This window comes from Peromyscus maniculatus, chromosome 5, assembly GCF_049852395.1.
Source record: "Peromyscus maniculatus bairdii isolate BWxNUB_F1_BW_parent chromosome 5, HU_Pman_BW_mat_3.1, whole genome shotgun sequence".
NCBI lineage: Eukaryota > Metazoa > Chordata > Mammalia > Rodentia > Cricetidae > Peromyscus > Peromyscus maniculatus.
The window spans coordinates 142,829,992-142,974,170 of NC_134856.1; the positions used below are offsets into that span (position 1 = coordinate 142,829,992).

The 144,179-nt window shown below is 42.6% G+C and overlaps 2 protein-coding genes and 1 long non-coding RNA gene across 4 annotated transcripts; 1 reads left to right on the forward strand and 2 right to left on the reverse strand.

Annotated features, from left to right (window-relative positions):
- Positions 1 to 30,883: 30,883 nt before the first annotated feature.
- Positions 30,884 to 56,833, reverse strand: LOC102925697 (fructose-1,6-bisphosphatase isozyme 2). Of its 2 annotated transcripts, none has more exons than XM_006981723.4 (7): positions 56,562 to 56,833; positions 53,285 to 53,447; positions 52,484 to 52,576; positions 47,029 to 47,169; positions 39,416 to 39,553; positions 33,447 to 33,566; positions 30,884 to 31,287 (listed from the first exon to the last, which is right to left on the reverse strand). In XM_006981723.4, the coding sequence occupies exons 1-7, from the start codon at positions 56,729 to 56,731 to the stop codon at positions 31,093 to 31,095; spliced, it is 1,020 nt and encodes a 339-aa protein (XP_006981785.1). In that variant the 5' UTR covers positions 56,732 to 56,833; the 3' UTR covers positions 30,884 to 31,092. The 2 variants fall into 2 exon arrangements, with proteins under 2 accessions (XP_006981785.1, XP_076429647.1); XM_076573532.1 differs by lacking the exon at positions 56,562 to 56,833 and adding an exon at positions 54,549 to 54,666.
- Positions 56,834 to 64,676: 7,843 nt separating this feature from the next.
- Fbp1 (fructose-bisphosphatase 1) lies at positions 64,677 to 83,822 on the reverse strand. Its single transcript, XM_006981724.4, has 7 exons — positions 83,442 to 83,822; positions 73,879 to 74,041; positions 72,105 to 72,197; positions 69,937 to 70,077; positions 68,820 to 68,957; positions 66,855 to 66,974; positions 64,677 to 65,087 (listed from the first exon to the last, which is right to left on the reverse strand). The coding sequence occupies exons 1-7, from the start codon at positions 83,609 to 83,611 to the stop codon at positions 64,896 to 64,898; spliced, it is 1,017 nt and encodes a 338-aa protein (XP_006981786.1). The 5' UTR covers positions 83,612 to 83,822; the 3' UTR covers positions 64,677 to 64,895.
- A 16,540-nt stretch (positions 83,823 to 100,362) lies between these two features.
- LOC143273211 (uncharacterized) lies at positions 100,363 to 102,763 on the forward strand. Its single transcript, XR_013051109.1, has 3 exons — positions 100,363 to 100,674; positions 100,848 to 100,948; positions 101,124 to 102,763. It is a non-coding gene; the product is annotated as an uncharacterized LOC143273211 (long non-coding RNA).
- Positions 102,764 to 144,179: the final 41,416 nt, after the last annotated feature.

A 144,179-nucleotide genomic window follows, 5' to 3' on the forward strand; every position in this document is an offset into this window, starting at 1 on the left:
CAAATTTCTTGATAGATACCACTTACCAAAGTTAAATCAAGATCAGATAAACAATGTAAATAGACTTATAATCCCTAAGGAAATAGAAGCAGTCATTAAAAGTCTCCCAGTCAAAAAGGCCAAGAGCCAAATGGTTTTAGCACAGAATTCTGCCAGAGTTTCAAAGAAGAGTTAATGCCAGCAGTGCTCAAAAAATAGAAACAGAAGGAACACTGCCAAATTCTTTTTATGAGGCCAAAGTCACCCTGCTTCCCAGGCCACACAAAAACTCAACAAAGAAAGAGAATTACACATCAATTTCTCTCATGAACATTAATGCAAAAATACTCTCAAACTGAATCCAAGAACACATCAAAAATACTATCCACATGATTAAGTTTCATTCCACAGAGGCAGAGATGACTCAACATATGCAAATATGTCAATGTAATCCACCCATCTTTGCTAGGATTTTCATTGCTTTGAACAGACACCAAATAATCCAATTAAAAATGGGCTACAAATTTAAATTCTCTACAGAGAATTCTAAACAGAACAATCTCAAATGGTCAAAATATATTTAAAGAATTGTTCAACATCCTTAGTCATCAGAGAAATGCAGATCAAAACGACTCTGAGATTCCATCTTACACCTGTCAGAATGGCTAAGATCAAAAACACGAGTGACAGCTCATGCTGGGGAGAATGTGGAGCAAGGGGAACATTGCTCCATGGCTGGTGGGGGTGCAAACTCGTACAATAACTTTGGAAATCATTATGGAGGTTTCTCAGAAAATAGGGAATTGATCTACCTCAAGACCCAGCTATAGTGCTTTTGGGCATATGCCCAAAGGATGCTCCATCATACCACAAGGACATTTGCTCAACTATGTTCATAAGAGCTTTATTCATAATAGCCACAAATTATTTACAACCTAGATGTCCTTCAACCAAAGAATGGATAAAGAAAATGTACTACATTTACACAGTTGAGTATTACTCAGCTTTTAAAAACAATGACATCAGGAAATTTGCAGGCAAATGGATGGAACTAGAAAAAAAATCATCCTGAGTGAGGTAACCCAGACTCAGAATGACAAGCATGGTATGAACTCATTCATAAGTGGATACTAACTATTAAGTAAAGGATAATCATGCTACAATCCACAGACCCAGGGAGGCTAGGTAATAAGGAAGGCCCAAGTTGGGGGTGAATTTCCCTGGGAAGGGGAAATAGAGATATCCTGGTCAGACTGGGAGCAGGTGGGCATGGGAACTTGAGTGCTTATGTTGAGGGGTGGGTGGATGGGATGAGAGATGACTGGAAAGGGGGGCTTTACAGAGCTGGGTAGAAGCCTGATGCAAGGGAAATTTCTGCGAGTCTACAAGGAGGGCCCCAACTAAGACTCCTGGCAGCAGTGGATACATAGCCTGAATGGGCCATCCCCTGTGGTCAGATTGATGATTACCCCAGTTGTCATCAGAGAGCCTTCATCCAGTGATGGATGAAGGCAGATTCAGAGACTCAAGGTCAAACATTGGGCCAAGCTGGGAAAGTCCTGCATGGGATGGACCTAGGCCCTCTGAGTATATGTGACAGTTGTATAGATGGGTCTATTTGTAGGACTCCTGGCAAGGTGAGCAGGGGCTGCCCCCAGCTCTTTGACTGGCTCTTGGGACCCTATTCCTCATGCTGGATTGCCTTGTCCAGACTGAATACAGAGGAAGGGGCTTGATCTTAAGGTAGCTTGATATGCCATGCTTTGCTGACACCCATGGAAGGCCTGCCCCTTTCTGAGCAAATATGGAGGAGGAGTGGATGGTAGGCAGAAGAAAAGAGGTTTGGAGAGGGAGTATGAAGAGAGGAGTGAGGGAAGGCTGTGGTCAGGATGCAAAATAAATTAAATAAAAATTAAACTGAAAGAACCTAGAGTATGAAAAGAAATAAAGACAGGACTACACCAACTCTTCTAAAATGCCTTCTTACTCCTTTCTGAGAAATTAAAACCTCCATTGTGGCATAAAATTATGTGAACTATTCTTCCATATATTTATCCACAGATTTTGGAAAATGCTGAGTATTTGTTTGGACTGAAGGTACCAAGGGTGACATTTAGTTACTCCACCAAAATACAGAACACATGCCTAGAGTTCTAGGAATGAAAACAGCATGTGTACTGCAGACTTACATTATCAGAAGGATGACCATGACCCTCTAGGTTCAAAAGCTCTATAGCTAGGGACTTAGGACATAGTTAGTCTAGAATTTCTACCAAGCAAAACTTTGCTGATGTATAAATGTGATCCTAGTATATAGTGATTCCAGTAGCTGGGGAAATGTGGCATCATATCATTGCCTAATATACAGCAGGTAATGGACTTATCTTGGATGAAAACCTCTTCTCTTGGGTGAAAGATTTCTAGACTATTCTCCTTAAGGAACACAGAAAGGTCCACAGCTTGTCCTTCTTTTTGGCTGTGTTGATTATTCGATTGGGCTTCAGGCCTCTGCAACTTCATACTCATACTGAGATATGATCCCACCCTGTCCTGGAGGGGTGGGGTGCCTGTTGCCTCAATGGACTGTGAGGATCTGAATTTGTGGATTTGAGGAAGGAAGGGCACCAGCCTTTCAGGCTTGGATCACACAATACATGGCATTTTGCTAGATGAGTGGCTTCCTTTGTAAACTCATGTTTCAGCCAAACACTTATTTTAGATAAGAATGATAGGCTTTTATCACCATCTCTCAAGTGGGCTAAGTATATTCTAGTCCATTATTTCTAGTTTAATCCACAGTTATTGTGGGATCCTGTAAGAATATAGACCCCAGGATGCATTCTTGCCCAGTGTCGGGATGGAATATAGCTTGCTCTCACAAGAATCTTTAGGGCAATGTGAAATCCAAACTTGAAGTGGTGTTGAAATCCAAATAGTACGTGGGGAAAATGAATGGACTTCCATGAGGGACCTCTTTAAACTATCTAGCTTCTTTCTGTTTGAGATTAAATAGATCAGTATCTAGAAGCATCACCTTATCTGCCACTCTTTTCATTGTAGTAATACATGTACTGTGGTGCATCCAAAACCATGTGGGTCTTTAGAATGCCTCCATCACATTCACGGAAACTCTGGATTTATTAGACAATAATACTTCATCTCCATCTCTCCCAACCTCAGCACCCACCACTTCGTTTTCTCTGTGTAGGGAATTGCCTGCTGCTATGAGTTGAGTATTTTCCCTTATCATAGTCAAGATAGAAGGTAATTTTCCTTATACCAGTAGTAAAAAGTGGAACCAGTAAGAGATAAATTAGCACCCAGAAGATACTGTCAAATTTTCCTCATTTTTTCAGATTACATAATTTTCTATAACATAGAGACACCATATTTTTTTTTCCATTGATTAATGTATTTGTATGGGTTGTGTGATCCAAGGAGAATTATGTGACACTTGTTGACCCTGCAGTCTATACTACTAATTATGTACAATACCTAAAATTAATTAAGAGATTTTTAAGTAATGGGTATTTAAGTTAGATACAGTAACACAGTATTATTGTCACATGACATTGAAATGCCTTCATTGAAATGTATTCAATATCTGTTGAATAATATCAGTCCCTACTCCATCCTGAGCTCTGATTCATCTACTCACTATGTCTTTTCAGGTCCTTGCATCAACTCATGTCAGACACATGATAAGTCAGGTCAGCACAAAGAATCATCATCACTAACTGATCACTCTTCATATCTGATGAGAATTCCCATCCACTGTGCCCCAGGTGAAGTCTACTTGTCCTCATCTGTCTGCAAATGCTAGACACCTGCCTATCGAGATCCCCTTCACCTCAGATGTTTTTGTTTATCTATAATATTTTTGCATCTGCAGAGGCCCACTCTTCCACTTGGCTATAAAATTTAATTCATGGTTGTATGTATCCTGCTATCTCTGTAGGTATTTCCATATTGCTTAATAAAGTCTCTCTAGCTATGACTTAGTTCACAAGATAATTTCCCTTTTATCAGTTTAAGTAGATTTTCTTTTTCTAATTTTGCACCAGGTGAGCAGGCACCTTCTCAAATGGAGATGATGTTGTCACAGAGACTTTGAATCTCATCTCAGATGGCTTCAGGAATCAAGTCGACTTCTCATGAGGCTATTGAGCTCTAGGTGTCGAGTTTGCCAACCAAAACATGGGAACAAGTCAAGTGATGAGGTTCAAAGATCTAACACTCACCTGCCATTTCTAAGCCCTGCTGGCATGACATATACTGAGGCTATTGTCCAAATTAGGAGGGTATCTGACACCATCCTGTAGCATGAATCTTAAAAGTACTTATTAATAAAAACAAACCTGGAGCCAGGTATTGGGGTGAACACTGGAAGATCAGAGAAGCAGAACAAGCCACAGCTTCCTCACCTGGCCAACTTCTCAGCTGATCTTGTTTCCTCAGACTGGAAGCCACCTCTGTGTCCTCATATCCAAATGGCTCTCAGCCGAACTGTGCTGCTCAAAGCCTAAAAGCTTAACCAGCCAAATGCTTAACCAGCCAAATGCTTCTAGTTTCTGGTCCTCATGCCTTATATACCTTTCTGCCTTCTACCACCACTCCCTGGGATTAAAGGCTTGCTTTCTGGAATTAAAGGTGTGTGTCACCATGCCTGGCCATTCCCAATGTGGCCTTGAACTCACAGAGATCCAGAGGGATTTCTACCTCTGGAGTGCTAGGATTAAAGATGTGAGTGCCACCATTTTCTAGACTTTGTATCTAGTGGCTGTTCTGTCTCTGACCCCAGATAAGTTTATTAGGGTGCACAATATTTTGGTGAACACAATACCACCACACCATCCTCCTTCTGCCTCCTCAATTACAATGACACCTTCATTTGGAAAGTTGGTCATATAAGGTAGCTCAGCATCTACACAATGATTCTTTCCTATGAGTTCATGATCAGCAGCAATCTCATCCTTGGGAACTTGCTAAGAAAACATATTTCTGAAATTTACCCCACACCTACTAAACCAGACAAACAGGGAATTGTATTCAGACAACTGAGTTTTCTCAAAGCTTCAGGATGGTACTGACCTACACTGAAGTCTGGGGACCACTGTGAATGGTTGTTGTAAAAATGACAGGAGGAGCATGTGCAAACTGCTCAGAACAACATAGGGCACCTCAGTGTTATTCCAATCTGAAAACTAAGCAACATAGGAATCTTGATTAACAATACTTTGGTTTTCATGACTGTTCCCTAAGAGGAATTCTCTCTCTCTCTCTCTCTCTCTCTCTCTCTCTCTCTCTCTCTCTCTCTCTCTCTCTCTCTCTCTCTCTCTCTCCACCCTACCCTATCTTAGGTCTACCATGGGACCACAACAGTCATATTTTGAGCAGTTTGATGAGTTAAAGTCTCCACAGGAACTGTCACCTACCATGGAAAATTCCTTTAGCTATGGGCAATTATAGCCTTAAACTACACATTCTCAAATGTCAAAAGGCAGTTGGACATCTGTGTGACAATGTCTCAGTAGCTATCTTGCTAGGGACTAAGAGTCCCAAGCCAGAGCTGTTATCCTGGCTTATGAACCAGATATTAATGGGAACCAGAGGTTTCCCATTAGCTTCCAATCCAATTTAAAAGCAGGGGGTGTGGACACCCAGGACAGTAATGCATCTATTTTACCAGGAAGCACATCTTGGCAGCCATGCTGATTGTGACACACAAGGGCCATAATCATGTGGGCTGTTGGTGGCACTTCTCCAGCAGTAATCTGCATAGTACCTTCTGGAACTACAAGTGCTGCTGGACATCAGAGAAGCTTCCAGTTCAGCTTGCTTTCTCCTTCCCCAGCAGCCAGAGCACATGGAGCTTTAAGAAATCCTTACTATCTTGTAAGCTCACCACCAACAGCAGTGGGAATAGGCTGTATGTTTTAGAGACTTCTTTGTCTCCCTAGCAACAAGTCAGGGAAGTAGCCCTCCCATAACACTGGGGTTTTTGTTCGGTATATGTACTCCTTCTGGAGGTGTCTTTTTTCCAGTTACACAGAGTTCCTTGTTTAAATGACTTAGCAGCAAAATTTTAGCTGCTGTTTTACAGTTTTCACAAATGATTTCCAAATGTATAGTATACTAAGAGGTTAGCATTTCAGCATGTCTGTGATGTAACCTTTTTCCAGCAGGCAGGCAGGATCTCCAAAAGTCTCTTAGAGAGGTGAGTTGGTGACTGGAAATGAAGCAGCTAAGTAGATATGATAATGTTAGAAAAACTGGAAGAGTTCAAGACACAGCATCTGTGCTACTTGTTCTGTCAAAGGTCCAGCATTGGACCCAGGGCAATCAATGGTCTTACCTGCCTCTTTACAAACCATTTATTCTCTGTTTTATTCCTTATTTACCAGGCACACCTGGTAAAGAACTTTCTACATGTTGAATAATTTCAACATTACACACTCCCTTTGCAAACACCCATGACCTTCTGTGCAAACTCTCCAATGGTAGTGTGCAAGATGTGTTCCACCGGTGCTTCTCTGGTGCAGTTTCCTGCAGAGGAGATGTGCACAGTATCCTCTGCAGCATTAAGAATAATGTCTTATCCCTAGAATAGGCTCACTTGTAATGATAGTTTTAATGAAAATGACCACCATAGGTTCATAAGGTGGCACTATAAGGATATAGTATTGCCCTGTTGGAGTAGTCATGTCCTCGTTGGAGGAAGTGTGTCACTGGGGGTGGGTTTTGAGTTTTCAGATGCTCAAGCCAAGCTCATAGTCTCACTCTTCCTGCTGTCTGAAAATCCAGATGTAGAAATCTCAGCTACCTCTCCAGCACTATGTCTACCTGTGTGCCCCAACGCTTCCCTCCATGAAAATAATAGACTAAACCTCTGAATTGTAAGCCAGCCCCAATTAAATGCTTTCTTTCATAAGAGTTGCCGTGGTCATGGCATCTCTTAACAACAATGGAAACCCTAACTAAGACACTAGGACACTCATTTTTACCCACATTTTTTGTCTCCATTATCATCTACAGCTGCTGTCCATTGACCTAAGGCCTCTTTGGTGGTGAATTAAGGTATGCTCTGCTGTGGGATGTTCTGTATGGCAAATGTATTAATAAATAAAACACTGATTGGCCAATAGCCAGACAGGAAGTATAGGCGGGACTAACAGAGAGGAGAATTGAGGAAACAGGAAGGGAAGGGAGAGACTGCCTGCAGCCGCTGCCAGGACAAGGAAGATGTAAGGTACCAGTAAGCCATGAGCCACATGGCAAAGTATAGATTAATAGAAATGGGCTGAATATAAGAGTAAGAGCTAGACAATGATAGGCCTGAGCTAATGGCCAAGCAGTTTAAATAATATAAGCATCTGTATGTTTATTTTATAAGTGGTCTAAGGGATGCTGGGGCTTGGTGGGACCTGGGGAGAAAACTCTCCAGCTACAATGCTCATCAGCACCAGTGGTGACTGGATCTCGATATTAGTCATCTCATGAGGTGACTAATAAATGCACAGTTCAAGAACACCCTCTGTACACTGTGGTGATGTATTGTGCACCCCAACAAAGCTTGCCTGGGGATCAGAGGACAGAACCAGCCACTAAATTAGACATAGAGGTCAGGCAATGGTGGCACACACCTTTAATCCTATCACTCGGGAGGCAGAGATCCAACTGGATCTCTATGGAGTTCAAGGCCACACCAGGCTACATGAAAGAAACAAAACCAGGCAGTGGTGACACACGCCTTTAATCCCCATAAGTAATATGGTAGTACACAGAAAGGTATATAAGGCGTGAGGAAATAGGAACTCACTCTGTTTAGAATGAGGATTTCGTAGGGGTAGGAACTTGTGGCTGGTTGGCTTGCTCTGCTTCTCTAATCTTTCAGCTTTCACCCCAATATCTGGCTCCAGGTTTTCTATTACTAAGGCTGTTTATCAGTTCATGTTACAGTACCCCACAAGGTGTGTTGGATGCTCTATAATGGGAGCCATCCCACATTCTCACCATCTTTCCATGCAGGAGATGCAGCGGCAATCTCCCCTTTAGTAGGCCACTGTTAAGGCTTTTGTCAGTGTGCTTCACAGACATCTTGTCACTTAGGTCTTGAAACAGGGACACTCTGTCTTTCCCTAATCTATAGAAAAGTTCAGGCCTCAAATAAAATATCCTGCCCCTTCCATCTCATTTCCAAATTCCCTACTGCCCAATTCTTCTCATGTGTCTCAAGTTTCTCATCTGAGGAAGGGATCTGAACACAGATCTACTGTTTACTTTCTACCTCACCACCAAACCATCCCCCGCCATATTGTGCACACACACACACACACACACACACACACACACACACCTCTATCTCATCCTTGCTTTCATCACATTTCACTGATGTCTAAGAGGCTAGCAGAGAGGATAGCACCTGCATCTTTTTCTCATTAGAACTCCTTCTTTACTCAGGTAAATCCCCTCTGGGCAGATGTCTGGGTTTCTCTTACGTGACCCATAGCAGGAATCACACAGTTTCTGACAATTGTGCCTCACACATTCTACTCTGGGGCCTTGCAAGGCACTCTCTAGGCTACCACTCTTTGTAGAGAATCCCTATATTCGCATTCATCAAGGAGGCACACCACCCCACAGTACACAGGGGAAACACCCCACCCTAGCTTTCAATCCTAACAGATATCTCAGCGTCGGCTGCCTGTGCCATTGCCCTGTCGGGGGTCAGAGAACAGCCACAATAGCCTCCCGGTTCTATCCCACTGTGGAACCTTGAGAGATTGCGATGTATTTTCTGCCATCTTTGTACTTTCCCATAATATGATGGCGCAGACAACACGGAGCACAGCAGCGCACCACCCCACACAAGGAGGAAATGGCTGTCACAGACGCTCCACTCTGCCTCGTCTTTCTGTCTGTCGGGCCCTATGCTGGTGCCAGGTGTCATGTGGCTTTTCCTGAAGAAAAGAAAAAAGCAATAAAGAAATAAAAACCTCATGGAAGAATTTTTCATAACTCCCAAGAGAGAATGTCAACAAACACATGACCAATATCACCTACCTAACAATCAGCTGTATTTTTCTGTTGATTCTACTGCTATGACTACAGGCCAAGGATTTCTGTAGTTACCACAGCATGTCTGCTTCACAGAGGTGACAGACAGGTCAAGTCTGAAAGAAAAAGCTGCATTACATGTAGCCATGTCAGGCTGGTGCCTAATTTTAATCAGGTTAATTTTTGATATTCAGTTTTATGGGGTTTCATTTTTTTAAATTCCATATGGCAATTGTTTATTTTGGTACTTTAGAAGTTTAAGAATTATTTGAAAATAGATATGAGAAATTTGTTTTATTTAATCAAGCTAAAACTTCAGCAAACTATGTGTATTTTTTTAAAACAAATTTTGTTAGATCTTCCATAATCTCATATTTTGATCATATTTACCCACCACTCCTCCCCTTAACTCCTCCCAGAACCTACCTCCTTTTCCCTATATATTTGTATTAATTCTCTGAAAATTTCATATATGGTATTCTGACTATATTAACCCTTCCCTCCTCACTAACTCTTTTTAAATCCACTTTCTACCCTCCAACCACCCCAACTCCATGTCCTATCCTTCTTACCTTCTTTTGATAAACTACTGCTAATTCTTTGAGAATTTCATATTATTTATTGTTATCATATTCATCATTCCCCTACTCCTCCCATCCACTCCCACTCTCCCACTCACCCAACTTTATGCTTTCTTTTGAAGTGCTTTTTATACTCTAAATTTTAATCACTGCCTATATTTGTAAATATTTCATCACTTGCTATATGTTGTTTTTCATAAATTGATGATTATTTATTTTGGCCCCAAAAACTTTCTGCTTGACAGAATCCCATATATTCTTGGTTTTCTTTTCTGTGCTTTTGGAGTCATCTGCAGAAACTTCCTTGCCCATTTTTATGTCTAAAAGCATTTTTCTTATGCTTTCTTTTTGGAGTTTCATAGACTCAGGTCTTATATTAATTTCTATTCCATTTTGAGTGGACTCTTTAACTGTAGCTGCTGAGAAATGGTGATCTTTTCCCAGTCTTTGGTAGCTAGGTGCCCAATTTACTGGATTATTGGAAGGACAATCTTTACATCACTGAATGGGCTTAGCACTTATGACTGAAGTCAGGTACTTGTGGACTCATGAATACTTTTAAGTTTATGTTGATTCCACAAAGGTTTTATTACTACAACTCTGTAGTACAGTTTTTCACTTATTCTTTGAGAATCTCAAACATGTATACATGTGTTGAGAGGCATGTGGCCTATTTCAGATCAGCATATGAATGCTTTATCCAATGGGTATGCACAAGGCAAAGCCTGTGGAGATGGTCTATCACTCAGAATCAGTGGACCTCAGGATAGCACAGAATACTGCTGGTGCATGTGGCTGCATGCTCTCTTCTCTCTCATAATGATGATTCTCTCAGCAGTTTTTAGTTTCATTTTGTCAATCACTCATGGGACAGATGTAATCATTGCCAGAGACTCCATTTTATTCTCAAATATTTCCCCCTAAAATACTTTGGGAACTGATGCTTCTTGGGTTTCTTATCTGGAAATATCAACTGTTATTCCAGACCCTGGGATCTTTTCTGATTCAGTCAGAAGCAATAAAAGTTAATGGGTACATATGAGGAGTCAAAACAGGGGACATTAACTGCATCTACTAATTCTGGGAGGGGGACATTAAGAACAGTATGGCATGATTGAAAGAGAGTTCCTTATAGAGTTCACCCTTTGCAGAGAGGCTCAGATGTACTGGACCCTTTTGTAGGACAAGGGAGCAGCTGGAGAAATACAAGCTAACTGTGTGCAAGCAATTTGTGACAAATCACCCCTACCAGTTATAAGTACCATCTATCAGTCTTAGCAATTCATATTTTAGCCTTAACAGCCATAGTGGCTTTTTGCGACAAATATAAAAAGTGGACTGATAAGATACAAGCCTTAGAAAGACTTACTAATGAAAATAAGAAAAATTTGACTGATAAGATACAAGTCTTAGAAAGAACTATTGTGAACTACATACTCAGACATAGAAAGAGGAATTTAGACAAGAACCTACCAGGCCACCACATGATGAAACTGAAGAGGTGTGGCCCAAGGTTGTTAAAACAAAACAAAACAAAGCAAAACCATTATCTTATCCAGTTACTATACAAGAATTACCAGGAGAGAACAGGCACCCCCAAGGTTGTTAAGAAGTTAAATGGAATCCTATAGAAATATTATATTTGAAGAGATTTAAGAAAGCAGTTGTTTCATATGGTATGCATTCACCGTAGGTAATGCAAATGTTAAATTCATGGGCAACTCAGAACAGAACCTTCCCCCAGGACTGGAAAGATTTGATAACAGCAATATTGGAAGCTGTTCCTCAGTTACAATGGTGAACATGGTAGAAAGAGGAAATTAGGTCCATAGAACAATGAAATAGGGTTAGAGACATTAATATTTCCCAAGATCAGCTCCTAGATGAAGGCCAATATGCTGATTTGCAAACTGTGTGAATTTGATGACCACACCTTGGCCTTATGTCATTTAGCAGCATTAATGCTGGGGACAAGGTTGAAAAATCAAGAAAGAGGTCTGAGTCAGTTACAAAAATTATACAAGGCCCAAAAGAAGCATTCACTGATTTTTTTTACAAAGATTGACTTCAGCTGTAAATAGAATAAACAGTATCTGAACCACTAGTAAGATGAATATTATGAATTGAATCTTTGACTTTTGAACATGCTAATTCAGGATGTAAAAGGGTGATTAGGCCTTAAAATGTGAGTTTGAGTCTGAAGCAGGTAATTAGTAACTGAGTTTTTGCACCCCAGATGAACTTAATAGATTGTGGTCCTTTAACCTTTTGGAGATCTGCTGTATATGGCATAAAAATGTTTAAGTTTTCTTCAGTGAAGCATGACTATTTCTATCAGTAACTTTTGAGGTCTCCAAAAAGAGGATGGGGCCCTGCCATGACAAATCCACCTGGACTGTGATAATGCCATTAAGCTGACAACCACCACCCAAGAATTTGTTTTGGACTATAAACTGCTCAGGAAATCTTCAAAACTGCTAGCTGTGAGTCCAGCCTCACAGACTACTCTAGTTAGGACTTCAGTTAAGCCCTGTATTTCCCATCACATGGGGACTGGACAACAAATGATATATAGCTAGCTTCCCCAGGACTTGGCCATTACCCCAATTTTCTCAGGGTCCCCTAAAGATGCTGTTGCCCCCAGATAGCAAAAACTAATTTTAAGGACATGACACCTACATTCCCAAGAGGTGGGGTGGGTGGTTTTTGGTGATTCCATGGGTTATAGATGATTGTCATTGTTTAGTGGGTTATTAGCAAATTGTTATTGGTCATGGTCAGGGAGGAAACTAAACAAAGGAGGTTAGATCAAGGGATTTCTTCCTTTCTTTTTCTTTCCTCTATCCCTCTTTCTCTCCTATCTAGTGAAAAAAAATGGAGGTGGGGGATATAGGAATGATAGGATAAAAGGGTAGATTATTAAATCTACTTTTAAACTAAAAAGCAACTACTAGTCTCAAATAGTTTACAATGGGTGGGTTTTTGTTTATTGATACAATTTTAAGGTTATTTTGTTAGAACATGCTGTATATATGTTTCTACTTTTGTTTAAGATATTGTACCTATGCAGCTCATTTAAAAATGTAAAGTTCTAGTCCTTGAAAGCTATTATTACAAACTGCTTAGGATAATTAAGAAATGCAGGTGAGTAATTATGTAAGCATTACAGCTTGGAAGGGAAAGGTATCCTGGCAGTCAGAAGCCAAGGAATACCTATAGCTCTGAAGGGAAAGACACCCCAACAGAAAGGTACAACCCTTGCTTTGGGAAAGTTTTCACTAATGCAAGTGTAACAACTCTGTTCCAGCAGGACAGGGTTTCCCTAGCCAGGCTGTTACAGCTCTGCTCAGCTTTCCCAGAGTGTATTAATTCTGCACCAGCAAGGGAAAGTTTCCCGAGACAAAGTGTTACAGTTCTGCTCTGCTCCTGCTCCACTCTGTCAAGAGCCTTACAGATTTGCTCTGCTCAGGTGAAAGTTGTTATATCTCTGCTCCACTCCAATGAAAGAAGGTCATTACAGCAAACCTCACTCAAAAGATTTCTTGGGAGGGAGAAATCCAGCAGAGTGGCTGCCTCTGCCAGGGTGGAAAAGGGGCAGCCCCAAACTGAACAGGTACAGGGCTTGTGTAGTGTTTCTTAGGGGCGAAGCTTTCTAAGAGATTTTCAGGGTGGGAATTGGTAGGATCTCAATTCCTAAGTTTGGGACAAGCTTGGACATTGGTTGGATTTCATGCTAGAGAATTGGTTAGTTTCATGCTCAGGAACTGGTTGATTTTTGTGTTCTGGGACTGATTGGTTTTCATACTCAAGGATTAGTTGTGTTTCAGTTCCTGAGTTGGTTAGGGGCAGAGTATGTTTTCTTGGTTCTGGTCTCTTTTTACCCGGCCCTTTTTACCCTACAAGTTAGGAATATATAACAATCAAACTTGTAGTCATGCTAGATATATTTTCATATTTTAGATAGATAGGTGGTCTTCAAACCACTTCAGAGATCTACGGAATGTGGCATTTAAGATGTTATAATAACAAAGCTTTTCATGACAGTGAGACATGTCAGCACCAATTTACTTCAAAGAAGAAGATGGGCATCAAAGTACCTCCATAGGGAGTTTGCTATTGATATAGCAAAACTAGCCACTGGCCAGGAAATTGCCTTTGCCTCAATTGCTGACAGTATACTGTCCAAATTGGGCAAGCAGGACATAAAGGAATTTGACTACCAAATTTTGCAAGACAAAGTAGGCCAGTCCATCAAAATTTCTGCTTCACAGAAAAGCCTGTCTGATATTCTAGGCCTGTAAACCAAAGATGGATGCCCCCAACATTTCAGAGGGACCTTGGGTGACTCTCCAAGCAGCCAGCTTTCTCTGTCATTTCTACAGTTTTTGAAGCTGCTTTCTCTGTACTTCCTGTTTACTCAGCTATTTTATCCTTCTCAGGTCTCTGATGGGGTTGAAGAATCATTAAAGTTTTACCTTTTTTGTTGTTGTTGTTACCAAATTCAGAAAAGAAACTAACATAAGAGATGTAAAGTCTATAAAGGTTGAGAGACATAAAAGCTTAAGTTGTTTATCTAAGAAAATTTTTTAAGGTCTAAAAGTATATTTTTAACCTGGTAATACAAGTTATGATAGAAAAGTGGTTTAGGTATAAAACTTTGGACTCACCAAGCTACAATAGATAATAGAGTACTTTCTCCAAAGTTGCCAAATACAAATGGACTGGACATTGTGAATGTAATTCTTACCTGATAATTGTTCTTGTTGTATGTAATTTTACTGTGTTAGAGTCAAAACCTTTCTTTTTAATTAGACAAAAAGGAGGGTATTTTGTGGTATATTTGATCTCACTCTAAAACCTGAGACTGTGTTAATAAAATCAACCTTGGATCAGGGTGTGGAGCCAGCAACTAGTTAACAGGAATTAGCCAAAGGAGGCAGGAAGACAGATAAAGAGAGATACACAGGAAGCAGTAGGGAAGGACTTGAAGTTTCATGGTCTTTTTGGTTTAAGACAGATGGATAGAGGCTCTTGCTGGATCTCTGGCCAAAAAGGAAGGTCAGCTGGTTACTTCTGGGTCTCTCTGAGCTAGCAAATTTTCACCCCAACATCTGACTCCTGGGTCTTTATTGGTAAATAGAATGACAGAGACTTAGTTTAAAAACTACATTTGGCAGCAGCAACAGAGCTGATGTCAGCAGGACCAGAAGCTCCTCTAGGCCAAGGCCTGAGTGGCAGGGAGCAGCTGACTGTGGAGCCGTGGGGCCACAGAAGGTAGCCAAAATATCAGTAGATTCGGGTGAAGCCAATGAGTTGACAGAAAAACAACCACTGTCACCTAAAAATTTCAGTTCATATGGATAAATAAGATGTTGTGAAAGGTATGCTATAAAATGCTGGGGCCACCAAGGATGGAGAACATGGATATATATATATATTGTTGTGGTGTCTTACTCTAGCCTGACTCTCAGCAGGCTCACCAGCAAAGCACAGAAAAAGAAGGAGGAGGAGGAGGAGAGGAAGAAGAGAGCTTTGACATTTTGTCAGCAATTCTCTATTCACACATTTCCAAAATAGTAACTGACCCAGGAAGTTACTGTCTTAACCTCAAACAAGTTCCTGCCTGTGGTGTTATCTATTTTGAATCATGGTACAAACATACAGTCTCACTTTTCAGTGGCCAGTAGATAAGAAAGGATTCTGCTCTCTCCCATCAACCTGATGCACTGTTTTCCCTCCAGAAGATGGTGGCTTGGGCTAAGATATGCCGTTCTCTCTCTCCGTGGCTTTGGAAACAAACCAGGAGCCTGGTCTCTGTCAAGAAGAGCAAAGTACAGCACAATCTCCAAAGACAAGAAAATGCCAAACATTGTTGCATTTTCTCCTTCCAATGAAACCTAGCATCACTTTACAGGAAGATACCCCCCTCCCCAATCATTCTTCTTGCTGAGAACCTTGAGGAACTGAAACATACACATTTCAGTCTTCCATCAAATTTCTGGACTCTCTCATTGCTCTTCTGAAATCTGGCATGTTTTCACTTGTTACCACTAGATGGCAAGTGAGAGCAGGAGCTCCTAGCCCACAGCAATCTCCTGAGAAAGCAGCTTTTATCCACCCACAGGTCTGTGCTCTCTGATCTGGAGTGTCTGGTTACGGAATGTGGTGCAATTTTTTTGGAGGGTGGCACAAAAATCCCTCCAAGATCTGTATTTAATAATACCTAGGAGAAAGCACCCTAAAGCCAGGGCTAGCTACAAATTCAGACTCTGAATCCCCTGAACAGGAATTTGTCCACCAAACAAGCTTCCCTGGAGGGTAGAAATCTGGGACTCCAAGCTTCTAAATGCTATCTGTTTCCTTAAAACTTTCTCTAGCTTATGTCCTCTTGGTATATGTGTGTAACTGGAATACACACAAGGCTTGAATGTGGGCACCAGTCTTCCTCAGTTTGGTTGAGACCAGGCTGGAAAGAGAGTACAACTAACTCCCTGTTCCCAGTGACAGTTAAGTCTGAACTGGAACCATCCAGGTGGTCATTAAGGCAGACTCAGTAGACATGCTCTGCTCACTTGCTCTAAACACCTGTGTGAATGTTAGCTTCCATTTGTTTTCTTGCCCAGGGCTCAGATACTAACAGAGCCTGCATAAACACAACCAAATCCCAGCATACTCTATCTGGCCACCAACATCTAATGATACCAGGGCTCCCTGCTCCTCCTCCTGACCCTGACATTGCAGATTGAGGGGTCATTGAAAACGGCAAATGTATGGCAGGTCTCACACCTGCCTGCTTGGCCCACCTGAACCAAATCAGCCCGTTTCCCAGGCCTGTGAGCTGCACCTGCCTGTCTAATCCCATCATGTACTACTGACTCCCTACATCACCAAGATCCAGCTTTCACACTGGCCCCAGCCAATATCCTTTCTTATCTGTTCCCTTAGATAAGACCAACTCTGTTCCTCAACTCATTTGTATACACTATTCCCTCTACTGTCCCCTGTGCTTTCTCTGGCAGGTGCCTTCCTTTGGGGGTCAGTTTCAAGCTCTCAGAGTGGCAGCCTCCATCACTGTCTCACACCATTCTCATCCACTGCCATGCCGAGCACATACACTAGGAGGCAGGAGACATTCCTGCAAAGGGTTAGAAGGTCCTCGAAGCACCTCACCCTGCCCAGTTCCCACTCATGCCAAAAAGAAGAGGAAGGAACAGTTGTGGCTGCATCCCAATGCATTTTAGTTAGAGATAAGCGATGGACTGATATCACCTTGCAGGCCATTGTTTGCTAAGCCCTGATTCCCTACACTGTCTGTTACTGACTTGTTCCCTGGCTGAGTCTTCTATTCACTGGTTTCTCTCACTCTCCCATGTACCTAACTGGCCCGGGCACACAGCAGCCCCTGAGCTATCTAAGCACATAGGAGAGTGAGCCAGAGCTGCATTGCACTTTGAACCTGGCAGGTCTCCGGATTTTCTTTCTTCAGCATGGATTCCCCTGACAAATTAGCTTTCACTTTCTCATCAGGAAAAATGATTAAATCTCCACATGCTGACAGGAAAAACCATCCACAATTTAGAGAAGCCAGAGAAGCCCCCCCCCCCCACCGAAGAGATGTGGCTTTTACATGGTAGAATGCACTTAGACCCAGGTGGAAGGAGTGGGGTTCCCTGATTACGCAAATGTCATCCACTGTGGCATCATTTATGGAAAACCCCAACATTACCCTGTTTCCCATGATATTCATGGTGAGTATGCAAATGTAGGAGTACAGGAGCTTTGTTGTTCTTCTCATATTATCTACCTCCTGTCAACGGCTTACAATACCTTACAAGACAGCACCTCCAGGAAGATCTTCCCAGAGACAGGAGCAGTTCGGGCTGTGCCTGTCACCAGCCACACCCCACACTCACATTCTGGATCTCACCATGCCCACCTGGACCACGCATGTCTGCTCACCTCATCACCCTCAGCCTCTCCATTCCAATGGCCCAATGCTAGTGAATGGCTCTGTTTATAATCAAATAAATAAGAATATTGTTTGGGTTTTTCAGTTTTTTTATTAAGTGTATTATTTAACAGTTTCATACATATATTACAGTGAAATTTGTCTTTTCCCACTTCCACCCTCCTGATCTCCTTCCCACATCTATCATTCCTCCATTTTTCCTATTGTCTCATTAACACTTTCATACCTTTGTTCTTGGTTTTATGACCCACTGTGTGTGTTGGGGGGGGGGCGCGTTATGTGGTTTGGTTTCAGGTTTATTTTGTTTTGCTTTGTTGAAACAGGGTCTCAACTAGGTCTCCCAGCCTGGCCTCAAACTCACAGAAATCCTCCTGCCTCTGATTCCTGGCTGTTGGCATAAAGGCTTGATGTCTGGCTTGATCCACTGACTTTTAATACATAATTCACTTTTATTTTGTGTTAATTATGCCTGAATGTAAGTCTGTGTGAGGGTATCAGGAGCCTTGGAACTGGAGTTACAGACAGGTGTGAACTGCCATGTTGGTGCTGGGAACTGAACCCAGGTCCTCTGAAAGAATAGCCAGTGCCTTCAACTCCTGAGCCCATCTCTCCAGTATTCACCCCACTGACTTTTCACGGACACCATCCATGTGGCCACAGGTTAGGAACTATCCACTGGACACTAGTTGGCTCATTATTTGGTGTACAACTGATGCAATGATTATCTGATCTTCATACTGTTTTGGGCCTCTGTTTGGTTTATTTCTGCTCTGGATTTCCTTATTTCTTTCCTTCTGCCACGTCTGGGTTTGGTTTGCTCTTGTTTGGTGGATTTTTTTTCCCATTCTTTGAAATACAGGATGGTTACATATTTGAGAACTTTCTCTCTTTTTTATTTTTGGATAAAGATGCTGATTATTTTAAATTTCCTAGATTGTTCTTGATATATCCCATAGTTTTGAGTATGTACTGTCTCTGGTTTCTTTTCTTTTCTTTCTTTAAAAAAATATATACAATTTCCTTCGGGGTTTCTTCCTTGATTCACTGGTTGTTGAAAAGTAAATTGTTTTTCTGCGCATTTTTGTATTCTCCAGAATCCTTCCTTGATATTGATATTCAGTCTTATTGCATTGTGGTTGGAAAAATGCTTGATATGCTTTTGATTATTTTTAAATTTGTTGCAATTTCTTTGTGGCCTCTCATAATCTTTCCTAGAGAATGTTCCTATGCTGATGAGAAGCATGTGTCTTCAGCCACTGTTGGACAGAATGTTCTGTAGATTTCTGTTACCACCATCTGGCCTAAGATTCAATTTAATTCTTCTGAGTTTTGTTTTGTTTTGTTTTTAATGTGGGTGATTTGTCCATCCATGAGAGTGAGTTGTTGCACAAATCCTAAATGGTCTTATAATAAAAACCCAGAGACAAATATTGGGGTAAATGCTTAAAGATCAGAGAGACAAAGGAACAAACCACAGCCACTTCTCACCTCGCCAACTCCACGAATCCTCTGACTGAATGCCCCTGAGTCCTCAGCTGAAAGGACCTGACTCCTGTCCCCTCCTGCCTTTTATTCCTTTCTCTGCCCAGCCATATCACTTCCTGTCTCAACCTTCCTAGTGCTGGGATTAAAGGTGTGTGATCCCAAGCGCTGGAATTAAAAGTGTGTGCCACCACTGCCTAGCTCTGTTGCTAATTCTGTGGCTGGCTCTGTCGCCTGATCTTTAGGTAAGCTTTATTTCTTAGATTACAAATATATCAAAACAGTGGGTTGCTAAGTCCCTATTACTGTTGCATTCTAGCCCATCTCTCTTTTTAGCTTTAAGAATGTCTATATATAGATCTGGGTGTTCTGTTGTGAGTACACACACTTTTAGAACTGTAATTCCTCACCTGCTAAACTACTAACCTTGACTTATGTCTGTCCATCCCTCCATTTAAAGCCTGTTTTATCTGATAAAATAATGGCAAATAGGACAACTCCCCCTCTCCTCTGCCATCTCAAAAAAAAAAAAAAATCCTCAAACTCATGCCCCTCCCTTCAGCTTCCTATGCATCTCTCCATCCATCCTCTTGACTCCTGTGTTCACTTCCACACAGCCCTGTTGGTAACATAGAAACTGCACAAAGGGGTCCCACAGAGAATATGCCATTCCCAGAGTTTATGACCATACCATAGGTTCTAATAACAAAGTGTGAGTTAATGACACTGATTATGAGCACAATACGGCAAGCATCTTTGTTGCCACAGGGTATGGGAAATGTCTTCCAGAACTGTTCAGCCATCACTGCCCATGGCTTGGGTTGAACTAGCATTTATTTACAGAGTGAAGGAGAAAGGAGAACAGTGTGGGAGAAGAACATGAACACGATTGAGATGCACAATAAAATAGATGGCTAGGGAGAGTATGGCTTTACCATGAAGATGAATGCCTTTGGTGACTTGGTGAGTTTTACAGGGATGGCTGAGCTCTGCACTTCTGGTTGTCAGCTCTTTGCAAGTATTCTCTTGCTTCAGAACAATTTACGTGTTTTTCCTTGAAGACCAGTATGTAAACAGGTGTTGCAACTCTGGGGGAAAGGTATCCTGACTGCTTGGGGAGTCAGGCAATACCTGGAGTTGGGGTGCAGTAGGGGATGATCTCCCCACAGGATATAGCAATCCTGCTCCTCTCCCGGAGAGCCACTATAGCTGAACTTTACTCAGCCTCCACTTATGGGGGTTTCCCAGCAGAGCTCTGTTTCTTCTCTGGTCCAAGATGTTGCTTCTTTTGTTTCACTCTGCTAAAGGGGAACACCCTTCAGAAATGCAGCAGTCTTCTCCAGCTCCAGCTCCCGGGAAAAGTTGTTACTTTTTCTGTTCTGCCTTGCTCAGCCCCCCACCCCCACCCCAAGGGAATGTTTCTGAGAGGTTTTTTCTGCTCAATTCTGTAAGGGATGTCTTAGCAGGGTTCTTCTTTTCTGTGCTGGTGACGAATGAAGATCTTCACACCCAAGACTCTTTGGAGAAAGAGATTTATTTGGGAAGGAGGAGTCCAGGTGAGTGGCTGCCTTGACTAGGATGGGAAAGAACAGTCCCCAACTGAACAGGCAGGGTGGTTTATATAGGATTTCTTAGGAGTGGAGTTTCTCCAGGGAGATTTTCTGTCCAGGGATTAGTTAGGTTTTTTTGTTTTTGTTTTTGTTGTTGTTGTTGCTGTTGTTGTTGTTTTGTTTTTGTTTTTGTGGTTTTTTTTTTCCTCTGCTCAGGGACTGGTTGGTTTCCTTGGTCAGGGGCAGAGATTGCCCTGATTTCAAAGCCAAACTGTCTTTCTTTCACTGGCTTTTCTTAGCTTTGGGGGCTCTAATTCTAAGGCCAGGGCATATTTCTTTCACTGGCTCTGATTCTAGGGACAATGAGTATTTCTTTGGTACTGGTTTCAGAGCCAGGGCATGATTCTTTGGTTCTGGGTTCAGGGACAAAGTGTTCCTGTCTCTGGCTTGGATCTCAGATCCAAGCTATGTTTCTTTCACTGGTTCTGGGCTCCTGAGTCAGGGTGGGTTTCTTTAACTGGCTCCTTTTCCCTGCATAGTACAGAATTCAGGAAAGTGATGAATGGTCTAACAAGCCAGAAACACAAGTAAGGAAGAGTTTTCCAGAAAACCCTGTTGGGTCAAGTCCCCAGATCTGTGGACTGGAGAATGGAAGGCTATGTGACTCCTGCGAAAGATCAGTCATAACATGTCATGTCTCTGTCATCCAGTGCCCATTGGGAAGCCAAGAAAGAATTGGCATCCTTAGTTTGGCCAATTGGAACAAAGTGCTGCTTTGCTTTGTATGATGTCAAACACCGACTGTGGATTTTTCAAATAAAACCATTTTTCTCTCTTGAGGGTAATTGTTGCTCCTGTTGGGCATCATACGCCTTTGAAGATCAGATGTTCTGGAAAACTGGCAAGCTGATGTCAGTGAGTGAACAGAACTTACTAGACTGCTCCCAGTCTCAGGGGAGCCTGGGCTGCACTGGTGGCATGACTGACCATCCTTCCTGTATGTGAAGGACAATGAAGGCATTGAGGAGTCCTATCCTTAGGAAAAGTGGTAACTGCAATGCCTATGTTGTCATTCCAGCTCAGGTTGTGGGAAAGGGACAATTGCGGATATAATCTACTATCTTCAGAACCAACATTGGAAAATGGAATCACTGTATGGCATGAGTAGTCTCATCACAGTACCAGTCTTTGCACAACTTTTTGATGCAGTGGTTTCCATGTACCTGTTTCTGCTTCCCTGCACACAGAGAATATGCAAACGATTCCACATATAAGACAGACTTCTCCATATGAATATTTCTTATGGACTAGAAGACCTCTGGCTTGTCATTAAAGACATGGGAAATGATTTTGAGCTCCAAATCTCCTAATTTGTTTCAGTTCCTGGAATGATTTATAACAGCCCAGACTTTAGTGTCCCCTGCAAAGTGCAAAGTGTTTCTTTGCTTGCCAAGAGACGAGTGGAAGCAACTGAGTCTCTTCTCCCTTTACCTCTAAAAGGGGCAAAGTTGTAGGTATACACCTGAGAATTCTGCTGCTAATAAACCAGGCTTTGTGCAAATCCCAGAGGATGGAGGTGCCCTGAAAAGTGCCATGGCTACAGTGGAGTCTGTGTCTGTTGCTATTGACTAGCCAAGATTCCTTCCAATTCTATAGTAGTGGTAAGTGTATTTCCTTCTAACGATTCATAAAAATAATTATGACATCACATAACATAGCAGTTTGAGGTCCTCCTTGTACACAAAATTTCATGTATTTAGCCTCACGGATCTTACACGTGGCGTACCAAGAGCCATGTGTGCAGTTCCCGCTTGGCAATGGCACAAGCACATCCCTATGGATATGAGTACTTCCTAGTTTTTTTAAATAGCTACATCACTTACTGGGTAGCTTTACTTAATCTTTTTTCCATTGTTGTGTCTTTAAGATTTTTACCAAAGATTTCATTCCTATAATTTTATGCTGTTTCTTTTGGACTGATGTTTTCTAAGTAGAAATACAAGGTTTTAAAGAACAGTTTTATGTGCATATAGGAAACTTTCTTACAAAAAGATCTATGTTATTTTGTATTTCTGCAATTTTTGTGACAATCTCTAGCACAGTGCTTCTCAACCTTCCTAATGCTGCAGCCCTTTAATACAGTTCCTCATGTTGTGACGACTTCCAACTGTAAAGTTATTTCATTGATACTTCATAACTGTAGTTTTGCTATTGTGATGAATTATAATGTAAATATCTGATACATAGGATATCTGATATGGTACCCCCTCATGTGAGTCATGACTCACAGGTTGAGAACCACTGCTCTAACAGCAATATTGATAACAATAGATCTGGCTTTTTATGTATTATCTAGAGTTTATATCATGTCAATAAACTCCTCCAAAATACTTTCTTCATTGCTGGTGGCAACAGGTCACTGTGGGGCACTGAGCCTCTAACCCTAGCTTTGGTTTTATTTTCCAGGAATCTATTATGATGCAAAGTGTAGCAGTAAGGACTAGGACCATGCTGCTCTGGCTGTCAGCTGTGGCTTTAAATGTACAGGGTCTGATGGCAAGAAATACTGGAAGGTCAAAAACAGGTATACAGCCAAAAATCTCTTTTTTAAATTAACAAAGAAGTGCTTTTATTTCTTAAAGCTGTTTTCAGTGAACACTATGATAAAAACAAATAAAAGACACAAAATCACTATAGAACTGAAAATAAATATGGATTTTTACATTTTAATTTTATACTGGAGGAAGTGTTCAATGTCTCATGCATCTCCTTAGAAAATTTCATTATTTAAAAATAAAACCACTTTTTCTCTTAATTTAGATGTGTTATTGGGGTGTAAATGCTGTTGAGTTATATAAGTATAGGCACTTAATGCACAGCACTTCTGTGCATACTTTTTACCTAAGTTGCCATGAGGAACTATTAAAATACAAGTGTCCTGCTAATAAAAATTTGGGGATCCCATGGAACATGACAATTCATTCAAGGCTGGATTCAAGGTAACAAACAATCCAGTCACTGAGTCTATTCAACTGTTGTAGATGGTTTTTCCTCCTTGGCATTGCCTTAGTTCTGAGGAAAGTGTGGCTGAACCATTATCATCTGAGAAATTAGGAATTAAGTAACAAATAGAAGGCAGAATATATTAGTTCCACAAATAAAATTAAGATTGAATCCAAAAGAAAACATTTTCAGCCAAATATTTGGGTTCCACCTTGAAGAGAATTTACCAGCTGGAACTTCAAGCAGTGTTTGGAAAGGTGTGAGAGTCCTTTGATGTCAATGTCCACAACAGGACTAGATTATCACTCATCACAGGTACTTTACTATGAGCTGAATTAAGATAAACAATGGTAAAATGGCCCTTATAATACCTGAGTATAATTCTGTATTACAATTTCTAGTTGAATATTACCAAAAAAATGATTCATGAACTTCTTATATATGCTAATCTCTATATCATTGCTCCTACCCTGTAAATTTTTGTTTTTGATAATATATATGGAATTATTTCTTTTTATTTATTTATTCTTCTCTCACACAATACATCCCAACCACAGTCTCCCCTCCCTCCTCTCTTCCCAATCCCCCACACATCCCCTTTCTACCAAATCCACTGCTCTTCCATTTCCTTTCAGAAAAGAGCAGGCTTCCTACTGATGTCAACCTAACTCAGCATAACAAGATCCAGTAAGACTAGGCATATACCCTCATCTCAAGGCTGGACGAGGTAACCCGGCTGGAGGGAAAGGGTCCTAAGAGCAGGCAAAAGTCAGAGACATCCCTGCTCCCATTGCTAAGAGTTCCACAAAGACCTCAAGCTGAAGAACCACAGCATGTATGCAGAGGGCCTAGTGTAGACCCATGCAGGCTCCATAGTTGTGGCTTCAGTCTCTGTGAGCCTCTATGAGCTCTGCTCAGTTGATTCTGTAGGTCCTGTTCTCCTGATGTCCTCAACCCCTCTTGCTCCTAAGATCCTTCCTTTCCTTCTTCTTTGGAACTCCCTGAGCTCTGCTTAATGCTTGGCTGTGGGTCTCTGAATCTGCTCCCATTAGCTGCTAGAGAAAGCCTCTCTGATGATAAGTGGGCTAGGCACCTATCCTGTGAGTATAGCAGAATATCATTAGGAGTCATTTCATTTTGTTTGTTTGTTTGTTTGTTTGTTTGTTTGTTTTTGTCAGTCTTCTTTGGTTCTACCTTGGGTCTCTGAGCCCTCAGCTTCTAGATACTGGCCATCTAGGTAACATCAGGCATGGGCTTCCTCTAGTGGTGTGGTCCTCAGGTTAGACCAGTCATTGGTTGGCCACGCCCACAAGCTCTGAGCCACCTTTGTCCCAGCATATGTGGCAGGCAAGGCAGGTTGTGGGTCATAAATTTTGTGCCTGGGTTGGTATCCCAGTCCCAACCCTGGGAGCCTGGCCTGGTTGCAGAAGATGGCTGTTTCAGGCTCCATATCATCCATTACTAGGAGTCATCACTAGGTCATTCTCAAAGGTTCCAGGAAGTGTCCACTACTCTAGGTTTCCATATTGCCCCCTAAGTGCCCACCTATTTCAGTAATCTCTCCCTCCTCCACCTGATCCCTCCTGTTCCCATCCCCACCCAACCCCAGTCTACCCACAAAATCTATTCTATTTCTCCTTCCCACGGAGATCCATGAACCACTCTCCAGACCTCTCATCTTTATCTAACTTCTCTGGATCTGTGAATTATAGTGTGAGTGTCCTTTATTATACAGCTAATATCCACTCATAAGTGAGTTCATATCATGTTTGACTTTCTGTGTTTGAGTTGCCTCATTCAGGATTAGTTTTCTAGTTCCATCCATTTTCCTTCAAATTTCATGACGTCAATTTTTTTATAACAGCTGAGTAATAATCCATTGTGTAAGTATACCACATTTTCTTTATCCATTCTTTGGTTGAGGAAAATCTAGGTTGCATCCAGTTTGTGGCTATTATGAATAAAGCTGTTATGAACATAGTTGAGCAAGTATCCTTCTTTTGGGTATATGCCCAAAAGTGGTGTAGGTAGAGCTTGAGGTAGATCAATTCCCAGTTTTCTGAGGAACTGCCATACTGATTTTCATAGTGGCTATATAAGTTTACACCCCCACCTATGGTGATATTCTATTTGTGCTGAAATGTGATTTTATTTGTATGTTAATAAATAAAGTTGCCTGGGGTCAGAGCTAATAGCAAGCCATTGCAGAAGCTAGCGGTGGTGGCCCCCACCTTTAATCTCGATCACATGACAGGCAGATCTCTGTGTGTTCAAGGATACAGCCAGCACGGAAACACACACCTTTAATCTCAATACAAACCATAGAGAACTAAAGGTCTGTATAGAAAGGCAGTGACAAGGAGGTCATGTGGTTGGGTTTAAAACCAATAAGAAGGCAGAACAGAAAGTCAATAAAAAGACAGACACACAGAATTAGGCCTCTTTCAGAGGGGAAGGACAGCAGTGGCAGGAAGGGTAAGAAGGTGATTTTAAGTCTCAGCTCTTAGCTACTGCTCTGACCTCTTGGGCTTTTAACTCTGCATTTGGCTCTGTGTTTCTTACTCAATAAGACTGTTACATCTACACCCACTAGCAATGGAGGAGTGTTCCCCTTGTTCCACATCCTCTCCAGCATGAGTTGTCATTAGTGTTGTTGATCTTAGCCATTCTAACTGGTGTAAGATGGAATCTCAATTTGATTAATATTTCCCTGGTAACGAAGGATGCTGAACATTTCTTTAAGTGCTTCTCTGTCATTTGAGATTCCTCTGTTGAGAATTCTCTGTTTAGAGCTGTACTCTACTTTTAAATTGGTTTATTTGGTTTGTTGATGTCTAGTTTCTTGGGTTTTTTATATATTTTGGAAAACAGCCATCTGTCAGATGTGGGCTTGGGGAAGATCTTTTCCCATTCTGTAGGCTGCTATTTTGTCCTGTTGGTGTCATTTGCCTTATAGAAGCTTTTCAGTTTCATGAAGTCCCATTTTACTGTCTGTCTTAATGCCTGTACTATTTGTTCATGAAGTTATCCCCTATGCCAATGCATTCAAGGGTATTTCCCACTTTCTATTCTATCAGGTTCAGTGTAACTGGATTTATGTTGAGGTATTGAACCACTTGGCCTTGAGTTTTTTGCAGGGTGATAGATATGGATCTATTTGCCTTGGACATCCAGTTATGCCAGCACCATTTGTTGAACATGTTTTCTCTTTTTCCCTTGTATAATTTTGACTTCTTTGTCAAAAATCATGTGTCCTTAGTATGTGGATTTACTTCTAGGCCCTTGATTCCATTTCATTAATCCACTTGTCTGCTTTTATGCAAATACCATGAAGATTTTTATTACTATAGCTCTGTACTAGAGCTTGAGATCAGGGACAATGAGACCGATGGAAGTTCTTTTATTGTTCATTATTGTTTTAGCTATCCTGGGTGGTTTTTTTGTTGTGGTTTTTCCATGTGAAGTTGAATAGTGTTCTTTCAAAGTTTTTAAAGAATTGTGTTGAAATTTTGATGGGGATGGCATTGAATCTATAGATTACTTTTGGTTGGATGGCCATTTTTACTAATTCTACCAATCCATGATCATGGGAGATCTTTCTATTTTTTGATAACTTCTTAAATTTCTTTCTTCAAAGACTTGAAGTTTTTTGTCATATAAGTCTTTCACTCATTTAGTTAGAATTACCCCAAGATATTTTATATTATGTGTGACTATTGTAAAGGGTATTGTTTCCATGATTTCTTTTTCAGCCTATTTTTTATTTGTGTTTAGGAAAGCTACTGGTTTTTCTTTTGAGTCAATCTTGTTCCAGCCACATCACTTAAGTGTTTAGCAATTGTAGGAGTTCCCTGATAGAATTTTGGTGGTCACTTATTTATACTACATATCATCTGCAAATAATGATAATTTTAATTCTTCCTTTCCTATTTGTACCCCCTTTATCTCCTTTAGTTATCTTATTGCTCTAGCTAGAACTTCAATTACTATATTGAATAAACATGGAGAGAGTGGACAGCCTTATCTTGTTCCTGATTTTAGTGGCAATGATTTGAGATTCTCTTCCTTTAATCTTATATTGGCTATAGGCTTGCTGTCAATTGCCTTTATTATGTTTAGGCATGTGTAGCAGGAATCTTAAAAGTTCTTATTAATAAAATCAAACCCGAGGCCAGTTATTGGGGTGAAATGCTGGTAGATCAGAGAAACAGAACAAGCCACAGCTAACCTCACCTGGTCAACTTCTCAGCTGGTCTTGTTTCCTCAGACTGGAAGCTTCTGTGTCCTCATCCCAATGGCTCTCAGCTGAACTGCTGCTAGAAGCCTAAAAGCTTAACCAGCTGAATGCTTCTAGTTTCTGGTCCTCACACCTTATATATCTTTCTGCTTTCTACCACCACTCTCTGGGATTAAAGGCTGGCTTTCTGGGATTAAAGGCGTGTGTCACCATGCTTGGCTTTTTCTAATGTGGCCTTGAACTTCACAGAGATCCAGAGAGGCATGCTCCTTGTATCCCTATTCTCTCCAAGACTTTTATCATGAAGGGGTGTTAGATTTTGTCAAAGACTTTTTAGCATCTAATGAGATGATCCTGTGGTTTTGCTTTTCTTTTGTTCATATAATGGATTACATTGACTGATTTTCATATATTAAACCATCCCTGTATCTCTAGAAGAAAGCCTACTTGATCATGGTGGATGGTCTTTTTGATGTGTTCTTGGATTCAGTTTGCAAGTATTTTGTTGAGTATTTTTGCAACTATATTCATAATGGAAATTAGAAAATCTTTATGCTTCCCATTCCAAAGGGACTTCTATTGCAGATCTCAGAAGCTTCATCACAAACTATCAGTGTATGATCATCATAACATTAGGATTCTATCATGGTTTGCAGTATTGCAGGATTTCCATGGAACTTAAACCACTGAGCTTCTAGTTCTGAGCTGCACGTGAGTGGGAGACGTCCTGTCCTTACTCTGCGGTGGTTTTCAGAGTCCTCTTTGAGATAACCATTGGTATTCGGAGTTGACCCTCTGCCTTTTTTAAATCTGTTTGTTAAGAGTGGCTTCTAGCTCAGTGTTTAAATGAGATGACTGCAGTAAGGTTGCTGTGCTGTATTCTTTCTGTTCTTCCAGAGATAATGAAGATTGGGGTATGAATGGCTAGCTACAGATGGCTGCAGAACAGAGAAACCACTGTGGAATTGTTTCAAATGCTTGGTACCCTGTTGTGTGAACTGCTAGAGAGCAAGAAGGAATGATCAGGCTGAAGACGGCATGTATGCTGGAGGGCTTTCTCCTTCACAGACTAGCCTCTGCCACATGGGAAATGACAGCTGAGTCACTGAAGGTCCGTCCATGTTGTGATGTGAATCTGTGACATTTACCCATTTAACACCACTGTTACTTTACCTGAAAAAAGTTCTGAATTTTCATTTTCAAAAATATCTACAAAATTAGGTCCTTAAAAATAAAATAAAATTGCTAGGCAGTGGTGGTGCACACCTTTAATCCCAGCACTTAGGAGGCAGAGGCAGGCAGATCTCTGAGTTCACAGCCTGTCAGTGTTCTGTTTTGTGTGGGTCCATGGAAGAAAACGGTCACTCTAGGATGAATCTAGGATTAGAAAAGCAGCAATAGGGGAGCCAGCTTCTGGTGAACTAACTGCCCTGGCTTTGCAAAAGGTCTTTTTATTGTTACACAATTTCACCTCATAGCAAATAAATTTCCACATACCAAAACCTCTTATCTGGAGTTGTTTGAAGGATGAATTTGACTAAGTAATTCTCAGCCATGAGATCTCTTGGTTTGCCAAATATTCTCATACCTAAATTTTTCAAAGACACTAGGTTCCTTCATAAAGGACTCAGATAAGAATCAAGCATTTCAAACAAAAGGTATTGGTCACCCCCAAAAAAAGCAGTTCAAAGCCTATATCCTAGCACTCTAGAATTCAAACCAGATGCCAGGCTCTGTGGAATCTCTCACAACAGAGGCCATCCTGGTCTACAGAGCTAGTGCCAGGACAGCCAGGGCTAACAGTGAAACCCTGTCTTGAAAACTTCATGAATGTTCTATTTTCAAAAAAAATCTAAGTATGATGTTACAGGGCTGCACTAAGCCATCTTCCACTTTGTTCTAATGGGACCATCTTGCAAGAAGCCAGACTGGGTGTCACTGTGTATTTTTTTGTGTATCCTGTTCATGACATGGGACAGTCATAATTTATAACAGTTAGTGGAAGAATGAGATGTTCTCTTTCATTTTATTTATTATTTTTAATGTTTTATTGGAAATAGGATTACACCCCTTCTCCCTCCCTCCAAGTCCTCCCAGTTACCCCCTCTCAAATTCTTCCCATGAATCCCCATGCTCAAGATGTTAGTTTCTTTTTATTTTATTATATTTGTTACATATATGTATGTGTGTACACAAATATATATAAATAGAATGTGGTAGGTCCAAAAAAGAAAAGAACAACAAACAAACAAAATAAATTAATAAATATAAATAAGTAAATAACAAAACAAAGTTGGCTTTTTTTCTATTCTTGTCTAGTGAATTCTTGTGGTCTAACATGTAATTTATCTTGAAGACAGAAGCAAGTATGGTACTGATATTCTAGGAGAAAGAGTGGTTGGCTCTCCTAGTTAAGTCAGAATTACACCTCAATTGTGTTTTCTTCCCATGATTTCATCTATCATGATCTGGAAATGCTAAGTCACAAAACCCAAAAACATAGCAGCTATCATTCAAACAAGTTGATATTGTACAGGCAAAACTTTAGTCTTGACACAATGTGAGCAAGGGTAGAACCATTTGACTCGTTCATTTTTGTTAGATCCTAGGGTCTCTTAAAATAGTTCCCAAAAATGAGCATGCAAAAATTAAAACCTATAGGCATTCAATTTAAGTATGAACTCCATGTTACATCTGGCTTTGCTGAAAGGTAATCACATTCTGTATGGTTGCTTGCCATCCGATTCACAGACTGAAAAAGGTTCAATGAGGAACTCAGCATTTAGTAGTCATGAGATTCCTAACTCAAAACCTATCCAAAATAAAACACAAAATCTCTACTAATAATCAACACATACATATGTATATGCATAGACTATGTATGTGGGCAGAGTGATCCTTAACTGATCGTGTGCCTTTCACCCTTGGGTACATGGATAGCTGCTAGATGTGAGTTAGAAGACTGAAAGTCACAGTCCTATTTTACCCATTTACATTGTTCATGACAGAAGACCCAAGAAAGGAATTCTTTTCACATCCGTGTTTTATTTTAGCCCTTTGACCATATCTTTACCTCTGGCTTCTAAACCTGCCTTTAGCAGCAGGATGATATTCTGAAAGGGATCTGGCAAATTTGATTCGTTTGCCTCTCCTGCCATCTCCATTGATCATTCGTCTAGCCCTTCATACAACAGAATACAAGACAAAGAGAAGGAGGCTCATTGTTCAGGCTCACTACCTGCCTGCCTGGTTTCTCTGCACACAGGTGAGGTATTCTTGTACATCCTCTGGGGACCCTAAAATGAGGGGAACGCGCTGGTGGATACTCTCAGGCTTCACATCCAGTACAGGCTGGGTGCCTGTGGTTGCCATGCCTCCTGCCTGCTCAATAATATAGGCCACAGGATTGCATTCATACAGGAGCCGGAGCTGCAGAAAAATGAAGACAGGTGTGCACAGTTTTTAAAGTGGTCAGACAGCCCAAGGCATGCCCCTAAATATTGAGAGCAGTGTGAACTGCTGAGCTGTCTGTGACTCCTGAGCATGAGTGTTTCCTTGGGCCATCCGCCCTACAGGAGCCTGATGCACCTTTGGGTGCCATAGGCTGGTATCCACCTCTCAGTACCATGGACTGGTAACCTCTCAGAAGGCACCACTGACCAGGTGAATCTGAAGCAGTGTATCAATCTGTCTGGTAACATCTATGCTTTTGCTAACTGCTTGGTTTTTCATTTGTTTGTTTTCTGGCTTTTATTTATTTATTACTATTATTGGTACTGCCACTTCTGTCTCAAGGATAGGAACAAAATGTCTACAGTCTGGGCTGAAGGGCCAGACCTTCAAGAAACAGCAGGTTTAGAATCCAGAGGATAATACTAACACGTCAGCCAAACACTTTGCCAGAGACCCTTACAGTAGTAGGCACCTGATGGAACACAAAGGCGACTTAACATGCATGGGCACACTTTGGAGCTATTTTTGTCCTTAATAATCCCCTGGAGGGACACTGGCAGCCCACTCTATATTGACAGTTCAGCCAGGGAGATCTTTGCTGTAGGTGCTTCTAAGATTTGCCCCTTTCCTCCTCCCTTTCTTTGTCTTGGAGACTTGAGGATAGGAAGGAGAATTTGGATGTTGGGCTGTAAGTCAAACTATAACCAATTTGTCAATTAAGATGCATTTTAAAAACTCAACATTAGCACATAATGCACTTTTAGGGGTGAAGACCTTGGATACCTCTGTTATACACAACTGGCCTTCAGAGCAAAAACTTCATGGTGCTTTGCCCTTCAGGCCATATGGTCTCCTTTTTGTTGGAGGGTTTTTAAGAGCTACCACAATCATATGAGTCAAGCACACAAGACTAATATATGTGTGCACATATACATGCTCTTGCACTCACAGATATGGTCACAGAGAGCTAAAGCATGGAGATCAGGAACTGGGTGTATCTTCAATATGGATGATGGTCATGGTGCAATGAACACATCTCCACGTGGAAATGCCTCTGTGTTTAAGACACATTTGTGTACTTATATGTGGACATTTTGGACTCTCTTACAGTGATTCTAATAAACATGTATAGGGTCTACCTCCTGGAATTAAGCATGTGTCAAGTGTGGGTTTGTTCAAGAGCTTTACATCTACTTGATCTCACTTGATACTGTGCTATGCTTTCCTTTCCTATGGCCCTCTTTTGAAGACTTCTCCATGGTCCTGATGTCAGCATGTCAGTAAATATGAGCAAACATTCATAAAGAGAGATGCCAGATACACAAACCAGTGTATATGACAATTTTCATTCAGTCTCATAGGCTGTGATAGATTTCTCTGCTTTGAATCTGGCATTCCAATAAGGAAAATCTCAACAGTCAACTTGGATGATGCATAATACATGGCTTCTGTTGGTGTGAAGATCCACCTATGGCTTTGGTGGCTGGCCAAATTCAGACATATTTCTGTGGGCAGTTCTTGTCATGCTAGGGGAATTTGGATAACACGATCCCTACTTGATAGTGACCGTTTTCAACACTGTCTTATAAAGCTGTTACTGGCTCTTCTGTAAGCTACCTTTCTAGGAACACTGAAGGGGTTGTAAATAGAAGGGTTTATTCTGAATTCTTGTGTGGAGCTCAGGGCACATGCAAACCCTTGAAGAACAAATGCAAAGACCATGCTTACAACACATTTTCTCTGGGAAGTATGATCCTTGGTCAGTTAGAGCTGCTGATACAGCCTATGAAAGCATGTGAAAGTGAGAGATGAGCATGAATCTACAGAGAAAGTGGGAGATGAGTATGCAATTGTAGCAAAATATGCATAGTGGGCATGAGACCAGAGGATTAGAGGGTCCATAAGACCTGCCCATCATAATCACATTAGCCTTTTCTTTCCCAAACCTACCACAGCTTCAAAACTTACTAGGAGGAAAAACCTTATTTCTCTTCCTCTGTGCTCTGAAGGAAAAATGTGCCCAGAAGCAGCTCAGTAGCCATAACAGTAGTCACAACAACATAACAGTAGCCTGGAGCAGGAGAATCACAATATCTCACTGACTATCATGGCACCCAGTGGATACAGGAAGTTACCTTGCCATTAGGACTTTTCTGGTTGGCTGGGTACATAAAGATTCCTCCATAGACCAGGGTACGATGCACATCAGCCACCATGGAGCCTACATACCTGGCCCCATAAGGTGCACTGCCATCCTATAGGACACAAAAGGGAAGAGATGAGAACCAACTGGTTTAGCAGATACCCTGTACCATGCCAGGGTTAGAAGCAGAATTGGCATGGCCTCCACATTCCTGGAACTGGAGAGATGGCTCAATGGTTAAGAGAACTGGCTGCTCTTCCAGATGACTTGGGCTCCATTCCTAGCACCCAGATAGCAGCTCAACTATCTACAACTCCAGTTCCAGGAGATCCAATGATGCCCTTTTCTGTCCTCCACTGGCATATGGTGTGTGAGTGGTACACAGATATACTTGCAGACAAAACACCCATAAACATAAAATAAAAATAATCATTTTAAGAATTATTCAAAACCCCAAAACTATGTGGGGCAGGGAAGATAGTTAAATTGGACAAGTGCTTGCATACAGAAGTTCAATCCCCAAAATCCACATTAAAAAGTAGGGTATGAGGATACATGCTTGTAATCCTAGTGCTGAGGAGGCAGAGATGGGAAGATTCCTAGGACTCACTGGCCAGCTAGCCTGGTCTTCTTGGCAAGCTCCAGACCAATGAGAGATGTTGTCTGGAAAAATAGGTGAATAGCACCCAAGGTATCTTCTGGCCTAAACGTACACACACACACACACACACACACACACACACACACACACACACACACACACAAAGAGAGGAGGAGGGGAGAGGGAGAGAGGGAGGGAGGGAGAGAGGGAGAGAGAGTGGGAGAAGGAAAGATGGTGTGTGCTGAGAAGGTAGATATTTTTCTTGCCATTCCCCTCTACATAATCTGTAGGGAGTGGTGTGAGTGTTTATAACTTTCAAAACTTGGTGAGAGATAATAACTGGCTATGACCCATAATCAGATTAACTACTCAATAACTAAGCAATGTATTTCAAATCTTACAAGGTGATAAAGAAATAAATAGTCCAAGAAAATTATCAGCTGAAGCTGGGAGAGAATTGGCTTTTGTAGAAGTAAAATTATAGGATGCATATGTGGATCACTTGGATCCAGAGCTTGATTGTATTCTGGTTATACTACCTTCTATGCATTCTCCTACAGGAATTCCTATGAAGAGAAAAGATAATATCTTAGAATGGATATTTTTACCACACAAACAGAGTAAAAAATGAAAGACCTGTGTAGAAAAGTTTTCTGAATTGATGCTGAAAGGAAAATTGAGAGTTCATCAATTAACAGGAATAGATCCAACAGAAATTGTGGTACCTTATACTAATGCTGAAATTACCTCATTATGAACAGAAAATAAACATTGGTGAAGAGATGGCAGTAATTTCTTGGGAGAGATTAGCAATAAATATACCAAAAGCAAGAGACTCCAGTTTAAAAAAGAACTAATTGGATTCATCCTCATGTAGTCAGAGGAATACTAATTTCTGAAGCCCCCTACATTCTGTACTGATGCAAATAAATCAGAAAAGGCAGATTATAAGTCAGGAAATTTAAGTAAAGTGGCTCAAAGCCCTTATGATTCTGTTTAAAAGTCAGAATTATATGCTATCCTTATGGTATTAATAGATTTCCCAGAACCTCTTAATATAGTTACTGACTCTCAATATACAAAAAGAGTTGTTTTACATATTGAAACTACTAGACTTATTCCAGATTCAGAATTAACTTTATTATTTATTCACCTTCAAGAAATAATCAGAAATAGAAATCAGACATTGCATATAACACATATCAGATCCCATATGGGTCTACCAGGCCCTCTAGCACGAGGTAATGATGAAATTAATCAGATATTAATAGGAAATGTGCTAGAAGCCTCAGAATTTCATAAGAATTACCATGTTGATAGCAAAGATTTGAAGAAAGACTTTTCTATCACTTGACAACAAGCCAAGTAAATTATAAGGAAGCACACTACTTGTTCTTTGTATAATCAGACTCTGCTACACGCAGAAGGTAGCCAAAAGGGTACTGAAAGAAATGAAATTTGGCAAATGGATGTATTTTATTTTGCGAAGTTTGGAAAATTAAAGTATGTGCACCATACCATAGACATATATTTAGAAATTCAGTGGGCAACTTCTTTGAGTTCTGAAAAGGCTGATTCTATAATTACACATTTATTAGAAGTTATGGCCATCATGGGAATACCTGTACAAATTCAAATAGACAATGTCTCCAGCATATATATCTAGGTAAATGAAACAGTTTTTTGCATATTACAACATAAAGCATATTACAGGTATACCATGCAACTCTACAGACAGCTATAGAAAGATCTAATTGCACTTTAAAAGATATGCTTAGTAAACAGAAATAGGTAATAAAGACCCATATAGATAGATTGCACAGTGCTTTATTAACTTTAAATTATAAAATTTAAAAGAAAGGAATGACAGCTGCACACAGGCATTGGTAGCAGAAAAAACTACTGAATTAAATCAGCCTATATACTTTAAAGATGTGCTGGCCTCAGAATGGAAACCAGGATATGTGTTACACAGGGAGGAGGTTTTGCTTTTGTTTCCACAGGAGGAAAAAAAGCTATGGATAACATCATAATTTGACAAAATTAGATTTAAACAGGAGAGACCTCTTGATTAGGAGAGGTGATAGTTCATCAAGCAGTGTGACAATTCAATATAAACTAACTTATAAGACTACAAATGCCTTTTATTTCATCAGATATAACCTGCCAAAAAGAGAAACTTCCCCAAGTTAGAACTGGAGCAGAGTTTGCCTTTTGTCTTTCCAGGAGAATAAAAACATCCAACTAAGGAGTCTGAAGACCACTGAACAAATAAGACATCCGAAGAAGAAGGATGAATCATCCACAGAAAATGTCCCAAGAAAAAGAGTAAATTGGCCTAATGGTATAGCACACTTCTAACAGTATAATATTTCATAAATTTTCCCAAATGTTTGTTTCTGCTGTTCTCTACAGACAAATATGGTAAATGGTCTTTTTGTAGTCCCAATTCAATTAAAAATTAAAGCTGGCTTTAGAGTTGTAGCATAGCCCTCTCCTTCTCTAAACCCAAGCATGCTTGTTAAAGTAAAATCCAAAATCTCTGTCTCATGTCAGAAGAACCACCTGGTATGGGACAGATGAAAAGCAAAATTAAAGGTCTATTCTATTGCTGCTAATCTCATAATCTTTTGGTTTTATTTTGACTCTTTAAAACTTTTCCTAAGGTATAAATATTATCTCAAATTTTATAAGATTATATAATATATATATATATATAAACTTTCTGCTGTGATATTAATGGTCATATAGAGTACTAACTAATTCTAGAAAAAGGCTTCATCTAGCTTCCTGTACATGATTTCAAGTTTGAGTCTGAAGCAGTTAACTAAAAATTAAGCTTGTGTACCTGTATGTATTTAATAGATTGTGGTCCTTTAACCTCTCCAAGATGTTGCATATGACGTTTAAAATGTTTAAGTTTTCTGCAATGAAATGTGACCATTCCTAATAGCCACTTGTGAAATCTCCAAAAGCATAATGGGGCCCCTCAACTACAATTCCACCTGGATTGTCATAATGCCACCAAGCTGACAGACACCACCCAAAGGTCAGCTTTGGACTACAGACTTCTAAGGACAATCTTAATGTGGTTAGCTAAGATGGTCCAGCCTCATAGACTACTCCAGCCAGGACATCAGATAGACCCTGCACTTTTCCATCACATCAAAACTAAACAACAGCTAGCTTTCTCAGGGCTTGATCATTATCTCAATTCTTCATGGTCCCTAAAGGTGCCATTTTCCCCAGACAACAGGAAGTAATTTTAATGCCCACATTTCCAAGAGGTGGGGCGGGTGGTTTGTCATCTTTGGGGAGGGGGTTGCAAGTTGTTATTGGTCACAGTGAGGGAGGAAACTAAGCAAAGGAAATTAGATTCAGGGACCTCATTCTGAAAAGAAAAAAGGGGGAATTATAGGAATGATAGGATAAAAGGGTAGATTATTGAATCTACTTTTAAACTAAAACAGCAACTACTAGTCTTAAACATTTTACATTGGTATAGTTTTTGTATATAGATACAAACTTAAGGTTATTTTTGTTATGTTGTATATATGTGTATATATGTGTCTACTGTTCTTTAAGATATTGTGCCTATACAGCTCATTTAGCAATATAATGTACATTTCTAGTTCTTGAAAGTTGTTATTACAAACTATTTAGGATAATTAAAAATTAAGCATCATCTAACAATCAAATTTGTGTCCATGTTAGGTTTGTTTTCAAGGTCAAAGAGATATTTTAGATAGACAGACAGTTTTCAAACACTTCAGAGACCTATAGAATATGGCATTTAAGACATTCTAATAACATAAGGATTTTTCATGACAGTGAGATGCATCTGATCCTGGCAGCACCAATTTAATTAATAAAACTATGGTGGGCATCAAAAAACCTCCATAAAGAGTTTGCTTTTGTTATGGCAAAACTAGTCACTGGGCAAGAAACTGTCCTTGCCTCAACTGCTGACAGTATGCTGTCTAAATTGGGCAAGCAGGACACAAAAGAAGATGACTGGAGAACTTTTCCAAGACAAAGTAGGACTGTCCTTCAACATTCCTGATTCACAGCAAAGTCTGTCAGATATTCTAGGCCTGTAGGCCTGAGGGATGCCCCCAACATTGCAGAGGAACCTTGGGTGACTGTCCAGGCAGCCAAGATGTCTGTTGCTTCTATAGTCTTGGAAGCTGTTTGCTCTGTGCTTTCTGTTTAGTCAGATAATATTATATCCTTCTCGGGTCTTTGATGAGGTTGAGACTAGATAGTTACAGTTACAATTTTCCTTGTTACCAAATTCAGAAAAGAGACTCACAAAAGAGGTGTAAAGTGTATAAAGTTGAGAAACATAAAAGCTTAAGTTGTTTATCTAAGAAAATGTTTTAAGGTTTAAAAAGATATTTTAGGTTGATAATACAAGTTATGATAGAAAGTAGTTTAGGTATAAAACTTTGGATTCATCAAGATAGGATAGATAATAGAGTAGTTTCTCTGAATTTGCCAAGTACAAATAGACTGGACATTGTAAATGTAATTTTTACCTGATAATTTTTCTTAATGTTTATATTTTCAGTTTGTTAAAGTTAAAACCTCTCCTTTTTATTTAGATAATACCTGATACTTGTTCTTATTGTATGTAGTTTTATTTTGTTAGAGTTAAAACCTTCCTTTTTATTTAGACAAAAAGAAGGAAATGTTGTGGGATAATTTGATTGCACTCTGACACTCCCAAGACTACCAATAAAGTTAAACTTTGAATCAGAGGATGGAGTCAGCATTCATCTGGCCAGAATTAACCAAAAAGTTTTTGTCAGACCCAGATTAGGATGGAGAGACACAGGAAAGAATAGGGAGGAGCTTAGAAAGATTCACGGGCCTTTTTGATCTGGAAGGCAGGGTCAGCTGATCATTCCTCGGTCAGTTTTTGGATCTATCAGGATTTTGTCTCAAATCTGACTCCTGAGTTTTATTTAATAATAGAACAATATGAGTAATTGTTTTATCTGGTGCATCACACTCCCAGATGTGATCATATTCCATCTTAAAGCAGAGATAGGGTATAGATTATAGCTTAGCAAACAGATGACCTGAGAGTAGTTCTGGCTGAAGTTGCAAATTTTCAAAATGTGGCCCCTTGACAAATTCCCAGAGGGACTGGTTTGGGGAGTATTCTTTTTAATATGTAATTTTCAAGTACAAAGAAAATTGATTGTTCACGAAGAAGAGCAGAGTTTATCAAACTCATGCAGGCCAGAGCCATAAATAGTGGCATCAACCCCTTAAAAGAGATGAAGGTGTCATTCATGTAGCACATCATGGAGACAGCATGCTCCCTGCTGTTAGCCCGAGTTGTCTTCACTCACCTCAGGGAATTTCTTCTTCTGTACATACTCAGTGGTGGCAGCATCGAAATACTTGGCATAGCCCTCATTGAGGCTAAAAATTTTCCCTTTCTTCTTAATCCTGACATCTTTTTCCACCAGCACAAATTCCCCAAGAGCCTGGAGAGATAAGAGACTTCAGGAAGTTGAGCCACACCAGAAAACAGAAACCAGTAGCACACCACACAACAATCCGGAGATGTCAGAAGATAACAGCCTGCTGGAAGAACAGTGGGCTTTCCTAGGGTCATCTGGAACCTGCCATGTGGTGTTTTCATTAATGCTAGGAAGAATAAAATTATATGCCCAAGAAGTAATGGAATAAGAAATGGAACAGATCAAAGGAGAGAGGCCATGATATTTTCCCTTTATGTGGCCTTTTTTTCAATGTCATTTCTAAGCAACCTAGCTGAACTAATCCCCAGGTTCTTTTCCTCTGTTTAATGTCTTCAGGGCATCAACAATGAGAGAACAAAGCTACACAGATAAAAGAGAGATACAGTTTCAACATCAGTTTGTGGTCCAATTATTCTATGTTAATGAGTCTGTCTTGAAAATCATTACTGTTTACTGATCTCCTAACCACATCTCCCAGGAGAAAAGAAGAAATGCCTTCAATCCATTACTGGATTTACTCCACAAAAGGAGATAAGCGGCAAAAACTAAAAGAATTCTCATAACATAATTTAATAAAATTGTGGCCAATGGCCCCTGCAGTCTCTGTGGAGCATCCCTTAATCAACTCCCCATCTGGTTCTGGTTATCTCCTCCCTCAGGACTGATATGGCTAGTGTTGCCTTAAACATTTCTGTCTTCAGGCCTGGAGACCATGCCTGTGTTAATTCTGGTGGCAGCTTGAAGAATATGAAGAGCTGAGGTGAGGGCTCACAGCTGGAAACCAGGCTAGAAGCTGCCCAAGAAATATCAGCTTTACTCCCCAAATACATACACAAAACTATGCCAACCATGTCTGAAATAGGACAGAGACCAGGAAACTCAGCAACTACAGAGATATCTATCCCTTCCTCTCTCCTGACAGAGGAGAGAAGCCACTTCCTTTCTTGAGAGTCTCTGTGTGATCCTCAACATTCCTGCCTGCAAGATGCTAGATGAAGACACCCAGTCCTGAGTTTCACCGACATATAAACAGTATCTCACCCAGAACAGACCTCTTCCTCCTCAAATCCCCCTTAGATCACAAAGTGAGTGCCTTAACAAGCCCACCCCAGCTCCATTTCACAACTCTTCCTCTTTGCCAAAGAAACCAACTTCTTGTTACTATAAGTACTATAAGTACACACTACTATAAGTAGTGTGTCCCTGATAGTCTTTCGCTCCTAGCCATCAGTCAAGGGTGTTCATGTGTGTGCACACCTGTGTATTCATGTGTGTGTGTTCTTGACTTCTAGTCTCATGTTTCTCATGCTGGCGACAGTACAGAGATGTATCTCCTGGTAGCTGCCAGTACACCATGAGCTAAGCTGCATGGTGTTCCTGCAGTCTCTCATATGGACAGTGATATAGAAAGGCATCTCTCAGCTACTGCCTGTGGGCTTAAGCTGCCAGTGTAAGCTCCACTAGCACACTGCATGGTAGGTTTGAAATTTTGCTCATGCAGGCAAAAAAGATTGCAGATGTGCACTAATGACAGATTCAGATGAAAAGAGCCTTTAAGTAGGTTGTGGTATGTTTGAAAATATGTGTAGGCTTGGGAGAGAAAAGAGAAGGTATAGACAGTCATAAAAAAGAAATATATAGTTTTAAAATAATAAAATAAAGTCTTTAAAAATGGAGTAAAATAATATTTTTAAGAAGCCATGTAAAGATGAAAAATGCACAGAGATTCTGAACCCTGTATGTTATTGTGTTGTCTTTGAATTTTTGGGCTGCTAGTACACACTGGATTGTAAGGACTGCTAGATTAAACCAACCTGTATATTTTGAAACTGTCTTGACTTCAAAATTTAAGTGAAAAAGTTTATTGTTTCAGGAGAGAGGTTATGCTTTTATTTCCACGGGAAATGAGAAGCTATGGATTCATTCTTGGTTAAAGAAATTTAAGTTTGATTGAGGAAGATCTCCTGAAATCCAGACTGTAAATCTAAAGAAATAAACCTAAAAGACATATGATGCATATTTTACCCGCTCAAACATATAACAAAAAATCATTTTGGCTGACTTGTGTACAATGCACAGCCTATATTTATATTGATGCAAATGTGTATGTTACCTTTGAAGGTTTATGTATTTTCAGAACAAGGGGACTAGACACTGATGAAAATTGCTGGCCCAGGTGATTCAGCATCCAGAACAGTTTCAAGGCTGCTGACTGAGATGGTCCAGCCTCACAAACTAATCCAATTATCCTAACAATTATCCTGATTTTATCAAAGCTCCCCCAAAGATAACAGCATCCACAAACAACAGGAAGTAGTCTGGAGAATGATGCCCACATTCCCAAAAAATAGGTTATGGATGTTTATTATCATTTAAGGGGGGTTGTTAAAAGTTGCTATTGGTAATAGTTATAAAACAACTAAGCAAAAGAGTTAAATTCAAAGATCTCTTTATAAAGGAAAAAGGGGGATGTGATATAGAAATGACAGAATTAAAAGGTAGATTAGTGAATCTACTTTAATCCAAAAATCAACTATTAATCTCAAAATCCTTTATATTGGTATAGATTTTAGTATATTGATACAATTTTAAAGTTAATTTTCTTATACTGTGTGTATGTTTCTACTCTTGTTTAGGGTATTATGTTTATTCAGCTCATTTAAAAATATAATATATAATTAAATACAGTCATCTATAATAGTCAAACTTTTAGTCATGTTAGGTATGTCTTCTAAGCAATACACCAATATATTTAGATAGATAGATGGTCTTCAAACACTTCAAAGACCTACAGAATATGGCATTTAATATGTTTAGTAACCTAAGGCTTTTCATTACAGTGTGACAAGTCTATTCCTGGCAGCACCATCTACTTCAGAGATGATGGGCATCAAAAAAACCTCTATATGAGGTTTTCTTCTTTATGGCAAAGGCTAGACACACTGGGCAAAGAAACTGCCCTTGCTTCAATTGCTGTCAGTTACTGTCTAAACTGGACCAATAGGATGCAAAAAACCAGCAACTACCAAACTTGACCAAGGCAAGGTAGGACAGTCCTTCAAAATTCCCTCTTCTCAAAAGAGTCTGTCAGATATTCTAGGCCTATATGCCAGGGATGGATGCTCTAACATTACAGAAAAAACTTGGGTGATTGTCCAGACAGCCACCTGTTTCTGTCATTTCCCTCAATTTTTGAAGATCACTTGCTATGCACTTCCTGCTTACTCGGGTAATATTATATCCTTCTGGGGATTTTAATGGAGATGAAGACTAGTTATATTTATAGTTTTCAATTGTTATAATAAAAAGGTAAATTAGATATGAAACTTTAGACTCAAGTTATCAAGATAGGATAAATAATAGAGTATTTTCTCTAATTTTGCCAAATAAAAATGGACTGGGTATTGTAACTGTAATTCTTACTTGGTAACTGTTTTTGTTATACATAGTTTTACTATGTTAAGGTTAAAACCTTCCTTTTTAATTAGACAAAAGGCGGGACACAGTGTGGAATAATCCTTTTGTGCACTGTGAAGATTTGCCACTCAGATTAAACAAAAAGCTGATTTTCCAGTATCAAGGCAGGAAGCATAGGTGGGACAACCAAAGTAAGGATACTGGGAGGAAGAAGGATGTCAGAAGAGTCACCAGGCGACACAGAGGGAGCAAGACACGCTGGAGGACAGGTAAAGCCAGGAGCCACATGGCAGCACATAGATTAATAGGAATGAGTGAATTTAAGGTGTAAGGGCTAGTTAGTAATAAACCTGAGCTATTAGTTTTTTTATTAAATCAATCCAAGTGACAAATCTTCACAGTATACAAAAGGATTATTCTACAGCACACACCTGTGTGTGTTCATATGTGTGTACACACCTGTGTTTATGAGTATATTTTCATATCTGTGTGAGCACTCCTAAGCATGTATGTTTGTGTGTGTTTGTGTGCTTATATGCATGTATGCATATATATGTGTATGTGCATGTGTATATTTGTGTGAACCTGTATGTAGGTGTATTCATATATGTGCACACCTATATGGTGTTGTGTGTGTTCATGTGTGTACACAACTGTGTGTGGGTATGGACACAGAACATGTGAAGGTCAGAGGACAACCTCGGGTGTCAGTCCTTGCCTACCACATTGTCTGAAGTGTGATCTCTCCTGCTCACTGCTGTGTCTGCCAAGCCAACTGGCTGAGTTTCCAGAGACTCTCCTGTCTCCACCTCATACCCCCAGAAGTGGTGCTCAGGAATTGCAGGTACCTGCCTGTAGGTAGGATATTCTGTCCTGCCAGTCAGCTCCCAAATAACCACCAGAAACTTCTTATTAATTGTAAAAGCTTGGCCAATAGCTTAGGCATGTTACTAACTAGCTCTTACAACTTAAATTAACCCATTTTTATCAATCTACATGTTGCCACACGACTCATAGCACTTGCCTGTTCTCTTACATGTCTTGCACTCTCCAGCTCTACCCTTCTTCTTCCCAGAGTGCGCTCTCTCTCTCTCCTCTACACTCTCTCTCTCTCTCTCTCTCTCTCCCACCTATATCTCTCTCCCGCCCAGCTATTGTCCATTTAGCTCTTTATTAAATCAATGAGAGAAACACATCTTCACAGTGTAGGAAAAGATTATCCCACAGCACCTGCCCTCTGTCTTCACCTCTTACAGGGATGCTGGGGACCTGATCCCAGGTCCCCATGTTTGTGCAGCAAGTGTTTTACCCACTTAGCCATCTATCCAGCCCCTAGTTTTACCCCTTAAGAGAATCCTAGTTTTATCTAAAGAGGTGCTCTTCTGCCAGGTGTGCTGGTGTTGGCTAGACTGGAGCACTAGCATTTAGAAGGCTGAGGCAGGAGGACCATGATTTTGAGGACAAGCTGGATTATATAGTGAGAACCCATCTCAAGAGAAAGGTGTTCTCTTTAAATGCCAGTCTCGAAAAGTCTCATTTTATCCTCTTTAGCCCAAAGTTGGGGATGTGCCTGATCCTGAAAGTTGGATATTCTTTCCTAGTCCTTGAAACTGAGCAAGAGACATATAACCAGTGTGTGGTACCGAGACCTGGCTGGACAAGATTCAAGTCCACTCCTGACTTCCCTACTTCATGTTCCTCTAGATCTGTTCATATCTGGCCTGGGTCCTCAGCTCTCCCAACACATCAACACCTTTTGCCTGGCTGAGGCTTAGTCACTTCTCTCTTGCTCATCAGTAAAGGGCTTAGCACTTGCACACTCATCTAAACAAGGATATCTGCCAGCCAGCTGCACATAGGGGCATGTCCTGCTTCAGTCTGGCTATGAAAAGGCCTCATCTATGCAGCCTGAGCTGGTGATGGGAACCCTTGGCCCCTTGGAGTGTTGTTCCTTGTAGTAGGACAAAGGTAGCTTTGGAAATTATGCTCCTCCATTGTGACTGTGCAGTCACTGGTGGTCACATGGCCTGCCACTCACTTTAACAACAATACCTGGTTATCAAGCAACAGGCCCTTATCACTTTGAAACACTGTCCCCCACTTACAAATAAATGCCTTGACATTGAGATTTGTTCCCTCAGTTGAGAGTTTAGTTAACAGACATCAATCCCTCTGTGCCTGAACAAAAGATGTTTTCCAACAAAATCAGGTTATCAGACTACAAATCCTTGCATCAGGCAAGATCTGGCCAACCCACCAAAGAACTCCTTCCTGCAAGCTTTGCTGCTGAACCTGGGAATTCCTATCTATGCTGACTACCAAACGTCCTTCAGTTTGAAATCCCATCCCAAACAGTGTGTAGGCTTCATACACTGCTCTTTGTGTGGTGTTGTTTTCAGCAGTGTGATGTGGCCCAGAGGAAAGGCTGGGAGAGATTATGCTGTGTCTGCTTCTCTTTCAGACACAGAGACAAGCTCTCATGCTGACGCCTGTTCAGACGGTCATGGTGGCAAGCAGAGCGAAGACAACTGCCTATAGCCTTCAAGTTGGTTCTGTGTTCGCTGTGGCCTCCAGATATTCTTCATAATGTTGTAGAAGGTATCTGGCTTATAGTCAAGGGCAGGTTGGTCAGAATTAAGCCAAACTGTTTACTATCAATCACTGACTCACTGTGCCTTGCCTACCTCATCAGAAAACTGGAACAAACAAGAATGATGGGGGGGTCCCTCTTAGGGCTGCTTTGACATGAATGGATGAAAATTGTTTAGAATGGGTGCCTCCCCACCACTTAACTGGTGCTGCCTAACTTTTGGCTGGAATTTTAGAACAATTTTCAAAAAGATTTTGCCCAAAGTTCATATTTGTGAACACAGAATTTCTCAGGATTTTTCCTCTTTGTTAAAAATAAGAAGCCAGGATGTTAGCAAACTGATGCAGGAAGGAGGCTGGGTCTGCAGGGTTGATAAGTGGTGAGCTTTTATATCTGAAATATTTGCAAACCTGAATTGGAGTGAAATGCTTAATTTCCCGCTAAAGTGAATACTAGAGTCTCTGAAGCAGTCTTTGGTCACAATTTTGGATTTTTATGAGAGCTTGGCATCTTCAATAAAGCACCTTGCAACTGACAGGTGAAGTTCACATTTAAAGGAGGAATTCTATAATTTGGAAATACTTTAAAATTTTTCTTTGTTTTAATCTGCATACTCCATAAGAGCTTAGCCTCCTTTTTCAAAATTCTGCCTTTATCCAGTTTTATCTTGCCTTGGCCTGGACTATGCTGTCATAATTTGCATCTGTCCAAAGACCATGCCTCTTCCTCTCTTACTGTTGGGCATTCTATTATTATGAACAGCATGAACAATAACACAATACTGGAAGGGACCATTTTCCACCCATCACTCTTCCTACTGTGGAATTCCTGCCCATTGGGGAAATCCTCCAAGGCCATGCTGCCCACAAAGGAAACCACTAGTCACATGGGCCTATTTTAATTAATATTTTAAATAATGTAAAACTCCCTTTTTTCATGCACACTGGCCATATGTCCAGTGTTTGGTCATCACAGAAGTGAGAGGCAGCTGGGCTGGGCCATCAGAGAACAGAACCCATCATCTCACAGAGGGTCAAGAACAGGGCTGCCCTAAGGATCTATGGGCCTGTCTAGACATTGGTCTGGGATTGTTACATCATGATGGTCTGTAAACTACACAGGGTGAATGCATTTGTGGAAAGAAACTTTCAGAAGCTATGCAAAAGGAGGCTGAGCGTCTTCACCAAATGGAAAGAATAAGTCTTCAAAGAGATATATTATCATGATTTAAACATTGGAGACATTACATGGGATCCACTGGATATGAACAGTTTTGTGTTTTTATGTGTCAGTTAAAATAAATTTTTTTATAAAAAACATTACATGAGGTCCTTCATATTTGTCATGACATAGTTCTCTAACTCTAAAAACAAGTACTCAAAATGACCAGAAAACTATTCCATGGGACAAGAATTCAAACACAGAAGCCCATGAGTCTCCAAGAACAAATGCCACTGCATTCAGTACCTACCGGGTCCAGCATGAAGAGATCCACTCCTTGCCCCGTGGAAAGAGCCACCAGGGTCGCACTGCCATAGAGTGCATAACCTGCAGCCACAATATTGCGGCCAGGCTGCAGGGCATCTTTCTCAGAAGGCTCATCCTCTGTGGTCTATGGAAAATAAGAATAAATACATGGTGTGTTATTGTGCCTGGAGAGAGCCCTTCACCAGACAGTGCACCTCAGAGTTACTGAAATGAGGGAAGGAAGCCATCCTCAGAGTGGGAAAACTTTTCAAAAACCCTGCAGCCTTTACCCCCTTCACCTGAATTAACTTGCTTTTGCATATCTCAGCCAGTAAGCATCTTCAACCCTTGTCTCGGAAAGAGAAATTGAGATTTGCTCTCCCATCTTAGCTGCTATTATGGTTTGGATATGAGCATCTTTAGCCCCAAAGGTTCACATGTTAAGAAAAAGCCTTGGTCCCCAGTCAATGAGACTGTTTGGGGACATTCTGGAAATTTTACATGTTGTACTAAAGCTCCACCACATCTTAATTAGTGTGTTTGCAGTCTACATTTTTGTTAGAAACATTATCAGAAGAGACACATGGAGGAAGGAGGCCACTGGGGTTATGTCTTTGATGGTTCTTGCCCCTCTCTGTCTCGCTCTGGTTCCTGACCTCCATTAGAGGAAGAATCTCCTCCAGCATATACTCTCACCACCATGATGTCTGTCCAAGTGCATGGGACCAAGCAAACATGGATTTGGTCACCATGATGAAAAGATAATATAGCTACCTCATGTTTAAACTATATATTTTGAAAAATTGTTCATTTCAGTGTTTGTCATGCTGTACAGTGGACAAAATGGGGCTGACTCGGGGAAAAGTCTAAGCTGCAGCAAATGCATCCAGAGGAGGTAAGTTGTTGGCTCATGAACAGCTCAAACTGAGCCAGAGCAAAGACTATTCTTGGGTCTCTCTGAAGGTTGAATCCTGTCAAGAGCACTAGAAGATGCTCAAGCCACTCCTTTTGAAACTGCCACAGCCATGTCCCTAACCATTACAATGATCTTTACTCAGCCGCCCTGCAAGTAGACAGCACTATTATTTCCATGTTACAAATGAAAAGTTTGGAGCTTCAGTAATCAAAAAGCTCCCACCACATCATGAAGCATGTGTTGCTGAAATATTTTAGTTGGTAGAAACTTAGAAGCCATGAGTATTTACACCTCAGCATGTTATTCACATGTATGTGTGTGCATGGGTGGGAAAGGTGTGTGTGTGTGTGTGTGTGTGTGTGTGTGTGTGTGTGTGTGTGTGCAAGTGCGTGTGCAAGTGTGTGTGCAAGTGTGTGTGCAGGCATGTAGAGGCCAGAGAAAAGCCTCAGGTTTATCCTCATGAACACTGTCCACTTCCTTTGAGATAAAGTCTCCCATTGCCCTGGAGCTCACCAATTAGGCTACACTGATTGGCCAGCAAACCCTAGGGATCTGCCTGTCTCCACTGCCTCAGCACTAGGATTTCAAGTGCTTTCCATCACTGTAGCTATTATAGTTTTCCTGGTCCTGCCTGACCCACGGCCAGGACAAATCTCTCTCACCTACCAGTCCCACAGCCGCTCAGACCCAACCAAGTAAACACACAGAGACTTTTATTACTTATAAACTGTATGTCTGTGGTGGGCTTCTTACTATCTGTTCTTATATCTTAAATTAACCCATTTCTATTAATCTATAAGTTGCCACGTAGCTCGTGGCTTACTGGTATCTTAATATCTGCTTCTCATAGTGAAGGCAGCTGACAGCGTCTCCTGTCTCAGCCTTTCTCCTCCCAGAATTCCCCTCTCTCTTTGTCTTGCCTATACTTCCTGCCAGTCAGCACTTTATTTATTAACCAATCAGAGCAACACATTCACAGCATAGAGAACATCCCACAGCACACCACACCTGACATTTATATGTGGGTCCATGGGGTTACACTCAAGTCTTCGTATTTTGTAACTAATACACTTTGCCTACTGACTGTGGCCCCAGATACAGCCCCAGCCCTAACATTCTAACTTTATGATTTAGGGTTCCAGATATATGATGAGATAATCAACATATCTTCTTCAACACACTAGCACTCCTCCACTAGTGTGTTTGAAGTCTACATTTTCCTTAGAAATATCACTCAAGGAGATTCATGCTTATTTGGACTGGCCATCAGAGCCTGTACTTTATTTAAAATTTAAGGCAAAATCCCTGTGTTTAAGTCCATCTAAATTTGAGCATAATGGCTATATGCCATGAATTATTATACTCTTGTTTCCAACGCAGTTGGTCTCCAGATGTTAAAAGCTGCAATGATGGAGTTGGGGAACGCATTTGAATCAATATCCTGCAGTTACTGACTCAGTGAGTCAAGCTGAGTTAACTCTCCTTCTCCGTTCTTCCACTGTTCCTCAGTCAAAAGGTTGCAGTGTTGTGGGTCTGAGGCAAAGACTAGCCCAGATATGGTGGTTGTCAACTCAACACATGTGGGAAGAGAAAAACTCAGTTGAAGAACTGCCTCCATCAAATTGGCATGTGGGTGTGTCTATTGGATGTTTTCTTGACTGCTAATTGATGGAGGAGGACCCAGCCCACTGTGGGTGGCACCATCCTCAGGCAGTTGATTCTGGGTTATATTAGAAATATAGTCGAGCAAGCTGGGGGAGTGAGGCACTAAGCAGCATTACCCCATGGTCTATACTTCATTTCCTATCTCCAGGTTCCTACCTTGAGTCCCTATCTTAACTTCCCTCAGTGATAGACTGTAAAGTGTAAGATGAAACAAGCCCTTTCCTCCCAAGTTGCTTTTGGACAGTGTTTTATCACAGCAATAGAAAAGCACCAGAAGTGTGTGTAGCTAGAGTTTTCCTGTCTTGCCCACAGTCAGTACAAATCTCTGTCACCAGCCAGTCCCACAGCCACTCAGACCCAACCAAGTAAACACAGAGATTATATTGCTTACAAACTGTGTGGCTGTGGCAGGCTTCTTGCTAACTGTTCTTATATCTTAAATTAACCCATTTCTATAAATCTATACCTTGCCACATGGCTTGTGGCTTACCGGCATCTTTACATGCTGCTTGTTCTGGAGGTGGCTGGCAGTGACTCCCTCTGCCTTCCTGTTCTTTCTTTTCTCCTCTCTGTTAGTCCCGCCTATACTTCCTGCCTGGCCACTGGCCAATCAGTGTTTTGTTTATTGACCAATCAGAGTAATTTGACATACAGACTATCCCACAGCAAGTGTGGTACAGAGAAGATTCATGTCCAAGAAAAAAAATATGGAAAGCCACCTAAAGATATAACTGGGCGCCTCTCTTCAAACTGTATATCATTCTTTCTTTCTTCTTAGAAGCAAAGCCCCTTCACTTCTTCATCTCAGTGTCACTTAACCTTGAAACGTTATCCTATTCTTGTCTCGTGTGATTGTCTCCTGCTCATTCGAGAGTTTGTAATCCAGAAGGAACACCAGCAAGGTACATGTGGAGAATCCATCACAGGTATACAGACAAATGGTGTCTGGATTGTGAAGTGTGGTGTGGAACTTATGGTCATGCTGGGTGGTCACAGGCCAACCCTTAAGATTCCCTCTTTTGTTGCTTGTAAACTTGTAAGGTAGGCAGAATGGCACCAAGACTTCATTAACTCCCAGAATCGGTATGTTACATCACAGAGAAAAATGGATTTTGCCCATATGATCAGGTGTCTTTGGGTTTCTATTGCTATGAAGAGACGCCATGACCATGGCAACTCTTATAAGGAAAACATTTAATATGATGGCTTACAGTTCAGAGGTTCACTGCATTATCTTCATGATGGAACATGGCAATGTGCAGGCAGACATGTTGCTGGTGAGGTAGCTGAGAGCTCTCCATCTTTTGCAGGCAACAGGAGGTGAACTGAGATAATGTGTGTGTGGCTTGAGCATATATGATACCTCAAAGCCTGCCTCCACAGTGGCACACTCCCTTCAACAAGGTCATACCTACTCCAACAAAATCACACCTCTTAATAGTGCCACTCCCTTTGGGGGCCATTTTCTTTCAAACCATCACATTAGGATTATAGATTTAAAGTAGGGAGATGACTCTGGGTTGTCCTGATAATATTAGTCCCATCTAATCAAATGAAAACTTGAACTCATTTGGCTTCAAATGGCTAGAGTCAGGGAGAGTGAAGCAAAGGTAAGGAGGGGCTATCTTAGAGATTATCCAAAAAACAAAACAAAAGGCAGCTTCTAGAAGCTGAAAAGGACCTCTAGCAAAGATAGCAATACCTCCAACCTACGACAAAATGGAACTGAATTCCACCATCAACCTAAACTCTCATTAACTCACCCAGAAGCAAATTCTCCCCACTCCTTACCCCAGCTTCTAGGTACTAAAGAAATCAAACTGGCTGGTTTATGAGCCCTAAGCAGATAATGCTGCTAATCCTTCTCTGATTTAGTAACAGTCAACATGTGTTTTAAGCCTCCAAGAGGGTGATAAATTACCACAGCAGCAACAGAAAACTAACAGTAAGTGTTGAAGTAGAGGATACATATTCCTAGAGAACCTAATGCAAGCTAAGTGTCCCTACTCTTTTGCTTGTGGTGGTACATGACTATAATCCCAGCCTTCAGGGACATGAGGCAAGAACATTGGAAGTTCAAGGCCAGCTAGAACTACCTACCAAGATCATGTTTAAAAGTAAATAAATAAATAAATAAATAAATAAATAAATAAATAAATAAATAAATAAGGGGCTGGAGAGATGACTCAGTGGTTAAGAGCACTGATCTTACAGAGGACCTGGTTCAATTCCCAGCACCCACATAGTAGCTCACAACTATCTGTAGTTCCAGTTCCATAGAACCCAACACCATCACACAGACATACATTCAAGCAAAACACCAATGCATATAAAATTTTTAAAAAGAGAAAAAGAAATAAGATCCTCTAAAATCTGAAGCTTTTTAAGTGCCAACATGAGGCCATGCAAGGCAAATTCTATATCTGTCCTGGTATTGTGAGCCAGAGCCAAATTGCAGGTACACTAAAATATATATTGTATAAAGTTACATACATGGGTCCAAGGAGTGTAACAAAAACAATAATGAGTTTTGTGTTCATCCCTAGAAACAACTCTCTATGTATCCAAAATCTGAAACCCTAATATGTCTGGTCCCTGCATTTTGGATAAAGAATATTCACTCTGTGCAGTGCCTGGCATCTCTTGTCCATCCAGACAATTGAAACAAGATCCCATAGGAGTCCTACCATTTTGCCCTCCTAGGGGATTTTAGGAAAAGGTAGATGGAGATTCCCAATGGAGAACCCAAGGCAGGGGTTTGTTATGTTTCTGGAATTGTCTATAGTGTTGTGTCTAGTGAGTGGAGAAAAAAGATAGACCTCCAGGCTCAGTTGTCAGTCTGGGAGCTATCTGGAAAGATGTCAGCTTGTCTACTCACCTTTCTGTAGATTGCAAATATAGTTCCAATGGAGGCCAGGCAGTCAATGTTTGAAGATCCATCCAGTGGATCAAAGCAAACCACATATTTCCCCTAAATCACAGAGAAAAACACCCAGTCAACACACCTGCCCATGGCCACAACTGCTCTATATTAGAACCACATGTGACTGATATCTACACTATCAAGAGGTTTAGACACATGGGCCTGCATTTCTGTGTCCTCAAAAGCCATATCTCATGGGCATAGCTCAGCAGGAATCCGTTACATGTCTGGTGTGTGCTCAGAAATACACTAGGGATCAGTTACCGCAAGGCTCAAGTGGGTGAACCGATGTTCAAGCTCAAAATATGCAATAAGGTGTGGCAAGTGCTATGTAGATAACTTAAGTAGGTGAGTTGACAGAAAGTAAGCAAAGCTAACGTCTGATGCAGACCTGGCTGGGACTAAGAAAAGCACACACATAGAGAACTTGGCAGAAGAATGCCAGGCAGGCAGATCTTCAAATGAGGACATGTGTAATGACGGCCAAAGATAAGAAATAGCGAAGAACTGAATCAGAGAGTGCGTTGTGTAGCTCTTCCTAAAAAGAAGACAAAGATGCCAAGGCCTGCTTAATGATGCACTAGATGGCATATACCCCAAAGGATATGAGACCACATAAGATTTCCAACTAAAGAACTGAGAAACCCTGTTTCCTAAAACAAACGTCCCAGAAAGACTAAGCAAGATAGCCCGTCTCTCATTCCAGTAGCACCATCTACTGATGAAGTGGGGCACTGCAGCCCACCCTGGACGCACCCTCTTCTCCTTGGCTGTGATAACTGCCTCTTTATTCTCTTCTGAGACTAGGACACAGGTGCTGTAGGAGGACTGGAGCATGTTGATGACCAGGGAATTAGATAGCACGTCCAATTTCTTCACCTCGTCTCCTGTCACATTCACACTTCCTGCAATTCCATACCTAAGAAGACACGGTGGATTAAGTCATTGAAGGAGTCTTAACTCCAGTAAAGAACTTCCAGAGCCCAAACCAACAGCACACATACCCTCCTTTCATGCCTCTGCCATCTCCAAATTATAAATATATAGGGAGTGTGCTATGACTCAAAGTGGCAATCAACATTACTTCCTTTACACCTTGGGAACGTTGTCATAGTTCCTTGGTCTTTCAGGGAGATTGACCAGATTCAGCCTCACTAAAATGCAGACCCCTGCTTGGCACTTGCAGCTAGAGAGGATGGGAGAGCTCCTAAAATCATCATGATAACTAAGGGTGCCATAGCCTTTCAACTCTGGAACATCAAGCTTCAGCTTTAGACCCACAGAGGCTTGTGCTTTAGAACAGTAATATACAACCATCCCCTTCTCATGCCTCAACCCTTCAGGGTGTTCCCAATAGCCTCAATCTCACCTCACTCTATGTTACATTAATTTTGTCAATTTGAAACAAACTGGAATCACCTAGGAAGAAGGAACCTCAATTGAGGAATTGCCTTCATGAGATTGGCCTGTGGAAATGTCCATTAGGCATTTTCTTTATTATTGACTGATGTGGGAGGGCCCAGCCAACTGTGTGTGGTGTCACCCATGAACAGGTGGTGGTGCTGGATTCTAAAAAAAAAAAAAAAAGGCTGAGCAAGCCATGAAGAGCAGACCAGTAAACAGCTTTCCTCTATGGTTTCTGCTTCAGTTCCTACCATAAGGTTCCTGCTGTGAGTTCCTGCTCTGACTTCTCTGGGTGATAGGCTGCATGCTGTAAGATAAGATAAACTCTTTCCTCCTCCAAGTTGCTTTTGATCGTGGTATTTATCACAACAGGGGAGCTAACCTGGGAGCCGGGTGCTTATATGGATGTCAGATGTGTAAGACCATCGTGTTAGAACAGCCTCAGTGTCTCCCCTCCCTCCCACTCCAGCAGCGAGACTGTCAAACACTGCCTGGGCTGCTCCACTTCCACCAGCATAGACACCCTGCTTCATCTGACCGGTTCCACCCCAGGCAGCCGGTCCTCTCCTTACCTCTCTGCTCCTGCCATCCCCAAAGTGTGATGCTTTCTATTTACCTTCCTAAGCACCTTAAGAATCCTCCATGTGCTGTCTATACTCCAGGCACACCTCTGTGGTACCTTCATGGTGAGGCACAGACTGATTGTGGGAGACTTCCATCTGTATCATCTACCTGCTAAGGACAAGAGCCACATCTTGCTATCTGCATTTCCATAGTCTGTGCACAATAAGTGTTTGCCGCGCTGTGGAGAAAGGATGGCAGAAAAAGCCATTTACCTCTGCTCTCTATTTTAATTTCACTTATTTGTTAAAGAAATCCTCAGATGATGTGAGCAGGTGGCTTAAACTGAGAACCTCTGATGGACCCTGACTATGGCAAACATATTCCCTCTCCTCCCTAACTGACAGCCTCCCCCCGCCCATTCACTCCCATCCAGAATTTGATGTAGGTACGATGAGCCTTGGGAAACAACCCTGGTGAGAGGCTGTTACCTCTTGGTGTAAAACAGAAGCATGCAAGCCAATAACAACAGGAACAATAAAATTGGGTTATTTTGCATCAGGATCACAGCCTCATGTGTAATAATGAGTCTTGAGGCAGCTGCTGCTGGAGCATGAAGAGCTGGGCAAATGTCCAGCCTGCAGCCCATAGGCCACGTGCATCCCAGTATAGCTATGAATGTAGCCCAACACATCTGTAAACCACAGTGTGCTGTTATAATGCCAAAAGGCTAGACACACCTGCATGGGACAGTGCCAGGACACCTGCAGCCCCTGTCTCATCAGCTGTGGCTACTGTCTCTCTCTGGAGGAGCAGATCCAGGGGCCTAGGGCCCAGTCTGACACCATTTCTAGGGTGGTGACTGCCACCTAGTGGTCAATCCCACATAGCCCAGGCTTCAAATTTCTTCCAGTCTGGTCTTGGAACCATGTTTGTTAAGTAGGGGCATTTCCTGAGTATTTATCACAGGCACTGTCAGAACTGTCATGACAATAACTTACCAACCCTTACTACAACCCTGTGAGTTAGAGCAATTAGTACCTCCCCAGTTCACAAACAGGGAGGTCTTAGCAAGATAAACCACTGTTCACAGCCACAAGGTAAGGAAAACCAAGTTAAATAAAGCGCTTAATTATCTAGTCCCCAAGATCCCTTGGTCGGACAGGGAGTCACTGAGAAGCAGTTCGTAGCAGATATGTAAGAGCTCTGTCAAGACAGCAGCTGTGGAGCTGAGAGGCCTGCACAGAAGAAAGGCAAAAGTGTGGGCAAAAGTCCTGACTGGTCACAGGCAACCGCCCTAATTACAGCAGAGTTGGGACACAGGAGAGGCAAAGATGCTGTCTAATGTCACTCAGGGTAATCGTCACACATTTAGGCACCTCACATTCTGGAATCGTGTTCTTAAAGGCAGAGCTTGGCCATTCTGCCAAATGAGATAATAATACTGTTAATCGAATCCATGGGCAAGAGAAGCAGACAAGCGTCTTCAATGTGGATCCCACTACTAGTCCTTGACACTCATATAATAAGCTCTTTGATGGTTTTATGACTGCATTTATGATATGACTGCTGTCACAGTTTGGGGTTAAAGGTACCACACTGCTAAGAATAAATATTCAAAAGGACGGAATTTGTTGACTCTCCTTTTGGGGCTTTTCCTACCCCACCCTCCCAAAACATGTAGGTCCATTCGCCTTCCAAGGGGGCCTTCACTGGAATAACTGCAATCAAAAATGGAAGCCTAAAGGAAGGTGATCTCTTTTTATCGTGGTTTAAAACCAGACCCCTGGCTATGGCCACCAGCAGCTCCAGCATGAATGCAGCCTCATTCTGCAAAAGAGAACCAATCGAAGGCACTCTGCCCTGCCTGCCCCAGCCCAGCCCTTTTCTGGCAAAATATACCAAAGTCTGTCTTATCAAAGCAGACACAAAGGACTTAAATGCGGTATCCTTAGGGCACAAAAGGCAAATCAGCTTTGGACCTGGGTTCTACCGCAAGCACCGCTGGCTCCCACACTCTGACCTGGGCCCTGGGCAAGTGTGCCTGTGCATGCTCTCCAGGACTCACAGGTTGGCCAGGCCCGCCTTGCGCACAGCCGAGGAGATGGCTTTGATGGCGGTCAACATCGAGTTGAGCAGCTGTGTGAGCTCCCCGGTCCCTTTGGCCTGTCGCCCTTTTTCCATAACGTAGCGGGTCAGGGTGAGCATGTCTGTCTCAAAGGGGCTTCTGTCCGTCATTGTGGCAGGTGAGACCTCAGAGCCTCTTTTCCTCCTTACAGGAATCCTTGCTTTCTTGGGGCAGCAGCCTCACAGCCTGCACGCTGAGACAGCCTTGCTGACTGTGCCAGGTGCCGAGGGAAAAGGGCCCCAGCCCACGTGACTCGGATAGCTGGGCAAGCCCTCAAGGAACCCTCCCTGGCCTCCCCGATGGTGGCAGCTGCCAAGGCGCAATAAGCAGGCTGTAAATAGACCAGCGCTGCTAGGAAGGGCGGCCTCATTCTCTACTTGAGCTCCTGTTTTTGAAGGTCCCAAGAAGCCACGATCAGCCGCAGGTGAGAGGAAAGAAAAACAGGTTATAAAAATGACCCACGAAATCTTCTTATGTGGACACAAAAGTGTTCTCTGCAGATAGCTTCCACAGGGCCTCATTGTTAGTCTCAGATGGCAGACTGGCAGATACCTTGTCTAGGGCATAGGTCACATAACTAATGGCAATCCCACCATGACTGTACAAGGGTTCCTTTGGGATTATTTCCATTAAGCATGTATGGCAAGAGGGATGTCCGTGGGAGGTACCCAAACCTGGAATATAATAAATACGACATTCCTAGAAAAGTGTCTAGTTCCAGGGTTGATTTATTAGTTTAGCTGGATTTTTATTTTTACTTTAAAAAATATTTCTCTATCTGAAAAGAAACATCAGGGCTGGAGAGATGCCTCAGCTGTGAAGAGCACTGGCTGCTCTTGCAGAGGATCTGGGTTTGATTCCTAGCACCCAGTTTGGTGGCTCACAACCATCTGTAACTCCAGTTCTAGGGGACTCAATATCTTATTCTGACTTCCAAGGGCACCGAGCATGTAAGTGGTAGGCATACCATGCAGGCAGAACACTCATATACATAAAATGATCTAGTAAAAATGTTTAAAGAAACACTTTTTTAAAGTGCCCTAGAATGAACTGTGCGTGGAGCTGGCAGCATTCTTTTTATATGAGAACCTCACTTTCTGTGACTGCAGACAGACCTGTCTATGCCTCCTAAGCTGGCTACCTGCTATGTGGATAATTTAGGAGTATTACTAAACTCTTGAAACCTCAGTTTCCTCATGAATTCAGATAACAACTTGTAGAGTGGTTGTAAGGATTAAAAATAAGTCAGTAGGCCTGGTATCAAGCTCAGTGTCTTAGAAACTTGTGCCCTTGTCACTTTTTAGTGTACCTAGAACCATAAGCATATATATATATATAATGTCAATTATCTCCACCGGAGAGCTGAGTGCCAAGTCTGGGTAACATATCAAGATTCTATATCAAGTAAATAACAAAACTGAGGGCTTGTACATTGCCCTACAATTTTATATCTTCCATTGATAATTATTTCATTAAACTGTCTTTAGCTAAAAGTCATTGAAAATTCAGAGTAATTTGTGCACGTGTTTTTTTTTTTGTATTATTATTTTGTTTTTCTCAAAAGACCATGGATTTGACAGTCTGCCTCTCAAGTAGTCAAAGGTCCCTTTAAAAGCTTCATTCTGGGGCTGGAGGGACAGCTGGATGATTGGATTAATTAGTAAAGTGCTTGCCACATAGGCCTGAGGACCTGAGTTTGGATTCTTCAGGACCTATGTTAAAAACCAGACATATTGGAATATACCTGTAATCCCAGCTCTGGGGAGGAAGCAGGAGCAATGGGCCTTGCTGGCCAGCCAGTCTAATCAAATCAGTAAGCACTGTGCTCAGTGAGAGCACAGCGGCATTTAAACGGTAGAAGTTCAAGTTGACGACATGGTCTGTGATGGCAGCTGCTGACCTTTGCAAATGCCAAAGTTTTTTTGGGGGCACATGACAGAGTGTAAACTTAGAGCAGCCATGGTGACAGTCCAGAGGCAGGGTGACAGCTGCCCCTCACAGGTATTTCAGGACTGCTGACATATTAGTGACAGAGTTATTGGTGACCTGGTTGTGTTCCCTGGAAAACACTCACAAGTCTAAGTGGATCAGGACAAATGAACCTCCAACACCAGATTGGGACTGCTGAGACCTCCTGTCTCACTGACAGAACAACTCATTCTTTAGCCTTTCTGTTGGAGACAGCCATTATTGAACTACAGGCTGTGGCATGCAAGCCCCTCCAATAACTCTGTGTGTGTGTGTGTGTGTGTGTGTGTGTGTGTGTGTGTGTGTGTGTGTGTGTGTGTACACGAATGTGTGTGTGCATGTATGCATGCATATGTGTGCATGTGTATGTGTGTGTGCACATGTACATGCACACACACACACACACACACACACACACACACACACACACAATCAGTTTATCAGTTTTGTTCCTTTAGAGAACTGACTAATACACATGGCCTTCTATGTGATCTTATAAAGACACTTGCTGAGTTTAGGGCCCACCCATGGGGTCCAAGATGAACCCATCTCAAAATCTTGAGCTTCATCACACCTGCAGAGACCCTTTATTCAAATAAGGCCATGTCAGCCTATCCTGGAGATTTGAATGTAAATGTGTCTTCCCAGAGGGAACCAGTGAACCAACTACAGGCATCTTGAAATGATTCCCACACCCGAGGCTGAGGATCAAGTTCAAGGGCTTGAGAGCTAATGGTGCTAAAGTGGAGCTTCCATCTCTGCCCTGCCTGACCTGTTTCATCCAAGGCCCTGTGTGTAACCTGCCCTTGTCAAAGCCAAAGCAGGAATTGCTTCCAGTCAATCTGCAAGATTCCCTCTCGCATACACGGTAGATGCACCCACTGCTGGTTTCCTTTGTGATTTAAGTTGGAAGGTGAGAGGCAGAGTTATGAAAACTGGAAGAACAAACCAAGTGGGTGGGGACTGGAGTCTCTTGACACTTCCTGCTTCTGCTGACACTAAAGAGACCTGGCAGCCTGCTATGTGAGGGGAGGAGATGCTGTGTGTTTGAAAGTAGAAGGAACCCCTACTTCAGGACAAGACCACTCTGTACAAACCATGTCTCATTCATTTTTATGTGATAGTGACCATCACCTCATCTGTCCAAGGACAGCATCCAAAAACCTCCAGGACTGAATCTAAGAGTGATCAGAACAGAGCTGATATTTGTGCTGTTATTGCTCTGGATCCTGTTCCTGGCTCGGGGCTACATACAGAGAAAAACTTGGAGGTACTCAGAGCATACAAATAAGCATTCTTGAAAAGCATTCCATTAACTGAACTATGGTGGTATTTTATTTGTACTGAAATGTGATTTTAATTGTATGTTAATCAATAAAGTTGCCTGGGGCTCAGAGCTATTAGAGCCATAGCAAAAGCTGGGAGTTGGTGGTGCACACCTTTAATCCCAGCACTTGGTAGGCAGAGCTAGGTAGATCTCTGTGTGGTCAAGGATGCAACCAGCATTGGAGACACACGCCTTTAATCTCAATACCATAGAAGACCTGGAAGTCTCTACAGACAGGCAGTGACGAGGCAGTCATGTGTTTGGGTCTACAATCAATGAGAAGGCAGGACAGAAAGTCTATATAAAGACAAACAGACAGGAAGTAGGTCTCTTTTGGAGAGGTCTCTTGGCTAAAGAGGTTAGCTGCATCAGGCGGGTAAGGCTCTTAGCTCTGATCTCTTGGCTTTCTTCTTTGCATTGGTTCTGTGTTTCTTATTTAATAAGATGGTTGGTTACATCTACAAATGGTGCCCAATGTGTTGGCAAGAGTTTCCACCTAAAACCTGAGTAAAAAGATTCTAAAACAGAGCTAAAAACAGTTGCTAGTTGTTTCTCTCAAGTTAGTGGCAGCCTGTGTGTTTGAGCTACTATGGCGGGTTCCTGGTGTGTGCACTCGACCTGCAGTATGGTGGGAATGAGGCCTCTGCAAGTGGCACATTAAGCTGCTTCATGAATTTAGCCTTTGCTAGTACAAAGCAAAAAAAGAGGTTTCTGGGCTATACGCTGCTTTGATAGAAGCATAGACCCACTATTTCTGAGAGTTGATGGCTCCCAGAGCTGGTGGAAAATGTACCACTACCATGTTGGGAAGCTGAAGTGGGCGGAGCCAGCAGCCACAGTGCCAGCGCCCTTTCAGTCTTAGAATGCTGCAGTTTAAAGCAATAGGCTCAAGGTAATATAAAAAATAAGCCACGTAAACATGGCTACCACACAGAGAATCTGGATTATGTTCTCTTTGATATTTGTAACTGAAGAAAAACATTTGATTGTAAAAGCTGTTGAGTTATGCCAAAATGTCTATTTTAAAGGTACCTTGACTTCAAAATTTGGATATAAGGATATGTTTCTTTGAAAAAGAGGCTCTGCTTTTGTTTCCACAGAAAGCCAGAGGCTATGGATTTGTTCCAGATTAAGATACATCAGGTTTGACCAGCCAAGACCACTTGAAAGGTCTCTGATGACACCATGGCCCAACATCCAGAACCATTTCAAGGCAACTGGCTCAGACAATACAGCCTCACGGACTACTCCATGATCCTTAAATTTTCTTTGTGTTCCTATAAGATACAGCGCCCCCCTCCAGCAGGAAGTAGTAAGAGAAGCTACGCCCAAATTCCCAAATTCCCAAATATACCAAGCTGGTGTTGGAGATGTGTGAAAGTTAAAACCTTCCTTTTAAAAAAGAAAAGGGGTCTCCTATTCCTTGTTCTCCCTTTCTGTTCTTGATCCAGCTGGGATCTCCCACTCCCCCAAGCTCTCTTTCCCTTGACCCTCACCCTTCATTACCCCCACTCATGTCCAGGCTGTTCATGTAGATCTCATCCATTTCTCCGTCATTGGGCGATCCCCATGTCTTTCTTGGGGTCCTGTTTTCCAGGTAGCCTCCCTGGTGATGTGAGTAGCAGTCCAGTCATCCTTGTTCCACATCTAGTATCCTCCTATGAGTGAGTACATATCATGTTTGTCTTTCTGAGTCTGGGTTACCTCACTCAGGATGATTTTTTTCTAGATCCATCCATTTGCCTGCAAACCTCATGATATCATTGTTTTTCTCTGCTGAGCAGTATTCCATTGTGTATATGTACCACATTTTATTTATCCATTCTTCAGTTGAAGGGTATCTAGGTTGTTTCCAGGTTTGAGCTATTACAAACAATGCTGATATGAATATAGCTGAGCAAGTGCTCTTGTGGTATGATTGAGCATTCCTTGGGTATATGCCCAGGAGTGGTATAGCTGGATCTTGGGGGAGATTGATTACCAATTTTCTAAGAAAGCACCATATTGATTTCCAAAGTGGTTGTACAAGCTTGCATTCCCACCAGCAGTGGAGGAGAATTCCCCTAGCTCCACATCCTCTCCAGCATAAGCTGTCTTCAGTGTTTTTGATCTTAGCCATTCTGACAGGCGTAAGGTGGTATCTCAGAGTTGTTCTGATTTGCATTTCCCTGATGATTAGGGATGTTGAGCAATTCCTTAAATGTCTTTCAGCTATTTGAGTTTCCTCTGTTGAGAATTCTCTGTTTAGTTTTCTATAGCCCATTTCTTAATTGGACTGTTGGGCATTTTGATGTCTAATTTCTTGAGTTCCTTATATATTCTGGATATCAGTCCTCTGTCAGATGTGGGGTTGGTGAAGACCTTTTCCCATTCTGTAGGCTGACGCTTTGCCTTGTTGACCATATCCTTTGTTCTACAAAAGCTTCTCTGTTTCAAGAGGTCCCATTGATTGATTGTTTCTCTCAGTGTCTGTGCTACTGGTGTTATATTTAGGAAGTGATCTCCTATGCCAATGCATTCAAGACTACTCATAGGAGGATACTAGATGTGGAACAAGGATGACTGGACTGCTACTCACATCACCAGGGAGGCTACCTGGAAAACAGGACCCCAAGAAAGACATGGGGATCGCCCAATGACGGAGAAATGGATGAGATCTACATGAACAGCCTGGACATGAGTGGGGGTAATGAAGGGTGAGGGTCAAGGGAAAGAGAGCTTGGGGGAGTGGGAGATCCCAGCTGGATCAAGAACAGAGAGGGAGAACAAGGAATAGGAGACCATGGTAACTGAAGACCACATGAGAATAGGAAGAAGCAAAGTGCTAGAGAGGCCCACAGAAATCCACAAAGATAGCCCCACAATAGACTGCTGGCAATGGTTGAAAGATAGCCCAAACTGACCTACTCTTGTGATGGGATGGCCAAACATCCTAATTGTCATGCTAGAAACCCCATCCAATGACTGAGGGATCTGGATGCAGAGATCCACAGCTAGGCCCCAGGTGGAGCTCCAGGAGTCCAATTAGCGAGAAAGAGGAGGGTTTATATGAGCGAGAATTGTTGAAACCAAGATTGGATAAAGCACAGGGACAAATAGCCAAACGAATGGAAACACATGAACTATGAACCAAAGGCTGAGGGGCCCCCAACTGGATCAGGCCCTCTGAATGGGTGAGACAGTTGATTGGCTTGATCTGTTTGGGAGGCATCCATGCAGTGGGATCGGGTCCTGTGCTCATTGCAAGAGTTGGCTGTTTGAAACCTGGGGCTTATGCAGGGTCACTTGGCTTGGCCTGGGAGGAGGGGACTGGACTGAGTCTACCAGGTTGATCTCAGTCCTCGGGGGAGCCTTTGCCCTGGAGGAGGTGGGAATAGGGGGTGAGCTGGGAGGAAGGATTGGGGGTGGGAGGGGGAGAACAAGTGAATCCGTGGCTGATATGTAGAACTGAATTGTATTGTAAAATAAAAGAAAAAAGAAGAAAAGGGGAAGTGCTGTGGGATGGTCTGTATGTCAAATTACTCTGATTGGTCAATAAATAAAACACTGATTGGCCAGTGGCCAGGCAGGAAGTATAGGCAGGACTAACAGAGAGGAGAATTAAGGGAACAGAAAGGGAAAGGGAGTCACTGCCGGCCACTGCCATGACAAACAGCATGTGAAGATGCCTGTAAGCCACGAGCCACGTGGCAAGGTATAGATTTATGGAAATGGATTAATTTAAGATAAAAGAACAGTTAGCAAGAAGCCTGCCACGGCCATACAGTTTGTAAGAAATATAAGTCTCTGTGTTTACTTGGTTGGGTCTGAGCGGCTGTGGGACTGGCGGGTGACAGATTTGTCCTGACTGTGGGCCAGGCAGGAAAACTCTAGCTACCCTGAACCCACATCTCAATCAAACGATACCAGGCAGTTTGCAGTTTGGTCAGCAAACAAAAGCAAATCTAAGGCTTGTGACTGAACCAAGTTTCCTAAGAACATGGAATTGGTGGAGCATTCACGTGTGAAAAAAAGCACATTTTACACACACACACACACACACACACACACACACACAGACAGAGAGACAGACAGACAGACAGACAGACAGACAGACAGACAGACAGACAGAATTCCTAACACCTGATATAACTTACCATGATCTTGAACTTCTGATCCAGAAAGGGATGAACCATGTGCAAAATAGACTGTGTGCCAAATGGGTGTATTTCTCACTGTGCTCCATCTGCATAGGACCAGCTGTGGCAGGTCCTCTCAGGAAAGCCCCGTGACCCAAAAAGTATCTGCTTGGCACACAGCTTACTTCCATAAATTTAGCTCATATGGTCAATCATTTTCATTATGACAACTAGACCCTCCCTAGAAATTATACAACTTTGTTGTTCAATGCCATTCTTGCAGAAAAAATACCATTGAATAGTAACATAAACTGTCATCTTATCTTGGGTCATTATAGGTACCTGCAGGAGGCTGAGAAGCCAGATATTCATTTATTTCTAGAAGGGCAGAGACAGCCAAAACTGAACAGGTCTGCACATATAAGAAGTGACATTAACTGAGTTTAGTGACTAGGATGCCTGGGTTCATCTCCCAGTCCTGCCTACTACCCACTGGCTGGAGACCTTCACCAGATTTCATCAACCCTCAGTTCTCCATTTCATCATGGATAAAATGAACTCAACATAGCATTGCACTTATGCAGCTGTTGTAGAGATTAGATGATTTGTCTAATATTCTGTTGACACAACGTACAAAAAATATAAAGGAAGAATGTGTTTATTTCTCCTTCTCCTGCTCAAAATACATATTGCCTGTTACAATGGCATTATGGCATGTGGGTGAGGCAGTCCTGGGCATTGCAAAGCATTGAACTGTGGAACTACCCACACTGTTAGGTCTGTTGTCTAGGAATATACAACACACAGTCAGAATGGGGTGGTGCCACTTGAGGTTGCAAGTCCAGATACAAGGCTCTGCTTTCACTTGGCCGCATGCTTCTTGTAGATCTCCAGGAATTCCTGTACATCTTCAGGAGACCCCATGATGACTGGTGCCTTCTGGTGGATGTCAGTGGGAATGATGTCTAATATAGCTTCCTTTCCTGTGGTAGCAAGTCCTCCTGCCTTCTCCATGACAAAAGCCATAGGATTACACTCATACAGCAGCCTCAGCTGGAAAACAAGACCAGAGACCAAGGCCTTCAGCTAGAAGGTGTTACCATCAGGGTGGGGGACTTTGTTCTTTTGTAAAGCTCTGCAGAGGTGGTGGGAGTTTCCATAGTAACTGATACTCTCTCCCTCTCTCCTTCTCAATTAGGAAAGTTCCCTCAGTGCTCCCACAATGCATCTGAGACAAAACCATTAGCTATTTGGTGAATAAAACCATTCATGGAGCCAGAGCTAGCCAGCTACCTGATGCAAACATAAGGCAGACCACCTGGATTTGGGACAGAGTGACATTTTGGCAGTACTAACAGTTCCCAACTCTTTACAGCCAGAGACTGGACCTAATGAGTGATTCCGTGTGTGTTGGATGGAGCTCTGTCTGTTTTAAAGGCATTTTTAAAAATCCACAGTGGTGTCTGGCTGCAGACATCTGGAAGGCAGACTGGCTCCTCCAAACAGTGCACTATTGTCCACAGCCCTGTACATTCCTCTTGAAAGCCTCCTAATGCTCTAGGGTTGGGATTTTGTCTGCCATATATCTTGATGTTTGCTTGTGAATATTAATTTTTTTATTGAGCACATTTTCATGCAGTTGGCCTGTAGAGCAGACAGACTGTGCTAGTATTTCCTGACTCTGTTTCCATATGGGAATCAGGGCCAGACTTGAAAAAGGGGAAGCACCTCCACATTTCTGTCAAAGAAAAAGAAAGTGAATCACTTGAGAAAAGTGCAATAAAGCAAGTTGGCTGAATACTTCTGGACTGTTACAGCAAGACAGGTGTGCTAAAAGAACAAAGAAAAAATGCTTTCAGTGAAGCAGACACCATGAGCCGTGAACAGACCCATCAGACCCACAATCTCAGTTCCTGACATCTTAAGGGCACTGTTCCTCCTATTTCTTCTTTCATATAAAACAGAGGTGCTGGGGGTGTAGCTCAGTTGCTAAGAGTGCTTATCTAGCATACATAGAACCTTGAATTTGATTGTAGTACTATGTAAAACCCAGCACGGTGGTTCACACGCCCCAGCCTTAGGAAGATGGATGAAGGAGGATCAGGAGTTCAAAGTCACCTTTGGCTACACAGCCTGACTCACATGAGACTGTCACAAAAAAACAAAAGAGGTGGGGAAGAGGACAGAATATCTGACAAGGAAGCATTTTGCCACCTTGCATGAAGACGCAAAGGATGCCCCCTAGCCAGCATTGGAAGGCACACCAGCCCTGTGACTTGCTGGAGAGCTGGCCATAACATGGTCAGTGTAGTCAGCGGAAAAATCCACCTGGAAGCTCTGGGTTTCCCCACAGCCTTGTCCCTCATCAGACAACATCGCTTTCCAAGTAGCGAATGCCAAGCTCATTAGCTACATCCTATTTTATGCCTTTTGGGAGCCATCAAAGCAGACCCCTCTCTGCAATGCATATTTGATTTGCTATCTTGGTAATGAGACAGGGCTATTTCATTTCTCTCTATGAATGGAACCCATTCTGTGCAAGCCAAACCCATGCCCCCTGGAAGCTCTGAGTGCTTTTAGTCCCCTGTTGGAGTTCCATTAATTCTCTTTTGCCATAGCTTTGGAAGGGCCCTCATGAGACATTTTCGCATTTAGTTGATACAGTCTGGGCCTTGCCTCAAATCTAGAGACTGTCACAGACATTTTAGCAACCACAGGAGAGTTCATCAGCTCTATGACCTTTCTACCTAAGGAAATCATATCTCCAGGCTGGAAACAAAACCTGCTGCTTCTTGCTCACTTCTTTGGGGATATACATACCTTTCCACTGGGGCTTTTCTTGTTGGCAGGATATAAAAAGATCCCTCCATACACCAGAGTTCGGTGAACATCAGCCACCATGGACCCCACATATCGGGCACCATAGGGAGCTGAATTATCCTACAAGGTTAAGAGCAGCAAAAAATTAGAGCTATGGAAGATAAAGGGTGTAGTATTAGTGTCCCTGATGTTTATTCCATTCCATAGTCATTTACCAAGTATCTTACAAAATGCTCACTTGGAGCTGAGCTAAGACATGAAATGAAAATCCCTGTGGTAGTTTAAATGTATTTGGCCCCCATAAGCTCATAGGGAATGGCACTATTAGGAAGTATGCCGTTGTTGGAGGAAATGTGGTCTTATATGAGGAGGCTGGATGGCACATTCCTTTAATCCAGACCTTGAGGCTGGAGGGCACACCTTTAATTTGGGTCGCACCTTCTATTGGAAGTGTGTCACTGCCTGCATGCTCCCCACCATGATGGACTGAACTCTGAACTGTAAGCAAGCCCCCTCAATTAAATATTTTCTTTGTAAGAGTTGCCATGATCGTGGTGTGTCTTCACAGCACTAGTAAACCCTAAGACAACCCCATTCCAGGGAAGAAGAAGGGAAGTCGTGGGCACATGACCTCCTGAATATCTCCAGCAGTCTACCTTCCAGCAGTAGTCTCAAGGGAGTGTGATTGGTTCTGGCTATGAGGTTGGAACATGCAATATGAAAAAATTTAACTTGAAGGTTGACAAAGATTTTGTCAAACTAAAGAACTAAGCATATGCAAAGTTATATGTTTTGTGGGAGAGGACTTGGTACAAGCAAGGGCTTAACAGCATAGAGGTAAGTGCTGTTGCCACAGGGCATGCCAGCATGCATGTGTTTAGGGATTGTGTATGGGAAAGGAGGGAAAATCATGCTATGAGAAAGCCTGGGGCCAGCTTTGAGGACCCCGATTGTCATGTTAATATGTGGGCGTCATCCTCAGGAAAAGGCAGCAATGGTAAGGCAAAATCAAACACCCCTATAGAGCCCCCTGGGCAATCAGCCATTTTTCTTCTTCATATTCACTAACTAGTAACCTCTGTAGTGAGATACTAAAGTAGACACTGTCCATCGTGTGTGTGTGTGTGTGTGTGTGTGTGTGTGTGTGTGTGTGTCTGTCTGTCTGTCTGTCTGTCTGTCTGTCTGTCTGTGTCTGTGTGTCTGTGTCTGTGTGTCTGTGTCTGTGTCTGTGTGATGGTATGCATGCAGTTGTGTACACGTTTGTATGTACATGGGTTTGTAGGAATGTATGTGCATGTGCAAGCTAGAGGTTGGTGCCTGGTGTCTTCTTCCATCACTCTCCACCTTATATATTGAGACCCAGTCTTTCACGTGAACCCAGAGCTTCTGACTTGGCTGTCCTAGCTGCCTGCTTGCTCAGGCCATCCTTCCTCTGCCTCCCTGTACTGTACGGCAAGCAGGCCCACTGTGAGCTGGACCTGGGGGACCAGTCTCCAGTCCTCACACTTGTGCAGCACGCAGTTTGCCATTGAGCCATCTCTCCTGCCAGCCACCGACCATCCCAATACAACAGGCAGAAAGTCATCAAGAATATAAGCCTGAAGGCACAAACCCCATGTGGTAGGTGCTTGGGGTCCAGGGGCCCCAGAAACACAAATGCTTTATTGTCGTAAAAGAGCTCGTCTGGTTGACTTTATTGTCTAGATTATGCTTGGAGATAAAGACTAAATAATGTTCCAATTTTGGTGTCCCCAAGCAAGCACTCCAGCCCCAACACCTATGTTCTATGGTTTCCACCTCTCTCTCCTTTCATCTCCAGGATAATTTACATCAGTAGATTTACTCATAAAGCAAGAGTCCCAGATGAAGTCCAGGCCTTTCTCAATGCCAAGTGTCTCTTTTCCTCTCAAGGACATTCCTCCCAAAGATGAACACCACACCAGTCCCACCTGCCTACTCACTCACTGGAGGGAACTTTTTCCTTTGGACATACTCCGCGATGGCAGGGTCAAAGTCCTTGGCATAGCCCTCATTAATGCTGTAGATGTTACCTTTCTTCTTGATCTTCACATCCTTATCCACCATTATGAATTCTCCAATGGCCTTTGAAACAAGGGAGAAAGGTAGACAGATGAACAGAGCATGGACTGTGACCACACCTCATCTCAGTGCAGTGACTGCAGCCAAAGTCTCTAGTGGTGAGAAGGATGGAGGGGGTAAAAGGGTGCCAGGGTGCCAGTGATTTCCATAAAACAAGAAAGAAAGCTTACAAGGCCAGACATGAGAGGGCACAACTCTAATCCCAATACTAGACAGGCTGAGGCAGGAGGATGAGGAGTTAAGATGATACTTCAGCAAACATCACTGCTTTCAGAAGCTGTACCTTTCTCTCAGATTAAACTTTGCTCTGAACCTGTCTTATTTTCCCCTGAGGCCTCATGCAGAGACTTTTGACTTGTGCTGTCACCCTCCACTCCAGTCTTAGTTTATTTATTAAGTGCCTGTGCTCCCAGGGAGGTGAAAGTGCAGTTGTGTTAAGCATCAAAGGTAGCCAATGTTCTGATTTATAGCAGATTTGCCACACCCCATACACACTCCCACAGTCCTTTCAAGAGTGAACTGCCCCTCACAGAGGACACCATGCTGTGCTTTGTCGTGTGTGTGTGTGTGTGTGTGTGTGTGTGTGTGTGTGTGTGTGTGGTTTGTTGTTGTTTGTAAAAAACAAAAACAAAAAACAAAAGAGAGAAAGAAAGAAGGAAGGAAGGAAGGAAGGAAGGAAGGAAGGAAGGAAGGAAGGAAGGAAGGAAGGAAGGAAGGAAGGAAAGGCGGGCTGGAGAGGTGGTTCAGCACTGCTGCTCTCCCAGAGGACTCAGGATAGATTTGTAGCACCAATGTTGAGTGGCTCCCAACCACCTGCAACTCCAGCTCCAGGAGATTCAACATCTTCTGACCTCCGAGGGCACCACATACTTGGGATACACACACACACACACACACACACACACACACACACACACACACACACACACCATGCACAAGGTCAAAGCTACCAGCCAAACACCCAACCTCAGAGATGTCTCACCGGGTCCAGCATGAAGCAGTTGACACCACAATCCATGGCAAGGACCAGCATGGTGGCACTGCCGTAGAGAGCATAGCCAGCTGCCACCAGGTCCCGGCCCGACTGCAGGGCATCCTTCTCAGAAGGCTCACTAGTAGATTTCTAGAGCAAAAGAGAAAACAAAACATATATTCATTTTGGTTTGTGGTCCTTTTCTCCAGTCCAGCCATCAACCAGATGCATGGCAGCATATTCCTCTAATGCCGTGATTCTCATCCTTCCTAATGCCATGACCCTTTAACACAGTTCCTCATGTCATGGTGACCACCCAACTGTAAAATTACTTTCATTGTTACTACATAACTGTAATTTTGCTACTGTTATGAATCCTAATGTAAACATCTGATATGCAGGATATCCAATACTCAACCCACAAAAGGGTCTTGACCCACAGGTTGAGAACCACTGCTAAGGAAAGCGAGCAGCACCCCGGAGGTTGCCTCCCTTTGCACAACAGTAGCATTCTGATTGCATCACTACCACAGTCCAGCTTCCTGCATCAGGATCCTTCTTTCCAATCAACATCCCCTTCACATCTTCCTAATGTAATATTCCCTCATGTCTCCATTATCACTTCCAAAAAGCAGCATGCCTTCTCGCCAGCTCCACTAATGAAACTTGATTATAGGCCTCTGTCTTCACCTGCTTCTTCCATCGTTATTTAAACAGATTAGCGCAGGGCTGCAGGGCTGAATGTCTCAGGGGAAAATGGATTCTGTGTGCTTCCATCAGTCAATAGAAACACACACTCACTGAGCAGTGTGGTCAGTTACTCCCACATCAAAGAAATTCTCAGAAATATAGTTTGTGGCATCTCTCTGGAGTCATTAAAGGACAGGCCAGATGCTGCTGACGTTTCTCCCCCACGACCCAGAGTAAGACGCACATTTTAAAGCTGGCATCACAGAACCTGAGAGGGAATGAGGGCTACTAGAGGCTGGGCAGTTGGTGAGAAAAAGAGAAAAAAAAATTTTAATTGGTTTCCCTAAATGGCAAATTTGGTCCATGTGTCACTAAAAGAAAATGAACACCCTTTGTCGGTTTGGTTTGCTTGCCAGGATTATCTTAACAGTAACCTTCCTCCCTGGAAGCCAGTGACACAAAGATGGGACACAGGCCTCTAATTATCTCTCCTCCCTTGCCCTAAGGCTTCACAGAAACAGCTGTCCACCTACGAGAGTCCTGCATAGATTCACCATGCCTAGCACCACGCATTCATGCCACCCCTGAATGATGTCATCCAACACCCTTATACTCTTCTGTGCCCTTGAAATGAGGAATTTGACTACTTCTCTGCAATGTTCACAAACTCAAAAGAATCTCTGGATCAGAAGTTCCTCCCCCAGCCAACCCTAACCCTTCCTGATTGCATTTTCTCCTGAAAAGTCAGAACAATGAACACCTTTGCCCTGGAAGTACAGCTTACGCCCTCACAGCTGCCTGGGATTGCCAAGTGCAGAGCACTGGGCACAGCCAGCACTTGCTGAGCATTGTCTTTCTTCTCCTTCCTCAGAGGCCACAAGTGTAACAAGCATTAGGTTGTATCATTCCATGTCGCCCCATAAGGAGCACACAGTAGATGCCATCAACTGAGGTGGTGGAGGGGAAATCAAGCAGAATGGGTGGGATCATTCACAAAGCTTTTCCCTCACAAGGGCAAATAACCATTCTTTTTAAAATCCCATCCTTAGTTATGGAAACCAAATGTGTTTTTAAGGATGCTGCCAATTTCTAGAGGAAGACTGGACTAGAGAGAGATGAATCATCTCATGGGAAAGATTTGTTTGGTTTTGTTTTCTTTATTGTATGAAAATAACTTTTTTTAAAAAATATTTTTGGCTTAAAGAAGAAAACAAAGCAGGTTGGGCTGGTTTGGGGAGGTTGTCACTGTATCTGTCTTGACATTTTTTAAATCTCAGTTTCTTTGTAAAAGAGAGATATGTCTGAAAGAGTGAAATGGTCTCTTCTTCCACCAGCATTTTATTACTGTATCTTAGCAGTTTTGTGGATCTTTCATGCACAGAATGTGCAGGGCAATGAGACCTTGCCGTGAATCTATTCAAGCTCCCAGCTTTCTGTTCCACATTCATTTTCTGATCAAATCCAATGGCTTTGTACACTACACTTACCTTTCTGTAAATGCCAAAAATGGTTCCAATTGACACAAGGCAGTCAATGTTGGATGAGCCGTCGAGGGGATCAAAACAGACAACATATTTACCCTGGGCAAAGAAAACAAAATGCAAACAAGGTAAGTACACACTGAATGAATGCTAAAGGACAAGGTGGGAAATAAAGTCTTATTTGTTTATATTCTGTCAGTGAAGGTTATGAGAAGATGGATGGACAGACAGACAGTTAAATGTTAGGCAGAGAAAATATCATTTAGAGTAGAAAGTATATAAGTGGTAAAACACAGATAATTAAATCACAACTTCCTACATCACTGGTATAACTGAATCATAATTTTGGTTTGGGAGTGTCCTGGCAGGCAAAGGAAAAAAGAAAAACAAAAGCAGTCATTTGTTTCTCTTTCTTGTAAGGCAAAGAAATAATGCCTTAGGGGAAGGGAAGATGTCCTGAGCACTTATGTCTGTAAGACATTTGTCACTCAGTTTGATAGGTGCTACATGAAATTGTAGTGCACAGATTTCTCAACAATATCCCTGATATGACTCCTAAGAGAAAAGGCCCTGTGTTGTGGTGGGAGCAAAACATCAGTGGCATGCTTGGGCTGGCCAGCTCCAGTTCACAAGCTCATTGGACAGGCTCTTCCAAACTCTGTCAGGGACTCCAAGTGTACAGTCCAGCTTTTGAACATTTACACCCTTGAGCTTTTTAAGTACAACAAATTGGAGAAATTTTTCTGGGGAGCCAGCTTACCAGCTCATCACTGGGAATTTTCCATCTCCAATTAGCTTCTTTAGATGTGGGGGTGGAGAGAATGTTTAATGTTCTGCCCCAGATTCAGGGGACTCCTTGACTGCTTGATCTTAACAATTCATTCCTGTGGATGCAGGAAACTGCAGACTGGAAAATAATACTGCAGCCACTGTGATGGCATGTCACTGCGGGGGTGAGGTGCTGGAACACTGGCCAACACTGCAGAAAAGATGGGGACTTCTGAGACATGTGGCGATCTGCTACAAGGGCTGTCGAGCACGTCACTCTAAGCTGGCTGCTGCCCCTTCCTAAGGTCAGCACAAGCTGAATGTTTAATCAGCTTCTGATTTTCTTTCCCAATGCTACTCTTCCATGCCCCCAACTCACCTTCATCCAGGAAAGACAGTAAGTATAACTGCTTCTAGTCTCAGGTTTGCTTTACTAGCTGCCACTGTCTCATAAGAGCTCAACAAACTCTCTCCTATAGCATGTCATGTCCGAAATCCCCGAGCCTCTCTGCAATGTTGAACATTTCTTCAGTGGTTATTCCACATCCCCCAAATGTCTGTCACTGAGCTTTACAGCATGCCAGACTGGAGCTAGATGCTGGGTCACACAGACTGTCTATTGTTCTCTGCCTTCACAAAGCAATCTGACCTCCAGGGAATCCCATCGCCTGAACTGGCACTGGAATGTGGAGCCAATTCAGCTTGGCAGTGGGTCTATCATGAAGGCTGGGAATTGGTCATATCGAAAAGGCAATTAGCAGAAGCCAGGCTTTGAAGATACCTAAACACAGCAGTGACCACTCAGGAATGGAGACACACCCTGGAGAAATGGGAAGAACAGGATCAATGGAGCCTCTGGGACAGAGTTCAGAGGTTTAGGATGACAGGAATGAATAGAAGGAGCTTGGGTAATCCCTAGAAATCTAGCTTGGAGAAGTGAATGAAATCTTGCATGCAGCCAAGAAGGGAAATAGCTACATGCAAGCCTTCAACAGTGCAGACACAGACCCACCCTCTTCTCAGGCTCTATTATGATGGCGTGTTTATCTTCTTCAGACACAAGAACACAGGCAGAAAAGGATGACTTCAGCATATTGATAACCAGGTCATTGGAAAGGACATCCAGCTTCTTCACTTGGTCCCCTGTCACATTGGTTGAGCCAGCAATGCCATACCTAGAGGGGAAAAAAAAACACAGAAAATAAGCCAAGGCCACCAGAACCTCACTGAGGGAAAGCATGAGCGGATCTAAAAGAGAAAACCAGCATGCCAGGGTGGCCTTGCCTGGAAGGGCTGGCAGCGGGGGCTGAGACACTCCAAAGGCCCCGTTCCGGTCCTGAGATCACACATCTCTGGTCAGATTCATGTTTCCCAATCATTGTAGTGACCCTATTAAACCTTTTAAAACAATCTCTCCTCCTCCCCCATGAACAGAGCACTACCCTGTTTTCACATTGTGTGTTTATTACTGTGTCTATGATTTACACATAATAATGGGTGGTTTTTATGCCGCTTGTTTTGTGCAAGAACCAATGTTTACCCCCACATGTAGAAGTTCAGTGCATCGGTTAAAACAAGCAAGAAAGCTTGGGTTGGAGTGAGCCTGGTGTGTGAGCTAACCCCAGGGATGCTTTGGCTTGTAACAGAAATCATTCTGAAAGAAAAGCAGCAATAAATGTTTCACACTTCATTTTACAGAGAAGAAAGATGGAATGCCAACACCCTTGGACGTCAAACCACACAGGCAGGCAGAGTGGATGTCAGTGACCCTCTAACTCCCAACAGGGTCTGCTCTTATGATCCTCAGCCCCTGCATGACATCAGTCCTCCAGAGAGGAAGAATTGAGAAGCTTGAGTTCTTTCTGTCTTTGTGAGCTACCTGCAATCAATCATTGCAGAATTCCCAGAACCCAAGAGGCTCATCCAAAATGCAGCCTGGCTGTGTTTGAATGAGGAGAAGGCAGGTTGTCACTGATACAGATTGAAGAAAGATGCAGGAAGGAGGCAAATAATGAAGAGAGGATGTGAGGGTTAAGTTACAGAGCTGGAAGTGGGTAGGGGCACAATGGTACCCTGAGATGTCTATTGTATTTCCTGGGAACTAGTTGTCAGTACTTCAGTGACTGAGTGTGTCAACTGTTTTGTTTTGTGTTTCTCTTTTAGACATCTCAAGTATCCCAGCTGGCCTTGAACTCTCTATATAACTGAACTGATCCTCCTCCTGCCTCCACCTCCACACCCAAACCTTAGGAGCTGAGGATCCAACCCAGGGCTTTGTGCATGCTGCACAAACACTGGACCCACTAGCTGCAGCCCCAGCCCCTTGCTTCAGCTGTTGAAAACATATTTCTCCCTTGAAACCTAACTTGCTTCTGTATGGCTGGGCAAATCACAGCCCAGTCTAGAAATGACCAAGCAAAGGCCTGGTTGGCTCATTTGTCAGCATCAGCCACTGTTGTTGTCACCCCTTCTGGCCTGGAAAACAGCATCCTGCCCTCTGGCCCCTCCACCTCTTCTTTTCTGCCTTGCCCCTCCTTCTTCACTAAGACAAAGCAGCTTTTAGACTGGCAGTCTGCTGTCTTTGTTCCTCTTTCTACACCGCCTCTCTCTGAAGTCAACTGTGAAGTCCACACTGGTGTCTCGACTCTTGGTAGGGATCACCATCCCTGGTGCTTCTCCTTCACTGGCCCCATGGTGACAGTTTCCCTCCCTCTAGCTTGAAGCTGCCATCATTGTAGCCACCGTTGACTCAGAAGGGGAGCAGTGCTGACAAGTGAGGACAGAAGCATACAGGATGCCAACCACAGTCCCCCGTGCAGACCTCATCAACACAGTCTGAGCACCAAGCAGAAGGCCTGCTTGGCTTATTTGTCAGCATGGACCATAGTCACTCCCTTCTAACCTGGAAAATGGGGAACACAGATTGATAGGAACTGTTCTGAGGAGCCTGGGACGTGGGGGCCGAGGAAAGAAGAGCCCCAAGCAGAGTGTTGGGGCCCTGCAGACAGACACTGTGCCATAGTCTGCCACACTATGATGAAGAACCTGAAGCAACACTGAGCTGCTTCAATGAGGGAGCTGGAAGGCACAAGCACAGCACCGGCTGTAACAACAACCCTTTTATCTGCATCACCTCAGTGGTGGTTGGCACCCATGGCTAGTTAGAGTGGCTGGATGAAGGACAGACCACAAGTGAGACGAGAAGCCAGTGTGAGGGGGAGGGGCCCCAACCCCTTAAAGACACTGCCACTTCTCAACACCACCAGCACACTGGAGACTAGGTTCCCAGCACAAGATCCCTTGAAATTCACACCACAGTGTGGTATTGTATTCCCCCAAATATTGTGCATGCTAATAAACTTATCTGGGGTCAGAGACAGAACAGCCACAATATTAAACATAAAGGATAGGCAGTGGTAGCACATGCCTTTAATCCTAGCATTCCAGAGGCAGAGATCCATGTGTTCAAGGATACAGCCAGGCATGGTGACTCATCATGCCTTTAATCCCAGAAAGCAAGCCTTTAATCCCAGGGAGTGGTGGTAGAAAGCAGAAAGGTATATAAGGCCTGAGGACCAGAAACCAGAAGCATTTGGCCTGGTTAAACATTTGGCTGGTTAAGCATTTGGCTGGTTAAGCATTCAGGCTTTTGAGCAGCAATTCAGCTGAGAGCCATTCTGGATGAGGACTCAGAGGCCCCAGTCTGAGGAGACAAGGCCAGCTGAGGATCTGGCGAGGTGAGGTAGCTGTGGCTTGTTCCATCTCTCTGATCTACCAGCATTGACCCCAATAACTGGCCCCGGGTTTGTTGAATTAATAAGACTTGCTAAGATTCATGCTACACCACAGCAAACCACAACTTGTGGGAAGGATGGACCTCCTTTCTATGGATCCCAGTCCCACCTACTCCTGTACCCCAGTGCCTTTTACTTAAAAAACTAAGCCTTCATAAAATCTACAAATAACTTCCTGGGGACCTCCTCAGCCAGGGCTGCAGTGCTGAACAGGACAGACCAGGCCCCTTGCCTCAGGGGGCTTAATATTGCAGTGAGGAAAGACAAGCAAGAAAATGGCTGCTTCCAAGTGAGTCTGATAGTCAGAGAGGGCAGAAGTCAGGTAGCAGGGTGGGGAATTAATTTGGATGATCAAGAAAGCACTCGATGCCAGTCTTCAAACTGCTTGGAATTTAGTGTTCGGTTGGTTGTTTTATTTTGTTTTGTTTTTGTTGTTTTGTTTTCTGTCATTGTTTTATTTTTTAAGAAGAGAAGAAACCCAAAATACCTGAAGAACCCTGAACTAGTCAGCTATAACTGCAAAGCAAAGGTACAAACACCTCCGAGGAAATAGTTTGCTTTTCTGCATTTCCAGAAGTAAGAGGCTTCATGCTGTGTAAACATCTAAAGAAGTATCTTTTTAAAACTTGTGGGGCCTTTCTCCATAATGCCTGGATCCAGGAAGTTCATGAGATGCAATAAAAGAGAGCCCCTGATCCACTCAGCTGACTTTTCTGAGCATTCATCTTCAACACTTGACCAAACCATAAATAACATGAGGCCTGGCATCATAGAGTGTTTTCAGTGCTATCCGCAGAGGTGACTCGGTAAGTCAAGCCTGTAGTGTACACTTGCTCCAAGATCTTGAGAGAGCTTGACCCTAGGGTCACAGAGAAGCCAGCATTCAGGAAGCTAAGGGTCACAGAGGTTTGCTGCCTGTCCATGCTGAGACTCCTGTGGGCCAGATAACAATCCACAGGGTTGAGCAGTATGGAGACCATCCTTATTCCTGCACTGAGGTACCAGTCTCACTCAAGGCAGGACCCCCATTCATCTTCATGTGGCAGCCACTGGGTGACACTGCTCCTCCATCTTGCCTTAGAACCCTTCTTTGCCCCGGGTGAGGGCTTGCCTCTTCTAGAAGGACAGTCCTTTCCAGAAACCTCCAAATCAAAGATTATTCGCTGTACAGTGTCTCTAGGACATGAAGTGTGGGGGCTTCCCCTGTTAAGCCCAGGTACTAAGACACACCACAAGAAAACACAGTAATGTGACTTGAAGGTAGACACTGGGCTCAGGAGAGTGGATTTCCAGTTGCCAGGCAATAACACTGTCATGGTGGTAGGAGCACAAGCAAAATATCACACAACAATGGCATTTGCTAAAGGAACTGACCTTACACAACTGAGAATTTACAGTTCTTGAGCATAAACAAAAGAATATTCCCTTCAGCTCATATCCTTAGCTTCAGGAGTAAAACCAATGTGCAGCAAGTGCTCAACAAACATGTTTTGAATGGATGAATTCTGCCATCTGAGCGGGCCCTAACCCACCACAAAGCCGCTGTACATGAGCATGCTCCTCCATCAAAGTGCACCCTGTGGGCTGAGGAGATGGCTCAGTGGGCAAAGGTGTTTGCTGCCAAGTCTGACCATCAGTCCCCAAGACCCACATAGTGGAAGGAGAGAACTGACTCCAGCAAACTGTCTTCCAACCTCCACATACATACCATAGTATGCATGCATGCACACACATAGACACACACACACAACAAATAAGTAAAATGTTTTTTAAAAAAGAAAAAACTAATGTGTACCTCCTGCACAAACTTGTGTAGGCAAGGACAGTGGTTTTTCCCTCCCACCAGCTTGTCAGAAGAACAAAAGAGGTGACAGTCAAAGCCACAGGCTGGAACTCCAGATCACCAGGACTCTAATCCCAGCTCTACTACATACTTAGCAGCCCTGTGCAAGGCACTTCAAACCCCGGCCTCTGATTCTTCAACTATAAATAACATGGGAACACAGACGATCAGCTTCATAGTGTGTGGGGAGGGTGAAGAATGAGTTGATAAGGGTCAAAGGCTCTAAATGATGCCCTTGTGTAGACAGATATTCAAGAAATATTATCATCTTACTCCTCCCCCTAGTTCTTTCAACATTAGCATGCCCGTGCTGAGAAGCAAAGAGAGGTCCTAGCAAGAAGTCTGCAGCACAAAGACCTACATTCAAATTCTGTATGTTCCTCCTACCAAGTATGTGGTCCCTGTCTATCTGTCCAAACTCCCTGACTAAGCTCAACCTGATGGACTTAGCCAGAAACAGGGAGTGTGACACACCTGGTCTAAAGACATGTCCCTTGGCATGTCTGACTCCCTAAAATGACATCCTTGACTTCCTGATTGACAGGCCATTTCCCTTCTCCCAGAGTCTACAGCAGAGCTGTGAGCAGCAGCAACTTTGGCAGCATGCAGGAGGACCATACTAGTTGTCAGAACATCTAACCAAGGACAAGGGGAAGTAGATTATGATTTAAGTCTTATCACTAAAGTCCTGGGTAACTCCACCTCCACCCTGTTATTGATTCATCTTGTGGTAAATGACCAACCATTCACCCAGGGAGAAAATCCAAGGGTTAGTTCAGAAATCCATGGAAGAGGTGCCAATCAAGCTCTTTTCAGGGTCACAAACCCCAACCCTGGCTTTTGTTCATGCAGGTTGCAGATGGACAGATGTCAGGGTATGAGGCCAGCTCTGAATCTGCCCTGGAATGAGATTTGCAATGCACTCAAGTTATGTGGTGCAGATAAGCCAAGAAACAAAAGAGAATCTGGTACTGTTCTAAGTAATTTTGTGCCATAAATTCTGCAAATGTGAAGACAAGTGTAAGCACACATTAGTTATCCCACAATTCCAGACTTAAAGCTGAATTTCTTTATTGTTTTCCTCCATCAAACGAGGAAGATCTCATGTATAAAAAAGAAACATTTCTGGAGAGCTGGGAGATGGCTCAGTTTGTAATGAGTTTGCCCTTCTGAACTCAATCCCCAGAACCAGGGTTTTAAAAACAGATCACACCGGGCGGTGGTGGTGCACACCTTTAATCCCAGCACTCAGGAGGCAGAAGCAGGTGGATCTCTGTGAGTTCAAGGCCAGCCTGGTCTACAGAGTGAGATCCAGGAAAGGCGCAAAGCTACACAGAGAAACCCTGTCTCAAAAACAAACAAACAAACAAAAAAAAGCATTAAAAACAGATCATGGCAGCACACAATGGTAATTTCGGTGCTGGGGAGGCAGAGACAGGCCGATCCCAGGAGCTCACCGACCAGCCTGCCTAGCCTAGTCAGTAAGTGAACTCCAGGACAATGAGAAACCTTGTCTCAACAAACAAGGTAGATACCCTTTGAGAAACAGCAGCAAAGGTTTGGCCCTGACCTACACACATACACTTTTCCAGATGTTGTAGCCTAGAATATATTCCAGCTGATATGCATATGGGTGGCTGCAAAATAGAATGAAGGCAAAGCACAAAGAAAACAGTTTACAAAAGAAATAAGTAAAAGTCTTCAGGAAAGCAGTCATGATATCAATATGTGATTAGTAAGCTCCTTCATCTTCACACAACACTCTAAAGTTGAAGAACAGTTGTCCCTATCTTACAAGAGGGGAAACTGAGACTCACACATGCTTCACCACTCATCCATACCACGTTAATTAAATGTCAGCCCAGGAATCTAAGCCCAGCTCCTTCTCTCTGAAATGGGCTCTTTGGTTCCACATTTCCCTGCTCTTCTAAACCCAGTTGTGACATTCTCAGGGCCAATGTGTCAAGTCCAGTGGCTTAGATGCCCTCAGAATATGACTGCATGTTTCTGCAATAGCCTAAGATAAGGCTTCCAAAATTCCACATTCCCTCACTGCTCCCCAGCCTCTAGAAGTCAAGTCCTCCTTGGAATTCCATTTTGGAGTTTTGTATTGCTTTCATGTTTGATAGAATGATTCTACTCTTATTTGCTAGAACCAGTTCTTTGAGAACAACCCTCTTTGCCTTTCAAATTCAATCCATACTTTACCTTTGCCAGGTTCTTCTTCTGCCTCCTCTGCTACTATAGCTCTGGTCACTCCTTCATCTTTTCCACCCATTTTCCATGCTTTCTCCTCTAACTCCATACCTCTAGCCTTCCCTTCCCCAGAACCTGACCTGGGCTATATGAGATGCTGCCTCAAGATATCGTGTTAGGAACCATGGAAATGGCAACAGTGGCAACTTTAAGGTTGACTGAGATAGGGTAGCAACATGACCCGTAATTACAACTCTTCTGACTCCCTGTGAGACATCAGGCTGAGCTTTGGAAACCAGTCCAGATGAGGTTCTTGCAAGATCTGCAACCACCCCATCCCTTTGGATGCATGCTCTTCTAGGGCCAATTGGTAGGATTAATAAGCTCTTTGAAGGCTCTTCATTCAACACTTCAAAGACAAAATGAATATAATTTGGAGGCCTGTCAAGATCATATCTGGCTACTAGTGGTCATTTGGAGGCCTGTCGAGATCATGTCTGTCTGCTAGTAGTTCAACTGTATGTCATACAGTTAATAGTCACGAGCTCCCTGTCCCACAAGAATTCAACTTCTTCCCATCAGCTACTCGTGTAACCATCATCAACACCTATTCTACCACTGTAATAACCAGAGTAGTGAGGACTTAAATGCCACAAAACTGCAGAAGGGTTTCATTACTCGTGAGATGTCTGCTCAGTGAAACACCATGCAGCAGTTTAAAAGAAGATGGAGGATGTCACACCCTGATGACAGAGAATGTTCATTATATATTGGAGAAAAACATGGCAAATACAGTCCCATTTTGTTTGCTAGCTACATAGGAATGTGTAAATGCATGTTCATGTAGACATTTACTTTAGCATAAAGTAACCTCTGAGAAAATAATCAACAACAGTTAGCAGTGGGTACCCTGAGGATTTGGCATGGGTCAGGGGTGGGGGGGGCTCTTTTTCCTTCCTATCTTTTGAATGGCTTGGTGTTTTTGTCAATGGGTACAAATCTTTAAGAAATCTGTGATAATATTTTCAAAACTGATGTCATGATTGTCTAGTCTATTAATACACATTCTCTTCTGTGCCAAAACTAGCACCTTCTGCTAAAACCCACTCTCATTATCTGAGGTTAGTTAAAAAGTAGAGTAGCTCACAGCAGATTTAGGGTTTCTAGGTCTCTCTGGAATTGTGACAAGTACTGGTGCATTTTAAAATAATGTAAAAAACACCAACTGCTGTCTCTTACAAAGCCCCCAGGTCCTCAGAGAGTTAAATCTGTGCACTGTAGATTTAATATGAAGTGGGACTTTACCTGTGTGTGCTTGCTGAAAGACTCCTTAGGGTCAAAAACAAAGTAGTGAAGGAGTCCTCACCTCTAACATAGCAGTTCCTAGCTTTCTCTAGCAAGGCCTAGCCCTGCTTGGCATCTGAAAGTAAGTGTGGCCAGGTGCTTCGTTCTTAAGAATTATCTCACCCAAGACACACAGTAGAAACAGAGGTTTTGAGAAATAAATGCATAAAGAAATAAATAACCCATGTCGTATTGTTCGAGGAGAATTTAAAAATGCATTTCAAAGGATTATATGCTCAAGTTAGCAACAAACCTCACATAGCATTTCTGCATTGTTCATATGTATGAGAAATATTAAGGAAGTATACAGACAATCTGAAAACCCAGGTTCCATTCAGTTGTATGTGGACCAGTTAGATACCAAACATGTGCTCAGACTGGAACAAAGTAAAAAAGAGTTTGTAGTTTTAAAACAGAAGGTGTCTCTGAGACTCCATGTTCCTTCACTTCCTACTATCTACAGTATGAACTATAGATCAGAGCATTAAAATCACCCACCATGCCAAGTGTGGTGGTGCACACCTTTAATCCCAGCACTCAGGAGGCAGAGGCAGGCAGATCTCTGTGGGATCGAAGTCAGCCTGTCGACACATAGTAAGTTCCAGAATAGTGAGAGCTATATAAGTGAGACCCTATCTCAAAAAGCCAAAAAATAATAAAATAATAATAACAATCACCCACTGCAAGGAAACTTATTGCAAAGGCAGAATCTCAAATCCTCCCCAATTGCCCCTGAAGGAGGGTCCGCAAATCAAGGTCCCCAAATGGTTCAGAAGAAGGAGATCCATTCCTTGGCTCCATCAAAAGCAATCTACTACTTCTGCCCTGTCTTTGAGTTCTTCACTAATTGGGCAAGATCTGCTCATGGCATCAATGTAAATAGGGAGAGGGTTTGTTGCTCACAAGGTGAGTCTCTGCAGCTAGCCCCAGAAAGAGGGAGCGCCCAGGGCACCATGTGGACAGCCAGACTTCGCTGGACATCTGCTTCTTCCCAGATGCTTAACGAAACTAGTCTAGGATGAGGATGATATTGGATTAGAAATTGAACTTGGGGTCAAAATTCCAAAGAGAGTAACAGGGGTTAAAAGAGAAATGGGCAGGAAGGTGCCGGTGCTGGCAGGTGGGCAGCTGGTAAGTCACCCACTTTTACCACGAGGCTGGGAAGAGCAGCAAGGAGAGTTGAGACCCGAGGAGGGCTAGAGCAGTTGTGCACCTGTAAGACAGCCCTCCCAGGGTGCCTGCTCCATCACCAGGAAGGAGAATGGAGGCTGTGTGCAGCAGGAGATCTCAGGAATCTCAGGTGTCAAAAGGGCACACTGGCTACCAGTAGGGGGTCCAGAGAGGAGGACACGTAGGCGCTCTAATAGACCAGACACAGCCACCAGAGGTCTAACTCACAGCTGTGCGATGCCCGCCTTGCGCACCGCAGACGAGATGGCTTTGACGGCGGTGCAGAGGGAGTTCAGCAACTGGGTCAACTCGCCGGTGCCCCGAGCCTTCCTGCCCTCCTCCATGACGAAGCGGGTCAGGGTGTCGATATCCGTGTCGAAGGACGCCTGGCCCGCCATTGCTGGGGCCTGATACAAGTGCCGGCTGCAGGTGCTGGCAGGTAGGGTCCACAGGTGATGGTCACAGCGGGAGTACTGAAGGCCGCCCAGTGTCTGCAGAAGCTCAATGAACTTGAGTCCTCCGGGAGCTTATAGTCGTCAGGTCTCCGCCCCCTGTCCCAGGAAACACCTCCTTACTCCCTGCCTCCACCCAACTGACTGTTCTGCTCACGGGCCAAGATCCTCCTAACCTCCCCCTCCCTCCGTTCCATGAACCCTCCCCTAGATGCCACGCAGACATTGCCACTTCCTCCTCTGTTGCCCCACGGCCCGACCTGCGTTGTGCAGCATTCCTCTGGACTACCTGCATGGTGATTGCCTTCGATCCCCGCAATAACCTGCAAAAGAGTAAGGCCTGATGGACTTTCCCCCTTAAAATACAAAGCAAATCCAGCGGGGTTGAGTAACTAATTCAGTCACTTTCCCTGCACAACTGGAGGGGCCAAGCTGGCTTGTTCAGTGCCTACCAACCGCTCTGATCACCTCTCTGCACCCTGTCACCTGTCTCTCTGACTCACCTCCTGAGAAGGGGATTCCCCTATCCTTCATCGTCTGAATCCTTAATTGTGGCCTCCTCGAAGTTTCTAAAGTTGGAGAATTGTTGAGTGTGTTCTGCAGGGGAAACAATTGCGGGCACCGCCACAGCCAGCATCCTGAACTGCTCCTGTTCTAGCTGTCACGGGAGTCACAGACTGATTTGCAGAACAATTACGGAACAGCTACTGTGTACCAGAACACCTCTTCTCTTTGTGGCCAGGGCCTCCTTGAGTGTAGAGTTTAACAAAAAGAAACAAAAACAAACCATGGATCAGTTTGGTACAGAAGCCACATTGGCATAGGGGGAAATGAAACAGGAAAGTCAAACATATAATGCTGGAAAGAGGAAACTGAGTGGTCAGGGAAAAGCTCACTGAGAAAGTAATATTTGAGCAAAAAAAGCTGAAGGATGTTGGGGAGGAGCCAGTGAGAACCTATCTGTGAGGCTGGTTAACCAGCCAGGCTAGTGCAATCAGCTAGCACTGAGCTTATCAGTGGCCATCTCTTAAAATGAGGTAGACAGTGACCAAGGAATAACACCCAAGGTTGTCCTCTGATCTCTCTTGTGTACAGGCACACTTACACCAGGAAAGAAAACACAGGTGAGAAACACTAAATTATGACAGATCTCATGAGTCATAGCAAGACACTTGTGGGTTCTACTCATAGTGCATGAAGAACCTTTGGAGGATTTGAAGCTAGAAAGTAACATGACTTGCTTTATTCTAAATGATATGGGAACAGACTGTAGAAGGTCAGAGCTGAAGCTAGGAGACCCAGCAGCATGCCTTCCATCCAGCTTGTTTGAGTCCCTTATCCAATGTACAAAGATTGCTATCAAACTACTTGTTAATCTCAATTATTCTTCATACTGTGTGGGCCTGGAGCTTCTTGCCCGGCCTGGGCCCACTGTCTCTTGGTACTCCCTGCTTCCAGCATCACCCTGTCTGGACCCACTGTCTCTTGGCATACCCTCCAGCAGCATCCTCTTTTTCTCTAATTCCTCTTCTTTACCCACCTGCTCCACCCTGTGCTCCAATGACTCATTTTCCTAAGAAATTACCCTCTCATCCCTGGAGACAATATTGAACAGTCTGATGATCACAGCAGGGTGGGACAGAAGATGCTGAGCCATGATACAGTAGCAATAACGAGCTCAACCGAGACCAAAGGGACCCCTGAGGCTGAGATGACCCTTCTAAGCTGACTTCAGTGCAAGTCAAGATGCTACACACCAAGGTCACCAGTCATCCTTTGTAGGCTGCCCTGGAAGGAGGCCTGACACAGGAGGGGTGACAGTCTCTGCCTTCCAAGTTCCAGCACTGTCTAACCCAACAGTACCAAAAGCTGTGGAAGAAGTTCTTGCTCTCCTTGAGGAACTGGGTAGCAGCTGTAGCACCCATTGTCATCACCAACAGAGAGGCCTGGCTGTCTGTGTCTGGTGGCCATCCTCTGCTCTTCACATTCGAAGCCACTCTTTTCCCATGAAGTCATATGTACAGCTACAGGCATTGCCAGACTGCTTCAGCAACTCAGCTTCTCCCTGATCCCAGCTGGGACCCTCCCCACATTTCAGCCTGAACCCTACTTCTCCATACCTCTACCAGACTCCAACTATACCACTCAAGGTTCTACATGCCTCTACTGTACTCTCTAGGACTATGAGCCTGTACCTGTTGAGTTTGGCCAACTCTCCTAAGGCTCTGAACCAAAGGCCAGTACAGAGAAATCATGAGTATTTCCTATTTTCTAAGTTAGTTATTGTGTGTACATGTATGCAAATGTATGTGCCATGACATGTATGTGGAGGTCAGAAGACAACTTTAGAAGTCAGTTCTCTCCTTCTACCATGGGGTACCTGGGAATGGACTCAAATTATCAGGCCTGATGGTAAACCTTTGCACACTGAGCCATCTTGTTAGCCATGGACACTTCACTAAAGGGCTGAAGGCTAGCCGCTGCTTTCTTCCACATGAGAGTTCTGAGAGCCTGACTTAGGAGGCAAGAGGAAGATTTAGAAAAGGGATAGCAGGGAAATGTCATTGCTAGGCTCATGAGTGCAGCCTCATGGCCTTTCATCTCAGACCCTGTAACAACCTGAATTTACTCATAACACAGTGGAGGAATCCAAAGTTTAATCAGGCGTCCCTGGGACAGGGAGCAAGGCTCAATGGTAGAGTGCTTTGTCTAGCATGCATGTATACTTGTGGCCATAGAATCAATCCCTAGCACATGAAATAAACACATTAATAAATTTTTAAAAATAGATTTCCTCTTGTATTTAGCACCAGACAGTGGAAGAGTTAGAATTTGAGCCCAGAATTTGGCTTTGCTTTCTGGCACTAACATATTACTTTTTTTTTTTAATCATCAGTGGGACAGAGGAAGAACACAGACCCAGGCCTGGCTCTTCTATAAGCCAGACCACCTTACAAACACCACTTCACTCTTTGGGCCAAATTTTGTCATCTGTTAAGTAAGTAGGAGTTATGTAATCATCGCTCATATTTCTCGGGTGCTGTTACACATCTAGCTAAGGCTCTTTCAGATGAATTCTCTCATTCTGTCCCACCCCAACCTTGTGATTAAGTGTAATCAGAATTTATTCCCCCCCTTCCACAAATGAGGAACCTGTGGTTTAGGTTTACCTTTCTCTGGGTCACACAGCTAAGAGGGGTGGATATTGACACTCAGACATGCTGACTCAAGTGCACATGCTTAGCTTGTCTGGCCTTCAGGATCTCACAGTCCAGGTTCCTCTGTCCTGGTCTCCAAGGTCCTGGGAGAAACCATGGCAAGTCTCAGGAGGCCCAGTTCTCCCCTTCCAGGGACTACTGCTGCCTCACTCAGACTCTAGCTGTTTCCAGGACTTTTCTGCCTTTTTCTCAAGGTGTAGTTTCCAAGGAAGGAAGGGCCTGCTGGGTGTTCTGCGGCTCATCTCAGCTGGTTCTCAGACCGGGATGCAATTCTCCCACACAGGTCTCACTGGAGGCTCTTGTGACCAGCAAACAATGGAACTTTTTTTATATAGTGCATATTAATTACACAGCATAATGGGCTTCATTGTGGCATTTTCATACATGCAGACGCCTTTGATCACATTCACCCTCATTGTCTCTCCTAATCCACTACTTCTCCCCATCCCTTTCCTCTTCCCCAAGTGGACAATGGGACTTTTTCAAAGCAGACTTTCAGACGTGTAAGGACTTAGTCTGTTCTACTCAAGTTCTATGTTGTTGTTTCTAATTAGCATAACCACCGTGAAACTATTTTTTTTTCTAATTCTTTAAAGTAAGAGAAACAAAGAACAGCAGCCAAAGGAAGAAGCCTGGGCTTTCTTGACCCAGAAGTACCTCAGGAGTCTCTTCATGTGGAATCTCAGCCTTGTTATTATCATTATTCTATGTATTTATGTATGGCTCTGATGAGTTTGAGTCTTTGGCAAGTATCCTGGTTTGCTTCCCCATTGCTTTATATAACACTGACCAAAAGCAACTTGGAAAAGAGAGGAGTTTTTCTCATCTGACAGGTGAATTGATGAGACCCACATTTAGTGAGAAATCCTGTCTCAAAAAATAAGGCGGGGAATGGTGAAGACACCAGATGTTGACCCTCTCCATCCCCACACACCCTCAATCACACACACACATAAGAAAAAGAACCTCAGCTGGGCACTTTTCATTTTATCCTTGGACAACTTTCTCCTCTCTAACTCCATTGCCTCTGTCCAACCCCTTCTGTTCCTCTTTTGCTAGCCCCTGCTCTGGGTTTTATTTTTTCATTTATGTTTTATGTGTATGAGTGTGTTGCCTACATGTATGTCTTTGCACCGAATGTCTGTGGTGCCCAGGGAAGCCGGAGAAGGCAATGGATTCTCTGGGACTGGAGTTACAGATGATTGTGAGGCACCATGTGAGCACTAAGAATCAATGCTAGGTCCTCTGAAGGAGCAGCCAGTGTACTTCACTGCTGAGCAGTCTCTCCAGTCCTGTCTCTGAGCTTTGAGAAACAGTCTGCTTATATTTTTGGTTGTGAGCCTAGCCTTTAACAACTAAGCCAATTCTTTATACAAAATTATTTCAAGCATACTTTCACATGAAAACTTGCCTTGTATTTTTATAGAAATGACTCATTTTCATTCATGGTATATTATTTTTACAATTTTCCTTTTCTATTTGAACAAACTTACTAATGGCTATCCATTTGAAAATTAATTTTTATTTATAACTCCTATCTGTATACAATTTATATTATTAAATTCATTATGTTTTTCAACACAAAAAGAAAGGGAAAGAAACAGTTTGCTGGCTTCCTCCCTGAAATCTGCTATGATGTCTAGCCAGCCTCCTCCTTGGATAGTCAGCTACCTGTTCTCAGCTAGTTCTGCTTCATAAACATAAAATGGGTTTAAACACCTCACATCTTAGAAAACCAGAGCTGGGGTGCGGCTCAGTCAGTGAAGTGTCTAACATGCAGGAAGCAGGGGCTCAGTCTCAGCACTGCACACGGCAGCATGCTTGCTCAGTCTCCAGCACTGCACACAGCAGCGTGCTTGCTCAGTCTCCAGCACTGCACACGGCAGCGTGCTTGCTCAGTCTCCAGCACTGCACACGGCAGCGTGCTTGCTCAGTCTCCAGCACTGTACATGGCAGCGTGCTTGCTCAGTCTCCAGCACTGTACATGGCAGCGTGCTTGCTCAGTCTCCAGCACTGTACACGGACGGCAGCGTGCTTGCTCAGTCTCCAGCACTGCACACGGCAGCATGCTTGCTCAGTCTCCAGCACTGCACACGGACGGCAGCTTGCTTGGGATTCCAGCACACAGGAGGCAGAGGCAGGAAGACCAGACGTTCCAGGTTGTCATCAGCTACAAAATGAGTTTGAGGAAAGTCTGGGCTACATGATACCCCATTCAGGAAAAAAAAGAAAAGAAAAGAGGTGCTCGACAGCTAAGAACATATACTACTCTTGCAGAGGACTGTATAGTGCCCAGTGCTCACATCAGGTGACTTACAACTGCCTGTAACTCCAACTCCAGAGGATCCAATATTCTCTTCTGGCCTCCCCGTGTACCAGTACTCATGTGAACATACCACATCTACACACACACACACACACACACACACACACACACACACACACACACAATTTAAAATAATAAAAAAAATCTTAAAACAGACTAAAAGAGGGCTGGCCAGTGCATCCTTCCCTTGGCCTCTTTCCCCTTCTTCAGCTGTCATTTATCATCAAGTCAACTGAGAAGGTGTTCGAAGAATCCAAAGGTATAAATTCATTGCATTCCCCAGCATGATTTCAAACTAATTTTGGTTGCCATGTACCAATGAAATTACTTCTGCCAAGGTCACTGAGGACTTCCATGTTGCTAAACCCAGCAGCTATTTTTCAGTTCTCCTCTTCACTTCTCAAGAAATCTAGACATTGTTGACTACTCCCTTCACTTACAACATCCTCTTGGTCTCTTTACCACCTACGCTTCTAGTTTGCCTGGTACCCCTCTGGAATTCTTCATAAACTCTCTCCATAGGCAGCCTGCAAGAGCCAGCTTAGGACTTCAATGACAAAGTGTTTTCTACTAATTATTCCCAACTTCAGCTCAGTCCTATCCTCAGAGCTACAGAGCCCTGTATCCAATTGCTTCTTGATATGTTCAATCTAGATGTCTCAAGGGGCACATCAGACTAAATACTGTATTTGTTCTTCTCCACTAACTGCACACCAAACTAAACTATCATCCAATACTTCACTTCTAGCTTGATGCTCTCGTCCACAGCCAACAATGTAGGACTTTGTTAGATACCTCAATTCTTCATCTTCTACATTCGATCTACTCTCAACGTTCCTGTTCATCTTGCTTTCTTAATGTCTTTATATTGTTCTAGGTCTCCACATGTTCTCTGGTACCAGTTCAGCTCAGGCTGTCATCTTTCTCCCAGATTATGGCCATGGCTGTAATTTTTGCATATGAACCCCCTATCTTCCAGCCCATTCTCTTTGTTGCCCTCTAGTGATACCTTCAAACCTTGAAACCATCATGAAGCACCCTTCCTTATTTAGAACACCCTGATAGATTTCTTTAAGTTATTGCTTGTATATTTGTTTGTTGAGATAGAGCTCAGTATGGCACTCAGTCTGGACTCAAACTTCTAAACCTCATACATCAACCTCCAAAGTTCTGGGATTACAAATGTGCACCATCAAGATAAGTCTTGGTTTTAAATTCAGATCCAAATGCCATCCCTGGCTTCAGAGCCTGTGCCATTTTGCTCCATCTACCTCCACAGTGTTGTTACCAAATGGTCTTTGGCACATGGACTTGGTGCATGAGTCTCTACATGGCTCATTCCTTCTGCTCCTTCCATTTCATCTAGCATTGCCTCTAAGCAGAGTAGTTCCTGACCCTGGTCCAGCACAAGTATTATGTCCTACAGAAATGGGTGTTCATTTGAAGCCCTTCCATCAGTTTGTAAAGCATATTCTATGATAAGTGTGAGAAAATATCACTGATGCCTCCCCACTTCCCAGTAGCCTGTTTATGCTTCAAAACATATTTTGTTCACTATTTCATCTCCAGGTATTAGTAGCATGCCACTCAAAATTTGATAAGCCCTATTAAATATTTGTCAAGTGATGTTTGAGTGTAAAGGGAAAAAGTAAGAGAAATTAAGCTGTTGCTGTGAGTGTTACAGACTAAGTTCAACTCATTACAGCATCTTTATTACCTATAAAATGACTGGCTCTGTGCCTCATAAACAGTGGAGGCTAAGCACATATTGGAAGGACAGAACTGTGTTGAATCAAAGCTTGAACCAGTGCCACTTTAAGATATATCTTAAGCTACCACTCATTGACCACATAGTTGTCATCATTATTGGGCTTATGAATACCCCATGTGATAGCATTATTTTTCAATTTTTATACATTCAGGAATTCACAAGCTGGAGTCTCCATGGGGAAGAGCAGGCATACTGAATTTAAGATGGTTTCAGAAGAATTCCACGAAGAAACCTTTGACAAAGCTATAGATAGGTATAGACCTGATGGATATTATAATACCCAAGTGCTAGCACAGCTGTGCACAATGTCATTGCTACTGCTAGGCCTAAAGTTCACCAGAATCTGTACACCAAGAGGCCAAGGTCAAAGGGTCTAATTCGAGCAGCAGAAAAGTAGACAGAGAGAAGTGGCTAGCTCCTGTAGTACTGAGACTACAAAAAAAAAAAAAATATGCCCAGTCATCACTTCCCCATTTCTCTAAGGTTTGTACAAAGGACAAACCCAGCTTTAAGTCTGAGAGCAAGAGAACCCTTGATGCTATCCTGAAGGTCATCTTCCAAGGCCTAGAGCATATGGAGAAGAGTGGAGGATAGATTTGGAAGTAAAATTAAAGACAATGAGCACCAGTCCCAAGAGCATGTTCCTGAGAGCCAAAGTGTCCTCTGCAAGGTCCAGGCTGTTCCCTCCATAGTCCTCCAAGAGTTCAGGCTTGCTGCCCACATACCACCTTCCAGGAAGAGAAATCTGGGAGTTTAAGGTTCTCTTCCCACCTACATACATATGAATCTATGTTCTGAGGCTATCTTGCTGGAACAAAATCATCAGCAGAAGTGGTCCAGGGTATATGGGAAATACAGAGAAGCCCTATCAGATAGGTCACCAGGCCAACCATCACCCATCAGCATAAGGGAACAGTGGGAAGGTTGTCCTCACCCAGGAGTCCACACCTAGAGCTAACATAGAGCTAATGTGGAGTCAGTCACTTTGATGATTCCTGCTATAGATAAAATAATATGTTATGAAAGAGATCACAGGAAAACAGACAAGATCACCTGAAGGTCATTTCATCCTGGATTAAATCTGATGGTCATGACTCTGATGACCCTGCAGCATCAGCTCTAGGCCCTTTTCCAATGACATACCATGTCCTGACACTTCCTCATTGGCACAATCTCTGAAAATATCCCCAGGCTGGCAGGATTTGAGTGACTGCCTACAGAACACCACTGATCTCAATGGAAACTTCCTTGGAAGTATAAGGAGCTGTTGTTGTCTGTTGTCAGCATGGTTTCAAACATCTTCCCCTTTGTACCCTCAACTGTATTTTGCTTTGTTTTATTTTTAGAATAGTAGATCTGCCAGTTGAAAGAAAAATCCAAAAGCCCTTACTTAACTCAAGGACTGTAGAAAACAACTTGGTAGACACTATCTTTCCCTCAGTTTTATTAATAGTTAAATCCGACTCCCTGCAGGCCAGACTTCCTTTATTATAGTTCCTTGGACTGTTTGAATTGTTTATTTTTTGTGTAGTTTGCATAAACATGTCGCCAATAAGGTTTTCTTCCCCCACATATGGCCCCTACTCCCACCCACTGTAGCAAAATATTTGATGTATTTTTCAGTTGTGAGTTCTGAAGAAACATATTCTCATACAACATGGGAATGTCACATTTGCTCGTGGCTTTCATAATATACAACTTGAGCTAGTTGAGGTTAGAACAAATGACAACACTCATAACAAATTATTAGGGTGATATGTATGCTGCTGGGTTCTCTAGAGAAGCAGAACTGCATTACAAGAGAGGGTTTGTTAGGTTGATTTTCACCATCAGAGGTGGACTCATCCCACAATGGCTATCTGTAGGTTGCAAAACAGGGGAAACCAGTGGCTGATGGGTCCTAGAAGATACAAGTCCCAGAGGTACCAATAATGCATCCAAAGGCCTAGGGGCCTCTGGAGAGTCACTGATGCAAGTCTAAATTCAAAGCAGAGAATTGGTGTTCACAGATGATAATGAGACAGTTTGTTTATTTCATACTGCCCCTTTCACAACTATGACATAGAATCAGCCTAGATATCTATCACTGCATGAGTGGATAATGAAAATGTGGTACCTATTCACAATGGAATTTTATTTAACTATAAAGAGACATGAAATCTGTCGGTAAATGGGTGGATATGTAAAATATTATACTAGCTGAGGTAACTCAAATCCAGAAAGGCAAATGCTACACATTCTCATATGTGAATCACACTGTCAGATCATTAGATGTGTGTGTGTGTTTAAGTTGAAGTGCCTGTGGAATCCAGGAAACTAGAAAGTGGTCGTTGGTGGGAAGGGGAAGGAAGGCCTTGAAGGAGAGGAATAGTTGAACACAGATAATATGAAGGGAAAAGGGGGGATAATGGGGATGGAGGCTTAAGTGGAAAGAGAAAGGGAGAGTAGGGAAGAGGAGGAGATGGGGCATGGATAACTAACAATAACTATCACTAAGGATATTTAAAGAAGCCTAATGGAACTACCATTTTATAAGTTTCCTAAATATATACATATGTGTGGAGAGATGATAGGTAGATAGATAGATGATAGGTAGGTAGGTAGGTAGGTAGATAGATAGATAAACAGATAAAAATGTTTTATTGGTATTACCTTACATAGGAGGTAATGCTACTTCTAGAGCTTGCCAAAATAAAAGCCCAGTGCCTTTTCTCAAGTTGTTGATCAGGAATGTCCCTCCCCACTCTAAGCTGGAATGTTAACTGGCTTGATCTTGTGTAGGCAACTACAGCTATAGTGGCTATTGTTCTGGGTTGCCCACCAGAACTTGATGATAAGATCCTATTTCTGGGACAGGAGGTGGTTGCACATACCTTTGATCCCAGCACTCAGGAGGCAGAGGCAGGTGGGTCTCTGTGTAATTGAGGCCAGCCTGGTCTACAGAGTGAGTTCTAGAACAGGCTCCAAAGATACACAGAGAAACCCTGTCTCACAAAACCAAAAAGATCCTTCTTCTAAAGATACCACTTACTTTTTTCACAGGATATAGAGAAATCAAGCTGTACTAATTAGAAAGCTTTCTCCTTGCTGGTTAGCTTTCATAGAGCAAGAAGGTGTTACAAAGGTCACTGGGGAAAAGCATCAATAACAACTTTACCCAGCTATTAACCCTATGAGTTACAAGAATGACTGCTGTGGCAAACATGTCTATGGACGCAATAGTGGCAGAGGTATTATGGGGGTAACCACCCAACTGCTAATTGTATGTGGGTCATACGCTACAGAGGAAAACGCACACCTGATACTGTAAATCTGGCCAAGAAACCATGGTTTGGGAGCTCATAACCCCCCAGGAGTAAGCCTACTACTCTTACTTTAATACATGGATATAGTGTCCAACTGGCCCCTAAATTCATATTACTGTACTGGGAGATTAGTACAGTTCTTGGACCTCATAAGAAAAGTTGCTTTGTGCAGTTAGGCAGCAGTTAAGGCAGAAAGTGACAGCTGGCCAAAATATAGAGCTAAGAGTCTGCGGAGTGCTCAACCACAAATGGGACATCTCTGTCACATTTTTAACTCCCATGGCTATACATCATCAAAGAAGAGGTGGGGAGAAGATTGTAAGGGCCAGAGGTTAAATCAGAACTGAGCAAAACAATATCTTCTAGACTTGACAGGACCAGAAAACTCATGAACTCACACCAGCTGTGGTTGCCTCTATAAGATCAAGCCAGTCGATATCCTTGCTGAGAAACCACTGACATTTGATGGCTTTTGGAGGAGGGAGAGAAAGTTTTCTTTAAGGTTGTGGTCCCTGGTAGGTTGACTGTGTTGGTGGATGACCCAACAACTATGAGACTATAGATATCCCAAACTGGACTTGGTGAATTATAATTTTAAAAAAGAGAACGCAAAGTTGGAAGAAAGTGATGAAAGAAGGTGAATTGGGGAGGACTTAGGGGAAAGAATAGGTGGGTGAATATGATCAAAATATGTTGCATGTGTTCATGAAATTCTCAAAGAATTAATAAGATACAGTATTTCTATTAATTTATTAAAAGACCACTTAGGAGTCTAGCACATCATGCATCAGATCCTCTATTCTACAGTTTTTTGTTCCTTCCAAGGGGACTCTGTAGATGTAACTAACCATCTTATTAAATAAGAAACACAGAACCAAAGCAAAGAAGAAAGCCAAGAGATCAGAGCTAAGAGCCTTATCCGCCTGCTGCAGCTAGCCAAGAGACCTCTCCAAAAAGGGACCTACTTCCTGTGTGTTTGTCTTTATATAGACTTTCTGTTCTGTCTTCTCATTGGTTGTAAAACCAAATCCTTGACCACACAGAGATCTGCCTAGCTCTTCTACCAAGTGCTGGGATTAAAGGCATGCGCCACGAACGCCCAGCTGTGCTATGGCTTGCTATTAGCTCTAACTCCCGGGCAACTTTATTTATTAACAGACAATTAAAATCACATTTCAGTACAAATAAAATACCACCATAGGACTTCCAGCCTACTAGATAATACATTCCCATTTAGAGTGTGTCTTCTCCATTCAGTCTGCTGACCTGTATGACAGTCACCTCAGGGAAACACCCCACAGACACATCCAGGAGTGTTTTGTGCCCATTTTCAACATATTTCTTAACATAGTCAATTATAGATAAGAGTGTCCATCACAATAAAAGTACAAGCCACCTGGAACTACAAGAAGCTGGAGGAAGCCAGATATTTCTTCCTGGAGCCATCAGAGGATGAAAAGCCTGACCCATCCCTTGAGTTCATGCTTGGTCTCCAAAGCCCTTAATTATTACATTGGTGTTGCTTTAAGGTAGCCTGTCTGTAGGGCTTTTTTGTCATTTTAGTTAAAGGAAACAAATACAGGGACTATTCATATCCCCTAGTTGAATTCTTTTGCATTACAGATAGGGAAGTAAGAACATCAGCAAGTGATCCATGGTTTATGAAATGTTAACATACAGTGATCATTTTCAGTTCTCACAGTGACTCTGCAGGGTAGCAGTTATAACCCAAGGAGAACAAATGAGGTCAAAGCCTACCAGCCAGAAGAGTCTTTGTGCAAAGCTCACATTTTTTTCACCAAATCTCTGCCTGTGGCTCAGAGAAGTCCACATTCAGATCAGTCGGTGATGAAAAGTGAATTGGAATGCACACTGCACACTCCAGAGCTCAAACACACCAGGCTCATCTCAACATCAGAACTACTTAACCATACCAAGGCCGGTTCAGTAGAATGGCTTCTAGGCTCATAATAAAGATTCTGAAGGTAATTTAAAATGGGTATAACTAAACAGAACAGTGGTAAACAGGAAGGTAATTTGAATGAGCAGAGAGCACTGTTTATTTGCTTATGAAATTTGCTTAAAGAGTACTTTAAGATTCTCAGAAGCCAAGAAGATCAATGGCTTTCTGTAGGCAGACTTTTCTTTCCCACACACCAGTTCCCAAATAATCGACACGAAGACTCAATATTAATTATAAATGCTTGGCCAATAGCTCAGGCTTATTACTACCCAGCTCTTACAATCTAAATTAACCCATTTGTACTAAAGTACATTCTGCTACACAGCATTACATCTCTGTCATCTTGCACCTCTTATTTCCTCTCTGTGTCTCGCTGGCGACTCCTCTGACTCCACACTTCTCCTTCCCAGTGTCCTTAATCTGGTTTTCCCTTCTAAACTTGTCCTGCCCAGCTATTGACCAGTCAACTTATTTATTAAACTAATCACAGTGTAATTTATATAGTGTACAGAAGGATTATTCCACAGCAGCTTTCCCAAACCAACTTGGTTTGAGGGACCCTTCATAGCACCGCCGTCTTGAAGATGCTTCATTTATGTGCTGCAAAAAGCAGCATGGCAAAGTCCCATTGGTCTTAAATAGTAATGAGCCAATGAGCTAGTTGAGCAAATAATCAAAAAAACAAGAACAACTGTTCATGCAGCAAACCCCCAGTTTGCAATTACTTAGCAATTTCAACTCACATTCTGCCTCTGAGGCAGGCTGAGTCTCCCATTCAGAGGCTAATTAGATTAAAATAGTAGCAACACATTAGCTGGGGAGGCTTCAATCATTTGGATGTTGTAGCTTTAATTGTGATCTACACCCAGAGAGAGCCACCCTTTGGCCTCTTTATTGCCTCTGCAGGCACTGGAGGGGACTGGATTCCTGGTGCTGAAGTTGGGACCCACCAGCCAACCAAGGCTGATCTGTCAGAGGATTCTACTTTGGGACCATTATCCCAGCTGCTACAGAAGTAACAGGAAGGAACAGTAACTTCCTTTACTTTTTATTTTAAGATGTGTTATTATTTTAATAATGTATGTATATGTATCTCTGTGTGTGTACATGTGCATATGTATGTTGGTATAGTAGAGTCCAGAAGCATCATATTCCCTGGAGCTGGAGTTATAGGTGGCTGTGAGTCCCCATCCCCACTCCAGTGTAGGTACTGGAATTGAACTCAGGTCTTCTGCAAGTCATTGGAATGGGAATGTACTGGTATCTCACTGTGATCTAGATTTGCATTTTCAATAATGCTAGTGATACTGAGCACATTTCCATGTGCTTATTGGCCAGTCATGTGTCCTCCTCAATGAGAGTCTATCCTAGTTCATTATTTTTAATTGGAGTGCAAGTTCCATTATTAGGTTTTTGGGTTTTTTTTTTTTTTTTTTTTTTTGGTTTTTCGAGACAGGGTTTCTCTGAGTAGCTTTGCGCCTTTCCTGGAACTCACTTGGTAGCCCAGGCTGGCCTCGAACTCACAGAGATCCACCTGGCTCTGCCTCCCGAGTGCTGGGATTAAAGGCGTGAGCCACCACCGCCCGGCGGGGTTTTTTTTTTTTTTAACATATTCTTCATACAAATCTATCAAACACAACTGGCCTCTGTATTTGTGGGTTCTACATCTATGGATCCAACCAACCATGGATTGGAAATATTCAATGGAAATTCTGCATGTACTAGCATGTCTAGTTTTTTTTTCCTTGTTATCATGCCTTAAGCACACAACACAACTATGTATATAGCATGTATATCACACTAGTTAAATATATGTTTCCTTCTGGTTTGTCTTTCTAATCTTTTGATGGTAGCTTTGCAAATGCAAAGCTAGTATCCTCAGTTTTAACAAGGTCCAATTTATCTTTTTTTTTTTTTTTTTTTTGTCGTCTTTTACACACTATGTTTTGGCTTTGGACCTGAGAAACCATCTTTACCTAATCCAAGACCACAAAACTTTACCTCACCTCTTAGAAGTCTTTGGTCTGTTTTTCACCTGGCACTAACTGTATATTGGGTATGGGATATGAATACACAAACATAGGGTATCCAGTTACTGTAACACCGTCCTTTATTCTTTGAATTGCTCTTGCACCCTTTTCAATATCAATTTTCTTATATTTGTGGATCTGTATCTGCTCTCTGAATTTTCAATTCAATTGACCTATTTATCTGTCATTACATCAACACTATGTGTTTTGATTGTTGCAGCTTTAAAATAAGTCTTGACATCATGTACTGTTAGTCTTAAAATTTTGTTCTTTTAAAGATATCCGGAGCCAGGAGTGGTGGCATATGCCTTTAATTCCAGAACTCAGGAGGCAGAGGCAAGTGGATCTCTGTGAATTCAAGGCTAGCCTCGTCTACAAAGCTCTTTCTTGGGAGGAAAGTTATTGGGGTTAATCTAAATTCTTGTATTTGCATACCAACTGTAGAGTTAGTTTGTTAATTCCAACAATATTCAGCAAGAATTTTGACTGGCATTTTGACATATAAATAAAGAAATGTCACATCTGAATTTACTGAGGTATTCCTTCATTTCTCTCATTGATATTTTTATGTTGTTTTTGTTGTTGTTTGGTTGGTTAGTTGGTTGGTTGGTTTTGTTTTTTTTTAAGACAGGGTTTCTCTGAGTAACGGCTTTAGCTATCCTGGAATTCTCTGTGTAGACTAAGCTAGCCTTGAACTCAAAAGAGATCCATCTGCCTCTGCCTTCCCAGTGCTGGGATTAAAGATGTGTACCACCACTGCCCAGCTGATGTTTACATGCACTTGTATCCTTTGCAATGTTTATTCCTTAATATTTCATACTTTTATACTGTTATATATGGCATTAAAACTTTCAGTCTCTCACTTGCAAGGCTAAGAGAGGAGGATCAAGAATTTAAAGCCAGCTGAATTACAGAGTAAGTCCAAAGTGGCCTCAGCTATGCAATGGGACCCTTCCTCAAACAAAACAAACTTTAATCTTTGATCACTCACTAATAGTAGATAAACTATGGGCCCTTGCTTTGCAGCATTGACTGACTTGGTACTCCCTACATAAACCAAGACAGCCCCAAATCCACAGCAAACCTCCTGCCTTAGCCTCCTGAGCACTGGGATTACAGGTGTGCATGGCCACACCCACCTTGTCTCTTATTGTCTAGCTTCCTCGTTATTTTGTAGTCTTTTTAGTATCTCAGGTGGAAAGGTAAATCCAAACCATGTTGACTGGAAGCAGAAATACCACTTTTTTAAAAAAAAAAATCCTAATTGAAATTTGGGTGCCTCCCCCAATGTGACCTTATCCTTTGCTTTGCATCTGATTATCTTTTAATTATGTTAAGACTAGGTTCCTGCTACTGCCATTGTCATCACTAGTAGTAGTAGTAGCAGTAGTAGTTGTTGCTTCAACATAGTCTCACTATGTATCTCTGACTGTCCTGGGACTCACTATGTAGACCAGGCTAGCCTGGAACTCATAGAAATCCACCTGCCTCTGCTTCCAAAGCACTTGGGATTAAAGGTGTATGTCACCTCACCTGGCTACCATCACAGCTATTGAACATTGCAAAGAACTGTAATTCCCCATCTGTTGTAACTGCCTCCTGCAACCAGGGAAACATACAGAGACAGCCAAACCAGACTGGAGGGAAGCCATGAACTCTGGACCAACAGCTGTGGAGCTGCTTGAGGGAGCCCCTGGCAATGGGATCAAGATCCATCACTGGTGAATGACCAGCCTTTTTGGAGCCCAGTGCCTATGGTGGGACACCTTGCACAGCCTTGGTGCAAGGAGAGAGAATTGGACCTGCCCCAACTGAATGTGCCAGGCTCTGCTGACTCCCCATGGGAGGCCTTGCCTTGGGGGAGGTGGGAATGGAGGGTGGACTGGGGACAAGGCTTGGGGGCAGAAGGAGGGAGGAGAGGGGGATCTGTGGTTGGTGTGTAAAATGAATGAAGCATTTCTTAATAATACTTTTTAAAAAAAGAACTCCAGCCGGGTGGTGGTGGCGGCGGCGGCGGCGGCGGCGGCGGCGGCGGCGGCGGCGGCGGCGGCGGCGGCGGCGGCGGCGGCGGCGCACGCCTTTAATCCCAGCACTCGGGAGGCAGAGCCAGGCGGATCTCTGTGAGTTCAAGGCCAGCCTGGGCTACCAAGTGAGTTCCAGGAAAGGCACAAAGCTACACAGAGAAACCCTGTCTCAAAAAAAAAAAAAAAAAAAAGAACTCTCCTCCCCCGTGTTTGCATTGTTTTCTCAGTTCTTGTCTGTCTAGGTGTCCGAGTTCTCTCCCTAGAACACACCATTAAAAAGCCAACACAGCAGCACACAAATGTAATCATACCTGGAGTGGTGGAGACAGGAGCATCCCTGGAGTTCACAGGCCAGCCAGCCTAGCCAAACTGGTGAGTTCCAAGTTCAGTGAGAAACCCTGTCTTTAAAAAAGATGTTAGAGAGTGATGAAGGCAGGTTGAGAACTGATGTTGCTCTCTACAGGTACGCACACAGGGCAAACATGAACACACACAAACACATTGTTTTCTCATAGTCTGAGTGTCATATTTTCTTTTCTTTCTAGAGGAATTACACAGTCAACAGGCCCTCCTGTGAGACACCCCACAAACTTGGTCATGGTTAATTGGAGCAGGATGATACAGCCAAAGCCAATTGTGAGCTCAGGTGAGCATGCTAAGCAGTGATTGTAGAGTGCAGTGGCATTGACTAGGTGACCAGGGTGATCCCCAAATTCATTGTGCAAATCAGAATAGCTAAGCCCCAAAAGACCAGGATCAGTTGATGGGAGTAACGCTTTGGTGGGAAGTTTCCTTATGGTGGGTATGTTCTAATCTTAAAGAGAGATGGCAGCCGTACAACATGGTAAACATGCCAAATGCTACCCATCTGTGAAGTAAAGAACGAGCAATTTCACTATGTGGATTTCACTAAAGAACTGAAGAGGGAACGCATGGCCTTCACCTCAGGAAATGGCTGCTTGGGGAACCTGAGTATCTTTAAGAAGTCAGGCAAAGTGCCCAGTTTTCTAAGAGTGCAGAGAATGAAGGATTCTTAAGCAATAGGGGCCAGTTGTTGGCAGGTGGCAAGGGTCAGATTCTGCAGAGCAAAACTGGACTTGCTTTGGCTGGAAAGAGTCAGAGAGAAGTTTGTGTGCCATACTGACCCTGCCACAGCTCTCAGCACTGCACTGGGGTGGAAAAGCCAAGAACCGAGCACAGCTGTCACAGCTGGAGCCAGCACTCAGCAGACTCTGGCAACGAGCCTGGCGTGTGAAAATCAGCGGCATGGGTTAGACACAGAGCCTGGTGTGAAAATCAGCGTGTGGGTTAGGCAAAGAGCCTGGCGTGTGAAAATCAGCGTGTGGGTTAGGCAAAGAGCCTGGCGTGTGAAAATCAGTGGCGTGGGTTCGATTCTACTTACAAGGAGAGGACACCAGAGCATTACAAATGAGAAGTAAAGGAATCCAACGGCACCCCAAAGGTTATAATCTCCAATGCATTACAATATTATGATACTACAGAGGTATTTCTAGCTCTTGTGAAAGATCAAACTACACTCTTTGGAGGAGTCAGCCTCCAAAATAGTCACTTCCCATTCATATCTCCCCCATCTGAATATTATCTTGTACTATAAAATGCCATTCTAAAATTTTACCATGGTATTATAAGTACAGGGTTGGCGACAATCTGATAATAAAGACTAGTCTCACTAGTGACCTCAAGGAGGCCATCCCCCATTGCCAGCAGAGATAAAACCCAGATTATACACCACTGCTAGACTGGAACTGATTCTCATCTTCCTGTGCAATGAGAACACCAACCACACTGTCATGAGAGGTTTGAAAATAATTCTAATCTCTATGAAGATATTATGCGACAACAAGCAACCAAAAAATAAATGAGATCCAGAGAATAAAAAACACTTGGGGTAGCTGCTGTATTCAGAACTGCCACCTCATTAAACTCACACCAGTCTGTTCAAGCTGACCATTCAGGTACACCCACCAATGTGGCTGGAGCACTCAGTATCTTCTGTCACTCTGTAGGAAACCAAGGGCAGTAACTGACAGACTCATGTCCTAGGGTGGGAGATCACTCCTTTTAGAAACTACATTGAGTACTGGAGAGATGGCTCAGCCTTTAAAGGATGGCCTCACAACCTAAATGTTAAGAAATCACATTGATTCGGTGATGGAGAGATGTTTATTCTGTAAAGTGCTCACCATGCAAGCATGAGTTAGAACCCAGAACCCTCTAAAGAAGCTGGGCAGGATGACAGTGTTGGGGTAACAGAAACAAGATCATCCCTGAGGTTCACCAGCCAGCCACCCTAATCTAACTAGTGAGCACCAGGCCGGTGAGAGACTCTGTTACCCCTCATCCCAAAAAGTAGACAGAGCATGATGAACAACATTGGAGGCTGCCCTCTGGCCTCCACACATATATGCAGGCATCAAAAATCATATCACAATCATATAGAAATCTATAAACATGGAAATACAATCACTGTATATTACTAAGTGAAAATGCTACCATGCTGGGTGATGGTTCTGTGGAATAAAGGTTTTAAAACAAACACTAAGATAGCCCGGTGTGGTGATGTACATCTTTAATCTCAGCACTCAGGAGGCAGAGGCAGGTTGATTTCTGTGAGTTTGAGACCAGTCTGGTCTACAAAGAGAATTCCAGGACAGTTAGAGCTATGTAGAAAGACCATGTCTCAAAAATTAAAGAAAGAAAGAAAAAAATGAGAAAATCTTGAATTTAAACATTCAACAGGAAAAAAAAAAAGTGCAGGGCATGCTAACATTCATCAATGTGTTTCCAAAATGGTATTGTACTAACATCCAGAGCACCCTATCACAAGCCATATAATGACATCTGCTGCCATAACAACAGACACACTGGCAAGAAGGAGCCAGACATAAATAACTGAAGGAAGTAACAAGCTTGTGGTCCAGCAGGCGGGGAAGAAACACTGGAGGTCAGCATGCTGGGAAGCACCTCACCCCAGTGTCCTCTGGTGCTGGCAGATGACCTCCCAGTAACTTTGCTGTGTCACTCACACATTGATAAACACTGGTAATGGGACTGCTTGAGAGAAATAGTTCTCTGAGGAATTCGTCTGGCTTTTAAGTGTGGCTCCATTACAGGATTACATGGCGCCACCAAGTCCAATACCCAAGAAGAGAGAATGGAAATGGGACCCAGGCTGCTCAGGCAAAATGACAAGGGAGATGGTTCTGATTCTGTGGCAGCAGATAACATTTTCTCCTCCCAAAGAACCACAAAGCGTTTTAAAAAGCAAATGGAATAAAGATGTGGGTGAGAGGTTCCTCCCTGGGATAAGCAGAATGGGAGGAAGAAAATGGAAAGCAGGTGAATCGTCAAAGAAAAGGCAGTCCAGTGAAAAACATCAAAATGCAAGCACTAATTATATGCCAGTCTTCAGGAAATGAGAGATAGATAACAAACCAGAAAAACAGTAATTTAGTGAAGGTTGAGCAACTGATTCTTTCCCCAAAGGCAATGAAAGAGAGAAGCAAGCATCTTTGAATGCTGGCAATTATGCAGATGGTAGAAAGAAGAAAGACTGGATTTTATTCCCACATAACAAGGGACAGGATTAGGAAGACAAAGCAATTTGAAGTGTTTACAGTTTCGAGATAGCCCACATCTCAGTAAGCATTCAGAACTCATTATCTGAGCTGTGAAAAATTACCCTCAGAAATTACTGAAATTAATCAAGTAGTTAAACATTTATTTAAAACAAGCTTAGAAGTTAGAGGAGAAAGGTCACTTGAGACGAGACCAGCAGAGCTGAGTCCACGTGTTCCTGCCTGTGAAATGTACCGTGTTTGCTTAGGAGCAAAGGTTCATGTGCAAGTGAGGCGTGTGGAACCCTCATTCCCTTCGGGACTCCAGCCTGCACTTGGGAAAACAGCTGCTGTTGTCAGCAGTCCTTGCAAAGAGCAGCTGATGCAACCCTTAAATGACCTGGGGCCCTTGACCCTCCGTGACGTTGGTGCCCAGTTTGAGTGTTTGGGCAACGTTGGAAATTAAACACAGCCCCAAGTTATTCATCCCTCAGTTGCCAAGGTCTAGACTCCAATGTCCGGATAGTTTGCCTCTTCTCACACCCTTTACGCCAAAAGGTAAGCAAACAGGAGAACGTTTCTGAACAGACACAAGGAGGCTCTGCTGTGTCACTTTAACAGCAAGGAAAATCAGCTACTGGGAGACAGGCACACAAGAGCGACTTCTCCCTGAGATTCCCAATGCGACCCTCTGTGAGGGGGTAGAGGAAAGACTCAACAGGAAGCTCTTCCTCCCACGTTATACCAAAATGAGGACACCTAAAACTGTCCCGTGGTCAAGAGGAAGAAGCTGTAAGGACAATGCCATGCCCTGTTTTTGTCAAATCACCTTAGCACAAGAACCCACCACTGGTCCCTTTTCTTAGAATTTTTTGTGGGGTGTGTGTGTGTGTGTGTTTCCAATACTGAGAATTGAATTTAGGCCCTTGCACATACTAAGGAAGCAGGCTTCCACTAAGTTCTACCCCTCATCCTAGACCAGTATTTTCACAAGGGAAAGAAATTAAATTACTTTTCAAAGCTGTCCCTTTAGCATCCTTCGGTTACCCTAGAATTTAATTTATATCTTCAAGTTGCATGAAACTCTGAAGGTCCTATTTGGGGAAATGAAGGAAAAATATACAAAAGCTTCAGAACCAGGAATGTCTCTGTTCAAATGCAGACTTTGTCATTTACTATCAGTATGATCTTATTTGCCAGACCTCAGTTTCATCATTTGCAAGATGAAATCTGCCTTCTGCAAAGACTTGATGCAATGGCTTACATGAGCTAATGTGTTTAGCATTGTGGCTAAATTTCTGAGCATCATGGCTCAGAAAACACCCAATAAACAGTAGCCTGTGCTATTAACTCTCATTATTGTTAAATAAGTAAGAATTTTGTAATTAAATTGCTCCCTAAATGTTGTTCATTTTAAACCCTGATGTGAGAGTTAATATGACTCACACTATGTACCCTCTGTGCCATGTGAAAAATGCAATGTTAAACCTATGCTGAAGTCAGAACAGAGTCAGCATTAGAAACATTATACAGAGGCTGGGGTTGTAGCTTAGTTGGTAGAGTGCTTGCCTGATACACACAAAGCCATGGGTTCAGTCCCCATCTCTGCATAAAACTGGACATGGTGTAGGCAGTGGTAGTGCATACCTTTAATCCCAACACTTGGGAGGCAGAAGCAGGAAGATCTCTGTGAGTTCAAGGCCAGCCAGGGCTACAGAGAGAAACCCTGTCTCAAAAAACAAAATAAACAAACAAAAAACAGGCACGGTAGCACACAGTTACTCCCAACATCCTTGACTGCATAGGCAGTTCAAGGCAAGCCTAGAATACATGGGACCCTGTCTCAAAGGGTAAGGAAAAGGAGAGAGAAAGGAAGGAGGGACATTACATTCAAATATTAAGAAGAAAAATTAAAATTTTCCTTTCTAATTAAGTTGGGGTTTCCTCTCAGCAAGTACTGCCATTCCCAGTTGAATGAGACACTGGCATTCTCCCTGATACCCAGTATGACAATGTTGGTGTTCTTAGATTCTATAGTGTCAGGAAGCTCAGATGATGATGGTACAATATAAATTCCCAAGAAGAGCACATTTGTGAAGAACATCAGCACTTCAAATAATATTCATCCCAGTAAGGGAGGGTGTGTCTTCACAGAGCTTGTTCTGAGCTCATCATTCATTGTAAATTTATGCCTCACACTTAGAGCTGGGTGCTAGCAGTGGAAAACAGAGGTGCTATCACTATTTTAAGCATAGAGAAAATGGAGAATCAAGACACTGACCCAGAATTAATCCTTTGGGAGTATCTTCCATGCAAATTGGGGTTCCTTGGCTGTGCACTCAGAACCTCATCTCATATTCTAGATCTGCACTAGAAAAAAAACACATGTCTTTCCATGCCTTCTGCCTCCCCCCAAAGGATGGGCTGCATCAAGCCCATCCTTTTGACCCAGTTTTCAAGAAGAGCAACGACTCTGTGTGCTAACTCCCATCTTCAAACAGTTGAGAATGCATCAAATCACAGGAACCCAAGTCACAGCCAGAAATCTAGGGGGAAGAAGCACCTCGCTGGAGAGGGAAATGGATGCTGACTGTCAGCCCATCGTATTGTCCAGGGCTGGGGCAGCACAAGGCTTGGAGGCTGAAGGGCTAAATGTGACCAGTGGATCTGTCACTTGCTAATGGCTGTGTGATCGCAGTAAATGCTCTTTATTGTTCCACATTAGACAAAAGAGGTTGGACCACACCCTTTCTGAGAACTTTGCCAGAAAAAAAAATATACCTTCCTGTAAGAGGTACAATAAGGTTAATGGGAGACATCTCTCAAATGTGCCCATTTCATCTTTGTGGTCATTGTCCTTTTTCTGGTGGGTTATTCCACCAAAGTGGCAATAAAATTGAGGCTGTTTTCTACCTAGAGGACTATCCAACCTCAGCACTTTAAGGTGCACTGGAGATAGATGCAGTTAGAAGCAGGACTGTAGTCGAACAAGCTCTGCAGTCCTCCGACACCACATCTAAATCTGAGAGTGTGAATGGCTGCCCTGTGTAGTCGGAAGTTTTTCTGTGCCCTGTTTTTGAAAGCCACTCTTGTGAACATGACTGGACTGAAAAACCTCTTTCACTGCTTATAGGTGCTGCATGAAGGCTTAAACATCCTAAGAAATTCCTTCTCTAAAATAAATGTTAGAAATTCTAGACTAGAGAGATGACTCAGTGGACATGCATGGCACACAAGCCTGACAACCTGAAGTTGGATCCCCAGAACCCAGTTTGCAAGAAAAGCAGAAAGATGCTGTATGCTAAATGCAGACAGAGTAGTGTATGCATCCACAAACCTAGCAGTCCTACAGGTCTCCTGGTCAGCTTCCCTAATGTATGCAGTAATGAACAAGACAGACCTTGTTAAACAGTGTGGAACCCATGGTTGTCCTCTCACCTATACACACATGCTATGGCATGTGCATGCCCCTCACATACACGGCGGGAGGGGGGGTGGATTTTAAATCTTAAAGTAAAGCCTCTCGAACTTCAGACTTCATTATTATCATAGGGATCTTGTCATGCAGGTAACGGATCAATAGGTCTGAGACTCTTCAGATCTAACAGACTCAGAACATCTGTAGCTTCAAGGACCACCCTTTGAGGAGCAATGCCTAAGCTGTCTGTACCACACCCTTGGCCCAGCCTTATCCCAAGTACAAAGAACTAAGGCAGAATATCTTAAGTTGAGGACTCTGACATAGACAATCAGTGTGACGCTCAGACACACATATCCCCAGGGCCTGGCTCTGCAGTTTCCTCCTCCTATGTTATCCCTATTTCCTGTCCCCCTCCTGAAACTAGAGCTCTGGGTTTGTGTTTAAATTTCTTCAATTATTAACAAAGATAGAAATATATCTACACATGGAAATATAATCTAGTCCAGTCACTATGGAAATCAGTATGAAGATTCCCAAAAAAACTAAAAACAGATCTACTATACAACCCTAAAGGACTTCACATCAGCATACCACAGAGACAACTGATCATCCATGTTTATTGCTGCTATGAATTAGAGGCTAAGTATAGAAGCATCTATCAACAGACGAATGGATAAAGAAAAAACAGTGGTGTTTTGTTCAGCCATAAATAAGAATGAAATTACATAATTCCTTGAAAAGTGGATGCAACTGGAAATCATCATATTAAGCTAAATAAGCCAGACTCAAGAAGACAAATATCATGTGTTTCTCTAACACGTGGACCCTAGGCTTTACATGGACACACACACACACACACACACACACACACACACACACACACACGACGTGGAAGCAAAAGGAAGGTGAAGAAAGGAAGGAGAGTAGGAAGAGGGGAGGAGGGAGAAAGAGTAGAGAAAGGTACAGGGCATTAATATACTAATATTATATTATAAAATTATTACATATAAGTTAATATAAGACTTTATGTACTTGGAAGGAATTGTCTTTGTGAAACCCACTACTATGTAGGAGCAGTAGACCAGTAAATAAAGACATCCAAAGCGAAATCTCTGCCTGTGCTGCAGGTATTCCAGCAGAAGCTTTAGAGTGATACTCTGTTCCTCCTCCTAATCGAGCACCACCATCAGTTCTGTTCCACTAACACCTTGGCCCATCTGCTGTGATGGAGCAGATCGCTCACTAGTGCCTCCCTGGTTTCTCTACCTCAGGAGATCTGCCATTCACTCTTGAAGAGTAGCAGTCCTGATGGGAAACTTTAAGCTTGCCAGTTCTTATGCTCTGGCAAAATAAATGATGGCAAAAAAGAGAAGTCAGTGGGTGACAGAAATGAAGGCATCAACCAAATCATCCAAAAGGTGGTCACAAAGTAAGAACAAGATGCTCTTGGAAACGTGTTGTAAAAAGACAAAGAAATTAAAATAGCCTAATGATTTATTTATATATGGAATACCATACAGCTTTTGAATGCTTTGTTTAGTGTTTTGTTTTTAGATTGATTTATTTCTGCTTGGTAGGGTATGTACCCACAGACACCAGAAGAGGGCATCTGATCCCCTGGAGCTGGAAATACAGGCTATTGTGAGCCACCCAGTGTGAGTTCTGGGAACCAACTTGGACTTTCAGGAGCAGCAAGTGCTCTTCACCACTGAGCCACCACTCCAGCCCCCTTGATGACAAATGAAGAAGTAAAACAATCAGGGTTTGCAGATTTCTATGTAGAAAATCCTAAGGAAAATACTGATTAAAAATGATTAGAAGAGACCAGGCAATAGTGGCCCACTCCCAGCACTCAGGAGGCAAAGGCAGGCGGATCTCTGTGAGTTTGAGGCCAGCCTGCTCTATAGAGGGAGTTCCAGGACAGCCAGAGCTACACAAAGCAATCCTGTCAAAAAAAAAAAAAAAACAGCAAAATGATTAGAAGTAATGAGCAAGTCCAGCAAGATTGCAGAATACTAAATCAATAACAAAAATATTTATTGCTAAACACTAGAAATGAATATTAGAGAAGAGAGTGTATGATTCCAGAGAATGTTCTGCATGGGTAAATCCACAGAACCAGAAAGCAAGTCCATAGCATCCAGGAACTGATAGCAGGAGAAATGGAGTGACTGCTGATGGATATGGGGGGGGGTCTCAGTTAAGAAATGGAAATATATGAAAACCAGATAGTGAGAAGGTCCGCATGCCTTGTGAATGCACTAAGAGGTTCTGATCACACTGTCAAGGTGACTTCTGTTATGTAAAAATTATATTTCAATTATTCTTCTTCTCCAAAAAGAAATTGCAAATTAAGCCATAGAAACAAAATAGATAAATGTGTTGAACTTTTTGTAAAATTGAATTTGTAATTTAAGTTATATGCCAGCTATTTCTGCCTTCTGTATCTGGCACCTCCTGTTTTTATTTTTTAATCTGCTCACTCTGTGGTCCAAGCAGCCACCCCTCCTCATACTTCCTGAGTTGACCATCCTTGTTCTGCCTTGTTCTGTTCTCTCAGGGCTCCCTAGGCAGTGTCAAATCACCTTTGGGAATGCTACATGCCTTGTTACTTAATTTGAGCTTTGTATATTGTGGTATTTTATTTAAAGATAGATTCTCATGGCCTGAGGAGAAGACTCAGTGTTTGTTTACAAACATAAGGACATGAATTTGATTCCCAGAATCATGAAAAAAAAAAAAAAAAGCCAAGGGTGATTGTCTGTGCTTGTAATCCCTGCAACTGGGCAGGAGGGAGGTGCAGGTGGATCCTTGAGGCTGGCTGGTCAGCATAGCCTAGTTGGGTGAGTTCCAAGATAGTTGAAAGACCCTGCCCAACAATAAAAAAGGCAGACCGTACTTGCACAAATGACATATGAGGTTGTCCTCTGGCCTACACACACACACACATGCTTATATACACACATATACACACCCGCATTAACATACAACTCAACTAATTGATAGAACTTATAAAAATATATTCTCTTTTTAGTCTTCTTTCTAACAAAAAGCAACTGTATTCTTAATCATCTTACAATGATTCCATATATATACACCCCTGACCTTGAAGTCAAACTGTCCTATCTTTAACTGACCACAGGGGCGTTCATAGCCACTCCCCAGCACTTCATACACTTTATAGACACATCCATGGTCATAGCCTTCCATTGCCCATTTCCATTATGAAAACAGCCCAATCTCTCACAACTTCCTAGAGTCCAGAACGTATTTCACCTTCAGTAGGTCTCTCTGAGGCTGCTGCCACTGCCATTCCCACATACTGGTGAGGAAAGGGAGCCGTAGCAGAGTGGCAGTCCCAGGGCTTGGGCCTAGGTCACTTCCATTATCCTTGTCATTGAGACTTGAAATCTCTGGAGAAACACCAGTTCTTCCCTGTTCTGTTTTTTTCCCCACCAGCCATGAAGATCTGCACTGTAAGGTTGAGGACTGAGCTGACAGACACTGACCACTGATGGGGTCTTCCTTTAATTCTTCCATGGTGATGTCTTACCAGTTGGCCTTTCCATTTCCATGGTTCTCAGACTTTAGCATCCCCATAATATTTTGATGGCTTGGTAAAATACAAATAATGGGCTTCATTACACATCTGACTTAGTAGGTCTGGAGTGGAACCAGAGCATGTGTACTTCTGAGGAGTTCCCAAATGATGTGGATAATACCAGTCCTGAGACCTCACATTGAGGACCAGTGGTCCAAGCCCTCTTGACTGGGCCTGGCCCTGCATGCAGCACTTTACTTCATTTACCCAAAGGCAAACTGGTAACCTCCACTTTTCTTCCTAACCAGACTATGAGTATGAAGCCAAAGTGCCTACTTTCTTTGTCTTTGCCTCATAGTTTACTCAACGTAGCCCTAGCAGGCAAAACGCACCACAGACTTGCCAGAACACTCACCCTTTGCCTTGCCCTGCAAGTAGCTAACACTGTGACTTTGGCACACTCCTCAGCCTCTCCAAGGTCAGCTGCCACCTCTGAAAACCGAGATGCTAGGACGGCTGCTTTGTAGGGCTAGTGTGATCATTAAGTGACACAAGGAACGGCGGGACTTGGCACAATCAAGTAGACACTGGTTCTCCATCAAATACTTGCTATTCCTGTGACTGCATCCTGTTCTTTTCCATGACTGCAGTGTGTCCCTCTGGATCTTTATGCACAAAATTCCCTTTGCAAAATATCTGTTTTCCTTAACACTAAACCATTCTTTTTATCCTATTACACACTGCAACAATAACTGCATGACACAATTTGAAAAAAAGAAAAAAGAAAAGAAGGAAGGAAAAGAAAGAAAGAAAGAGAGAGAGAGAGAGAGGGAGGGAGGGAGGAAGAAAGAAAGAAAGAAAGAAAGAGAAGAAAGAGACTTTGTTCATGAGATTGTCCAATGTGGAGATAGCAGACCAGGTCCCAAGCTGCCTCTTTATGATACAGCTGAAGAATACTCTTGAGACAGAGAAGCAGTGTGATTTAAGGTTTGGGGAGATGGATCACTAATTAAAATGTTCTACAGCTGGATCTTATGGAGGCATTTTTTTAATCGAGGTTCCCTCCTCTCTAATGACTCTAGCTTGTGTCGTCGACATAAAACTACCCAGCACACTGCTCAAATGAAAAGAACAATTGATCAACTGATCATAGGGTGCCCAGCCCCAGTTGATACATCTACAAAGCAATCCCTACACCTATGGCTTTGGAAACATTGCAGAAGAGGGGGCAAAAAGATTGTGAGATCCAGAAGACCAGTATATCCACCATAGGATAGTGTCCTCAATACATGACAGGGAGCTGCACACATGGAAGTTTAACAATATGCTCACCTAAACAAGGCCTGCACAAAGGCAACACCAGCTTATATCCCAATATAGATATGGAAAATCTCACAAGCCCCACACTTACCCACCCCTAGATGAAGAGCTACGAGCAATGAATGGCTGCTAAAGGGGCGAGAATCAGTCTTCTCCAGGGATGATCATCCCGATCAATGATTGATCCCAAGTGGTCAGCGCTAAACACATATACACATGAGCAACACTCAGTGGACTCAGCAGGATACCCACGTAATAATAATTAAAAAATAGGTCATGAAGTTGAGAGGGAATGGGGGGACACAGGAGGAGTTGAAGGAGAAGGGGGGGATGGAAAAGATATAATTACAGTATTCAAGTATAAAATTCTCAAAAATAATAATAAAATAAATATTTTTAAAGGGTACTTACTGCTTGTGCAAAGGTCTGTACCTCCCAGGGATCCAGAGACAGGATCGAGTCAGGAAGATAAATGTCACCTCTTTCATGGAGTTGGGGTCCTTCTGAAGGATTCCTCCTTGGGGAGGGGCCATCAAGCACATGCTCCACTGTTCCTCCTGGTAGCGCTTTGCCATGTCCTGGACAGGACGGCCTCCCAGTGTTTGGCTGTTCTTCATGGTCTTGGTTTCTCCCTCCACAACAGAGCATCAGCACTTCAATCCCAGCTCAGGCTCTGCCTTCTAGAAGACCTGGGTCAAGACAGTGATTTTACTTTCTCAGTTTGTAAAATGTGTAGAAATGGCTCATTGGGTCATGAAGGAAATGGTTAGCATAATAACATAAACTATAGCTCACAAAAGCATCCAAACATAAACAATGAGCTGGGAGCTCCTGTGAATCCAGAACATGAGTCTGTGTGGGTCAAATAAGTATTCATTTCACATAAGAAACAAAAAGAAAATTTGAGGCAGATGTGTGTCTTAGTTCCTAGTGTGTGGTTTTGGGGAGACTTTATCTAACTTTTGTCTCTCTCTCTGAGAGAGAGAGAGAGAGAGAGAGAGAGAGAGAGAGAGAGAGAGAGAGAGAGAGAGAGAGAGAGAGAGAGAGAGAGAGAGAGACTCTATTAAAACAATTGAGCTTCTCTGAGCTGGGCGGTGGTGGCGCACACCTTTAATCCCAGCACTCGGAAGGCAGAGGCAGGCGGATCTCTGTGAGTTCGAGGCCAGCCTGGGCTACAGAGTGAGTTTCAGGAAAGGTGCAAAGCTACACAAAGAAACCCTCTCTCAAAAAAGGGTGGTGGTGGTTTCTAAAGCAAGTGCTAAAGAAAGGTTCGCACTATGTAGTGTTGCTAAAACCTTGGTGACATCATGCGAACTTCCACTTGTTTTGCTGCAGGAATCTTATAAAATCCACTCAAACTTATGCACATTATGTCTAAGCTATTCACAAAATTTCCTTTTTAAAACATTCCTATTGTCATCATATAAAGTGCAATGATTTGAAATGTGGGAGGACCATTTTTACTATATATGTGTGAACAGGTATTTTATCTTGAAGATGGGTAAAAATGCCTGTGTCCAATGTATGAATCAACTTTCAGTATACATGGTGCAACATACCACACTAGTACCAGCTTTGTAAAGCACAACACAATAGGGTTTCCTGTGTAGTGTGGCACATAGGATAGGTATCTTCTGAGATCAATGCAATGTGGAAAGAGATGGGGTAGACACAACAGCCCATTTCTATCCTTGCTTCTAAGAACATTTTGGGAAATGCTAAGGTACTTGAAGGAGGGAGAAATACCAACAGTGTGGTTATTGTTGATTACCAAGACGCTGTGCTACGGGAAAATGATTTGTGCACATTTGATTAAACAGCCAGGGAGAAATCTTGGCACAGTGGCTGAAACCTATGGTACCACCTACTCCAGAGGCTGAGGTAACAGGATTGGGAATTCATAGTTATCCTGGACAACACAGTGTGAGTCCTTATCAAAGGGAAAAAGAAAAGCAAAGCTGGAGAGATTTGATATAGCTGGACTGGACGCTGATGGAATGTTTGTTCCATGCTCAGCACAAGGGGGCGCTCACTGCCAGGTAAGTCAAAGAAGCTATGTGGGGCCATCCCTCTGCACCTAGCTGGCCTCCCAGGATAAGCAATAGCTGATAGCAAGGGTCTTAATTAGCATTTGGGAGAACGAATAAAACTGCCTGTAAGTAATCCGATTGCATACAATTTGTCCTCAGTGTGTGGCATCAAGAAAAGCAAGCAGAACACACAGGGCCACCATTTTCTCTAAGTGAATTCAGACGGGTGTGCGGGTGAAGACTGCGCAGATGAAGCTTGCAATAAAGGATGGTAAGTTCAGAAAAGGCTGTATTGTTGACTGTAGGAAATTTGCTCAAATGGCAACTTACAGCAAAATGTTCAGTATTTTGAAAGTCCTGATAAATCAATAACTTCAGGCCCCAACTATTACCAATAGTTTGCCTATCCAGATCTGCTCAGGTAGACAAAATATACTGCAAACAGTTCAGTCCTGTAAAGTGAGAGCTTCCCTGGGACTAGATGGTTTCCTTTGCTGTTTGGCAAATGGATCAATGGTACATTGTGGGGCATATTTAACATTAGTGTCCAAATATTGCAACAGATCATGAACAAAGTATATCCAGGGATAGACACAAACCAAGAGCAGATTAGGTCAAGCGTGGTAGCTCACACCAGTAAACTAAGCACTAGGGAGGCAGAAGCAAGAACAGTTCTGCAATTTCAAGGCCAGGCTGTCTAGAAGGTGAGTTCCAGACCAGCCAATGGAACCTTGTCTCAAAAAACAGATGGATAGATGATAGATAGATAGATGATAGATAGATAGATAGATAGATAGATAGATAGATAGATAGATAGATAGATAATAGATAGATAAGGCCCCCACCCATTCACCCTGCCTCTCAAGCTTCAATAGCCCAACATTCAGCTTTTGAGCAGGATTCCATCAACACCATTACTATCAGGATGCCAGGAGATGCCATAAGGAGAAATCTTGCCTAGGTTTCTCTCTCTCTCTCTCTCTCTCTCTCTCTCTCTCTCTCTCTCTCTCTCTCTCTCTCCATTTATTTCACTTAAAAATTTTTATTTTAATTTTTTTTCATTTTACATACCAACCACAGTTCCCCCTTCCTCCCCACCTCCTACTCCCCACCCATTCCTCAGAGAGGGTAAGGCTTCCCATGGGGAGTCAACAAAGTCTGGCACACCAAGTTGAGATAGGACCAAGTCCCTCCCACCTACATCAAGACTGAACAAAATATCCCACCATAAGGGTTGCCTAGGTCTCTTAAAAGTCACCAAAAGCCTGCCATTCACAAGTCCTGTGCTGTTCTAAAATACAACAAATAAGAAAACAAAAGGGGACCCTTCCCTAGTCACTTGCTTTGTAGCCAGATATGTTGTACTTTCACAGAATATTGCAAAAACATTAACCTTGCCTCCAGCATGAATCATATGTCCCCCACCCCAGCTTTGTGTTCATTTGACTTACCAGTTTTTAGGATGGTCCAAACATGATCATATTTAGTAGAAATCTATAACTTCAATATGTGTCTACAGAATCACATTTTTTTTTACTTACCAATTACAACGTGCTTAGCAGGTCATGACTCCACCATAACTCGAGGAATAGCTGCATATTCTTTTATTAACAGGTACTTCATTTAAATTGTGGTAGATCTTTTCAATGTTCCTGAAATTGTCTGAGTGTGCCCCACAAACCATTAAGTGTCATGCACATAGAAAATAATTCTGGTAATACTAGTTGGGGGAGGTGATGTAATTGGGGGACATGCTTATCTCCTAGCTTTTCTTGGCCTTGAGCAGGGAGGCTAGAATATTTGCAGTGTTTTTTAAAAAATATTTTTTATTTATTTTATGAGCATTGGTGTTTTGTCTGCATGTGTGTCAGTGTGAGGGTACCAGATTCCCTGGAACTGGAGTTACAGACAGTTGTGAGCTGCCATGTACGTGCTGGGAATAGAACCTGGGTCCTCTGGAAGAGCAGCCAATGCTCTTAACCACTGAGCCATCTCTACAGCTCCCCAATATTTATAGTCCTGAACATAGAATCCATATGGTGAAATTCCATACAAACATGTAGCTAAGGCTTGGAGAACAGTGACAGCTATCAGCCAGAGGAAAATGTCTCTGTTCAGCTGAGATGTCTCCTGGCAAACAGAAAGTTTTGGCTGATGGTGCAGCTATCCAATATCACAGCATTTTCTCTTTTTCCCCTGGAAACTCTCCCTAAGAAATACATTTATGACACAGAATAGTATGCACACATACATTGATACGTATGTATGTATGTATGTATGTACACACACATAAGAGAAACAAAAGTTGCCCAAATCAGAACTTTTCTTTCGCTTTCAAGTGTGCTTTGATGTTTTCTCCTATCTTTCCTTCTGTTCATTTTTGGTAGAAATGGTTCAGCAGTTAAAAGCATTTGCTGCTCTTGCAGAGGACCAGAGTTCAGTTCCCAACACCTATATGGCAGCATACAACCATCTGTAACTCCAGTTCCAGGGTGTCTGACAGCCTCTTCCACCTCCACAGGCATCAGACATGCATACAATGCAAGACATATATGCAAGCAAATATCCATACACCTAAAATAAAATAAACAAATCTTTTAAAGGAATATCACTCACATGGAGAATAGACCAGGGGGTAGGAGGGCAGTTCTGCATCTTGACTGACTGTGGCAGAAATGGCTATACAAATGTGTGCACGAGAGGAAATTCTCTCTCTCTCTCTCTCTCTCTCTCTCTCTCTCTCTCTCTCTCTCTCTCTCTCTCTCTCTCTCTCACACACACACACACACACACACACACACACACACACACACACACCAGTGTGTTCATATTGAAGCTCATAATGTCCAGGTAAAGTTGTGAGTCTATACCAGTTAATTTGTGTCAGGTCAGTTTCCTGAGACTGAAAATGCACTACAGTTATGGAATGTGTTGATGAGTGGTGAGGGTGGGGTGGGGGTGGGGTGGTGCTCAGGAGTAATGCCCTATTGGCTTCTGCTTTCCCTCCTCCTCCTCCTCCTCCTCCTCCTCCTCCTCCTCCTCCTCCTCCTCCTCCTCCTCCCCATTCTTATTCTTCTTGTCTGAAGCAAACCTGAAGTTTACTAAAAAATAGTCTTCTGGGGCTGGAGAAAGAGCTCAATAGTTAAGGACTTATTTTCTTCCACAGTACTCTGGTTCAAGTCCCAGCAACTACTTGGTGGTTTATAACCATCTGTAACTCCAGTTCCAGGGGGTCTGATGGCCCTCTTCTGACCTCCACAGATGACACCAAGCACACATGGTACACAGATATACATGCAAGCAAAAGCATTCACACATTTAAAAGATGAGTAAATCTAAGAGAAGATTTAAAGAAATAGTTTTAATAAATTTACACCTAAGCATTAGGGGAGAAAGACTGCTTGGGGGGGGGATGCACACCCAAGATATGGGTGAGGGCTTCAAAAAGACAAAATCCCTCTGCACTATTTTTACAGTTTCTCGTGCATTTACATTTTGGGAGTTACCGGTACCTTCACATCTTGCTTCTCCTGGCGTTGGCTCGCAGCATCTCCTCTGCCTCTCCTTTCCTCTTCCTCTCTCTCCAGTTGGAATGTACCATCTAACCTTATTCTGCCTCACCACGCCAAACAGCTTTATTTATCAACCAATCACAGCAACACATATGCACAGTATTGTTTTTAGACAGAGTCTTATTAGGTGGCCCAAGGTTTCCCTCAAACTCTAGATCATACACACAAATCATGGTGCCACATGAGTAGATACCACATGTAGCACTTTTTTTTATTTTTACAGTGTTGCTTAATACCACTTAGACTGACACCACAAAGTCACAACACACAGGTTAACTCAAAGTTCATTTCACCAAGGCTGGAGTCTGGATGCTGGACTAACAGCAAGTGTGACTGCATGAACTGACTTCACACCAGCCAGCACTGCAGCCACTTGAACTCTATAACTTCAGTTCTGTTTGCTCCAATGAAGTTCTTGTGTACCTGCCTCTCGACAACCCTGGCCCATCCCACCCTGTTTTGTATTAGTGTATAACAACACTGCATAATTATGACATTTACACACACATACTAATTGTAAAAGGATGGAATTCTCTTTCTATCCCTCAAGACTTGGCACAATTCAATGGTGTCCTCAGTTGACCTGAGTCTGTGAAAGGCTAGTAGAAAGGCAAGCTCACGTGACTTCTCAGTCTTTGGAGATGTGTATTTTAAGCAAGCTCTCCAGAGATTATGCACATGGATTTATTGGGAAGCCTGGAAAAGTTTGCTAATGCAGGATGCATGAAAACATGAGATGCCAACTGAAATGGCCACAGGAAGCTAATTTTAAAAGTGCCTTTGTTGTACAAATAACAATTTGGGAGGGAAACTTTCTTTTCAGCTTATTTGTCTTTAAGCCATACAGTTTTTTAATGTTGACAGAAGCCAAAATTCCTGCCTTTTATAACAACAACATTAATGACTCAGTTTCTCCAAGTGTGAGAGCAAAAGACCAGCAATCTCCATAACTGTTAACACTTCTATGGAGCCCCATTTGTTCTCAGAGGGAAGTGATTTTTCATTAGCGTAAATTGATGCATATTTTATAAACACCGGCCATGTGTTTCATATTCCATTCATGTTTATTTACACATTCTGTAAACATGTGTACACAAAGCCACATGGACATTGGGGGTGGAGGGAATACATGGAACACTACGCATGAGTAAATACCACACTTAGAGGGGTTCCCTTGGGTGGCAAATCAATCACCATGCAAAGACTCTCATTTCTCTTCTTACTACCTCTTGTGGAGGTTACCCTGCAGGGACTCGGACATTCAGTTTTTCCTCAGCCCCCTTCCTCTCCTTCAAATGTCCAACCTTCTCAAGGCTCTGGTTTATTGGAAAAATATTAAAATATCAGTGATCTCTAATAAGTTAATATCATAGCCTTTTCACGCTGTTAACTAATATGTCACCTTGGTCTTGGGAAAAGAGGGATAAGTCAGGGAGGTCTTCCTCAGAGCACATTCCCAGACAAAGAACCACATGGGAACCACAGTGAAGGTTCAAAGTGCATTCAGTGCAGCGGGAGTAGAAGGAAAGGGTAGAAAGCCTTGCAAAAGGGGGCAAGGCAAATCCACAGGGAAAGGACAAAGGGCCCGCCACCCTGAGTCTTGTCCATTGATGCTTTCAGGGAGTCTTGCCTTAGGCAAAACTGTACTCTAGTTCCTGAGGACAACAGAGAGAGAAAGAATTATTCACATTCCTTCCTGTAGGTTTTAACTCCACATTCAGTCACGAGCCAGTGAGCTCTAAACTCAAAATGGGTGTTTAAGATCATGAGAAGCAGAGAACCAGATTTATTCCTAGGAGTTTGCCTTTTTGCTTTGGTCAACTCCAGGTCCAAAGGGCACAGCTATCTGTATTTCCTGCCATCAGTGTATTCTTTAGTTTTGTGGCTGTTTCAGGTTCTAGGCTGTTCTTCTTGTTCATTTTTAACTAAGCAGTAATAAACAGTTTGGGAATTGTTTTCTAAAATGTTAACATTTGGGAGTGTGTGTGCTTGCATGTGTGGGGGGGTGGTATGTGCATGCATGTGTGTACAGCTGCCAACCCAGAGACTAGAGGACTTTGGGTATCCTATTCCACCATTTGCTGCATACAATGTCTCACTGCACCTGGAACTAGCCTGGTAGCCAGGAAAAGCCAGTAATCCTCCTACCTCCAGCTCCACAGTGCTGGGATTTCAGGTGCATATGGTCATGCTCAGCTTTTTAACATGGCTGCTAGGACAATAACTCAGACCCTTATGCTTGCATAGCAAGCCGTCCACAAGTGGAAGTTTCAAGCTGCTGCCTTCAAAATCTGCCTCCTTTCCATAAGTCCTTGCCTACCCTAATGATCTCTCTAAATCCCTCATTCCTGAACTTAATGAAGAGAACCTAATCAGGTCAATGAGGTTATTTCTTTTTGTAAGTAAATTGCACAGCTCCCTGTCTCAACATTGAAGACCTTGGCTATGCTTAGGTCAATGGAGTCAGACTTATACAGGGTAGGGAAAAGTAGGAAGGTAGTGGCAGGCAGTCTTACTTTACTTCTTACAATTGTGTGTGTGTGTGTGTGTGTGTGTGTGTGTGTGTGTGTGTGTGTGTGTGTGTGTGTATTCTAAGCCTCTCTGAGAGACAGAAATAAATCCAAATGTTTTCTCTTGGTCAGAAACAATCAGTTAACCATGACCATATGTCTCAGAACTAAATTTAAAAAGGTTTTAACTAGGTGTTCAATATAATTTGAGAAGAAAAAGACAGTCAGGTAGAAATTTCCCCAAATTTATCTTTATTAATGGCCTATGTTTTCCTCTCTTTAAACTGAAGGATTTTTTTTTTTCCGAGACTGAAAGCAAATGCAATAGGTACCTTGAGCTGAGCACTGAACTCTCTGCCAGGTACATACTAAGTGCTCATATTAATCCTTACCCAAAATCTATGTAGTTGGTATCCTTGTTCTCATGGTAGAAGAGAACACACATCCTCAGAAACAACCAATAACTGGTTCAGTGTTAAGTATTTAGTATCTTAGTCAGGATCTGAGCCCAAAGCCTGTGTATTTTATAGTGGTCCCCCAAGGTCACATGCTACCCAGAACCTCAGAATGAGATAGAATGAGATGCCATTTGGAAATAGTCTTCATAAATATGCTGCTTAGTTAAGGTAAGGTCATTTTGCAGTCAGATGCTCCCTAGATCAAAATGACAGCATCATCATAATAGAACCTTATGCACAGAGGTGCCACCTGATGATGTGAAGTGCAGGAATTGTAGCCACTGGGATTGCCGGTAACCCAGAAACGAAGAGAAAGACAAGAAACAGATTCTCCTTAGAGTCTTCGGAGAACGTGGCCCTATGGGTGGCTTGATTTTAGACTTTTAGATTCCAGAACCATCAATGAATTCCTATCACTTTAAGCCATTCACTCCATGATCCCAAAGAATGTACCCTATAACCATGTTATTATAGGAATTTTGGAAAACAAAAAGAACTTACAAAATGCTTACAATGCTATGAAGTTGGTCACTACAAACTATGAATTTTCAACTTTTCTTTGATTCTTTTGATGGACATCCCATTAATTTCCATGTTTCAAAATAGAAGCTGGAAACATGGCTCAGTTGGTAAAGGACTTACCTAACGTACACTAGGCCCTGGTTTGATCCCAGAACTTCATAATCCTAGCATGGTTGTACACACCTATAATGCTAGTAGTAGAAAAATGGACACTGCAGATTAGATGTTTGAGGTCATCCTCAGCTACAGAGTGAGTTCAAGACCAGCTTGGGCTCCATGAGACCTTTTCTTAAAACAACAAGAAAATAATAATCCCTTATGCATTTCCTCTCTCAGTGGATGTGCAGTGAAAATGGTTAATGTTTCTGGAATATGTGTTTTTAAATCATCACGATCATCCTGATTTTAGATTCTTGAAACAGAGCAGGTAGAGACCATAGTCCCATCTTTAATTTGGAACCCTGACACTAAATGAAACAGCTAGTCATGGAGAGATCCCCAGGAAGTGGCAGTATGGGTCATGGAACCATCAATCCATACAACACCCCTGAAGCCACAAGTCGGTGACTCTTCTGGAACAACCAGCAAACCTGGGCCTTTCTAAACAGCCCTGGAAACAGCAGCCGGACCACTAACTGGAAAGAGAGATCGCAAGGAGTGGGATGCTTGCTGTCCAACTTTGTGTGGCCTTTTATTCTTATTAAAGAGGGAAGCCTTGGGTTACAATGCCAAGCTTTATCTAAAGACCTTGGAAATGTTTGTTAGCTATTTCAACATGTCAGTATCACCACACTATTATGTCTTCCGTTGGTCTAAGAGCTCCAGGCAGGTACCTCTCCGTGTTAGTATTATTTAGATTGTGAATAAAGACAGGGACTGAAATGGAGAAAGCACAGGAGTGACAAAATAGCACAATAGGCTTTTTTTCTCCCGTCAAACTCAGGATCCTTTTGCCTGTGTTTTCAAAGTGCTGGGATCATAGACCTGCTCGCTATGCCCCGTGACCTATTTCTTCAGGGCTCACTGGCTGCATGAGGCTCAGGTTCCCTTAACTCTATGACCCTAAGAATCCTCACTTGTTTGGGTTTTTTGTTTGTTTTCGTTTTGTTTTATGTGCATAGTATGTTTTGCAATGTGGTTGCACAGCTCAAATGAGAAAATGACTCTTAATAACTACAAAGCAGAAGTTCCATTTCAGAAACACTATTTTCATGAGTATAGTCTATCTGTGAGTGACTCTCAAGACTGCTGGATTATAGTTACCAGTGTGTCTGTTAAAACATAGGTCAGCAAGGTCTGCCCTAGAGTTTCTGGTTCAGTAAGTCAAGGTGGGGGCAGAAAATCCGCAACTGACCCCACTCCCAGTGCTACGGCTGCTGTGATTCATGAAGACCCTTAGAGAGTTGCCTGCTGGAGCCATGTCAGGACAAACTGGTACTTGTGACACAATATTTAGAAGTATTTTTACAGAAGTGGGAAATGTTGTTCTAGTCTCCTTCTCCTGGGTATGGGTATGTTTTCATTGTCTAGATGTTACCGCCATACTAACTATGTCATTTCCAGAAGAAACAGCATTTTCTTTCTAATTGTGTGTATGAATATGTGTCTGTGTGTGGGTATGTGCATGTGAATGCAAGTGGAGTCCAAGAAAAGGCATCTGACTCCTTGAACCTAGAGTTATAGGTGATTGTGAGCCACCTGATGTGGGTGCTGGGAACTGAACTTGGGTCCTCTGAGAGAGCAGCAAGTGCTGTTTACCACTGAGCCATCTCTCTAGCCCCAGCATTTTCTAGCTGTGGTGCCAGCTTATCCCACTGACCTTCCCTAGTGGAGATGAACAATGGTATCAACATAACCTACAGGATCAACATAGCCTACAAGAAAAGCTCACCAAAGGCCAAGACCCTGCTTCAAACATGGACATGTCCTCCCAGGACATGGCTGTGTCTGGGATAGTGCTGGGATTTCAACCCCTTGTCAATATTCATTTCCCTATAGAATTCAATTATTCCTGATGCAATGTCATTGCATAGTTAGCCTATTTCTTGTTTACTGTACTTCTTGGTCAATACTGCAAAACACCTAAGATCAGGTGACTTACAAAGAATAAGTTTTATTTAGCCTAGAATTCTAGAAGCTGAGAAGTCCAAGGTCAGAGCACCAGTGTCAGCTCAGCATCAGGTGAGAGCCCTCTCGCTGGTAGGAATCTCCGCTGAATACCAAGACAAAACAGGATGTTATCCGATGTAACAAACTATAAATTAAAAAGCTACAAATTGAATCCTAGGGGTCTCACTCTCATGACTTCATCTAATCCCAAATGCTTCACAAATTAATGAGCATATGATTTTGGAGATGTATTTCTATATAGAGAAAATTTGAGGGACACATTTAAACCTCAATCCCCCGTTGTTTCCCTCTACTGCCCCAGATGTAGAGAGAGGGACTTGTGTTTACTTTGATGTCCCGTGGAGGGCAAGTAAGGGGCGCACAGGTGTCAGGCAGGATACGGGGAGAAGTGCGATACGGGGAGAAGTGCTGCTGGTGTGTCTTCACTGACCACTCGGGATTTTATGAGGCACTTTATATCCAAGACTATTTAATAGCTGCCAGAATGACAGGAGGAATGTCTCTTTGTTCTGTCAAAATACACACAAACTATTATGAACTATAAAACCCAGGTGTTTCAGGAGAGAGGCCCCAAATCCCTGACTCCCTCTTAAGCCAATCAAAACTCACACAATTTAACCAAGAGTCAACCTATATCAAATGGACAGAAAATTGGAGAACCAACAGAATTAGTGCTGGCAGAGACTGTTGTGTGACATTTTGATTATGTTCTGACAAATAAAGCTTGCTTGGAGTCAAAGGTTGGAACTAGTCACTAGCTGACCATACAGGTTTGGAGGACTGTAGAAAGAAGAGATAGGAAGTGGTAAGGTGGGGCTGAGAGAGGATCTCAGCCTTTGGGATGGAGGAATGGAAGAGGTAGGAAGCAACTGGCAGCTGCTCCCTGTTCTCTGATATTTCAGGTTCTTACACCAATATTTGACTCCTGATTTTTTATTGATAAAGATTAATTAGATTAACACTTCACTAAGAGCCAACATGGCCCATGCAGAAGCAGAGAGACCCTCACTGTGCCCTACAGTTGTTTGAACATTGGTTAAGGAGGGAAGGCCCAGGTCTTCTCTCATGGGCTGGGCTTTCTGCCTAGGGTCTCTCTTGGTCCCACTAACTGTGGACCCTGGATGATATTCTGTGGTGGTATTGTGTTCCCCAAAATATCGTGCACCCAAATAACTTATCTGGGGTCAGAGAACAGAACAGCCACTAGATACAGAAGCCAGAAAATGGTGGCCCTCACACCTTTAATCCTAGCATTCCAGAGGCAGAGATTCACCTGGATCTCTGAGTTCAAGGCCACACTGGAAACAGCCAGGTTTGGTGACTCACGTCTTTAATCCCAGGAAGTGATGGCAGGAAGCAGAAAGGTACATAAGGCATGGAAAACCAGGAACTAGAGCTGGTTACGCTTTTAGGCTTTTAGCAGCAGTTCAGCTGAGATTCTGGATGAGGACTCAGAGGCTTCCAGTCTGAGGAAACAGGATCAGCTGAGGAATTGGCGAGGTGAGGTGTCTGTGGTTGGTTCTGCTTCTTTGATCTTCCAGCGTTCACCCCAATACCTGGCTCTGAGTTTGTTTTTATTTATAAGACCTGTTAAGATTCATGCAACAATATCCTCCCACTAAGCATGTGTGGACATCATGTGTGGTGATGGGTGACTAGCTCCTGGCTTAAATGGAGGGCATACACAAGTCACTCGACTGACCGGCATTTGACACAGGTTTTGATTTAGACTATGCATGTGATTATGGCTATGTTTAGTGGCCTGATAATCAACCTGCTTTTTGTTTGACTCATCAGTAACCCACATATACTTCAAACTCACCATCATCTAGCCTCTGGATCCTGAGTGCTGGCATTACAGGCATGTGCCACCACACCAAAGCCATTATTTAGATTCTGAAATTAAACTGATATAGAAAGAGTGATTCAAGGAAATGATTAAGGTTCAGCAAGGAAGACCTCAATAGATTAGGAAGACTTACTAGGAAAGTTTCATGGAGGGATTTAACAGCTAGAGCTCAGAGAAAGTATAAACCAATGAAAACAGACTTGGACACTTAATAAATACTCTCAAAGTCCAACAAGTGAAAAGACATCATTAGCAGAATTAACATCTCTTGAATGTTGACACACAGCAGGCAGGCAGCCAAGGGCTTCATCTTCTGTGACCTTCAATTCCCTTCCGAGCTGTGCAATGCATGGTGTGTTGAATCACAGAGAACTGCTATTTTATACATCATAAGTGATTGAATAAAAACAATGCCATTTGGCTCAAACTAAAAATCATCACTGTCATGAAAATGGTGCAGCCACAGGGTCTGAAGCCAATTGCTTTTCTTCCCAGTACACTACAGGCTAAATTTAGGAAAAGCCATAAGCAACTGCCCTGTTTGTGGGACACTGGCCAACATTTCTTTTGATGATGTATACTTCCCTGCTCCTCCTTTCTAGTCATAAATAATGCACTTTAAGAAAACTGTAAGTACCATCTTGAAAGAGCCCTAGGCACTGGAGGAACCACAAATGTCTGTTTTCAGGTTATCAAATTTTAATGGTGCTGTTTTGTTACAAAGTGCAGCTATCCTTTCAAAGAGACCATTCCAAGAACTCATTATGTGTTTATAAAATAATAAGGCACTTCAAGTGCTGATCAAAAGGCAATCCCCTCCTTATAGCAGCACTCAGTACACCCTAATTATGTTTTTAAAACTTAAGCATGCAACAATGCTTCCTCAAGCAAGAGTTGATCAGGCATAAAGTAAGCCTGAGTGAGGGACTCCACAAAACATGACTCAAAAGTAAGCTAATGCATACTAATTACTCTCCTGGCAATGCCCTATGATCCTATAGTCTCAAAGGATGGAGATTTCTCTAGTGACTATGGGCAGAATATACATATACATATACAACCAAATTGAATCTCTGAAACCATCCCTTCTCACCCCTGCTTTCCTCATCCTTTTCTTACCACTTCCTGAACAAATGTATGAAGCATGTCTCATGGTTCTCAGGGCTTCTGTCCTTGGCTCATCTACCTCTGTTGGGTCCTAGGACCATCTTTAACTAGTTTTCCCCTTGATTGCTTAGCACCCAGTATAATCTTCCAAAAAGTGAGACAAATGATATCAAAAGACATCTTGAATGCTCAGTCATAATGGACATCTCTACTACCCTCTCCAAGATTCAGGGAACGTTAGAGAGGCAGGAGAAGAAAGAATATAAAAGCCAGGGGAAGAGGTAGAGGGGCAAATGCTGTGGGACATGGCATAGCTGCTGTGGTTTCCTGCAGAAGATCGGGACAAGATCATCCCTTTTAACACCCTGTCATGGCGGGTGCATGGCCCCATCCCTCCTGTGAAATTATATGCAGTTAATGGCTGATGAAGAAGAAAGGGGCATTCTCTTCAGTGGCGTAGCTTTGGTAAGGTACCCAGGCTCCTGTAAACAAGCCCTCGTCTAGGCTCCTGTAAGCAATGAAACTCCGTGGGTGTCTCTCTCCTCTCCTCTCCTCTCCTCTCCTCTCCTCTCCTCTCCTCTCCTCTCCTCTCCTCTCCTCTCCTCTCCTCTCCTCTCCTCTCCTCTCCTCTCCTCTTCTCTCTCTCTCTCTCTCTCTCTCTCTCTCTCTCTCTCTCTCTCTCTCTCTCTCTCTCTCACACACACACACACACACACACACACACAAACCATGAAAATAGAAAGGATGAGAAAAGGAAAGGATCAGGGGAGAAAAGGAGGAAGACAAGAGATGGTTATATAGTGTGGATATGATCAAAACACCTATTATACATGCATGAAGATATAATGAAACTTGCTATTAATGTATAATTGATATAAACACCTTTTGAAAAAGACCAACACCTGGGACTGGACAGATGGCTCAGTGTTTAAGAGCACTGGCTGCTCTGACACAGAATCCAGAACCTACTTGGTGGCTCACAACTCTGTAACTCCAGTTCCAGGAGATAAAATAATACATGAAGGCAAAATATTTATACATATAAAATACAAATAAATAAGTATTTTTGATGACCAACATCTTAGTTGAGCATGGTGGTTCACACCTTTAATTGAGCATGTGGGAATCTGAGGCAGGAAGATCATAAGTTCAAGGACTGCCTGGGCTACACAGTAAGTCCCAGTACATCAAGGGCTATGTAGTGAGATTCTTTTCAAATACAAAAGACCAACATCTGTATATCATCTTGTCAGGTAGCAGAGTAGCCCTGGGCAGACACTCTCCCTCAAAACGAGAAAGGCGGGTGCTGTAAGTCCCTGCCACATCTTGCAGGAACATTTCAGGGATCTGCCATTGATTACTGGATGATGTATGAACAGAACAAAAATAGTTTTGACATCAAGATTTGATCTCTGTAGCACTGAGGGGTAAAAACATGACCATGTCCATTTGGGTCCCCCTCCCATCTTCAATAGTGAGTTGTAACCAAAAAAAAAAAAAAAAAAAAAAAATGAAGGCACACAAGAGGCCATGTCAGAAGTTAGAATTAATAAATTGTTTACAGTGGGCCTAGAGAGACCAATCAGAGGTCAAGAATGTATACTACTCTTACACAGGACCCAAGTTCAATTCCCAGCACCCACATTGGTTGTGGTTAGGTACCCACAATTCTAACTCCAGCAATCTAATGCTTTCTTATGGCCTCTTCAGGAGCCTGCACACATGTTACATACATAAGTAAAAAAATATTTTAAAAATCCTTAAGAATGGGGTCCACTGATCAAAATGTATTTCTCACTTAACTTCATTAAAGACTTGGGTCAGTGCGTTATGGCATTTGTTACATACAGCATCAACTCTGTTAGGATTGGCACCAGTCTTGTTACCTAGAATGATCTGCTTGCATGAACAAAGAGTAGTTGATGTCAGAGTTGATTGTAATAGTAATCTGAGGGTCTGGGGTGACAGCTCAATTATTAAAGTGCTTATCTTGCAAGCTTGAGGATCTGAGTTCAACGTGATCGGACCCACAGTCACCGTATGTGCCTATAATCACAGTGCTGAGGAGACAGAGACAGAGTCCTGGGGACTGCTGACAGCCAACCCAACCTACTTAATGAGAGATCCTGTCTCAAGAAAACAGGGTGGATGACACCTGAGAGATGACAATGGAGGTTGTCCTCTGACCCCCACATGCATGTGCATACAGATGCACATGCATCAGATCTAAACATGAACACATACATATACATACCACAGCTGGAGTTCCTTGTGTGAATATATGCATGTATGTTTACATGTGTGATGATTGTATATGGTATATGCACACTTGTGTTTTGGATGAGCACTCCTATGCACACATGTTTTGAGACTAGAGGAGAATATTATATGTCCTGCTCTATCACTCTCTAATGTATTCCCTTGAGACAGTCTCTCACTGAACCTGGAGCTGGGCAGACAGGCAGCAAACCTCAGCAATCCTCCTGTCTCTGCCTTCCACAGTACTAGGATTACAGGCATGCACATGGCCATGTCCAGCTTTTTATATGGGTGCTAGGGATTTGAATTCCTTAAGTTTACATAGCAAGCAATTGACCCACCAAGCCATCTCCAAGCCCAGTCACAGCATTGCGAAGACTGTCAAGGTTGGATGGAGTGACAGACATCCCCAGCCATGCAGGTCCCAGATGGTTCTGCCACCTCTGAGGCAGATGCAGCCCTGGGATCTTTACCTGGTGCCCAGCTGTGCAGTCGCCCAGCTGTGCAGTCAGGCTTCTCCAGCTGCTTCTAAGTGCTCCCACCTTAGTGCACTTGGCTTCTGAGTTTGGCTGAATGTGCTATTCTTGAGCCCCCAATTTCCTGTCCAGACTTCCTTCCTTAGCACATGCTGCCACTGGTGAGGTCGGACTCCTATAATACATCCTGTATCCAAAGCTTTTTCAGTTGGACCTTGATGGAAACAGTAAGGATGCCATTTGTCAATTTGTTGCTCTTAAGTTTTACGGCATACCCACAATCTTTTGAATGAGAATACAGGAAAGTACAATAAGAAAGCAAAGAAGTTGCCCAAAATCCCACTTACTCTTACCAGAGAAGGGAGATTTGATGATAATTTCCCACACATCTACCTTTGGGGGAAGAGAAGAGGTAGAATAGATCAAGGTAAATAATTAAATGTTGCAGTATTCTGACCTGGGTTCTATTTGTAGATTTTGTTTTTTCAGCCAACCAGGGCCCTGCAGTGTTCTGGGTAGGTGCTCTACTGATGAGTTATAGACCCAGCTCTGAATTGTCTTTTGAATTAAATATATATATACACATTTCCCATTCCCTCCATGAGATTCAAGATATGTTAAGGAGAATTTTAGGTGGCATTTCCCCTCATCCTAATTAAGATCTTTATAAAATATTTTGTTCCAATTACAACTAGAATTACAAGAACCTCCCACCACAATCCAAAGAGACAGCTAAGATGCCTTCATTTCATGCTCTGTGAATGAATGGCCTCTTGCGAAGAATCTGCATACACCTTGAGTGAGATGTGGCAGTGACAGCTCAGTGGAAGGGTGGTGGAAACACCTCTCCAGATTTCAGTTCCATTCCTGCTTCCAACCCTGGACAGCCCAAATGCCACATAAAATACTGCAACAGTTTCTTTCTTTCTTTCTTTCTTTCTTTCTTTCTTTCTTTCTTTCTTTCTTTCTTTCTTTCTTTCTTTCTTTCTTTCTTTCTTTCTTTTCTGGACTCCCTTCCCTTTGCTTTGTGGAAACATTGAATGAAGAAAGTTTTTAGCCCCTTTCTCTTTGCCATAGCTATGTCTCATGACCTCCCAAATCCATAATTTTTTCACAGAATTCCATTTATATTTTGTGTGCTGATCGTACTCCATATGTGTAAACCTAGGTGTGGAATATACACCCTGCCCCAAAGATAGTGCCTAACAGTGAGGCAGGGCTGTGGCCTATAGTTGCAGCATTCTGGAGGCTGAAGCTGGTGGATCACAAGTTACAAACTAACCTGGGCTACACACTAAGACTCTGTCTCAATATAATAACAGAATAAACACCTGATACAAGGTCTGGGTTATGATAAACCTTACTAAGTTATTGTGATGTTTCTTTAAATTGTGTATGTAAATACATGGTCATGCATCTGTATACATGCGTATGTGTATGTGCATACATGGCCATGCGTATGTGTATGAGTGCATGTGTATGTGTATACATGGTCAGGCATATGTGTACACATGCACTTAGAGTCAAGAATCCTAAACTGGCTAGCCAGTGAGCTCCAGGCACCCAGCACAGGGATATAGGCCTACACCAGCCCCAGCTTCACATGGATGCTGGAGATTCACTGGAGTCTTCATCCTTGTATGCCAAGCACTTTACCAACTGAACTATCTCCCCAGCTCCTTACTAAGATTTTTGAGGAGACAGAATTAAATTATGTGATAGAAACTCCAAAATAATTGAATCCAGGGTCACCTGCCCTGAAAACCCCTTTGGTCCTTTAATTCTCAGAGCAAAAGCTTCTTTGATGCCCTCTGAATAATTTTCTTCTCAAAGAATCTTTGACAAAGAACAAAAATATAGCATGCCTGTCGAGAAGGTTGCTCGTGCCCCACACCCACCGCTCACCGCCCAGATGTGCCGGCTGCAGTCAGCTGCAAGCCTGTTGCTCTACAGTGGTGCAGTTCTCTTATCTTTGGGCATTCTGCCATAAGTGCCAGGAAATTAATGTCCCCGGGGTACTACCCTCAGCAAGTGATGGATGGGAACTGAAGCATTAATTCTTCATCTTCTTTGCTGATGGCTGAGGGCAGAAATGACTCTATACACTCCACCAAATCTCCCGGGGAAACTGAGTCGAGTTGCTCATGAAGGTGGCCTACTTCAGAATACATGATATTTTCCTGTCTTACCTCCCCCTTCCCAGTGCCACCTAGAATCATCCAAAGACACCTGCACTCAGAACTTTGCTTAGGGGCTGTCAGAAGTTTCCCTCTCCCCCAAGGTAAATTCCTAACTCCCGATACCATAAATGTGAACTTGTGTGGAAATAACATCTTTATGGAGATGACCAAATAAAATATGCTCTCCCCAAGGTAGAGAGGACCCTAATTTGATGTGACTGGCACCCCTATAAGAGTAGAGAAGTGGGCAGAGACCTATGGAAAGCAACTGCAGGGAAAGGGGAAAACCATGTTGTAGCACAAATTGTTAGAAGGTCTTATTAATAAAAACAAACTCAGAGCCAGGTATTGGGGTGAACGCTAGAAGATCAGAGAAGCAGAACAAGCCACAGCTTCCTCACCTTGCCAATTCCTCAGCTGATCCTATTTCCTCAAACTGGAAGCCTCTGTGTCCTCATCTAGAATGAATCTCAGCTGAACTGTGCTGCTCAAAAGCCTGAAAGCTTAACTCACCTAGTTCCTGGTCCTCACACCTTATATACCTTTTTCCTCCCTGCCATCACTTCCTGGGATTAAAGGTGTGTTTCACCATGCCTGGTTGTTTCCAGTGTGGCTTTGAACTCATAGAGATCCAGATGGATCTCTGCCTCTGGAATGCTAGGATTAAAGGTATGTGCTACCACTGCCTAACCTCTATGTTTAATATTATGGCTGTTCTGTTCTCTGACCCCCAGATAAGTTTATTGGGGTGCACAATATATCAACCACACCATGTGACAACAGGCATTGGACTGACGCAGCTAAAAGCCAAGGACTGTTGCTCACCCAGGAAGCCAAGAGAAAATCCCGTCCCCTCGAGTCTTCAAAGGGAGTAGGGCCCTGCTGACACTTGATCTCAGGCTTCCAGACTCCAAAATTGTGAGACAATCCTTTTCTGTCATTTTAGGGCACTCAGTTTGTAGTACTTTTTATGAGAACCCTAGAAAGCTAATAGTTATCTATCCTATGTATAATGCATTCCTCAAAATATAATGATAAAAACAACCACTTTGTTTTTTAATTTCCCAACTTTCTGGTTCAGGAAATTTCGGCAGGACTCAGCTCAGCAATTCTTCTGTCCCATGTGGAGTCAGATGACAGGCAAGTGTAGAGCTTCCAGTACAGCTTTGTTCCCTCCCTCCCGCTGTTAGAAGCATCAGGAAACAGACAGGTAGTTGGGACTTAGCAGGGCCTCATACACAGAGAGCCTGAAGATGGTCTCTCCCACATAGCAGGATGAAGGTCATCATGATCTTCTATGATATTTGGGACTCCCAGGGACAAGGTTTTCCAAGACACCCAGGTAGACATCGCAAGGCTTCTTGGAAGTCTCAGGATGTCACTTCTACTGCATCCCTGGCTTCCTGGACCAGGAATCTGGCCTAGCTTGAAGGGATTGGGGCTTAAACTCTGTCTCATAATGGGGTAGAGTAGCAATGAGGTGTGACCATCTTTAATGTGCCCCACTGCGTCTCCAGGAACACTTCTAGTAGATCAGGTTCCCACCTATTTCTAGGTGTGTGTGCATTCACTTCTGGTGTCCAACATACCAGGACCCTTCCTGTTTTTCTAATGTTCCATGTTCCATCTTGCTCTGTGCTTTGTACATTATTCATTCACTTATTTATTTATTTAAAATAAAGTTTTAAAAAATACATAGTAGATGTACATCCTTTTCTCTGCATTTCACCTTGCTACTTGACCACCTGGCAGATGAGCCTGTCCTTGAAGTTCTAATTTGGGACCCACTGTCCCCATTTCAGCACAGAGTACTCCTCCCTCTCCCCTGTTTCCGCTACAGCAGTTGGGTACACTACACATCTTCCAAAGTTCCTCAGTAGAGGAGCTCTCCTTTCCTACCCCTGTATCCTCACGTCTGTTAGAGAATGAATGAATTGTCTTTGACCCTAGGATTCCCTCAAGACAAAAGTGTATTCAGTAAAGCAAATCATTAAAATTTGACATCAATGGTCTTCTATCGTTTTTTTGAGTGATCTTCTTAATGTCAATCATCTCAATGTATGAGTTTGCCACCTAACTATTTTCAAGCTAAAAAAGTAAAATCAGAAAGAAGTGCTAGAGAGATGGTTCAGTAAAGGGCTTGTCACAAGAGTGTGAGGACCGGAGTTCAGTTCCCAGCACTCACCTAAACAAAAGGAAAAAAAGACAGACTTGGTAGCACACTTTTGTAATCCTAGTGCCAGAGCACTGGAGATAGGCAGACCCAGAAGATAACTGGACCAGCCAGCTTAGTCTGCTTGTTGAGTTTCACAGTAGTTAGAAACCCTGTCTCAGAAAAGGGGTGGGGAGTGACAGTCCCCGAAGAATGACAGCGAGGTTGTCCTCTGGCTTCACCACACATAAACAAGCTCTGGCTTCAATTGAAAGAGCCTGTCATAGTTAATAGGGAGAAAAACAATATAGGAAGACCCCCACCATCAACCTAGTGTGCCTCCACACACCTGCACACCCACGTACCCACACACATATAAACATGTATATGCCCACATGAGCAAACTGGCAAGTGTTTGGCATCTTACTATAACTGACCTCTTTGTGGTTCTGTCTTGTTCTTGCAGCAGAAAAGAAGCCCCGAGTGCTGTAAACACAGGCACTGCTATTCAGAAGCGCTGTCAGAGTTACTGCTTACTGACAGGGACAGCTTGAAGTGACACTGAATGCTTTCAGAATATACTTCCGTAAAGGACCAAAGGGTAAATATTTTAGGTTTTATGGGCCAAGGGTCAAAACCAGAATATTTTGTGAACACACAAATGTACCCATTGAAACATTTGACAAACATCTTAGAGTCAGCAGACACTGGGCCAGATTTGAACAATATGCTGGGTTTGCTACCCTCTGGAGTAGTGGACTAAGAACAAAACTTCAGATCAGGAGAATGCAGCACAATCCCTCTTCAGTCACCTACCATATAATCTTTAGCAGCCTTATCCAGAGCAGAAGCCCCTAATGGACATCCTACCCACAATGGGACTCATCTGAGGACTTGCTTTGCAAGAAAGATGACCTGAGTTTGATCCGAAAACCTGCATTTAAAATAGTCAGGTGTAGTAGTGCATGATTGTTAATGCCAGCACTGGGCAGGTGGAGACAGACAGGTCCTTGGGACTGGATAGCCAGGCAACCTAGCCTATTCAGTGAGCTTTGGGACAATAAGAAACCTTTCACAGAAACAAGTGGGCAATGCCCAAGGAATGATACACAAGGTTTTATCTGGCTTCCACACATGTGCACATATACATGAACATGCATGCACATAAATACACATGAGAGGGAGGGAGGGAGGGAAGGAGGGAGAGAGACAGAGAGAGAGAGAGAGAGAGAGAGAGAGAGAGAGAGAGAGAGAAAGAAGAGAAGAGAAGAGAAGAGAAGAGAAGAGAAGAGAAGAGAAGAGAAGAGAAGAGAAGAGAAGAGAAGAGAAGAGAAGAGAAGAGAACAAGAGTAGGGAACTGGGCCTGAAGCTCTAACACCACAATCGTGGTGTTCAGTGCTGGTCCTATGTATAAAGCAAGGGGACAGGAAAAGTGGCTTTACCAAAGCCCTAGACCAACATCTATTCTGCATCAGTACCAAAGTCCTGTCACAGGGACACAATTCCTCTGTGAGTTAAATGAACTGGGGCTCAAGCCCTATTAACCAGAAATGCCTAAGCATAGATGTACTGTAATGCCCTCCTGTGGGGTCTGAACCTGAGTAAGTCATTTTCCAGTTGACCCATTGACCTTCTAGAAAAGTCATTCCTAGGCATGAGGAGCATTCTGCAATTCTTGGAATAGGTACACAATAGAATTGTCCTGATCAAGTACCAGTATTCCCAACCTGAGAAACACAGCAACCGAGGCATATTGGTAGCCTCAGAATCTGAGAACAGGTAAGGGAAAACAGCGCAATGAGGCTCCAGTGAACCCTCCTTGTCTAATCTTGGAGACATTTACTAGCATCAAAAGACACACATGAAAACCTTTTACATACAAGTGTATATTCAAAATCTGTCAGTCATTTTTTTCTATTGTCATTACAGATCTGTCCTTAGATGCCTCCTAAGTGCAGTGTTCTTTTAAAATGTCTATATTTGAGAGCTCGTTTGGGGGTTCTAGCAGGGGAGCACAGTCTTGACCAAAGACCAGGCCTCCTCTATTTGGGGAAGGCTGTCTTCTTTGATCCTGCATAGCTTTGGGAGAAACGCATATAGAGTAGTGAGGAAGAAAGCAGAAAGTCCAAGAGGAGTCCCAGGAAGGATCCAGCAGAAGGTAGAGGCTTCCAACCAGGCCAACGACTCATTGCAGTGAACACTCATTGCAGTAAAGATGTATGGACTAAAGGGTTACATACACTTTGTTATGTAACCCTTTACTGTGTTACACTGTGGCTTCCACATCCAATTATTTTTCTTTTCTTTTAAATTTTATTTTGTTTTGTAGGGGAGGTTGCAGGGGCAGAGGGCAGATGTGAAGGGATGTAAAGACAAATGGGATCAGGATGCAGGATGTAAAATCTACAACGAATCAATAAAAAGTTTTTTAAAATGTCTATACTTGAGGTATATAATGTGAAACACACAAATATGAAGATCCAGCTCAATGATGCAAGCACACACACCTCAAAACATGCCACTCACATCAAGAAACAGGATATTTATTGCTTTCTGTATGCCATGAATGTGTTGCTCTGATTGGTTGATAAATAAAACACTGATTGGCCAGTAACCAGGCAGGAAGTATAGTATAGACGGGGCAAGCAGAGAGGAGAATTCTGGAAAGTGAAAGGCTGAGTCAGGAGACACTGCCAGCTGCTGCCGCCACCACCAGGAGAAACAAGATGTAAGGATACTGGTAAGCCACGAGCCACATGGCAAGGTATAGATTTATAGAAATGGATTGATTTAAGATATAAGAACCAGATAACAAGAAGCCTGCCACAGCCATACAGTTTATAAGTAATATAAGTCTCTGTGTATTTACTTGGGTCTGAGCGGCTGCAGGAGCTGGGTGGACATAGGAAAACTCCAGCTACAAATGGTGCCCAATGGCAACCTAAAACCTGAGAAAAAAGATTCTAAAATGGAGCTAGAAACAGCTTCTTAATTGTCTCTGTCAAGTTAGTAGCAGCCTGTGGGCTTGAGCTACTCTATGGCAGGTGTGTGGTGTGCAGGCTTGACCTGCAGCATGGTGGGAATGAGGCGTTTGCAAGCCACACACTACACTGTATAGTGGATTTAGCTTTTGCTAGTATGCACACACACACACACACACACACACACACACACACACACACACACAAGGTTTCTGGGCTACACGCTGCTTTAACAGAAGCATAGACCATGTTGGGAAGCTGACGGGGGGGGCAGCAGCCACAGCTGCCTTTTGAGTCTTAGGAATGCTGCACTTTAAAGCAAGAGGTTCACAATAAGACAGATTCAGATGGAATAGTTTACAATATGTGTAAAAATGTACATAGGCTTGGAAGAGAGAGAAAAAGTAATATATGTAGTTATATAAAGAAATAGATAGTTTTTAAAAATAAAGTCTTTAAAGAAATGTCAGCAGCAGTAAGTTTGCTGCCTTAATTTTAAATGCCCTTTTTTGTCCTGTCCCAGTTAAGTTGTTTGTATGAAAAATGTGCAGTTGGGTTCTGGAGGGTGCTGGGGATCAGTTCCCCTTTGGTTTTTCCTGTTTGGAAAACAGTGTCAGGCTTGCCTCCAGATACAGAGTAACCATTCCTTGACTCCTGCTGTTAGAGGGGTATATAAGCCAATGTTGGTACAAATAAAGAGAGCTGCTTCCCTGGCGAACTGAAACTGGGTGTCTAGAGTGCTGTTTAACCTCAGTGTCCCTCGCCAGATTTCGTGCTCCAGCTGCGCAGGCTGCAGCAAAGAAAAAGTAAAAGTAATATAAAAATAAGCCATGTAAAGATGGATATCACACAGAGAATCTGGATTGTGTTGTCTTTGAGATTTTTAACTGCAGAAAGACATTTGATTGTAAAGACTGCTTATTTAAACCAATATGTATATTTTAAAGGTACCTTGACTTCAAAATTTGGATGTAAGGATATGTTGCTTTAGAAAGGAGGCTCTGCTTTTGTTTCCACAGAAATCCAGAGGCTATAGATTTGTTCCATATTAAGATACATCAGGTTTGACCAGCCAAGACCCCCTGAAAGGTCTCCAATGACACCATGTGCAGATGATCCAACATCCAAAATGGTTTCAAGGCAACTGGCTCAGACAATACAGCCTCACGGACTACCCCATAATCCTAAAATTTTCTTTGTGTCCCCATAAAATACAGCACCCCCCCTCCAGCAGGAAGTAGTATGAGAAGCTATGCCCCAATTCCCAAATATACCAAGCTGGCTTTGGAGATGGAATTGGCTCACTCCCCCTCTAAACTCAGGCACATTGCTAAAGAAAAGGTGATCACAGAGATCACCAAGCCCCCTTTCTACCACCACCCCATCCTCAGAGGCAACCACTGTCCCAACCTCTCCACAGAAATGCAAGGAAACCGTATGTGCACATGTCTGGCTTCTTTTGCTCAACATATTCTTAATTTTAGGTTGTGTTTGTTGTACAAGAAGTTAATCTCTCTTCCCTTTTCTGTATTATAACATGTACCTTTCTTTAGTTGGTAGGGACTTTTTAATCCCACAGTGGTGACAGGATTTGGATTGAACCACCTCACCCACAGCATGATTTCTGGTCTTGATCTCTGCATCATCTTCTCTCCATGCTTTGAGAATTATAAAGTCAATTACCAGGCTTGTCATTCCCAAAGTAGACAAGGTATTTGGGGAGAAAGGCTTCAATTAGTTTAACATTCATTACTCTAGTTATCTTCAAATCAAAAGTCTGCTTGCTTTATATTTAACTGTTTTATTTACTTAGAAAACAGAAGGAAAGACCACATAAGCTTCCCAACATGAGAGCCTGGGTGGTGCTTTAAGACAAAAGGTACACACTCTGCCCATAAGATGTGGAGCATGGAAGGGGAAACTCCACTGAGTGCTTTCCTGGCCTTTTGCCATCCTTTGAACACTTAAGATACATATATATTTTTAAGGCAACTATTCTAACATTTAGGCCATGTTTCCTCTTGCTAATATGGTCTTCTCTTGTCTTCAATCCAAAAACAGATTGGGAATAGAGGAAGATATATTCTGTCCACAGTTTCATTTCACCAATCATCTGTTCATTTTCAGCTAAGAATACCATTTATGTCTTTAAATATCAATTTTTGTGCCAAAGAACATTAAAAAATGCAGTATCGGAAGCCCAAACTGATAAGAAATCCTACAGATCTTCAGGGCAAGGTGGAGTATCTTAAAACTGGTGGCACTGATCTGACATGATCTCTTCCTGGAGGTGTCCCCCACCCCAAAGACATGAATGAGCCCACAGGAAGTGATGCCTATCAACAATCCATAGGTGAATCCCTCAGATAGTTTCTTCCATTGTTACTGGCACAATATAAAGCTGATATAAATCATCACTACCCTGCAAACTACAATCGACATGATCTGCCAGCTGGATATTTCACACTGAGGGCCATTGGACACTGTCCGAGCATTCATCCTTGCGTTCCTGGGTCCACTCATAGGCTGGTTAAATACAATTTTATTTTCACATTAAGAGAGAGACAGGTAAATTAATTCCATGAGGCTAGGAACTAGAGGTGGCTCTACCACTTTCTTTTTTTTTTTCTTCAGTTCACACTGAATGCTACTTTCACACAGCCACCAGAATATTTTGCCATCTTTTAGTGAGATTAACTAAAAGGCACAGTCCTTATTTTAATATATTTAAATGCAAAGTCTTGCCCATGGAATCATAAAATAACTGATCAGTGTGTTCAAGAGAATTGGCTGAAAGCAACCAGGTATTCTCTATGGTTTATCTTGCTATATCCCATCAGAATATAAGCTCCCGGAGGGTGCTAGCTCTGTCTTCTTCATACACTGTTATATCTCTGAACCTAGTCTAGTGCCTAGCATACATTAGATCATCTATAGATACCTGCCCCAAAAAATGAAGATTTGAGAAATGGAAGAATGGGGGACAGAATAAAAGAGCAATCTCAGCCGAGGCTGGGGCAGGTTGTTTCATCCTTCTAGCAGAACAACCGTGGTCTTCATAAGACCAACTGTGTCTGCTTTCCAAAGATTGTTACAGCTGAACTTGAGGGCTGTTGACAGTCCCTCAAAGAAAGAGAGGGTTGTTCTACCCTCACCTGAATACCCAGCCATTTATCATCAATTCTGCCTTAATTTCATGGAATCTTGGATCTAGGGATGGAACTGCAGTATATAGGCTGGAGCAGACTAGGGAAGTCAGCTCCACTTACATAGCCTTGGGAAGTCACCCCCCACCATAGGTCCATCCTAGCTGCTGTAGGTTCACCACTCTCCTGTCCCTAACCCCTGGGGCCACCCTGCTCTGTAACTAAGAATTATAAACTTTAGTTTGACACTGGGATTTGATGGGGAGGGGTAGACATAGCTTAGTCCTCTTGGAGAAAATTGTTACAGCAATGTCGCATGATGGTAGAGCATTTGCCTAGAATACTGGACTCCTTTTATTAAAAAAAATTATTTTATTTAATTAACATTTTTTATTTATTTTACATACTGACCACAGTCTGCCCTCCCTCCTAACCTCCGGCTCCTCTCCTGCCTCCCCTCACTGCAACTTCCATCCACCCCTCTTCTGTCTCCGTTCGGAAAGGGGCAGGCCTCCCGTGGTCTTGAACAAAGCATGGCACGTTAAGTTGAGCCAGAACAGAGCCCCCACCCCATCAAGGCTGGGCAAAGTAATTCAACATGGGGAACAGGTTCCCAAAAGCCAACTAAGCACCAGGGTAAGTCCTGATCTCACTGCTAGGAGCCTTACAAACGAAGATACACAACTGTCACACACATGCAGAGGGCCTAGGTTGGTCCCATGCAGGCTTCCTAACTGATGGTCCAGAGTCTGTGAGCTCCCATGTGCTCAGGTCAGCTGTCTCTGTGTGTTCTGCCACCATGACCTTGACTCTCCCCTCCCCCAGCTCATACAATCCCTCCTCCCTTTCTTCAGGAGGACTCCCGAAGCTCAGCCCAGTTTTGGCTGTGGATCTCTGCATCTGCTTCCATCAGTTACTGGATAAAGGTTCTCTGATGAGAATTAGGGTAGTCACAAATCTGATTACAGTAGATGGCCAGTTCAGGCACCCTCTCCACTATTGCTAGGACTCTTAGCTGGGGTCATCCTTGTGGATTCCTGGGAGTTTCCCTGGCACCATGTTTCTCCCTAATCCCGAAATGCCTCCCCCATCAAAATGTTTCTTTTGTTACTCTCCCCCTCCCTCCTGCCCCCAATGTGCTCCCTCAAGATCCCATCATCCCATCCCCACTCCACCCCTGCCCCCAGTTTAACCAGGAGACCTCTTCTATTTCCCCTTCTATTTCCCCTCTCTGGGTCCTATTTGTTATCTAACCTCTTTAAGGCTATGGATTGTAGGTTGGTTATCCTGTACTTTACTTCTAATATTCACTTGAGTGAGTACATACCATGTTTGTCTTTCTGGGTCTGGGTTACCTTACTCCAGATGATTTTTTCCTGTTCCATCCATTTGTCTGTAAATTTAATGAGATCATTGTTCTTTACAGCTAAGTAATACTCCATTATGTAAACGTACCACATTTTTCTTAACCATTCTTTCAGTTGAGGGGCATCTAGGTTGTTTCCAGATTCTAGCTATTATGAATAATGCTGCTATGAACATAGTTGAGCAAGTATCCTTTGGTATGACTGAGCATCCTTTGGGTATATGTCCAAGATTGGTATAACTGAATCTTGAGGTAGATGATTCCCAATTTTCTGAGAAACTACCATAATGATTTCCAAAGTGGTTGTATAAGTTTGCACTTCCACCAGCCATGGAGGAGTGTTCCCCTTACTCCACATCCTCTCCAACATAAGCTGTCATCAGTGTTTTTTATCTTAGCCATTTTGACAGGTGTAAGATGGTATCTCAGAGTTGTTTTGACTTGCATTTCCCTGATGACTAAGGATGTCAAACAATTCTGTAAGTATATTTTGGCCATTTGAGATTCTTCTGTTGAGAATTCTCTGTAGAGAATTTAAATCTGTAGCCCATTTTTCATTGGATTATTTGGTATTTTGATGTCTAGTTTCTTGAGTTCTTTATATATTTTGGAGATCAGCCCTCTGTTAGATGTTGGTGAAGATCTTTTCCCAGTCTGTAGGCTGCCATTTTGTTTTATTGACAGTGTCCTTTGCCTTATCTGAAGCTTTTCAGTTTCAGACGGTCCCATTTATTGATTGTCAATCTTGGTGTCTGTGTTACTTGTGTTATATTCAGGAAGTAGTCTCCTGTGCCAATGCATTCAAAGCTACTTTCCACTTTCTCTTCTATCGGGTTCAGTGTAACTTGATTTATGTTGAGGCCTTTGATCCACTTGAACTTGAGTTTTGTGCAGGGTGACAGATATGGATCTATTTGCAATCTTCTACATGTTGATATCCAATTATGCCAGCACCATTTGTTGAAGACGCTTTCTTTTTTCCATGGTACAGTTTTGGCTTCTTTGTCGAACATCATATGTTCATAGGTGTGTGGATTAATGTCAGGGTCTTCAATTCGATTCCATTGATCCACATGTTTTTATGCCAATATCAAGCTGTTTTTATTACTATAGGTCTATAGTAGAGCTTGAAGTCAGGGATGGTGATACCTCTAGAAGTTTCTTTACTGTACAGGATTGTTTTAGTTATCCTGGGTTTTTTTTTTCCATATGAAGTTGAGTATTGTTCTTTTGAGGCCTGTAAAGAATTATGCTGGGATTTTGATGGGCATTGCATTGAATCTGTACATTGCTTTTACTAAGATTGCCATTTTTACTATGATAATCCTACTTATCCATGAACATGGGAGATCTTTCCATTTTCTGATATCCTCTTCAATTTCTTTCTTCAAAGACTTAAAGTTCTTGTCATACAGGACTTTCACTTGTATGGTTAGAATTATCCCAAGATATTTCGTATTCCTTGTGGCTGTTGTAAAGTGTGTTATTTCTCTGATTTCTTTCTCAGCCTGCTTATCATTTGTGTATATGAGAGCTACTTATTATTTTTTTTTAGTTAATCTTGTATCCTGCCACATTACTGAAGGTGTTTATCAGCTGTAGAAGTTCCTTGATAGAATTTTTGGGATTACTTATGTATACAATCATATCTGCAAATAGTGAAAGTTTAACTTCTTCCTTTCCAATTTGTATCCCCTTGATCTCCTTTTGCTGTTTTATTGCTCTAGCTAGAACTTCATGTACTATATTAAATAGATATGAAGAGAGGGGACAGCCTTGTTTTGTTCCTGATTTTAGTGCAATTGTTTTGAGTTTCTCTCCATTTAATTTGATGTTGGCTGTCTGCTTGCTGTATTTCACTTTTATTGTGTGTAGTTATGTTCCTTGTATCCCTAATCTCTCCAAGACCTTTACTATAAAAGGGTATTGAGTTTTGTCAAAGGTTTTTTCAGCATCTAATGAGATGATCATGTGTTTTTTTTTCTTTTAGCTTGTTTATATGGTGGATTACATTGGCAGATTTTCATATGTTGAACCATCCCTGCATCTCTAGGAAGAAGCCTACTTGATCATGGTGGATGATTTTTTTTTATCTGTTCTTGGATTCAGTTTGCCAGTATTTTATTGAGTATTTTTGCATCAATGTCCATGAAGGAGATTGGACTATAATTCTCTTTCTTTGTTGCATCTCTTTGTGGTTTGGGTATCAGAGTAACTGTAGCCTCATAAAAAGAATTTGGCAATGTTCCTTCTGTTTCTATTGTGTGAAACAACTTGAGGAGTATTGGTATTGGCTTCTTCTTTGAAATTCTGGTAGAATTCCACACTGAAACTATCTGGCTCTGGGCTTTTTTTGGTTAGGAGACTGTTAACGACTGCTTCCATTTCCTTATGGATTATAGGTCTATTTAAATTGTTTATCCGGTCTTGATTTAATTTTGGTATATGGTACCTATCAATAAAATTGTCCATTTTTTTAGGTTTTCCAATTTTGTGGAGTACAGGTGTTTGAAGTATGACCTAATGGTTCTCTGGATTTCCTCAGTGTCTGTTGTTATATCCCTCTTTTCATTTCTGATTTTGTTATTTAGATATTCTCTCTCTGCCTTTTGTTTAGTTTGGATAAGGATTTGTCTATCTTGTTGATTTTTTCAAAGAACCAACTCTTTGTTTCATTGATTCTTTGTATTGTTTTGTTTCTATTTTGTTGATTATTTCCTGCCATCTACTTCTCCTACTTGAGTTTGTTTCTTTTTGTTCCAAAGTTTTCAGTTAAGTCGCTAGTATGGGACTCCTTAAATTCAGTCCCAAGCACCCCCAGACTGGGAGAAGGGGAAGTGGATGACTTGCAGCTGAGCATGATGGCCCACATGGAATTCCAGCACAGGCGAGAGTAAATGAGGAGGATGGCCATTAGTTCAAGATCAGCCTGGGCTGTGTACAAAGGCAGTTCCTCATCAGCCTGGGCTGCAGAATGTAAACATATCTTTAAAAAAAATTAAGAAGAAAAGAAACATCTCAGCTATGCCTAATCTATACTTCAAATTTATTTTTTTAAAAGTGTGTCAGCCACAGAAAAGGTAAGGATGATGGTGGATGCTCTTTTTCCTAATGCTCAGAGCATTCTCAATAAATGTATGTGCTCATGAATATGCAAATGATCTATTTAAAGTCTACTGACTTGTAAGAAATGCCTTGAATTGCCTCTTGGTGTTCTAGGAACTCAGCATTTCTCTGTGCAAATATCAAACTCCTACTTGGGCACACCAGATGGAGACT

What these genes read in the sequence shown, in the direction of transcription:
- LOC102925697 (XM_006981723.4), bottom strand. Translation starts at nt 56,731, where the DNA reads ATGACGGACAGAAGCCCCTTTGAGACAGACATGCTCACCCTGACCCGC. An exon ending in AAGGCGGGCCTGGCCAACCT is followed by an intron (nt 53,448 to 56,561) that starts GTGAGTCCTGGA and finishes GTGTCTTCTTAG; the next exon opens with GTATGGAATTGCAGGAAGTG. An exon ending in TATTTGCAATCTACAGAAAG is followed by an intron (nt 47,170 to 52,483) that starts GTGAGTAGACAA and finishes TATTTTCCATAG; the next exon opens with ACCACAGAGGATGAGCCTTC.
- Fbp1 (XM_006981724.4), bottom strand. Translation starts at nt 83,611, where the DNA reads ATGGCGGGCCAGGCGTCCTTCGACACGGATATCGACACCCTGACCCGC. An exon ending in AAGGCGGGCATCGCACAGCT is followed by an intron (nt 74,042 to 83,441) that starts GTGAGTTAGACC and finishes TTTCCCCTCTAG; the next exon opens with GTATGGCATTGCTGGCTCAA. An exon ending in TAATAGAGCCTGAGAAGAGG is followed by an intron (nt 72,198 to 73,878) that starts GTGGGTCTGTGT and finishes TTCTTTGCCCAG; the next exon opens with GGTAAATATGTTGTCTGTTT.